Source organism: Acomys minous (genome assembly GCF_964271855.1).
Source record: "Acomys minous genome assembly, chromosome: 9".
NCBI lineage: Eukaryota > Metazoa > Chordata > Mammalia > Rodentia > Muridae > Acomys > Acomys minous.
In genome coordinates, this window is record NC_140490.1 from 24943842 (window position 1) to 25088020 (window position 144179).

The following is a 144179-nucleotide window of genomic DNA, read 5'->3' on the forward strand; positions in this document are numbered from 1 at the left end:
GAAAGAGAGGGGGAAAACAGTTTAAGATACACTCTCCTCAAGCGACATGCAAACGGGCAACCTCAAAATGTAAAATTTATAAATACTGCAATAATGTATTACAATTTAATCTGTCTCCTACGGCTTGACATTAAATATTAAAGTGCTGTTAGACTATGTCTAACTTGGTTCTATCACGTAAAACGTGTGGGATTGTGCACCTGTAAACATACATGCCTCCATGCATGCATGGGTTAACACGGCTGGTCTGTGTTCTTAGCCTCACCCTTGCCATGCTTCCTTTACTCAATAAGCATCTTTCTCCTCTCAGATTCTATGGCTGCTGCATTCTTGAAGTGTCACTTCTCTGGGACCCCGTTCAGCTGACTAAGCTTCATACACATTCTACCTGCACCCTATACCTTTTTTTTTTTTTTGGGTGCTCACCCAAAAAATAATTAATATTTTTGTGATTGCCTGTTGGATATTTAATAATCTTTTAAAGTGACATGGTTGTGGAGAGTGTGTCTGTTTTACTTCTTTCCTTGCTCCTGGGAATTATCAAAAATCTCTCTTTGTAGTATACACTTAAAACTCTACTAAATGAATGGATACATGATTTGCTCCGCACTTACTATTGAGAAGGAACTGGCATGTGGCATCCATTAAGGAAAACCTGCTATGGCTTGAATATGAAGTGCCTCCCATAGGCTCCTTGGTTTGGAAGGTTGTGGGACTTCTGGCAGTTGAGCTTTGCTGGAGGAAGTACACCATTGGGGGCAGCCTTTTAGGATTTATTGCCTGGCCACACATCCTGCTCTCTCTGCTTCCCATGTGGGAGGTTGACATGTGATGGACTGGCCTCCTGCTGCTGCTTCCACGCCTTCCAGACCCACCATGATGGGCTGCACGCCTTCTGGAGTGGTGAACAAAAACAACCCCTTTCTCTCTAAAGATGTTTTTTTTTTTTTTGTCATAATATTCTATCAGAATAGTAACTAGTGCATGAGAGTACATTGTTCACTTTATGTCCATATAATGAAACCCTTGAAGACGTGAACTTAAAAAGGGATTCTATAGTTCATGGTCTTAGACATCTATACCTCGGATCAGGCAAGGATCAGTACTGCATCTCTGGAAGAGGGGACTGATGAAGGAGTCCAAAGTGAAGGTGCCCACTTCTTCTGTAAGGCAGGTTACAGAGGGGACCCCAAGGGCCTCTCTCCAGACCTCACATCCCAAAGCCCCCACTGCCTCCAATAAGTCACTCGGGGATCAAGTTCTTAGTCTGTTTTGTATGGATTGTTAAGAGACTCTTAATTACATCATGGATATTTCATACATGAAGATAAAACAAAGTTAAATAAAATAATCTTTTAAAATGAAATGTAGATGCTTAATTTCACTAAGTAGCAGTGTGTGCAAGGGATTCTGTAACTTTTTCGTCTTAGAACAAAAGTCTTCTGAAACCCACTAAAGACCTCAAAGCACTCTTACTTTAATTAGGAATCAAAATTCATCATTTTACTACATAATAATTTATTCTAAAGCAAAAGCAAAAATGATACAGGGTAATATAGTCGTTGACATTTTAATATAAAAATGGTGAGAAGCATGCTGTGACATTAAACATCCACAGAGTCCTTTGGTTTATGCCAGTTGAACCCTTACATTCACCCACACAGTTATTTTGCATTTTAAGTCACAACTGAAGCCAAATTTATCATACAATGTTTTTCTTAACCCTTTCTCCAGACAGAGAAAAAAAAATCACGTGATCATGTGGTTCTTTCCTTTTAGAAGTGATTAATTAGGTAACATTTGTAAATGAATAAAAAAAAATTAAGGTCCCAGTTCTCAAAGCTGATGACCAGTGAGTGATGTTGGGACAACTATAAGGGTCTCAGAAAAAAATCCAAATGATAAGCAGTGAGGTACTGTACATTGGAGGGCTTTTTAAAAAGCTTCCCTAACATTCTACTTAGCATCCTGACAGGACTTGCTGTGTGGAGTGAGTTGTGGGGCTCCTCTTTTCTAATGAGAAGTAGAGGGGTGAAGGAGCAGAGGAGTAGGGAGAGTGGGGCCAGACTAGGAGAAGAGGAGGGAGGGAGAAGGGGCTGCAATCCTGATGTAAAACAAACAAACAAACAAGAAAAGAACTCCCTATGCTTTGTCCAATGTTTGGCTGGGAGTCTCAGCATCTGGGAAACTTAGGGAGTCTTGTGGAAATGTGGGGGAAAGGGTAGAAGGACCTGAAGGTGACAAGAACTCCTTAAGAAGAGCTAACTGATCATGGCCCAGAGGAGCTTACAGAAACTGAAGCACCAACCAAGGGCCATGCATGGACTGGACCTAGGCCCCCTACACAGATGTAGTCAATAGGCAGCTCAGGCTTAATATAGGTCACCTAGTAAAGGGAATGGGCACTGTCTCTGACATGGACTCTGTTGCCTGCCATTTGATCACTTCTTCCTGGTGAGGCTGCCCTGCCAGGCTTCAGAGGGGAGAGCATGAACTCAGTCCTGATGTAACTTGATGTACTGGGATGGGTTTTTTGGGGTGGGGAAGCTCTGTGTAGGGAGGGGGAGAGCAGAAAGAGGGAGGGAGGGAGGGAGGGTGGGACATGGATGAGAGAAAGGAAGGAACTACGATTAGGATGTAAAGTTAATTAATTAATTAATTTTCTTAAATTAATGAGAATAAAAGAAAAGACACCCATATTCCTAGATTGTATGGTTCCTTCCTCTACCTTTGACATAGCCCCAGGAAGAAAGGGAAAGGCTCGCCAAGAGCAACTTCCCAACATCTTCAGGCATCACAGCACAAAATGATGTAAGTTAAGACTTGCATGCACCATGATAGCCCAAATGCACTTATAGCATGGATTTCATGAGGAACTGACTTGGCAAGAATGTGAGCAGTGTAGCTCTCCAGGGCCTCATGTTCAAAGGAACCTGCACCTGCTTTACACTTCTTTCGTTGTTCTCCTAAGAATTATTTAACAAGTTGCCCAGTGTTCTAATTTTGTACTAAGGCCCACAAAGGTTCTAACAGCCTTGATGCCAAGATAAACCATGGATTAAGAATACAGGAGGAAGAGGGTCAGTTGCATTGCTTGTATGACAAGACAAAGTCAGAATGTGCCTGCTACGCAATGGTTTCACAATGATCCCCCTCCCCCAGTTTTCAGAAGGGACCCCTTCTATAAACCTCAATCCAATTCAAAGCCTCTTCTCTACTTCAACCTTTCATTATATAGCACAGGTTCTTTCAGCTGGTGTCATGGACGTCGGGGGTGTGGGGGTGGGATTCCAGAGAAAGGAGAAGAGAGTGGAGGGTCTTTGCTGCCAGGGCTGCCCACAGACGAGATAAGGAGTCTGTGAGGGAAGGGAGTGAGCCAGGGGCAATAGTCAGCGGAACCTGGCAGCTCACTCCCCAGTAGTCAGGCCAGTTTTGTGGCCCTGACTCTCTACTCGTCATGTGCTTCTTGATTTATACAAGTTCACAAAACAAAAACAGACTAATGGTTATACTAGTGGTGCAGTGTATGTGTTTGATTTTTTTTTTCATTACATGCCCACGGTTACAAGTTCAGATACATTAGAAAATACATATGGAACAAATATTATTATTGGTAGTAGTATCAGCAGCAGCAGCAGCAGCAGCAGCAACAACAACAGAAGTAGCAGCAGCCCAATAACTCTAATGTAAAGAATCTAAGGAATGGCTCCTCCAAGGCAAACACATTTAATAGATGACAGCCTGCTCTATGTTGGCGATGTTTGCTGTTAGAAACCACTCCAGACAAGCAGAAAATATCTGAACTGGCTTTTTTATGAGTAGCAAATACTAATACCTAACTTCTTTTACTATATGTTTCATCATCTAAGCTATAAAGTAGGAAAAGTTTATTTTAGTCAATCTATCTTATTTACTGAGTTTTATTCCTTCAGAAGTGTGCCTTGTATGACCCTCCTATCTTAAAACTGCATTTTTAGAGACCTCCAAGGCTATAAAAGAAAAAGAGGTCTTGAATCTGAAACCTATTCTCCTGGCCACTCAGGGTTTGTCAATTTTCTCTGTTACCCTCCACCAATATACTGTTTGAGTTAGCTCAGGGGCAGACACCCCAAGAAGATTCCTGGAGTAATGGCCGTCATTTAACTATGTGCTTATCTGTGCTTGATCCCCAGGCCATAAGGAAGCCTTCCAAATAGTGGCCAGACACTATATCAGTTTTTTACTGTGTACATTTGTTCATGTGTATGAGTGCATGTATGACGTGTGTGTGTGTGTGTGTGTGTGTGTGTGTGTGTGTGTGTGTGTGTGTGTAGTCTATTTATCTTCCTCCCTTCATGTTTTAAAAGCTGAGTCTTGATTTACATTTTTATCTTAAAAGAGACTTAATGATTTTCTTGTGTGTGAGAGACGGGAGAAACAGGGCCAGAAATGTAAACTGAAGCTCATCAAGTCCACTTAATGTCTCTAGGCTTACCTAAAGATTTCTAATGTTATTATTAGCTCACTAATTGTTATGTCCAAATCACTGCACAACCAACAATAGGTTTTAGAAATTCTATTATATGAGAGAAATGAGGACATTGAGCAAAGAATGGAAATGCAGCAGAGACTGCACATTCTATTAAATGATTACAAGTTTATTAGAATTTTAAGTGAAGGGATTTTATCACATCACTAAGGTAACAAGACTATCTGAAATAGCAGCATTTTACATGCCTTCTACAAAATCCTAAAACTGACATACATTTTCTTTCAGAATCAAGTATTTATATTTGGTTACCTCTAAGAGCAACTAATAATTAACATACATTTGAAACTCTTTTCTCCATTCTCTTAGGAAAGTCTACTAATGTTGCTTTTGTTGGGGCTTTAGACTTTCTACTCTAATTTGCCTATCAGCCCACTATGTTTTTAATAAAAATATATCCATTTTAAAAGGAATATCAAGAAACACTGTCAGTGTTATGTTCCAAGAGCATCATCTCCCCAAATAGGCCAATAGTCAGAAATACATTTGGCTTTACATGGTCATTTCATTTTTGTGACACCAGTGAAATATCAGATATAGAGATGCAAGTATCTGAGAGGGCTCATTTCAGTAGATATTAACAGATATTTCAAACAACTGCTATGCTCCACATAATATGGCAGGTAACATGTGCACTAGAGGAAGCGATGACATTAATCAGACTTAAGAAACAAAACATATCTCTATCCCTTAAGAGGCACATTCGATTACATATGATCCACAGTGATATGACCCTGTGCTCACATCACAGGAGTAACAGGAGAATACAAAGCCCCAGTCACCCTAGTTTGTGGAATTGGGAGATACACCTCTGTAGAAAGCTTTGCCTGTCAAGGACTAAGAGCAGCCAGTTAACTACAAACGGAGTGTGATGAGGGAGAAATACGGACTTCAAAGTCATTACTAGTTAAAAACAAAATCATAAAAAAAAAAAACAGCCATGAAATGTATAGAGATGCAGAAGAACTAAATGGCCACATGCCTTCACTTAGGATGTATTTTGCTCACAGTTGAGTGGAAAATGTCACTTAGGCTTAAATGATGTCATGGAGTATACCAAGAGAGAAAAGTGGAAAGAAAATTTGAAAAGAGAGCACTCAGCTTAAGAAGCCAACCGTATGCAGTTAACAGCCAAGAGCATCCCTGGAAAGCCTTCAACAGGAATAAGCAGCCCCACGTACCATATGCTGACCAGCAGCTCCAAATTCTCCCTGAACCCAAAGCTGTGTTTCTACAATCACAGCATTACAAAGACTCACAGACGTCCATTAGTACATACAAGTGTCACCCTGTTCACAAATGGCTCTAGATAGTGTCTTGCCATATCAAGTTTTATTGCAATTTCTTCTAATCTGTTAAATAAAACCAACTTAATTTCAAAGGAAAAAAGGATTCTGAGCAACGAATCTTACTCATGGAAGATGTCTGTGCCCTCCAGACACCGTCCATTTTGAAATTTTCCCATACTCTCTACTGCACTGATGAGTTTAGGTTTCTGCCATCAATTCCCTTTTTTCTCTACATTCACACCTTAAACTTGACATGCTACCCAGCATGGTGACTTTGAAGATTTTAGCATCTATGAAGGAATTGCTAGCAACTGGCAGAAAGGGACTTGACTTTAGATGCCTTTTTAATTCTCTCTCTTTTTAATTTATTCATATTACATCTCAATTGTTAGCCCATCCCTTGTATCCTCCCATTCCTCCCTCCCTCCCGCTTCCCCCCTACTCCCCTCCCCTATGTCTGTGACTGAGGGAGACCTCTTCCCCCTGTATATTCTCATAGGGTATCAAATCTCTTCTTGGTGACCTGTTATCCTTCCTCTGCATGGCACCAGGCCTCCTCATCAAGGGGACATGGTCAGAAATGGGGCCCCAGAGTTTGTATGAAAGTCAGACATCACTCATCACTCAATGATGGAGAGTGTCCTGTCCATCGACTAGGTCTGGGTAGGGATTGGAAGTTTACTGCAAGTATTGTCCTTGGCTGGTGCCATTTAATTCTCTTAATAATTATGCAATACTGTGAACTAGTGCCACCACTACTGTTTCCTAGGATAACATAAAGTTTACTTTCAGCAACTGTTTCTGGGCAGCTTCATAGTTACAGGACTGGTCAGATTTATATCTAGGCAGTGCCCATCTTTTTTGTTACTCTTTTAATTTTGCTACATGTAAAACTTCACATTAATGCACAGTGTAACCAAGGGTAGCAATGATGTAAACATGAACCTAGAAGCTAGTGAGATACCGCTTCATACCATATCACCTTAAGATCACCATCAGAAGCTGAGAGGTGGCTCACTAGTTAGGAACATCTGTTGCTCTTGAGAGGGTTTGAGTTAAGTCGCCAGCACTTGGACCAGTTGGCTCACAGCCTCCTGTAACTCCACCTACCAGGGAGTCTGATGCTCATCCTGGCCTACTCAGGTATCAAACCCACAGGTGAACTCTGGAGTAACATGTAGAATAGGCATATGACAAGCTGTTTGTGGAGGCTCACAGTGGCACTAGATAGAATGCTCTGAAGAGTATGTTTACAGGGCGTGGACCGTGTTTGTAGGAAGAGGTACAAAGGAGAACATGTATGTTCCACTCAGTTTTGTGGGGAACCTAAAACTGCTGTTTTGTGAAAAAGAAACTCTGTTTAGAACAAATAAAAACACATGTGTACTTAATTCCTCCTCAAGTGAGATTATTTTGTCACCCAGAGTGGAATCAAATAAATTTTCTGAAAACCACTATTTCCTTGAGGGCCGATGGAAAATGAGAACCAGTGCCTTCACTGCCAATGGTTTTCTAAAAGTAGGATGTTCCATGAATGAATGTCCATGCTGCCCACATTCCTCTAGGAAGCAATATCCACTCCGCTGCACGCACGGGGATCTGTTTTGTCTATTGATCTAAGAACAAGCCTCTAACTTACAACCAAGCTAAATTTGAAAAGTCAACAAAATAAACACACATTAACTCCATAGTATTTCATTAAAATGAAACAAAATGTCTTCAATCCTGGCAAAAGCTGATTAAGGTACACATGGCTGGTGTTTCACCTCTGTGAATATCTGTCTTCTAATAAGCACTTAAGAGGCCTGGCTCTTGATTAGTGCAATAGTTTGAGCAGACCCCCCTGTGCCCTGATCCACCCACCACGATGTTCTTCTTCTGGGTTTCTAGGACTCTCTGAGTACTTCTACTTCCCCATCTCCTATATTTCTCTTACCTAGAGTCTCAGTAGGATGTCTTCACATCTATCCTAATCTCATGGTAGGTGAAGACTTTTGTGGGACATGCCTAATACAAGTAGTAAGCATCGAACCCCTACTCTGATCTACCCAATGGACAGGACATTCTCCACAGTTATGTGGAGAGCGGGAACTGACTCTGACATGAACTCTGGTGTCCCATATTTGACCACCCCTCCTTGGTGGGGAGGCCTGATGGCACTCAAAGAAAGAATAAGCAGGCTACCAAGATGAGACTTGAGAGCCTATGACCATATAGTGGGGAAGGAGGTCCCCCATGGTTACAGACCTAGGGGAGGGGAATAGGGTGAAAGCGGGAGGGAGGGAGGAATGAGAGGATACAAGTAATAGCATAGCAATTGAGTTGTAATCTGAATAAATTAATAAAGGTAAAACGTGGCTACATAATTTCATTTTCAAGGTACTGGAATTTCATCCAGGACTCATACATTCTTTGATAAATACCAGATATCTTTTTATCTTCTTGTTTTTCCATGACTTTATGTATTAATTCACTTTACATGCTTATCACAGCCCTCCTCTCCCTCCTAGCCTCACCCTCTCACCCCATCCTCCTTCCCCCATTTTTCTTCAGAGAAGGGGAGAGACCTCTCCCCCAAGGGTACCAACCTACCTCACCATCGCACATCAAGTCACAGCAGGACTAAAGCACACCCTATCCCAGTGAAATCAGACAACAAGGCAGTCCAGCTATGGAAAAGGGGTCAAAAGGCAGACAAAAAAAAAAAAAAAACTCAGAGAAAGCCCCTCCTTCCATTGTTAGGGGACCAACATGAAGAGCAAGCTGCACATCTGATACATATGTGTAGGGTCCTAAGTCCAGACCCTCCACGCTCTTTGGTTGGTGGTTCAGTCTCTGTGAGCCTCATGGCCCAGGTTAGTTTACTCTGTAGGTCTTCCTGTGGTAACGTTGATCCTTCCAGCTCCCTCTGCTCCTCCCTGGACTCTTCCACAAGACTTCCTGAGCTTGGCCTGTTGTTTGGTTGTGGGTCTCTGCATCTGTTTCCATCAGCTGCTGAACGAAACTTGTCAGAAGAAGTTATTCTAGGCTCCTGTCTGCAAACATAGCAGAGTATCATTAATCGTGTCAGGGGTTGGCTCTCTCCCATGAGGTGGATATCAAGTTGGGCCAGTCATTGGTTGGCCATCTCTTCAATTTTTGTTCCATCTTTATCCCTGTACTACTTGTAGGCAAGACACATTTTGGGTCAAAGGTTTTGTGGGTGGCTTGGTGTCCCCCTTCCTCCACTGGAAGTCCCACCTAGCTACAAGAGGTGGCCATGTCAGCTTCCACATGTCCCACTGCTAAGAGTCTAGCTAGGGTCATCCCCATAGGCTTCCAGAAGCTTCCCCCATTCTAGGGCTCCAGCTTGTTTCAGAGATTCCCCTCCACCAATGTCCATTTTCTTTCCTTGCCCTCTGCCACCTGCCGTGTTTTCTGCATAACATACCTGATTCCAGCCCCCGTTACCCTCCCCATTCCCTCTCCCACCTATTTCTTTACCTCTATCCACGTCCAATGTCTATTTTCTTCCTCCGTTTGAGTTAGATTCAAGAAATTTCCCTTGAACCCTCCTTGTTACCTAGATTTTTTTTGGATCTGTATATTGCAGGATGGTTAACCTGTGTTTTATGGCTAATATCTATTTATAAGTGAGTATATGCCATGCCACTTGTGTTTTGATCTTAGCCATTCTGGAGAGAAGGGATCTCACGGTCATTTTGATTTGCATTTTCCTAATGACTATGGTCATTTAAGCATTTCTTTACGTGTATCTCAGCCATTATAGTTTCATCTATTGAAAATTCTCTGTTTATGTCTGTATTTCATTTTTATATCTTATTTTTAAGTGAGTTATTTGGTTCATTAGTATCTGATTTCTTGAGTTCTTTATATATTTTGGACATTAGGCCTCTATTGGATGTAGGGTTGGTGAAGATCTTCCCCCATTCTGTAGGCTAACATTTTGTCATATTGACAGTGTCCTTTGCCTTGAAGAAGCTTTTCAGTTCCATGAGGCCCAGCTTATTACTTGTTGATCTTAGTGCCTGAGCCTTGAAGTAGTTTTCTTCTGTACCAATGTATTCTAGGCTATCCCATATTTTTTCTTCTATTAGATTTAATGTATTCAGTTTTACATTGAGCTCTTTGATCTACTTGGACTTGAGTTTTGTGCAAAGTGATAAATATGGACCTATTTGCATTGTTCTACGTGGTCCAATTAGACCAACACCATTTGTTGAGGATACTTTCTTTTTTCCACTATATAATTTTGGCTTTTTTTTTTTTCAAAAATCAAGTGTCTGTAGGTGTGTGGGTTTATATCTGGCTCTTTGATTCAGTTCCATTGCTCAGCCTGCCTGTTTTTTGCCGATGCCATGCAGTTTTTATAACTACAGTACAGTTTGAAATCAGGGATGGATTTATTTTATTTTATAAGATTGTTTTAGTTATCCTAGGTTTTTTATTTTCCATAAGTTAAGGATTGCCACTTTAGTATGTGATGAATTGTTTTGGAAGTTTGATGGGAATTTCATTGAATCTGTAGATGATTTTTGGCAATATGGTCATTTTGACTGTATTAATCCTACTGATCCATGAACATGGGAGATCTTTCTTCCTCTGATATTTTCTTCAGTGTCTTTTTTCAGGGACTTGAAATTTTTGTCACACAGGTTTTTCACTTGCTTGGTTAGAGTTGCCCCAAGATATTTTATATTGTTTGTGGTCATTGTGAAGGGTATTTATTTTCATAATTTCTTTTCAGCCAATTTATTGTTTATATAAAGGAGGTTATCATTTTTTCCTGTATAGTATTGCTGAGGACCGTGCAGGCTGAACTTAAATTCACTCTAGTTAAGGCAGGCTTTGTACCTGTAATCTTCCTGTCTTACCTTAGAGGTCTATAACATGAGGTACACATGACCCTACAAATTTTTCACCTTCCCTAAGTTACCCTGTCATTTGTTCATTCATTTTCATCCTGACTCTTAAATCAAATATTTAATTTCAGGTTTTTATAATCTAAAATTCAACACATTATTGGAGTTTTAAAATCATCCCCTGTTCACAAGGAATTATATAAGAAGGTTAAGAAGATATTCTCAAAAAAAAATAAAATAATTTAATTTTTTTTTGAAAAGTTCTCATTATCAGGCATGATAGTCAGTGAATTCCACCTAAGGAAGCACAAATGAGCAGCCACCTCCACTGTCTTGGCTTACCTGTACCCACAGTCTCTTTGCACCATTTTACAAGGTTCCTACAGATACATTCAGTCTAGGCTGATGTACTTGGCTTCATTCCAAGTAACATAGCTACTTCTAGCTGGTTCTTCCAGTATGGCTTTCTTATGCATGTCAGTCCATTTAAATAAGCCTATAAAAGGCCCTTCATAGCTGATGACCCAGCTGTCTCTATTCTTCTTTTCACCCTTCGGAATTTGTGAAACTTTAAAAATATTATGATGCAAGAATGTTCATCATGCAGCAGACTTACAGAATTCATAATGGCTTAAAGGAAGTGAATATCTACTATCATATTTTAGCCACCCTGGCTTTATATCTCTTTATGACATGTCTACAAAATATCATATGTCATATCAGAAGAATTATAATCTGCCCGAGGTTCAGTTCAGCATTTCTTTCTTTTCTTTTTTTTTTTTCCTAGACAGGGACTGATATATCAATCAACTCTTTTGCCAATATATTTCTCAAGAATTTTGATATATTTGTTTAAATGACAAAGCAGAGTAATCAATGGAATGTTCAACTAAAAAGGCTGTCAAGAACATGGGTCAGATAATATGTCTGTATCAGTCTACTTAATCATCCATCCTGCGTGAGAGGACCAATTTATTGGACAAACCATTAATCAATTTGCTGAATTAAATTATTTTCATCACATGGATGGCCTTGGTAAGTAACTCAAATGAGAAGTGGCTCATTCACATGAGTGAGATAAAGAAAGAGGTGAAAATCATGTCAAGCCAAAGAAGGAAGGTATTGGACTAAGCATACAGCCACCATCCTAGATGTCTTATGAAAGTTGGAAAGTAGCTTTGTCAAAAATGTAGTTTTATCAACAGCCAGAAATTTGATGTTTAATTAAACTATTTCAAAATTTGCAGTAGTTAATAAATGCATACAGAACATCTAAAGTTCTGAAGCTGTTCAACAAATAAGTGGCTTGTAGGTCATTCTTGCCTGCCTGCCCATTAGTTTCTGATGAGGAAGCAGCCACGTGTTTTTGCCAATGAACAGTATGCGCATGTGCATTTTCAGTAATTTCATCTGTGCTACATAGGCAATATAATACAATTCTAGAGGCCCGTTAAATGGCTCAGTAGGGAGAGCACCTGCCATCAAGTCCAACAGCTTAAATTCAGATCTTGGGATACATATAGTATATAGAGAAAAACCAATGTCCACAAGTTGTCAAGTGACATCTATTCACATGGTCTGACATGTGCCATAAATAAATAAGTAAATAATAATAAGAAGTTTAAATAAAAGGTCATTCCAAAGAAGGAACTTTAGTATGAAGAATATTTATATGCCTATGTATACATGAAAATGCATGTAAATCAACCTTTGCCATAGCCAGAAAAGGGGTGAATACAAAGGTTATCTCAATAAAAGGAAATATGATTCTTATTTATTTATTTATTAACTTCACATCCTAGTTGTAGTCCCATTCCTCTTCACCTCCCAGCACCACCATCTCTCCCTCTTTCTTATCCTCCCTCCCCTATTCCTCAGACGAGGGGAGCCCTCCTTCCCACACACCCAAGATCATCAAGTCATATTAGAACTGAGTGTGTTTTCTTCCTCTGTAGCCTGGCAAGGCAGTCATGCCAGGGGTAAATGATCAGTAATTGAAAGGCTGGCAAGAGAGTCCGTGTCAGAGAGAGAACCCACTCCCCTTACTAGAGAACACACTTGAAGCCTGAGCTGCCTATCAGCAACATCTTTGTAGAGAGCATAAGTCCAGTCCACGAAAGGTCCTTGGTTGGTGCTTTTGTCTCAGCAGGCCCCACTGGACCTTGATTAGTTGGCTTTGTTGGTCTTCTTGTGAAGCACATGTCACCTCTATGTCCTTTTCTCTTTCCCCCTGCCCCTATTTTTCCACAAGGCTCCCGATACATCACCCAATGTTTGCCTCAGTGTCTATTTTGAGGCACTGCTGGGTGCAGGGTCTCAGAAGACAACTCTGTGAGGCTCCTGTCTGCAAACATAACAGAGTATCATTAATAGTGTCAGGGTTTGGTTCCCTACCATGGCGTGGGTCTTGGGTTGGGCAGGGCACTGATTGGGCATTGCCTCAATTTCTGCTCTATCTGGTTCATGTTTATCTCTGCACATCTTGTAGGCAGGGTGAGTTTTGAGTTGAAGTTTCAGGGAGTGGGTTGATGTTCATCCCCCTCTACTAGGAGATTCGCCTAATTAGAGGGTGTCTTCTTCAGTCTTTGTGGCCCCTGCTACTTGGAGTCTCTGCTAGAGTTCCTCTCATATCTCCCCAGGAGCCTACCCTGAGCTCAACAATTAATAACTCTGTCTGCTCTTCCAGAAGTCTTGAACTCAATTCCCAGCAACCATATGGTGGCTCACACCTATATATAATATGATCTGATGCCCTCTTCTGGCATGCAGGTGTACATGCAAATAGAACACTCATATACATAAAATAAATAAATCTTTTTTTAAGAAATGGAAATATGATTATTATCTGGCAATAAATAATCAATCCAAATCTTCAGGTAAAAAAAAAAAAAGACTCATGGCATATATCACGTTCCAGATTTTCTCTTTACAGTCTTTAAATATCCAGTTGCTCCTATTAATCCTCCTTCTTTATCCATTTTATTATAAAAGGGCTATGATTCTTACTGAAGGATCTTATGATGGCAGTGTATTCATTTATTCATTTATTCACTTCACATCCTGATTGTAGCCCTTCCCTCTTCTCCTCATGGTCATACTTTCCTTCCCTCTTCTTCTTATCTTCCATCCCCTACTCCTCAGAAAAGGGGAACCCCTCCCTACCAATGTACCCAGGCACACCAAGTTGCATCAGGACTGAGTGCATCCTCTTTACCTGTGACATGGCAAGGCAGCACCACCAGAAGAAAGAGATCAAAAAGCTGGCAAGAGAATCCATGTCAGAGTCAGTCCCTGCTCACCTTACTAGGGGACCCACATGAAGACTAATGTGCCCCTTGGCTATATCTATATAGGGGGCCTAGGCCAAGTCCATGCTTGGTCCTTGGTTGGTGCTTCAGTCTCCACAAACCCCTCTGGGTCTTGTTTAGTTGATTCTGATGGTCTTCTTATGGAGCTACTGTTCCCCCGGGTCCTTCTATCCTTCCTCCCATGTTTCCACAAGGTTTCCCTTACCCCACCCAATGTTTGAATGTGAGTCTCAGCATCTGTTTCAATCCAATGCTGGGTGGAGCTTCTCACAGGACAGCTATGTTAGGCTCCTGCTTGCAAGCATAGCGGAGTATCATTAATAGTATCAGGGGTTGGCTTTCTTCCATGGGGTGGGTCTCAGGTTGGACCAGGCATTGTTTGGACATTACCTTAATCTCTGCTCTGTTTTTATCCCTGCATATCTCGTAGGCAGGATGAATTTTGTGGGTGTATTGGTGTTCCCCCTCCCTCTGCAAGGAGTTCTGCCCAGTGAGAGGGTGGCCTCTTCAATCTCTATGACCTCTGCTACTAGGATTCTCAGCTAGAGTCACCTCCATCTCCTCCCAGGAGCCTATGCTGTTGTAGGTCTCCAGCTTGTCACAGAGATGCCACTGCCCATAGTTTCTCCTCTTTATGCAAGCCCTCTGTCCTCCCACTCCCACTCTCCCCATGTCTGATTTCCACCCTCATTTCTTTCAGCACTACCTATCCTATCTTATCCCCTCTCTTCAACTGCTTCCACTGTCTATTCTATTTCCTCTTCTGGATGAGATTTAGGCTTCTTCCCTTGGGCCCTCCATATCCCTCTCTTTGGGTCTAAGAATTGAAACATGTTTATCCTGTATGTACTCACTTATAAGTGGATTTTAGCCAAATAGTACAAGGTGCAGCAGTTTAAGTAAACACTCTGCATGACCCTGAATCTACTAACATATCTTACAATGTAGTGTATGCCTCTTCCATTTCTAGACCTCCGATTCAAGTGACCACCCAGCCTACCTCCTTGTGCCTTCTTTCATACCAAACTCCACATGCTGTAATTTTGAGGGCTTCTGTCTTTTATCACTTCATATGTGATCTCTGTCTCCCCTGCATTTCTTAACTACTGTACCTCTAATAGCCTGCTCTATGGCTGGGTCCACTTTGATCAGGGTCTTCCTGATGCAGACTCTGTGCTTGACTCTGTCTTTTCCTTTCCTATTGTGCTCTTCTGACAATCAGAGGCACCTCCTATTCCTTGCCCTTGCAGTTCAGAGATGAGACATGTTCCTGGGCTTCTTCCTAAGTCCCTTTGTGTGTGAGCTCAATTGAACTATCCAGGCTCTGGAATAGTTTAGCTTTCCCTTTTCCATAACAATTATATCCACTTCTCCTAAGCCCTATAACCTAGTAATGCTAGTCATTTTACCAACTGAAGAAAAACCTTAAGAAATGTTATAATTAACTATCATATACACTTGGCTGGTGCCTTAGTTTGAGCGGGACTCCTGAGCCCAAATCTGCCTATCATAATGTTCTACTTGTAGGCTTCTAGGACCCTCTGGATCCTTCTACTTTGCCATTCTCCCATGCTTCTCTCATCTAGAGTCCCACTAGAATGTCCTCCCCTCTGTCTCAGTTTCCTGGTAAGTGAAGGCTTTCGTGGGACATGCCCCTTGGGCTAATATGCAGATATAAGTGAATATATACAATTTGACTCTTTCTGCTTCTGGGTTAACTCACTCATTATGATCATTTCTAGACCCCTACCCAGATCTAGCCAATGGACAGAACACTCTCCACAGTAGAGTGGAGAGTGGGATATGACTTTCTCACATACTCTGGTGCCTCACCTTTGACCATGTCCCCTGGAGGGGGAGACCTGGTGGCACTCAGAGGAAGGACAGCAGGTTACCAAGAAGAGACTTGATACCCTATGAACATATAGAGGGGGAGGTAATCCCCCTCAGGAACAGTCATAGGGGAGGGGAATAAGGGGAAATGGGAGGGAGGGAAGAATGGGAGGATACAAGGGATGGGATAACCATTGAGATGTAACAAGAATAAATTAATAAAGGAGAAAAAATAAAATTAAAAAAACTATCATATACACTTTTAATAGCCTATCCTCACCCCACTTTTAACTTCACAAATACCAATCATATTCTGTCTCAAAGGGAAACAGAATGCTAGAGCAAAGTGCAAGTGAGAAAATGTTTCCTAAGTCCACAAGTTTCATTCTAAGAAGATAGATAGATACTAAACAATTAAATGAGTATTTGGAATTGATGCAAATTGATGAATTGACAAGGACTATCTCAACATAGATGGCCTGAACCAAGGACTAAGATGATAGACAGTCAATGGTCACCAAAAGTCAGCCTGAGACAGTCAGTTTTCTGTCATGTTGATGGTGATTAAGGACACACATAAAGGAGTAATGAGTAAGTAAAGCCAAATTTATTAAGATAAGAACAGGAAATATTAAAGCTATTGAAGTAGAAGGCCACTATGGTAACTTTATTTAGAGGCTTCTTATGAATGTTATGGCAGAAGTTTGTAGGCATATTTTTTATCTATTTTATTTTTCTAGGATTTCTTATATCTCTTTCTCCCTTCTCCACCACAATCCCTTCCAATACTCCAACACCAGGTAGGAGAAAAAGAAGGTTAGTGGGGAGAGGACAAAATTATCCTTAGCTACTTCCTGCTGCCTAGGGTTATTGTATTCCTTGGGGCAAGTCCAATCTTTGTTTCAGGAAATCTCCAACTTCTTGTTAAACTGCATCAACAACAACCAGGAGCAGCAGCTGCCTTCCACTTTCTCAGAGGCCCCGTCTCTCTTCTGGCTTGTATTCCTCCTCCAGAGTCATCAAAATTAAACTATTTGCAGCTGGCAAAGAGCACCTTTCAGAGCCCACATGAGGCAGCTAGTTTGCTGCTGTGACAATCTGAATCAGCCCAATATCCAATACCTGGGATTAAAACAAAAATCTGTTTACATAACATAACTGAGTTTTTAATAACACCAGAACTTCCACTACAGGAGCTGAACAAAGAATTATGAAGTTTTTTATTGAGATGTTATTTTTCTGGGTATACAGTGGGTTGGGTAACGGTGGGCCCACATATGGTTCACAGCCTTTCTGGTCCAACCAAGGATATAATCATGTACTACTTATATAATTATGATGACACTCTCACATTGAATCCTCTCTTTGTCCATATTTGATTTTGTGCTGATCTTGGTTCACCTACTGGCTGCCAACCAGGACTGGTAGTTTTTAAACACCTACTTATACAGGTGTTATTAGCTGTTAAATAATATTCTCTCTGTTCTTGTGTTTATATGACAGTACGTTTTACTATAGGCATTTCCTCCTTATTTCTTAAGAGGCGCTGACTCCTGTCTTAATATAACAGATGAGGGAGTGAAGAAAACAGAGGCTAGTGAGTGGCAAGGCAGTAAAGGGAGGGGTTAAGCTTCTCACAAGAGTCTCTGTAGTAAGGTGACACTACAAGTAGACTTGAGCAATAAGGGAAAATGATAGGGCTCCCTAAAAACAATAACTACACAGCTCAGAGGAAGGACCAGTAACTCTCTGGGGGAACAGTAAAGAACAGTATGTAAGTCCTATACAACAATGTCTGTCATTTGACTTTGGATCTGCTCTGAGTAGGATAATAACTCCTTGAAAGGGCTTAGCCAATGAATATCATGTACTGATATTTTTGAACAGGGTCACCCCAGCCAGAAGTAGAATGTCAGTTTTTAGGTGTTTAAATACAGAAATGGAGAGCAGTTAACAAGCTATGGACAGTGAGGGCAATGGATTGGAGTGTGGCTGTGGCAGTCGGAGAATTCTCACTATCTTTTCAAATAATAGAAAGACACATTTGAGAGAAAACAGAAAATGACTCTGAATGTCAGCATAGCACATATACTTAAGACGCAGTCACTACCAACATAATTGGTAAGCATTAAAAAGGGAAAAAAATCAAACAGGAGAAAGGGAATCAGTTTGAACCTATTACATTTAAGATAAGTATATGGCATACAGATGGAGATTATCATGAATAACTGTACTTACAATCTTGATGTCATGAAGAGTAGAGGAGAATATATAAACCATGTGATGCTATCCTGTCAGTTATAGTTATAACCAAATTGATGGCATGAGAATGCCTGATCTTCAACAGAAACAAAAGAGGTAGTATAGCCTTAGGAACATGAGGACAAGAAGGAAGTTATAGAAGAGGACCAGCAAGAGACAGGATGAATGGAAACCAAGGAATGGTTGGTGGCCAAAATACCCAGACAACCCAAAGCTAACATGTTCCAGGGAAGTTGTCAATCAAATTGACTATAAGAACCAAGAATTGAGCCTTGACCTTTTACATACAGCAGGTTTTTGGGACTTGAAAGGAAACTACTGGAGAAAAGAGATGGGACTAAGCCCTGTATGGCTTTAGTTAAAGAAGAACAGGAACTTCAGATAACTTGTTGAAGAGCCATTATAGCTTGGTAATCGCCACTTCATTACCTTGAAGCTTCCTGCACCGATGGCATGCCAAGGTTCTGTCTGAGAAATGGTGTCCCTCATGTAGAGTCATAAATGGAACAGATGCTTTTATGGTACTTAACACAAGTAAAACTCATAACTGAGGCATAGCCACAGCCATTAGTGCTGTGAATACTATGTGCCCTTTAGGGAGCTGAATTAAATTTAGAGCCTCCTGGTACTACATTAGCAGCCAAGAGAGAGGATTGTCTGCAACTACCACTTACTTTAATGAAATTAACTATAATCTGATTTTTTTTGCTAAATGTAGCAACCAATTATTCTATAATCCAAATGTATCTTAGGTAACAGTGGGAGAAAATTACTACATGATGTTCTCTTTGGCAACTTGAAACCAATGAAAGCTCATTATCCCCTCAAAGGCTCAGAATCAGCGCAACCTGTGAAGCAATGGTGCATTGATCGACAACTGTTTCTCCCTTTCAGAGTCTCCAAATGTCATATTTCAACTACCAACCCTTAAAGTGCCATGGAGAGAAAATAAGAATACTTAAATAAAAAAATGTGTCCCTTCAATAATACCACAAAAGAAGCCATCACTGCTTCCTCTTAAATAAGCACATTCTTTGTGGAATATAGAATAGCACAGTGGGATTCTAGCACTTTGGTTGGAACCAGCATGGTGGAGAATGGCATCCATTAAATCCCTCATAGGAAAAAGTCCTGCAATGTGCGCGCACGCACACACACACACACACACACACACACACACACACACACACACACACACACACACACCTGCCTACTGTGGTTCCTTCTTTTCCTTTGATGACTCCTCAGTACCCAATTTTAGGGTAAACTACTTAGTCATGCAGGATACTTCAGCCACATCTCTCTACTGATGGCCCCAAAACAAAGAGAATAAGAGGACTTTATATGCAGTGCATAAATAACCAGTCCTGCCTGAGGATGAGAGAGTTTCAACTCCATTCTTGTACCAACTATTTACTGTTTGTGATTTCTTCTCCACATTTCATCAGTCCAATGTGATAGACCCCCTGTTCTCAGCCATACTCAAGGAAGCAAAGTTTTTTAAAGGTTAAATCATCTTCTAACACACAGCAATTCAGATGGAAGAATGGTGCTTTTAACAAGTAAATAAGAAAACTTTTTTCTTTTCCTTCCTTCCTTTCTTTCTTCCTTCCTTCCTTCCTTTCTTTCTTTCTTTTTAAACGAGCTTTTTAGACCAGGCTGGCCTCCAATTCACAGCGATCCGCCTGCCTCTGCCTCCCAAGTGCTGGGATTAAAAGCACGCACCATGATAGGTGTTGGTAAAGATTTTTTTTATCTTAAGTTTTAAATTAAGCTAATAAAAGCACTTTAAGTTTTATCTTACACATCATAGAAAAAAATACTTAGTTTAATTCCATAGGTACCATTTGCTTTTGTGAGAGGATATTATCAAAATAAAAATTTGTTTTTCTGGTGGTCATGTCTTCTTTCTCTTGACTTTTGTTTTTTAAAGATTGGGATTAAGAACCCAGAAAAACATAAACACAATGACTTTATAGAAGGACGTGAAATGTATCCAGGCCTCTCTGTAGTCCGACTCTGAGACAAACTCTTAGCACTGCTTCAGCCCAGGAGTTCCTTCGCCAACATACCACCCATGGCTTCCTGCCACCTTTGACATTTCCTGTAAGCTTTCAGGATGCCCACCTGTGTTTCAGCACCTTTTCTGATCTTCCACCCTGTCTGGTGACATGGCTTCTTGCATACCTCTTAAGAGCAACTTGTTTACTCTGTGTACTGCATGGGCTTCAGGGCTGAGCACATAAATAATTGACATCTGTCCTGGTTTTTCTCAGCACTCTTGTGAAAAATGCCAACACTGAGCCTCACTGACCTATGCAGACATGCGTTTATTCATTCTTATCCACCCATGCATGCATGCATACATGCGCTCATGCTCTAATGCATTTGACAGATATTTGTAAAGCTTGTACTCAATGCCAATCTATCTTTAAGGCCCATGGACAAGAAGGATATAGTGTGATTCTGTCAGTACCCTGCTGCTCACATTCACAGCAAACTTCACACTCACAGCATATGGTACAGAGATCTTTCCATCTCATATGTCCACCTAAGACTACTTCTCTTTCCCTGAAAAGAGGAAAAGAAGGCAAGTGAGCTATTGTAAATATCTGCCAACTGCATATCTGGAGAGACAGACTAATATTGTTTTTAATGGTCTTAATGTATATAGTAGCCTTAACAGCAGAGCCCTATTATATAAGACTTAACGTAAATAACTCTTAAACCTCTTCACCTGTAGAGGTGGCTTCCAGAGCATACCAGGTAACGTGTGTAACCATCAACATGTTAAAAACTTTCAGCATTATCACTCTCTGCTGTGTGAGGTGATAATGTTCTCTACTTGGAGGCCTCATTAATTACTCTTAACTCAAAAGCCCATGGCAATGACGAAAGAAAAGGGGAAGAAGGAGAAATGAAAAAGGGAGACAGAGAGAGGGGGGATAAAGGGAGGAAGGGAGGGAGGGAAGGAGAAAGCCCTACATTGGAATGAAGTCTGGATTTTGTGAGTCTGATTTGATAATTCAATCCTAGTATTAGCTTGGTCTTCAACCTATATAATTTCAAATACTCCAAAAAGTACATGCTAAATTTAAGTCAGTTGCTACCCTCTGGGTACCAAATCCTGTGGCACCTGAATTTGATGGCCATCTGTGGCCATCTTTCGTTATCTGTCAGCATTGGTCAACACTTATCACCAAACCCTTCTCTTTGAAACCTACCTTTTTGCCTCTGTGCTGTATGTGAAGATTTCAGTGGTTTTTCCCCAATACTCCACTCTGCTCTGCCTCTAGGCCTTTGTCATAGAGTCAACATTGGGACTGTCTTCCTCACACTTTTAGATTCTGAGTTTCTCAGAATGCTGTTCCTCCACATATAATGAACTATAAGTAAGTTAAGCAATTTATTCTCTCATAAGGTCAATGTCAAGGTGATGAAAGATTCAGTTTTTCAGTCATATTCTGAGATGCTGGGGTTCTAAGCTTCAACACAGGAATATAGAGGGCATAATTCAGCCACAAATGAACTATTACACAGCATTGTGTTATGCCAGAAACTGACATTCTTCAAACATCTAGCCACCTCTTTTTAAAATATTCTTCCATTTCTTCTGCTTACCAACTAAATAAACCTCAACATTCAACCCCAGGTGCTTTTTCACTCTAGTTTTGCGACTAAGTCCCCAACTAGAATGCCCTATCAAAATCCAGAGGCACTTTCTGTTATCACAACTAAGGATGTTTACAACATCTAGGACCTATCACATGTCCTGCAGAAAATACCTGAATCCATGATACTGACAATACATTCATATCCCTACCCTGAGCTGCAATTCCAATGGGCATATCAGATTTCATTACTCTTGTTTGAATGTTTCAAAATCAGCGCAAACTTATATAGCTCCTCAAACTCAAGTCACCTGCATATTGGGTCTTTTGTCACTTGAAGTTTTATCCCAGGGGAAGGTATGGATCCAGAAACTTAGGAGCAATTCCCAGCACCTGTTTCTCCTCCAGGCTCTGCTGCCCATATCCATGAGCTAATACACTGACATATCCTTTGCTTTTGTACATATCTTTGATTCAGCTGTTTTCACTAATGAGCTTTCCTCCTCCAACCTGTCATCTGTATCTCCCTTGGAATGATATCCCCTACTATGCCAATTGGCAATCAATTACTTTCTGTTTGAATTATTGAGTGTTTTCATTATGAAATACAGATGTAAATGTGACACTCCACTGATTCAGAACAAACAACCAGAATTCTCCATTGTTCTTGGATACTAAAACTCCTAATAATGGTCTTACAATAAAATGCCGCTAAGATGTATGGTCAAGCCCAAGACATTTTTAACAGAGTGTGCTCTCTGTGTCTCTGTCTCTATCTATCTCTGTCTCTGTTTCTCTCGCTGTCATACATGCACATGTGTGTGTGTGTGTGTGTGTGTGTGTGTGTGTGTGTGTGTGTGTGTGTGTAGTGGTGATGGGGAAGTTAAAGATTATATGGTTTAAGGACCATATAAAGAAGATCAAAACTAAGCCAACAACACTGTCAATAGGGCTCTGACCCCTGCCTCTCTTCCAACTATCATCTTATATTATTTCCCCTTTTTCTATCCTGCACAAATCAAACTTTGTATAATGTATTCTGTATGTCCCATATGTGTCAAATACCTTTCACTGGTGGCTTTGCATGTGTCTTTCATTCTGCATGTAAATTTCCTACTCAATCCTCCCAAATTAGTAAGTATCCATCATTATTCAATATTTCTTGAGAAAGTTAACTCAAATTCTTGAAAAAAATCTAAATTCCCCTCTTGCATATCTCTTATATCACCTTATACATCCCATGCAGAGCACTTAGAATATAGACAGCATCCTAGTTGGATAGTTATTTTGTTTGTTTATACTTGTTATTTGGATTATTTGCACTTGTACATTTTAGGTTTTCTTTGGCAGGTGAGTTATGTCATATTGTGCTATAATGATATTTGATAATAAAAACTCAAGTTTATTGCTCCTTCAGCCAAGTGTTACAGTGTGACATGATCTGATTTGTGTTTTGGAGCAGTGGTTTTCGGATGTGTGTAGGTGGATACTGGTAAAAGGAAATATCTCCCCTCCTTTATTTATTTTGTCTTCCTGTCTTTTGACACAACTCTCCCATATGCCCTGATCCTACCATAATGATGGAGTCACCATGATGACATTCACCATGATATACCCACCATGATGCGTTCACCATAATAATCCACCAAAATGCTTTCATCTTGATACCATCCACCATGATGCCTCTACCATAATGCTTTCTTTTTAATACCTTTACCATCACATCATCTACCATGGTACATTCATTGTTATGTAATTCATAACAGCACCTTCACTGTAACCAATAATGCCACTATCCCCTCATGGTTATATGACCCACAAAAATGCCATAATTATGATATTTTTACCATGGTGACTTCATCATGATGCTTTGACCTCATCATATATAATAATCCCTCTACTATAACAACTTCACTATTACATACTCTATCGTTATACTTTCAGCATCATACTTTCCACTACAATGCCTACCCCATAATATCCAAAATACCATGATGCCTTCACTGTGATAGTGACCCCACCCATCATGACACTATCCACCATGATGCCATCTACCATGTACCCTTTACTAGAATAGAAGAGATATCAGGACCATGCCCTTGAGCCGTTGGGACTGTGAGCTCGATCAGCACTTTTTCTTCAAAACATACTGAGACTTATTGTATAATGTCACTACAAACAGAAAATGGGCCAATACACCTTTCATAATAGGTAAAAAGAGGTCTCTATCCTGCATTACAATGGATACATGCAACACATTGTTGCTTCATTTTGCTGGACTCTGCAACAGAATACATACTATCCTGCATACAAATACATCCCAACAGGAGCACTATAGCAACACCTTGTGAACTTTTCAAGAATAACAATAAAAAGAACAACTGTATTTCACTTATGTAAATCAGGAGTGTTCTATTTATGGGCTATAATTATCTCTTTTTAAAGAAAAAAAATTTTTGAAGCCAAACTACAATATCGGAGAGTTTCTTGGTTTTTGAATATCTATTCAAGGGGCTGGAGGGATGGCTCAGCAGTTAAGAACACTGGCTACTCTCCCTGGGGACCCAACTTTGATTCCCAACACCCACAGGGCAGGCTTGAAGGCATCTGTAATTCCAGTTCCAGAGAATCAGATGCCCTCTTCTGGCTTCGATAAGCACTGCAAAGTTGTGGTACATACACAGCCATACAGGCAGGCAAAACCCCCATATATAAAAAAAAAAATCATAGGATTAAAATTTTAAAGTACAAACTATTAAATTATATCTCTATTAAGGAAATATATCTTAACACAGAAAGTATATTAGTTTATAGGTTTGTTTCAATAGCTGTGTTCTGGCCACTGAACCAGCATTCGGCCTGCTACTATCAGAAGTGTATTATGCAGCTGCCCACAATTTTGAGGTCTGATATGAGTTGCCAAGACAATAGTAGTGGGAACAGTGACAAAGGGCAGGGAGCTCTCATACTCTAGACCATGCACTTGGTAAGAATTTATTTCTTGTACGAATCTGTTCATTGTACAAAATGCCAAAAGCATGCCTTTAAATTTAGAGTAATTTAATTTAATTTCCAACATTTTAACACAAGCAGCTTAAAAATAAAAAAAGAACAAAGTAATTACATTTAATTTCATGGTTTCGGATTCCCCCCAAGCCATTTTATTCTCTTTTAAAATTGAAGACTTCCATTAAGTGGGGGTGGGGAGAAAAAGAACTCTGTGAAACTTTTACCCATAATTTGGAACAAAACCAGTAAAAAAAATTATGCTGCCATTCCATTGAAAATTTGCTGAAAAAAGGTCTATGGCAATTCTGTGCCACTTAGAAATATAGATACCACTCACAGAAGGTAGTCCTAGATCTAAGGGCAGGAGGCCTCAGGATATCAGTTCTTTAATATCAATTTAAGTTGGAAAAATAAAAACAATCTATTGTCAATTGTCTCTTTATACCTCAGAAAATACAGCACTGAATTGTGAATACATAAGAATATACCCAGAGGTGAATTAATGGTTGCTAGAGACACTAAGAGGTCATATAAGAACCTCTTTGTCTGATACTCTATTGCCAGGATAAAACCCAGGGCATGTCAAGAGTCAAAGAGTTTAAAGAAATCACCAGGTAGGCCCCCACTCTCACTCTGAAATATACTTTCTTCTGAACATTATTTTTATCTATGGAAATCCCTCTGATCACTTTAAAAGGCTCAACTGTAATTCACAACCCTGAGAAAACTAGATGGAAATAAATCACTACTGTGTAAGCTTTTACAGTACTTTATACCTAATAGTGAACATAAAATTGACATGTTATTTACTTACATATATCTTGATAAAAGGTAAATTAAGTGCTTTTTCCTATTCTATAGATGTGGTTATATACACACAATAAAATTAATACACTATTTTTTGATTGGTTGAGATTAGCAGCTAATCTATCCAGGCCCAGAATTTTCCTGGGGACAGCTATGATTACTGATCCAATCTCTCTGGTTGTTATGGATCCATTAAAGTATTTCAAATATGATTTAATTTTGATATGTCTCTTCTGTATAGAGATTTATCAGAATAAATTTCCCAGCCTTTTAAAACATAAATTTTCAGGACTCTGAACTAGTGACTGACTGAGTGCAGAGAGGACTTCAAGATCTGAAAATACTTGGAAGTTGCTGAGGCTTTGGCTGGTGGAGTCTGATTGGAGGAAGTAAGTGAAGAATATCCTTGGAGACCATTTCTTCCCCTGGGCCCTTCCTATTACCGCATGGCCGTGCTTCCTCTTTACCAAGATGTAAGCATCTTTTTTCAAGATGCTGTGAGAGACTGAAAATTCAAGCTAAGCAGAACCCTTAACTTCTTTTTCATCAGATAGTTAGGCCCAGCAATAACACAATCACTGGTTAAAAACAGTTTTTCTTTTACTATAATTTTGGCTTCTTTTTGCTAGATAATCCCTTTTCATTGTTACTTGGTATTATACAGAAACAGATTTTCTTTACAGGCTAGCTATACTACAATGTGATGCCTAGAATAGATATGGCCTCCCATAGACTCATGTATTGGAAATGCTTGGCTCGTAGGGAGTGGCACTATTAGGAGGTGTGGCCTTGTTGAGCAGGTGTGGTCTTATAGGATGAAATATGTCATTGCAGGAGCCAGGCCTTGAGGCTTCCCATGCTCAAGCCATTCCCAGTGTGGTGTGGTACACGTCTCCTTTTGCTGCCTGTGGTTCAAGATGTAGAACTCTCAGCTCCTCCTCCAGCACCATGACTGCCTACATGCCATTATGCTTCTTGCCATAATGATAATGACTAGACTTCTGAACTGTACCAGCCCCAATTAAATGTTTCCACTTAGAAGAATAGCAGTGCTCATGGTGTCTCTTCACAGCAATAGAAGCCTCAACGAAGATGTACAATATCCAAGGTCTGAGGAGCAGCATCAGTTTCCTTCTGAAGCCAGCATCAGAAAATGTTTCTGCTTCACTTTCCTCTAATTACTTAACTGTTTTTCATTAATTACTTAATTAATTTACTTTTCATTTCATGGTGGTAGAAGCTTGCCTTCCCTCCTCTCCTCTCAGTCCCTCCCTCACCTTCATCTGCCCTCTGTTCTCTTCAGGGAAAAGCAGCACTCCCATGGATGTCAATATTCCTTAATATATCAATTGCAGTAGGACTAGATTTGTCTTCTTCTATTGATGATAGACAAGACAGCTCAGTTAGGGGAAAGGGATCCAGTGGCAGGCAACAGAGTCAGATGCAGCCCATGCTTCTGGTGTTAAGGGTCCAGCATGAAAAGGCAAGCTGCACATCTGTTGCATATGTGTAGGGAGCATAGGTCTTTCCCATGCATGCTCTCTGATTAGTGGCTTAGTCTCTGTGAGCCCCTATGGACCCAGGTTAGTTGATTCTTCAGGTTTTCTTGTGGTGCCCTTGACCTTTCTGGATTCTTTAATCCTTCATGTCTCTCTTTCACAAGGTTTTCCAAGCTCTGCCTAACGTTTAGCTGTCAGATTCTGTATCTGTTTCCATCAGCTATTTTGTGAATCCTCTTACATGACAGTTTTGATCTTAGCAATTCTGACCAGTGTAACATAGAACCTTACGTTATATCATTTTGATTTGCATTTCTCTGATGACTAAGGATGTTGAACATTTCTTTAAATGCTTCTCAGCCATTACAGATCCTCTGCTGAGAATTCTCTGTTTATCTCTGTGCCCTGTTTTTAACTGGGTTATTTGGTTTGTTGATGTCAAATTTCTTGAGTTCTTTATATAATTTGGATATCATCTGCCTTTTTGATGCACAGTTGGTGAAAATATTTTTCCATTCTGTAGGCTGACATTTTGTCCTTTTGATGGTGTCCTTTCTCTTACAAAAGCTTTTCAGTTTCACGAGGACCCATTTATTACTTCAGCTACCTCAGCTGTTGGTGTTATGTTGAGAAAATTGTCTCCTGTGCAAATGAGTTCAAGGCTATTCCTCATTTTCTCTTCTATCAGATTTAGTGTTTCTATGTCTATGTTGAGGTCTTTGATGCACTTGGACTTGTGCAGGGTGATAGATACATATAGACCTATTTGCTTTATTCTACATGCTAATATTCAGTTAGACCAAAACCATTTGTTGAAGATGTTGTCTTGTTTCCATTGTATGGTTTTGTCTTATTTGTTTAAAATAATCAAGTGTCTGTAGGTATGTGGGTTTACTTCTTCTTCTTCTTTGATTAGGCTCTATTGATCAGACTGTCTATTTTATGCCAATAACATGAAATATTACTATTAGTTTGTAATAAAGCTTGAAATCAGGAATGGTGATTAGTGCAGAAGTGCTTTTATTGTACAGTATTGTTTTGGCTACTCTGTATTTTTTGTTTTTTCATTTGAAAGATGATAATTTTTCAGGGTCTGTAAAGAATTGTGTTAGAATTTTAGAGGAATTACATTGACTCTGTAGATTGCTTTTGTAAGATGGTCATTTTTTACTATGTCAGTCCTACCAATCCATGAGCATGGGAGATCTTACCATCTTCTGATATTTTTTAAATGTATTCTTGAAATGTATTCTTGTCATACAGATCTTTCCCTTGCTTGGCTAGAGTTACACCAAGTTATTTTGTATAATTTGTGCCTGTTGTGAAGGATGTTGTTTCCTCAACTTCTTTCTCATCCCCTTTATGATTTGTGTAAAAGAGAGTTACTTGTGGTTTTGAATTAGTTTTTGTATCCAGTCACTTTGCTGAAGGTGTTTATCAACTGCAACGGTTGCCTAGTAGAAGTTTTTGGTCAGTTATGTTTACTACGATATCATCCATGAATAGTGATACTTCCATTTCTTTCTTTCCAATTAGTTGTCTTATTGCTCTAACTAAAACTTCAAGTACTATATTGAATAGATACTGAAAAAGTGATCAGCCTTGTCTTGTACCTGATTTTAAGTTTTTCTCCATTTAATTTGATACTGGTTATTGGCTTGCTGTATATTGTCTTCATTGTGTTTAGGTATGTACCTTGTATCCCTGATCTCTCCAAGACTATTAACATGGAGGAGTGTTGGATTTTGTCAAAAGATTTTTTGGCATCTAATGAGATGATCATGTGGGTTTTTTTTCTTTCAGTTTGTTTATATGGTATATTCAGTTGGTGGGTTTTATAGATTGAACCATCCCTGAATCCCTGGAATGAAGGCTGCCTGATCATGGTGGATGATATTTTTCATATGTTCCTAGATTCGGTATGGGAGTATATTATTGAGTATTTTTGCATCTGTATTCATAAGAGAAATTGGCTTGAAATTCTTTTGGTTATGTGGTTTAGGTATCAGGGTGACTGTGGCCTTATAGAATGAGCTTGGCAGTGTTTCTTCTGTGTGTGTGTGTGTGTGTGTGTGTGTGTGTGTGTGTGTGTGTGTGTGTGTGTTAGATTAAGGAGTACTGGTATTAGCTTTTCTTTGAAAGACTGGCAGAATTTTGTACTAAATCCATCTGGTCCTGAGCATTGGGGGCGGGAGGCAAGTTGTAGGAGACTTAATGGTTGATTCTATTTCCTTGTGGGTTATAGGACCATTTAAATTGTTTACCTGATCTTGACTTTATTTTGGTAAGTTGAATCTATCAAGAAAATCATCCATTTCATTTAGATTGTCCAATTTTATAGAGTACAAATTTTTGAATGAAGACCTAATAATTATTTGCATTAATTCAGTATCTGTTGTTATGTCCCTATTTTTATTTCTGATTTTGTTAAGTTGAATATTCTCTCTCTGCCTTTTAGTTAGTTTGGCTAAAGGTTTGTCTATCTTATTGATTTTTCTCAAAGAACCAACTCTGTTTCATTGATTCTTTGTATTTTTCTCTTTGTTTCTAATTTATTGATTTCAGCCATTAGTTTGATTATTTCCTGCATTCTACTCCTCTTGGGTGTATTTGTTTCTTTTTGTTCTTGAGATTTCAGGTGTGCTGCTATGTTGCTAGTATGAGATATCACCAATCTCTTTATGAAGGCTCTTAGTGCTATGCACTTTCCTCTTAGCACTACTTTCATATCCATTAGATTCAGAACAGCTGTTAGTTTAATTATTTCTATTTGGTTTCTGTCTAGATGACCTGTCTATTTGTGAGAGTGGGGTGTTGAAGTCTCCCACTATTAATTTGAGGGGTACAAGTGTGGCTTAAGCTTCAGTAATTTTTTTTTTACAGATGTTAGTGTCCTTGCATTTGAGGCATAGATATTCAGAATTGAGTCATGCTCTTGATAGGCTTTTCCTTCGATAAGTATGAACTGTCCTTCCTCATCTTTTTTATTAAGTTTCGCTGAAAGCCTATTTTATTAGCTGTTAGGATGGCCACTCAAACTTGATTCTTGTATCCATTGGTTTGGAAAATCTTTTTCCAGTCTTTTTCTCTAAGGTAATGTTTATCTTTGCTGCTGTGGTATATTTCTCATACGCATCAGAATGATGGATCTTGTTTTTGTATCTCTTCTGTTAGCCTGTATCTTTTTATTGGGGAATTGGGACCATTGGTGGTGAAATATATTAATGAACAATGATTGTTAATTCCTGTTATTTTGATGTTAGTGGTGATAGTATGTGTGTATGTATGTGTGTGTGCCCTTGCATGCTTCCCTTCTCTTTATTTATGGTGTTTTGTTGGACATATTTAACCTCCTTAGGTTGAAGTCATCCTTCTACCATCTTCTGTAGGAGTGGATATATGGACAGATATTGTTTACCTTTGGTTTTGACATAGAATAACTTGTTTTCTTCTTCTATTGTGATTGAAAGTATTTCTGGGTATATAGTAGTCTGGGCTGGCATTGCTGGTCTCTTAGAGACTGTAAGACATCTGCCTAGGCCCTTCTGGTTTTAGAGTCTCTGTTAAGAAGTTGGGGGAAATTGTAATAGGTCTACCTTTATATGTTACTTGGTCTTTTCCCCTGTGGCTTTTAGAATTTCTATTGTTTTTGTTCTTCTCTAAATTTAGTGTTTTGATTATGTGGTGTGAGGATTTTCTTTTTTTGTACCAATCTACTTGGTTTTTATTAAGCTTCTTGTAAGTTTATGGGCATCTCTTTCTTTAGGTTGGGGAAATTTTCTTTGTTGAAAATATTTTCTGGCCCTTTGAGCTGGTATTTTTCTCCAAGTTTTCCTGAATGTTTTGCATCAGAAAGCTTTTAGATTTAATATTTTTTTTACCAATGCATCAATTTCTTCTATCATATCTTCAATGCCTGAGAATCTTTCTTACATCTCTTGTAAGACTGCCTCTGTAGTTTCTGTTCTCTTACCTATCTTTTCTATCTCCGAAATTCCCTCAGGTTTTTGTTTTCTTTATTGCTTCTATTTTCATTTTCAGATCTTGAACATTTTTATTTATTTATTTCTCCTCTTTGGTTTTATTTTCCTATATTTCTTTAGTTGGTTTACTAATTTCCTCTTTAAAGGTCTCTATCAACTTCATAAGTCTGGATTTAAGGTCATGTTATTGTGCTTCAGCTGTGTTGGGGGTATTCAGGGTTTATTGTAGTATGATAACTGGGCTCTGGTAGTTCCATATTACCCTTGCTCTTGTGGATTGTGTTCTTGAGAGTTTATTTGGAAGTTCTAGTAGGGGAGTGCAGCTACTCCTGTACCCTTGACCTAAGGCTGCTCCTCTTCTATTCACGAAAGGTCATCCTCTTCAACCTTCCCAGAATAGTGTGCACTTTCAGGAGGGATGCATATGCAAGAGCCAGCCAAATCAGCCAAATTAACCCTGGAGATCAATGGGATGACAGATATCATAGCCAGATCACCTTCACGTTCATAGATTGTGTTCTTAAGCTGGCCTCCACCATCTGGTTGTCTCTGGTACTGTAAGACTTCCAGAAGTGCAGGCAGAGTTGTAGGGTGGAAAAAATGGACCACAGTTAAGCAGGTCCCTTTTACAATGGCTGGCTGTGCTTGAGGACATCTCAGCTGGCAAGGGATTGGGGAGAGGAGTCTCATAGGATTGTCCTTAGTGCCAGCAAGCCTCTCCAGGAATGCAGGCAGAGTTGTGGGCCAGTAGATAGAAAGCACAGGTAGCAGAGCACAGCTCACCACTGCTGGGCTTGACCCAAGGGGACACATCTGGCAGGGTATTGTGGGTGAGGGTGAATTCCTTCACTGTTGGTTTCATTTGTGGGTATACAATCTGATTGAGCTCCGTTGGTTTTTATGGAGACAATTAGACCATGCTGTAAAACTAATTTTACTTAATAGACTATTACTTTGTAAGAAAAGATGTTTAAGCATAACAAAGCACTTTACTTGACAAAAAAAAAGTCCCACTCAGTATTCATGTTCACAGTGCATGCACTGGTGAATTTCCATCATTTGCAATGGGATGCTGTTGCAATTTAGGCTCTATGAGTTCTGCCTTGAATCTGAACTGTTGTTTCTCATGCCTGCTACATGATTACAGAATGTTCATACATGTGTCTATAACTTTACAGACTGTACTACATTGATATATCTTGAAGTCTAACTCTGAAAGAATGGGCTTCTATTTTGAAACATGATATGGTTTTCATTTTTATTAAGCTACTTAATCTTTTTTTCTGTTTTGTTTTGTTTTTTTTTGTTGTTGTTGTTGTGTTTTATTTGTTTGCTTGAGACAGGGTTTCTCTGTGTAGTTTTGAATGTTCTGGACTTGCTTTTGAGACCAGGTTGCCCTCAAACTTACAGACATCCACTGGCCTCTGCTTCCCTGAGTTCTGGGATTACAAGGGTGTGGTGCTAGGCTGCTGAATTTTGATGTGAGGTTTTGGGGACCATGAAATACTTTGAATCAGGCAGGGAATATGTATTGTGTTGTCATCATTTCATATTTTATCTCTTGATCTGGCATAATAAATGGAAATTTGAATCATTGTTCTGCTATCATGATATTTACCATAAAGAGATGCCTCAGTATTTAAATGTCTCAGCACAAAATAATAAAATGGAATTTTAGCTTGAATCACCTCAAAGTCATTGCAGAAATTCCACCCACATTTTTATCAAAATCCAGAAAGCATTCCTCCCCAGGTTTTTAGCTAAGTTCTCAAGTCAGGTAACACTCATTGTGCTTAAGTGCTTTGCTGAAGGAAGTGCTAAAGTAGTCATTGTAATTTCAGTACTCCAAGTAGGTAAAGACAACAAAATAAAATCTCACCACTCCAATATACTCTTCTACGTGTTGTTTTGTAGCTAAACTATGGATATAGAAAGGTCTTTTCCCAGAATTTATTCCAGGTAACGCACAGCATCAAAGTAGGAGAAAGTTGAGTAGGCAAGTTGGGAAGAAGGAAAGTTGACTTCCCAAGCTGGGCCAAACCCCTCTTCAGAGAGTCAAAAAAGGGAGACTGGCTGCAGTTTCACTCTGCCTAGGGCGTTACCAAAGTGGATATTTTCACAAATAGGCTGAGCTTGTGGTGTATGAATGAGTTGTTGGCATGCTTCACAGGAAAGTGAGCCTTCATCATTAGCTTGATACATAGCAGAAGAGAAAGAGGGAGTGGTGACAAGTAAATGCTACTGCAAGTCAAGTACAAAAGATGAATTTAAATTCTTCCTCATAATTCACTCAACACACTGCTACTTGTAACATGCCACCAGGGTCTTTCTTCTACCTCAAATGTTGGGGAATGTCCAAGGAATTTCTAAGTAGTGGCTTCAAAACACATTGCGAATAAAAACTAAGTGTTGACATCAGATAAATCTACTAATATAATTTATTGTTTTAATCAATGAGAGAATAAAACCAAATGATAAATAGTGTCTCTAAAACAATCTTCAATAAAAATCAGCATGGCTTTCTTGTTGACTGATGAGTGGAAATTTTTCTTCCTGTGTATAAATGTGAACAAGGCACCTTGAGGATACATACTTAATAGAAAATATTTAAAGTACCTACCATAAAAGTAGTAACAGAACAGGATGCACACTGTCTCCATTTCTTGTGAACGTTATGATGGAATTCTGTTTCACACAGGATGAAATGATACAAGGATTACAAGGGAAATCTGGCTGCATTCACACATAATGTCTATTTTAAAAAAGATTCTAAGAGGATCTACAGTTATAAGAATTAATTGGTAAGCTCAGCTAGTCAAATAAACAGAAAATCAATGGTTATTAGTATTTCTAATTACCTGTAATAAACTAAAAGATATGATAATAAAGAGAAGAATTTATAGCATCATAAAGTATAAGTAGTGTAAGAATAAATCTAACAAATGTGTATGATCTTTAAAGAGAAAATTATAGAGCTGATTAAAAGACTACAAAAGACCAAGATGACCAGAGAGACATATCAAATTAATAAAAAGAAAGACCACATCATAAAGTTATCAATCCCTCAAGCTATATTTTATGATTGAAATTAATTACTGTCAGACTCCAACAAGGTTTTAACTGAACTCAACTAGTTTACACTGAATTTGTATTTAGAACTGTGAAGATGCAGAAAACTGAAGAAGTAGGGACAGAAAAGGTGGACTTATCTATGTCTACCACATACTGGGATAATTAAGAGCTATAGAGACTAAGGCAAAATGTGGCTGAAATAAGATGGACATCATGAGCCAATGAAGGAAAAATCCCAAAATCTCAAAATAAGTTGGCAATGCAAGGAGATTTGATTTGTGATGTGGTTGGCACTGACTTCCTGCAATGCAAAAAATGTGACCAAGACAAAAAAACAAAAAACAAAAAAAAAAAAAAACCCACGTGGGGGAAAAGTGACCTCATCCTGCACAACATCCATGTACATAAGTGAAAATAGTAAAGAAATGAACCTTCTAATGTACAGCAAATAAGCATACAACCTTTCAAAGTAAAGTATTCATTGACCACCAAAGTATGTACATTCCCACCCTCTGCCCTAAATGTGAAATTCTCTAAAATCAGGGAATGATCATGTATAGGGTAACTCTTTTTCAGTTGATCTCCCAGAGGTTGACAGTTATCCACAGCCTTCTGGTAGCAGCACCAGCAACTGGGGGTTGTGAGATGGGGATGGAGAGTCCTGAAGAAGGATGGGGAGGACACAGCTATAGGACATAAGGAAGTGTATACCTAATATCCACTGTAGTTTGTGGTCAAGACTGCTTCTACCTTCCCTTCTTCAATTCTAGCACATAATTTAGCATTCCTAGAGAATAATCTGTACCAATCCTGTGATACCTGTTAGTCACATGTAAAGACTACTGTCCAACTATCTTTACCCTAGAGTGAGCATATTGCCATTTGGCCATACTTTGAGCTTAGGGGAAACTATTAGAGCATAATTGTGGAGACTAAATTTCGCAATGCTCTATATCCCTTTCAGTGGCTATATTCACCAAGACCTCTGTACTTTCCATGTCTTAGTACTGGCAATGGTGCCTATAATTTACCTCTCCTCTCCCTCCAATGTTGTGCAGACTGGTCAATAAGGTGAGGTGGGCTACAGTTCTAGGGCACAGCATCATGCAACAATAATCTACTTTTAAAACATGAATCTATCAAGAGACAACTTCCTGAACAGAACACCAACAGCTCAGGTTCTGAGAACAGCAATTAATAAATGGGACCTCATGAAACTGAAAACCTTCTGTAAGCAAAGGACACTGTCAATAGAACAAATGCAGCCCACGGATTGAGAAAAGACCTTCATCGACCCTTCCTCTGAAAAGGGGCTAATATAAAATTATATGAAAACGCAAAAAAAAAAAATAGATCTCAGGGAGTCCTGTGTGGCACCAAAGCAGCTTTTGGCAAAGAGCACTCTCACGCCATTCCTGAACTGCCTGGCCCAACTGGGACACAGAAAGTGAATCCAGTAGAAGTAAGTTTAACACTGGCCACAAGCCCCATTGTCTGCCCAGGGCCTGTCTGTCCAAAGCAGGCCAGAGGAAGATTCCTAGCAAGCAGCCTTCAGAGTGGAAGTTTCTTTGCCTGGACCTGACCTACGTGGCCCACCTTGGACACAGACAGCAACCTCATAATAGGGACCAACAGTCCTGCTAAAATCAGAGACAATCAGATAGCTAGAAGCCAGTATAAGAACACGAGCAACAAAACCCAGAGCCACATGACACTATCAGAAACCAGCTCTCCTACCACAGCAAGCTTGTAGATACTAACAATCCCTGAAGCCCCCCAAAAAGATTTTAAATATAAACTTATCAAAATGATAGATGCCTTGAAGGAGGAAGATAAATCTCTCAAAGAAATACAGGAAAATACATTCAAACAGATGAAGGAATTGAATAAATCTTCAAAAGAATTACAGGAAAATACAAGCAAGTGGGAGAAAGAAATTAAAAAAATGAATTCAACTATTGAAGTTCTAAAAATGAATTAGAAGCAACAACAAAAAACAAACACAATTCAAGGCAATCGTGGAGTTGGAAAACCTAGTGAAGAGAACAGGAAGTACAAACACAAGCAACGTTAACAGATTGCAAGAGATGGGAAAGAGAATCTCAAGTGTAGAAGAACTGTTGAAGCAATTGATACATCAGTCAAAGAAAAATGTTAAAATTAAAAGGTTTCTGTTGCAAAGCATCCATGAAATCTAGGGCAGTATTAAAAAAAAGAGCAAATCTAAAAATAATACAAATAGAAGAAGGAGAAGACACCAAGCTCCCCTGTATTTCTCACAATTGGAAAATCTGAAAGAAATAGATTATTTTTTTTATAGATTTCACTTACCAAAATTAAATTACAATTATGTAAATGTTTTAAACAGTCCTATAACACCTAAGGAAATAGAAGCAGTAATCAATAGTCTCTCAACAATAACAACAAAAAAGGAAAAAAGAAAAAAGCCCAGGGCTAGATGGTTTTAGGCCAGAATTCTACCAGACATTCAAAGAAGAGATAATACCAATACTCCTCAAACTATTCCACAATATACAATTAGAAGGAACACTACCAAACTCATTCTATAAAGCCATAGTCACGCTGACACCCAATCCACACAAAGACTCAATAAAGAAAGATAATTTCAGACAAATTTCACTCATAAAAATAGTTGCAAAAATTCTCAATAAAATACTTACAAACCGAACCCAAGAACACATCAAATATATTATCCACTATGATCAAATAGGCTCCATCCAGGATATAGGGATGATTCAAGATAAGAAAATTCATCAATGTAACCCACCATACAATCAAATTGAAAGAAAAAATCATATGATCATCTCATTAGATGCAGAAAAAGCCTTTGACAAAATACAATGCCCCTGCTTGGTAAAAGTCTTGGAGAGATTAGGAATATAAGGCCCATGCGTAAACATAATAAAGGCTATATACAGTAAGCCAATAGCTAACTTTGAATTAAATGAAAATAAACTCAAAGGAATTCCACTGAAATTGGGGACAAGACAAAGCTGCCCATTCTCTCTATATCTCTCCAATATAATATTTGAAGTTCTAGCTAGAGCAATAAGAAAACTAAAGGAGATCAAAGGGATACAAATTGTAAAAGAAGAAGTCAAAGTATTGCAACTCACAGATGATATGATAGTGTACATAAGTGATCCCCAATATTCCATCAGAGAAATTCTACAGATGAAAAACACCTTCAGCAAACTAACTGAATACAAGATCATTTCAAAAGAAGCAATATCCCTCTTGTATACAAGTGACAAATGGGCTGAGAAAGAAATTAAGGAATCTAAACCCTTCACAATAGCCATGAATATTATGAAGTATCCTTATATAACTCTAATCAAGGAAGTTAAAGTCCTCTATAACAAGAAGTCCTGAAGAAAGAAATTGAAGAATATATCAGAAAAAAAGACTGATGCTCATGGATTGGTAGGATTAACATCTTATCAAAAGCAATCTACAGATTCGTTGCACTCTCCATTAAAATATCAACACAATTATTTACAGTGCCTGAAAGAACAATTCTAAACTTCATACGGAAAAGCAAAAAACCCAGCATAGCTAAAACAATCACTCATAATAAAAAACTTCTGTAGATATCTCCATCCCAGACTTCAACCTATAATACAGAGAAATAGTAACCAAAAGTGAACTAAAAATAGACTAGTGGATCAATAGATTTGAATCAAAGACCCAGAAATAAATCCACACAGGTACAGACACCTGATTTTTGAAAAAGGACAAAAACCATACAATGGAAATAAGACAGAATCTTCGATAAATGATGCTGGTCTATCTAGATATCTACATTTAGAAATATGTAGGGATGGGATAATCATTGAGATGTAACAAAAATAAATTAATAAAAAATAAAGTATTTTAAAAAAGAAATATGTATATCGATGCATATTTATCACCCTGCACAAAACTGAAGACTAAGTGGATCAAAGATCTCATCATAACACCAGATACACTAACTCTGTTAAAAGAGAAAGTGGAGAAGATCCTTGAAATCATTGTCACAGGAGACAACTTCCTGAACAGAACACCAATAGCTTAGACTCTAGGATAAACAATTAATAAATGGGACATCTTAAAACTGAAAAGCTTCTATAAGGCCAAGGACACTGTCAACAGAACAAAACAGCAACCCAAAAACTGGGAGGAGATCTTCACCAATGTTACATCTGACAAAGAGCTAATATCCAAATTACATAAAGAACTCAAAACATTAAATACCAACAAACCAAATAACCCAGATAAAATTGAAGCACAGAGCTAAACAGAGAATTCTTAACAGAGAAATATCAAATGGCTGAAAACACTTAAAGAAATTTTCAATATCATTAGTCATCAGGAAAATGCAAATGAAAACAACTCTGAGATTCTACCTTAAAATCCATCAGAATGACTAAGAGCAAAGGCTCAACTGATAGCACATGCTGGGTAGGATATGAATAAAAGGAAACATTCTTCCATTGCTATTGGGAATGCAAACATGTACAACTACTTTGAAAAATCAATCTGGCACCTTCTCAGAAAATTGGGAATATCTCTACCTCAAGACCTAGCTATGGCAGATCCAATAATCACATACAATGTATGATAAACAGGACAGCAGTGACTGCACAATGACCTAAGAACCAAACTGAGAGCTACAAAACAGTAGTGTGTTTCTCAGGTATGAGGGGTCTACACTGGGTGGGGCATGGGTGGGTCCAGCCTAGGGACCCACTAGCAGCACCTGTGCTCTGGGTATCAGACTGAACTGGGGAGTACAAAATACCAGTGTTTAAGATGTTTAGCCGATAGTATAGCCCCCATTCTGGAACACATGTGGATCCAACCTCAGGTTACTAGGCCAATTCACAGAAAGTTGCAAGGTCCACACAGGCATGGGTGAGAGATCCAAAGTCTGGCAGGATTCAGCAGCTCTCTTCTATATCTCAGACTAAACTGTGGGCTAAGAAAAACACCAGTGTCTCTTTCTTCTGGCTGAAAGGAGACACTGAAGTGTGAGACACAGGTAGATCTGACCTCAGGTCACCTGCCTGATCCACCTGAAGGGTTCCCTGATTCCCACAGGTGATTGGCCTCAACCTATAGCCACTCACCTACAGGTGGCTCTCAATGGCCACTGAAAGACACCAGAAAGTACCACCGAATACCAGACACAGCAAGATGGCTAATGGCCAGCATATAAACACAAACAGCAAAAACCAAAATAATATGGCATCTCCAGAATCCAGGTAACCCAAAGCAACCAGCTCTGGCAACTCTAACACAACTAAAAGACAAGAAAATTACCATAAATCTTTCCTTATGAAGATGATAATGGAGGGACTGAATAAAATCCACAAACAAATACAGGAAGATACAGCCAAACAGATTGAGGCCCTTAGAGAGATGATGACAACAGCCTATAAAGAGGAAATGAAGAAATCATTTGAAAATATTCAGGAAAATGCAAATAATCAGGTGAAGTAAGTCAATAAAATGGTTCAAAATCTGAAAAATGGAAATAACAATAAAAGCACAAACTAAGAATAGCATGAAAGAGAAGAAAACAGAAACTAGCCGGGCGTGGTGGCGCACGCCTTTAATCCCAGCACTCGGGAGGCAGAGGCAGGTGGATCGCTGTGAGTTCGAGGCCAGCCTGGACTACAAAGTGAGTCTAGGACAGCCAAGACAGCACAGAGAAACCCTGTCTCGAAAAAACCAAAAAAAAAAAAAAAAAAAAAAAAAGAAGAAGAAAAAAAGAAAACAGAAACTATAGAGGTAAGTATAGACAACAGTATACAAGACATTAAGGAAAGAATCTCAGGTATAGAAGATACAATGGAAGAATTTGATACAACCATAAATAAAAATGTTAAATGTAAAAAATTCCTGACACAAAGCATCCAAGGACACCATGAAAAGATGAAAACTAAGGAAAATAGGAATTGAAAAAAGAGGAGATGCCCGGTTCCAAGGCCCAAAAAATATTTTCAGTAAAATTGTGTAGGAAAAGTTCCCCAAAATTAAAGGAAAAGATGCCTATAAAGAAATAATTGGCCTACAGAACACCAAGTAGAATAGAGCAGAAAAGAAAATCCTCCCACCAGATAATAATCAAAACCAAAATGTATAGAACAAAGAAAAAATATTAAAAGCAGGAAGAGAAAAAAGTCAAGTAACATAAAGTGACAAACTTATCAGAAACACACATGACTTTTCAGCAGAGACCATAAAAGGCAAAAGACCATAGATACCAGTCCAGACTACTATACCAATGAAATTTTCAATAACCATAGATGAAGACAAGATATTCCATGACAAAAACAAATTTAAACAGTATCTATCCACAAATGCAGCCATACAGAAATTACTAAAAGAAAATTCCAATCCAAGGAAACCTCGAAAAACACAAGAAATAGATAACGTCACTTTAGCAAAACAAAAATTACACAGGCACACAAACACACTACCATAACCAACATCAAAATAAAATGATCTAGCAGTCACTGGTCATTAGTCTGTCACAACATCAGTGGTCTCAAATCTCCAGTAAAGAGACACAGACTAGCAGAATGGATGTGCAAACAAGACTCAGCATTCTGCTGCATACAAGAAATACACCACAAAGATAGCCATTGCCTGGGAGTAAGGACTGGAAGAAGGTCTTTGAAGCAAATGGGCATAATAAGAAAGCTGGTTTAGCCATTCTAATATCTACTAAAATAAACTTTCAACCAAATTTAATCAAAAGAGATGAGGAAGTACACTTCATACTCATCAAAGGAAAACTCAACCAAGATGACATAACAGTTCTGAACATCTATGCCCCAAATACAAGAACACCCACATTAGTAAAAGAAACACTAATAAAGCTTAAACCACACAATAATCCCCACAAATTAATAGTGGAAGACTACAGCACCATTCTCTCACCAAAGGATAGGTCAATGAAACAGAAGCTAAACTGAGAAATAATTACACTAACAGATGTCATGAATTCAATGAACCTAACAGATATTTACTGAACTCTTCACCAAAACACAATCTTCTCAGAACCCCACAAAATTTGCTCCAAAATTGACCATATAGTAGGTCACAAAGCAAGTCTAAATAGATACAAGATTATTAAAATTATACCTTGTGTCTTATCAGACCGATATGGACTAAAGCAAATATTAACAACAACAGAAGTAGCAAAAAGCCTACACACACAGAAACTTAACAACTCTCTAACGATGATAACTGGGTCAGGGAATAAAGAAAGAAATTAGGGACTTCCTAAATTCAATGAAAATGAAGGTACAACACACCCAAACTTATGGGACACAGTGAAAGCACTGCTAAGAGGAGAGTTCACAAAACTAAATGCCTTCATAAAGAGACTGGAAATATCTCATACACACAACTTAACAGCACATCTACAAAGGATATAATATGGACTGTAGAAGATACTCCTAGGAGCAGGAGCCACAGAGACTGAAGAGAACCACCTCTAACGAGAAAAAACTAATAGTAGAGGGAGGAGAACACCCATCCACCTGAAAAATTTGGATCTAAAACTCACCTACAAGATGTGCAGGGATAAACATAAGACAGATATAGCTGAGATTGAGGAAAGGTCCAACCAATGCCCAGCCCAAGCCAAGACCCACCATGGGAGAGAAACAACCCCTGATATTATTAACAATATTCTGCTATGCTTGCAGGGAGGAGTCAAGCAGAGCTGTCCTCTGAGAGGCTGCTCCACCTAGCAGCACCTCAAAAAAGATGCTGAGATTCACAGCCAAACACCAGGCAATGAATGAGGAGTCTTGTGGAAAAGTAGGAGGAAGAAGAAAAAGACCTGGAGGTGGCAGGAAACTTACAAGAAGACCAAAAGAACCAACTAACCAGAACCCAGAGGCGTCTGCAAAGACTGGAACACCAATGAAGGACCTTGCATGGACTGAACCTAGGTCCCCTACAAAGATGTAGCTGAGGGCCAGCTCAGGTTTAATGAGGGTCCCCTAGTAAGGGGAATGGGGGCTCTCTCTAACATAGACTCTCTTGCCAGTGTTCAATGACTTCTCCCTGGCAGGACTACCTTGCCAGGCCACAAGAGAAGAGGACACACTCAGTCCTGATACAACTTGATGAGCTGGGGTGGATGGAAGTGGGGTTCCCTCTTCTGAGGAATAGGTGAGGGGATGTGGGAAAGGGAGGGAGAGTAGAGCTGGAAGGTGAGAAGGAATGGGACTATTACCAGAATATAAAGTAAATAAATAAATAAATAAAGTTTAAAAATTAAATACCAACAAACTAATTAATCCAATCAAAAATGGGATACAGTGCTAATCTTAACAAAGTAATTTCTAATGGCCAAGAAGCACTTAAAGAAATGCTCATTTATTCCCTTAGTAATCACAGAAATGCAAATCAAGAGGACTCTGAGATTCCATCTTACACATATCTGAATGGCTAAGACCAAAAATGAAGTGACAGCATGTCCTGACAAGGATGTGGAGAAAGGGGAACAGTCCGACACTGATGGTGAGAGTGTAAACTTCTATGAATACCTTGGAAATCAATCTGAAGCTTTCTCAGAAAATTGTGAATATCTCTACAGCAAGACTCAGATATAGCATTCCTCAGCATATACTCAAATGATGCTTTACAATATAACAAGGAAATTTTCTCAACTATGTTCATAGAAACTTTATTCATAATATCCAGAAACTTGACACAACCCAGATGCCCTTCAACTGAAGAATAGATTAAGAAAATGTAGTACATTTACACAATGGAAAGCTACTCAGTTATTAAAAACAAGGACATCATAAAATATGCAGGCAAATGGATAGAACTAGAAAATACCATCTGAGTTGAGATAACCCAGACCCAGAAAGACACACATGATATATACTCACTTATATATGGATATTAGTCATATAGTACAGAATAAACCATACAACAGCTGATAGACCCAAGGGAGGGCCTAAGGGTAGATGCTTAAATCTCACTCAGAGGGGCACTACAATAGACAGCAGAAGTAGATAAATAGAGGAACAGTGTAGAAAAGGGAGTCCAGAGAGAAATGAGAGTGGGAATCAGACATGGAGAGAACCTGGGTGGGAGGTCACAGGGCTTGGAGAGAGAAGAGAAACCAAGGACAGGGACATCACTGAAAGCTAAAGACCTATGACAGGGTAGGCTCCAGGAAGGATATGGGGGTTATTCTAGCTAAGACTCCAAGTAGCAGGGGTTGTGAAGACCGAAGAGGTCACCCCTTAGACTTCCAGTGAAGGGAGGAGAACAGCAAACTTTTGACCCAAACTTTTCCATGCCTACGAGAAGTGCAGGGATAAAGTTAGAACAGAAATTGAGGGATGTCTAAGCAATGCCTGGCCCGACCTGAGATCCACCCCGTCGGAGAAAGCCAACACCTGACACTATTAACAACAATCTGTTATGCTTGAATAAAGGAGCCTGGCACAGTTGTCTTCTGAGAGGCTCTACCCAGCAGCAGATCTAAACAGATGCTGAGACCCATAGCCAAACATTAAGTAGAGTGGGGAGCCTTGTGGAAAAGTGGGAGGAAGGGTAGAAAGAGACAAGAAGGGACAAGAACTCCACAAGAAGACCAACAGAATCAATTAACTAGAGCCTGGGGGGGGGGGCACATACAGAGACTGAAGCACCAACAGAGGACCATGCATAGACTGGACCTAGGCCACCTGCACAGGTGTAGCCTATGGGCAGCTTAGTCTTCATGTGGGTCCCCAAGTAAGGTGACCAAGAGCTGTATCTGACACTGTGTCTGTTGCCTGCTTTTGATCACTTCCATATAAAAGGGCTGACTCGCCAGGCCACAGGGGAAGAGATGTGCTCAGTCCTGATGCAGCTTGATGTGCTAGGGTGGGTTGTTATTGGGAAGGTTCCCCTTTCCTTAGGAGTAGGAGAGTGGGGAGGGAGAAGAGGGAAGAGGGAAGGAGGATGGAGCTGGGAGGACAGGAGGGAGGGATCTATGACCAGGATGTAAAAAATGAATAAATAAAAATATAAATGAATACATAAATAAATAATAAATAGAAAACCAGGTCCTCAACAAATAGCATGTTAATAACAAAATAAGTAATAATAAAGAAAGAAAATAAATAAATCTCAATCTCTAGAAATGTTTTAAAAATAAGATGTATTTTTACCTGAGAAGAGAGCAAAATCTAAAGTATTTACTTACAAATGGTTCTTTAATGCTAAGAAAGTATATTAAATTACAAATATTGGGTCCTAGCAGCATGTAGATTTAAATATCTGTAAACAGAGATCAGGTTTGAGAAAAAAAAATGGAATCAGTGACTCTCTAAATGCATTATGTAATAAGCTGTGGGAAATTAAGAGACACTAGACTTGTTTCACTCCCAAATCAAACAGCTGAACTGGTTAGTAACAGTTCAAATGCCCTGGGTCTCAGGGATTACGAAGCACCTCATGTAGTAAAGGAGCTTGCTGCTAAGGCTGCAGGCTTGAGTTTAATCCTCAGGTCCCACTGGGTGGAAGAGGAGAGCTGGCTTTCCAATTTGGCTTCTGACTTCCACATGTGCATGGCGCAAAGGAACAGACAGAGACATAAAATAAATAAACTTTTTTAAATGTCCCTGTGTTTGAGTGTGATACAGTGTCTGCATTTCCATGAGAGACTCGGGTTTGGACTTAAGTCAGTAGTACCCAGGGCACTAGCAGGGGCTAAAGAGGGAAAAGAAGAGGTGAGAAGGTGTCATTCTACCATTTTACATGAACTAGAAACATTTTTTTCTTATAAGTAGATTACACATGAATAATCTATCCTTTGGCTCAATGCATCTAGAGAAGCAGATAAACTCTTCAATTAGTAAAATCAGCCAAGGAGATGATTTGGGGCATTGTTGAACAGTTGCACTCTCAGCCAGCAAAACAAAATGAAGTGCACTGCATCCCGTTAACAACTTGCAACCACCTTGGTCCTCAAAAAGAGGATTTTTGGCAAAACAAAGAGCCAGAGATATACTTTCTGCTACATGTTATACTCTGCTATACACCATCTCACTGTTCTCTTCTAGAGAAGAAGATGGAAGACACTTATGTTCTGAGCCAATGCCAAATCCATTTGTGTGTTGAGAGCACAGTCAGCACCATGCCCAGAGAATATGTACAAAGGAATTAGACATTCTATTCAGCTGATTGGCACTAGCTATAAAAACAAGTTAGGATTTAAATTTTTGCTAAGGATTTCTTTCATTTTAGACTTATTTTTCAAAGTCGTGTGTGTGTGTGTGTGTGTGTGTGTGTGAGAGAGAGAGAGAGAGAGAGAGAGAGAGAGAGAGAGAGAGAGAGAGAGAGAGAGGGAGGGAGGGGGAGAGAGAGATATGAAGGCAGCCAATACTTTTCACCTACTATGTGCACTAAGTGACATTTTAAAAATAATTTGATTACAATTTTAGAGCACTATTTTCATCTCCTCTAAGCAACTGACTAAAGCCGGGCCTATTCAATCATGTCTGCAAAGAAATCTCATAATCCCAAGGCTAGAAAGACTGCTCAGAGCATATGCTGATTTTACAGAGGACTGGAGTTCCCAGAACCCATTCAGGCAGTTTAGAACTGCCTGTAACGCCAACTCTAGGGACTCTCACACCCTCTTCTGGCTTCCAAGATCACCTACACATATGCTGGTTGCACATACACACAAAAAATAAAAATAAAATAAAATAAAGAAATCCTATGATCTTAAGTGTTTACATTTACAAAGCAAACATCCTGCTTTCCTGTTAAAAGAAGTGGACTCCTAAATCAAAAGTTTTGTTTTTTAATCTGCCATGATGCCTAGAATAATTTTATGTGTTTCATACACACTCAGTATTGTATGTTTAAGATAAAATTATGTTTCTCCTGTTTAATTACAAAGTAATAAAAATTAACACAATCAAATTGTTTAACAGCGGCTTTTCCTTTAGCTCTTGACATTCACAAGAGTAACCAGAACTGAAATTTTCTTGGTCTGCTAAGTCCTGAATTCATGTCACAAGCCCCTGATGATTACATAGCCCAAAATAAAAGGAATGTAATTTCCTGGCTTAAACAGACCCAGGATAAAATCTTGAGACAAGATCTGGAGGACAAATACTCCAAAGAGTTGAGTCTAGGAAGAAAGCCAAGAAGACAATGAAGTGGACCTTACAGACTGTCACTCTCTCACCTAATCCTACTGGAAACTCCAGGAGCCAAGATAAGGCCTGGGTAGTGATTTATCATCCCCTCACAGGGCACAGGGCACAGGGTACCCATCCATTCCCAGGGGTAACTTGTGAGAGCATCTGAGGCAAAGAAGAGCTTAATTTCCAGCAGCACTTCCATTTGCTTAGAGTTAGAGAAAGCTTTGTTAGCCTATTCACTGGAGACAGCTTATAAAGCACAGGTGTGAGCACACACATGTACACACACACACACACACACACACACACACACACACACACACACACACACGATAAGAAAAAATAGGTCTATTCCATAGTGTTACTCAGTAGAAGTCAAGGTCACATCCAAGCAAGAAACCTCAGCGTAGCACCTACAGCTGTCTAAAGGCAGCCCTCCTGGCCCTCTCAGTGTTCTTTGAAAGCAATTCGCAGACAGCCATGCACATTACGAAATGAGAGGGCTCTTACTATGATGGGATGCTCATTATTTCTCATAGTATCAAGCCAAGAAACCAAGAAGACAGCATCTTTTCTGTAAGGAGGGAAGACTATAAAATGCAATTGTTTTAGGCGAGAAGTTGGAAGAGGTTGTGAGCAAGCACAGTCCTGTCTATGTCCGTGGGTGGCCCCACAGTGCACACTACACAGTCAGCTTTCACAAAGTAGCTTTGAAAGGGTAAGTGGAAACAGCAACCAATCAGGAAGGATGTACAAAAGTGTCCTTATAAACAGCCTAGGACGTGTTGTCACGCTCCAGTACCCTCCGAATCACCTGGAGACATTAAATTACAGGTGTCTAACCCTTTCTCAGAAGAGTTTGGATTCAGCTGAAAATTTTACATTTCTAGCGAGACTCCAATTGCTGTTGTCTCTGCCAGCCCCCTCCCCACTTGTGAAACACTTCTCGAGGGCTTCCTGTGCACCACAGATCTGTTCTCCCAGGTGTCCTGATGCAAAGTATGACCCTACAGGGCTCCTGAACCACCTTCAGCTTCCGGCTGGAGATGGGCCGGCTGGTGAGGTCCACCCTGGTGGCTGGATTTCTCAAGCTTTTTAATCTCCACCAATGTGTTCCAATATACAAGAGAAAAGCTGATGGTCTTCCTTGACAACTTTTTCTTCAAATTTAATCTATTTCAGTTGGTTCAAGAAGGAGCAAGGGAGCCTACATTACAATGTGAGACTGAGTGGTCCATGCTGTAGCCCATAATTTGAGTGAGAACAAGCTTTGTTTCCATAGATCATTAAGTTCAGAAATTTTTGTTCATTTGTTTTACCCAAAAACCATCTATTGTATTATTGTAATACATATAAAGAAATCCTGAAATTTCAGCACAAAGATTACAACATAAAATAAAGAACTTTTCTTTTTTCCATAAAACCTAATAAAAAATATTTGATGATAATGAGAGACATTTGAATACCGACCAACTCAATTTACCATTGCTACGCACTCAGGGAGTTGTATCCTAATCTGATACTCTAGTTGTATTTTTACTAGCAAAATATTTAACTCCCACGCAGCAAGCTATTCATAGCAACTCTCATATCAGCATCAAAACAAAAACAAAGAATGGTTTAAAGATGGTGAGAGGGCGAAAGCAGGTTCCACTGAACTTAACTCACTCCTCAGTCAGGTCTTCAAGACCGTGAGGTAGAGGACCAGAGCAGACTCCAGGACTCGAGCCAACCTCTGCTCACACATACACATGTGTGCATACACATGAGGACATAAGTAAATTAATAATTTTTTAAAGTACAAAATCCATTCAGGGCAGTAGTCCAACACGTCATAGAAAGAATATAAATAAAAGCTTGTAATTTTATACGTACACTGCCCAAGGAGTTGGACAATACCCAAAGTATTTTGCTGCTGTATTGGCGATAGACTTGGGGGATATATTCTTTAGGGCCACACATAAACAGATTTAAAGAACAGATTAATTTGAATCATATACTTAAATGTGTGTTTTAAAGAATTCCCTATAACAAATTTCACATTTATGTATGAAAAATTACATAACCTTACATGAAAATATTATGAAGTCCTTTTCTAAATGCAAAAATGGCAAAAGAAATCAGAATATATAAGATTAATATTCCAAGTCCGTCAGAGATCTTTTGAACATGTGTGTCTTTACAGAATTAACCATATGCAAAATGTCTATTTCACTGTGGACTGTGAAGAATGCATCACAGAACCAACACCTTTTACCCACACATGTGTCACTCTTAGTATACAGGTTTAGTCACTCCTCCTCAACATCCAGGGGTTTACTCAAAGAACGAAGGGGTAGAAATGTGAATATATATGCTAAACATTTCTATTTCTTCTTTTAGCAAGCAAGACATAAGCAGCCTGAAGTTATAAAACACATAACTGGGCTTTAGGTACCTACATAGAGTGCTAAATGGAATATCAGCTCCCATATTAGTGCACCATATAACAAAACCAGCCAAAAATCAGACTAAATGGATCAAGCATTTCATATGTGTGAATTTTAAATCATCTAATTTACATAGAAAATATGACAAACGAATATTCTAGTTAATATAACCTGCAATCGTAGAAAGGTTCTGGTCTTACTACCTGGCTGTCCAATGCTCACTTTGCAAATAAGAATTAGAGGTTATTTAAATTATTCAAAAATCTAGCATCTTTCCATCGTTAGAGAAAAAGAGGGAGAGAGAAAAGGTTTGTGGAAAGCCTAGAGGTAGGCATCTAATGACAGTCAAGATTTTGTTTCCTCTTAAACATTCTTCTCTCCCGAACATTAGAAGCAAAAATATTTCAGATATTAATGTTGTTAGAATGGAAATATTTTAACTATAAAGGCAGACAGTCTCAGTAATTGGAAAGACGACCCCAAATGTTTATTAATGAGTTGTTTTCAACAGCAACAGATAGCTATAAAACACCATCACTTGGAGTATTTGACCATGCTGTCAGCTTTCTATCACTATGAGAGTATCACCTTAAAGGAAGAGGCGAGGTAATGAGAAGGCTCCTGACTCAGTTGTAGGAGTTCCTGACTACAGAGTTCATTCCCTGCATTCAACAAGGTGGCAGAAAGAAGGAATCCCCTGGAGTTACCTCTGACTTCTGCATCCATACCATAATACATGCCTAAAGATATCTGTGTATATGTATCACACATAGACAAATGTACATACATAGACAAATATTAAAGATTTATTTAATTTTTGTGTGCTTGCATGTATGTCTATGTATCACGTAAGTGCAGTATACACAGAGGACAGAAAGGGACATCAGATTCCCTGGATATGGAGCTGCAGATGGCTGTAGTTGCCATGTGGGTGTTGGAAGCTGAGCCCAGGACCTCTCGAAGAAGAGCTAATGCTCTTAAACATTGAACCATCTCTCCAGCCCCAACACACATATAGTTTAGAAGAAGAGAAAAAATATTTTTGGGCCACAATCTCTAAGCTTTCAACTCAGGTTTATGTGTCTGAGTTGCTGTGGCTGGATGCCTATGTTAAGAAGAGCACAACATGGCAGAAACAGCCACAGTGGAAAAAAAATCACCTCATAGTGTCAAGCAAGCAGGGGGCCTGGTTGGCTACAATATCTTTCCAAGAGCACAATTCAAATGGCCTAGCTTCTTTCCAGTAAGTCCTAAAATATATATTGTTGTCCTATATCAGTACTATATGCAAATCAAGGCCTTAACACATGAACCTTTGGGGTTATTTAAGATCCAAACAACCACAAAACTCACAAGAAAACAATTTTAAATAATCTGATATATATACTCATATATAGTTTAAATATACATATATGTATATATACAAATACACATACACATATATACACATACATATATGTGTGTATAATGTATAGTATATATATATTGTGTGTAGACACATGTGTGTATATGTATATATGTGTGCTGAAATAAATTCACTAAACCATGTTTGATTTTACAGATGACATAAACCCTGAATTTTTCTGTTTATTTTATTATACCTCACTTTTTATGCTCAAACTCAATAAACAGACTTTACAATCCTTAGTAAATTGAGATAATATCTTTGAAAAATGATATAAAACAAAACAGCAAATAAAAAATTTTCAATAAAGAAATACTGTTTTTTCAAGTTGTAATATTAGCATAGAAAACACCACTAGACTTACTAGAATACTGAAAATCAGCTATACACTCTGATGAGGTCAGCCAGTCAAATGGAGAGAGAAGTTGAGCAAGTCAGGAGCTCACTATGACAAATCTTGAGTGGGTTGAGCCATCTATCACCTGTAGAGTCAACCACAACCTTCAGAAGGAATATCTAACTGCTCACACCCCTGATATTGTTGCAGAAACAGGAAGTATGAACATAGATTACTATCTTGCTTCCTAAAAAGAAAAGAAAGAAAGAAAAGGTCTCAGTATTAATTCATGATAATGCCCACATAAAATTATTTCCAATGACACAGAGAAAACTTTGGTGACTGTCCAGGCAGTCAACTGTCACTTGTCATTTCTATACATTTGGAAGCTGCTTGCCTGTACTTCCTATATACATATAAGGTATTTCCTTCTTAAATCTCTGATGGGGCTGAAGGCTAGATAGCCATTGTCTTAGTTTGTTAGGATCTAAAAACATGTTTAGGTTGATAAATGTAAGTTATGATAAGAAAGTAATTTAGGAAAATTTTGGACACTTGAATAAAATAGATAGTGGAATACTTTCTCTAAAATGTTCAAATACAAGTGGAATGGATCTTGTAAATGTAATTTTTACATGATAATTCTCATAACTATTCTATTGTATATAGTTTATTAATGTTAGAGAAAAGGTTATTTTGATCATGAAAAGGGGGATATGTAGTGGATGTTAATATGTTTTTGTTTTGATTCCAAGTGTGGGATTGAAACAAACTTGTGTGAGGGCAAGTAATGTTTTTCTACTAGAAAGGGAACTGCCTCAAGTATTTGCCAGTTAATAAACATCCTGGTGTGGACTCTGAGAGGAGGTAAATGGGATCCCCAAAACAGAATCTTTGCTTTTGGCTTTTGTTTCACTTCATATTTCCTGTCTGCTCATTGCTCCACTTTGAGACCCTTCTAGAGAGAAATGCTTCATATATATATATATGAATATATATATATATATTCAACATACTACTTGAAGTTCTAGTTAGAGCACTAAGACAACCAAAAGATATCATGGTGATACGAATTGGAAAAGAAGAAGTCAAATTATTGCGATTTGCAGGTAATACAATAGTATACATAAGTGACCTCAAAAATTCTACCAAAGTACTCCCACAGCTGATAAACACCTTCAGCTAATTGACTGAATATATGATTAACTGAAAATATCAGTAGCCATTCTATATACAAATGACAAACAGGCTGAGATCAAAATCAGGGACACATATCCCTTCACAACAGCCACAAATAGCATAAAATATCTTGTGGTAACTCCAATCAAGAAAGTAAAAATCAATATGATTAAAAATTTCAAGTCTTTGAAGAAGGAACTTGGAAAATATATCAGAAGATGGAACTTTCCTATGCTCAGGTGTCAGTATAATTAACAGAGTAGAAATGGCCATTTTACCAAAAGCAATCTGCATGTTGAATGCAATACCCATCAGCACTCCAACGCAATTTATTAACAGACCTTGAAAGGACAATACTCAACTTCATACGGAAAAAGAAAAACACGGGGTAATTTAAAAAACAATACTGAACAATAAAAGAACTTCTGGAGATAGCACCATCCCTAAGTTCAAGGTGTGCTACAGAGCTGCAGTAATAAAAGTTGCATGGCATTGGCATAAAAACAGACAGGTTGATTATTAATGGAACTGAATTGAAGACCTGGATGCACACCTATGGACACCTGGTTTTTTTTTTTTTTAAAAAGCCAATTTTATACAATGGAAAAAGAAAGCATCTTCAACAAATGTTTCTGTCTAATTGGAGATCTGCATGTAGAAGAACGCAAGTAGATTCAAATCTATCAACCTGAACAAAACTCCAATGCTACTGGATTAAAGACCTCAACGTAAAACCAAATACATTGAACATGATAGAAGAGAAAGTGGGGAATAGCTTTGAATGCATTGACACAAGAGACAACTTCCCTAATATAACAGCAGTAGCACAGGCACTAAGACGAACAGTTAGTAAAAAAGGACCTCATGGAACTGAAAAGTTTCTGGAAGGCAAAAGACACCATCTACAGGACAGAATGGCTGCCTACAGAATGGGAAAAGATTTTCACCAACTCTACATCTGATAAAGGGGTAATTTCCACAATGTATAAACCCAATAAACTAGTCAACCAACCAAATGAGCCAATTAAAAAGTGGGATACATATCCAAACAATGTATTCTCAACAGATAAATCTCAAATGGCTGAGAAATACTTGGAAAAGCTGTTCAATATCCTTAACAATCAGGGAAATGCAAATCAAAATGATACCATCTTATACCTACCAGAATAGCTAAGATCAAAAACACAAATGATAGCTCATGCTGGCAAGGAAATGGAGCAAAAGGTGAACACTCCTCCATTGCAGGTTTGAGTGCAAACTTGTACAGTCACTTTCAAAATAAATATGGTGGTTTCTCAGAAAATTGGGACTTAATCTACCTATAGACCCAGTTATAGCATTCCTAGGCATATACCCAAAAGATGCTCCATCATACCACAAGAATACTTGTACGGTTATGTTTGTAGCAGCTTTATTCATAATAGTCAGAAACTGGAAATAACTTTGATTTCCCTCAACTGAAGAATAGGAAATGTGGTATATTTACACAAGAGAGTACTACTCAGCTATTAAAAACAAATGACATCATGCAAATTACAGGCAAATGGATAGAACTAGAAAATAAATCATCTTGAGTAAGGTAACCCAGACCCAGAATGACAAACATGGCACATACTTACTTGTAAGTAGATATTAACTGTAAATTAAAGGATAATCATGCAACAATCCACAGACCCAAAGAGGCTAAGTAACAGAGAGTCCTCAAGACAATACTCTTGGGTTTCTCTGGAAAGGGGGAATATAAGAGCCATTGTGGGTGGAATGGGAGAATGTGGGGACTAGAACTGAAGGGATCAGTTAGGAAGAAGATGGAGGGAGAGAGTACTGGGAGAGACAACTGGAATTAGGAGAACTTTGGGGGAAAGTTGGAAACCTAGTGCAATGGAAACACCCAGGAATCTATGAGAATGACTCTAGCTAAGACTTCTAGTAATGATGGACACAGAGCCTGAACTGGCCACCTTCTAACCAGGCAAGACTTCCGGTGGAGGGTTTGAGACATCAACCCAGGCACAAAACCTTCAGTCTACAATTTGTCTTGCCTACAAGATGTGCTAGAGTAAAGATGGCACAGAAATTATTGGACTGGCTAACCAATGGCTGGTCCAGCATGAGACACATGCCACAAGAGGAAGCCCATTCCTGACACTTCCTGTTGGACCAGAAACCAGAGTCTGATTGCCCCCAGAGACCTAGGATAGAGCCAAACATTACTGGCAAAAAAAAGTCAATGAAAGAATTCCTAATGATAGTCTGCTATACCTCTAGATTGGTGCCTAAGCCAATGCCATCAGAGAAGCTGCATCCAGCAACTGATGGAAACACTTTCAGAGAACCACAAACATTAGATGGAAGTTGCGGCAGGAATGGAGGAGGTGTGAGGTAGAGGGAGGGGCATAACATATGAGAGCATAAATTAATATAAAAAAAACCAAAACTTTTATACTCTTCTAAGTCTTATTTTTCCTTGCAGAAATACAGATAAAAGACTAGGTAGTATGCTGTGCTTTACAGTCTCATAAAATTAACAGAAACACAGGCATCATACATACAGCCTTCATTAAAGATGGAGCCTCAGTTATAGAGCATTTTCAAGAGCTGACAATATTGTTCACAAGCTAAGAGTCCCCTACATCTCTATATGGAGCTGCCAGAGATACATCCAAAGATCAAGGAACAATGATGCATTGTTAGCCACCACATTCAGCTGGAGTCATCAGCATCCACACTGTCTGCTCATTTGGAAGATTAGTGAGCATCTGTGAAATACAGAATTATATAGAAGAGTGATTGGATAGAAAAATATACATATCCAGAATGTTCAGCCTGGTGCATTTTGATTTACATATGAAATACAAAATTCTTACATGAGTATGACCTGTGAATACCCAGCAGAGTCTTTGCTGTCATCCTGGCCATCCACTTCAGGTGACTTCTGTGCTCTGGGATCATCATGACTACTTTGTTAACACTGTGACAACGAAGCAGAACTTGGGGACACATGCCAAGTAAATAAGCAGGACACAGGGCTATATATAGGTCTTTATAAACTCATAACAGCTTTATAGGTGGTGTGTATATTTTATTGTGAAGTGAAATATAAATTAATTTTGTCTTGATTATCTTAAATTGGAGTTTATCTTTAACATTGAGAGGCTACTAGGACATGATTTTGAAAGTGAGTGCATAGTGAAGTCAGAGGAAATTTTCTGACTAAAAGATCAAAGTCTTTATGTTATTCTAGAAAATAAGTAATTGGATTCACTTATAAAAGCATGAGGTGCTGACACAGGCTTTTTGTTTTCTTTTTGTTATGCTGACCATCCTTTTATAAAATGTGTGATGGACTGATATAATGATTTTTCACCAAATATACCATGTAAGACTGATCTGTAAAGTTTAGAACAATACCTTTTAGAATGTGCAATATGTTCAGCTGTTGGACATGGTGGTGCACAACTTTAATCTCAACACTCGGGAGGCAGAGGCAGGCATATTTCTTAGTTCAAGGCCAGCATGGTCTACAGAGAAAGTTCCAGAGACAGCCAGGGGTACACAGAGAAATCTTGATACCAAAAATGCAATGCTTTTACCCAGTGAGTGACTTTTCGTGTTGATTAATTATCTGAAAATGCACGTTATTAGTAGTACTGCACAGTGACATCACATTTGGTCTTTTAAATATGCTGCCAATGCTCCTGAAGGATAAAGGGGACTTCAATAACAAGGTATAAAGCACATCAGCAGTTGTTGTATTGAGCTACTTCATGCAGAAGTGATGGTTAAACTCATTGTCATTGCCAAATGAGTAATATCAATATCAGTTCTTTGCCTACCCGTGCATTCAGCACCAGTCCATTACTCTTTGTGGTCATATCTGAATATCTGATATATTAGCCAGGTTCTCTAGAGAAACAGGATGTGTGTGTGTGTGTGTGTGTGTGTGTGTGTGTGTGTGTGTGTGTGTGTGTGTGTTTGTGTGTGTGTGTGAGAGAGAGAGAGTGAGTGCGTGTATTTGTGTGTTTATATATGTATAAAAAAGTGAGTTACAATCTGTGGTCCAGGCACTCCGACAATGGCTGCCTCCTAATGGAAAAACCAAGGTTCATTCCACAGGGTTGGATGTTTTAGCTGGTCTTCAGTATACATTGGAATACTAATGACAGAGTTTCTAGGAAAGTAATGTCTCGCAGAAGGATGAGACAGGAACCTGCTAATGAAAGTGAGAGTAAGCAGGAAAACAGAAAGTTTCCATCTACCACTTTTTTTATGTTAGCTGCCACCAGAAAATATGACCCAGACTTAGGGTAAGTCTGCCCATGCCCAATGATCTAATCATGAAAATCCCCCTCATAAGTGTTCCCAGCTGCCTGGGTTTTAGTTGATTCCGGATGTAGTCAAGTTAGAAACCAAGATTAGCCATTACATCTGGTGACTCATTTAGGCTGGAAACCTGAAGGGCTTCTCTGGGTTTCTGGGTGGAAATACTGCTGATTGGCTGGGCACGTCTGTAAATAGCTGCTATCCTTTTCTGATGATTACATTATTTATGCTCATTAATTATAAACATCCAAGCTTAAGAAGGCATATGTCCCAACCACTGGGACTGACAAGCCTGGCATAGACATTACAGGTGGCTCCAGCTTGAGCACTGGAAACTGACTGAAGCACTCTGGATATTTTTAATGGATAAAAGTTCCTGTTCACAAAGCATGATCTTCTTTAAGACTCACAACACTTCAAATTCCTGTGCAAAGATTTCTGAAAGGTATAAAGTGATCTTTCATCCATAGAGCCCTTGGGAAAAAATCAAAGGAAATACCTGGTCCGCTCATGGACCATTGATACAGAAATTCCCCAGAGTTTCTTCACTTTGCCAAACCACAGTGTCTCAGTCAGGGAAACAAAATGCACTCATGTGGAAGGGACTTCATTTATAACTTTTGGAAGGTCCAGTAAAGGTGTGTGCATGTGTTGAGGGGGCATGTTCATTCATCCATAATACAGAAATTCCCACCACAGCTGGAAAGACAGAAACAGGGCTGAGTTCCAATAACCATATATTGTCTGCAACTGCTTCCAGCATTGCTTCCTTTGCAGTTCTTTCTGAAAACTCACTAAAGGTAACCCCTTTCCTTGCTGCTAAATACCCACCACAAAGAACTTCCTAGATATATTATAGTTATTTGTGTTTTAATGGCATTTTCTCTATGAAGACCCTGGGGGACTAAATCTTTAGCATAAATACAGGCTGAGAAATGCTATCTGTAAGAGCAATAGGTACTTCTTATTAAGCCCTTACCAGTCACTTGATACTAGTATCTTCTTTTTATTCCCTGAATATCCCTGTAATATCCAAGACAGCCCTATGAAACAACACATTTCCTTTTATAATCCTGCATGAGACAGACCCTCAACCAGTCCTACAGCCACATTTAAAATTACTGGCTTATTAACTCCAAACTCATTATTCTTCTGATGTTGCCTCCTCATTGTGTGGTCACAGAATTAGAGAGTTCAGTTTTGACCAAATATCGTAAGAAATACTTCCAGAGCTGGAAGCATATTTCTCAGACCAGGGGATTATGGCAAAATCAATTGTTAAGGAAAGTGGTTCCTTATCATAAAGCCTTTTATTAGGGTGCATTCCACTGTGACTACAGAAGTAGAATGTTGTCTTCATTAACTAGCTTTTCTTGATATTTTATGTGCTCATTGCACTGCCCCAGGAAGCATCATCCACAAAGGTCATCTTCAGATATGATCCAACCTTAAACCAGAAAACAATACCCAATTAACTCTTGATACACAGACTGCTGTTGCTGATGCCCAGGTACAAAAGATAAGTGGTTTTTAAACTTTTATTTAATAATTTATGATCCTACTTTATTTAATAAAAATAGTAAGTGTGACTGGGTCTTGTTGCCTCTGTAAGATGGTCAAATCTCCCTTATTCTTACTTTCTGAAGCACATTAAAACTCTACAACTGTGACAAATTATATTTCTTCTGTTATATTTTTGCATATAGAATCCTATTGAGATCCATTATATTTCAAAGAAAAAGAAAAAATAAAATTTTATACTAGGTCATGACTAATCTTGCTTGTCGTCTTAATTGGATCTGGAATTAACTAAAAGGCAAGCTGTTAGGGACTCCTGTGAGGGACTCTTGGCATGACTGTTTGAAGTAGGAAGACTTGCTCCAAATGTGTCATTTCAATCGAAAGGACATGAAAGAGGGAAATCTCTGCTTTTTGCCTGCTTGCTGATGCATTCTTTCCCTGATGTTCTTTGGCCTTCAAAATATTGAGTACCTGAATCTGTCCCAGAATCCTCTAGGCCTTCATTGGGTCTGCTGAGATGTCCAGACCCAAGGACTAAGAAATTATCAACTTTTCATCCTCCCCAGTTTGATGCAGCCCCTGTACCACCCAGACAATATCAAGTAAGAGTAAGAAAACCTAATACATCCACTTTTAATGTATATCCGTTCTATTGATTATTTCTCTACAGGCCACTGTTCAGTACCCCAAACTACTTCACTGAGGTAGTCCAAATTTAGAGACTAGACATTAAATTTATAATCATCTCTTCTGATGTTCCATCTTCCAATATACCAACATATACATGTACAATACCATTCCAATGCAAATATTGATTGATTAACTTTTACAGTTAGTTCCTGGATTTTGCTCACCACATTTCAGATGCACAGCAGCCTCATACTGCTAAAGACGCCATTTAGAACAGTGAGTGTGTAGAACATTTCTACCATCACAGACAGCTCTGCTAGATATCACTAACCTAGAAAGCAATGTTTTAGTAATGTCTTAGGGACCCCTTGAGGAGGAAATTTCAAAGATGGATCCCAAACACATTAGCTCAGACTCTCAGATGACCAAACACAAGGAAAGAATTCTCTACATTTAGGCAACTATGCCTATAATTTACAAAAGATCATTACCTATGCTTTTGTCATAAAGTGACTATTTTTTTTACTGCCGTTACTGAAACAGTACATGTCACTCAGTTGTCTGGCCAAGTCTACCATAGCTGCTTAGGCTATATGAATATCCTAATTACTGTTCTATTGCTGTAAAGAGACACCATGGCCAAAGAAACTCTTAAAAGAAAGCATATAACTGGGAGCTTGTTTACAGTGCCAGAGGATTTGTCCATGATCATAGCAGAAAGCAGATAGGAACGGGGCTGGAGCGGTAGATATCTTTACATCCTTATCCAGAGGCCACAGGCAGATAAAGGGAGACACTAGACGTGGCATGCACTTTTGAAGCTCAAAGTCCACCTTCAGTGACAACCTTCTCCAATAGAACCATAACTTCTAATACTCCCCAACAGTTTCATCTACTGAGGACCAAGCATTTAAATATTTGGGCCTATGAGGGCCATTCTCATTCAGACTACCTCAGTGAAGAAGTGGGGATGCTAGAAAACAAACCCAGTGTGTTTTGCATTGCTGTTACCAAATATCTGACAATAACAACTTAAGTATTGAAACAATTTTTTTTTAATTTAACAGATTCAAATACCTTAGTCTGTCCTGGCCAGCTCCATTGTTCCTGGGCCTCTGATAAGGTGGAACATCCTAGAGCCAAGCACATGTGCCTGAAGGGCCCTCACCTTATAGCACACAGCAAAAACAAGGCCTCTCCAGGGATCTACCCTTCATAATTGACTTCTTCCAGCAAGCCCTACCTCCACAGTTTCCAGAAACCCCAAACAACACCAACAGCTATGCACTATGTTTTAACACTTGACCTTGTGGGGGACTTTTGATATTCAACACATAATACTCAATTTCCATGTTAATTAGCAATGAAAGCTGGGCTAGGGGAAAGTGCTGGGTCTTTTTATTTTAGACTTTGTAACCAAGGACACCAACTCACAGTTTCATAACTTTGTGTGACCTTGACTAGCTACAATCCCATGAAACTCCAGATTTTGATGTAATAAAACGCCAGTGTGAATCATTGTTAGAAGTAATAAACTGCTGTGTGAAAAGCTCTCCCTTAGGTGCCTGGTCTGCTAGTGCAACCTGGATGTGGAAAGCAGAGAGACAGTCAGCTGACCTGAGGAAATTATTTAATTATGCTGTTCCTCACTGTCAGCTGACGTCAAGTTCTCTCACCTTGGCTCCAAGGATTATGTGTGTGTGTGTGTGTGTGTGTGTGTGTGTGTGAGAGAGAGAGAGAGAGAGAGAGAGAGAGAGAGAGAGAGAGAGAGAGAAAGAGAGAGAGAGAGATGGTGTGATGTGTGTAGTGTGTGTGTGTGGTGTGGTGTGTGTGTGTGTGAGAGAGAGAGAGATGTGGTGTGGTGTGTGTGTGTGTGTGTGTGAGAGAGAGAGAGAGAGAGATGTGGTGTGTGTGTGTGTGTGTGTGTGTGTGTGTGTGTGTGTGTGAGAGAGAGAGAGAGAGAGAGAGAGAGAGAGAGAGAGAGAGAGAGAGATGTGGTGTGGTGTGTGTGTGTGTGTGTGTGTGTGTGTGTGTGTGTGAAAGAGAGAGAGAGATGTGGTGTGGTGTGTGTGTGTGTGTGTGTGTGTGTGTGTGAGCGAGAGAGAGAGAGATGTGGTGTGGTGTGTGTGTGTGTGTGTGTGTGTGTGTGTGTGTGTGTGTAAGAGAGAGAGAGAGAGAGAGAGAGAGAGAGAGAGAGAGATGTGGTGTGGTGTGTGTGGTGTGTGTGGGGTGTAGTGTGTATGTGTGTGTGTGTTTTCAAATAACAAGTATATTTTCTAAAGTCTTATTTTCCAATTATTGTCCACAACTTGCATAAATCATGAACATAAAATGATGCATGAGAGACTACCAAGAAGAAACTTGATACCCTAGCATCATATTCAAGGGGAGGAGGTCCCCATCAGTCACAGTCATAGGGAAGGGGAATGGGGTGAAAGCGAGAGGGGGGAGGAATGGGAGGATGCACAGGATGGGATAGCAATTGAGATATAATATGAATGATTTTATTTTTCAATAAAAAAATTTTTTAAATGATGCATGAGAAAGCATTTTGGCAACACTAGAAGCATCACCTAAATGTGGGCTTATGTGGGCTTACTATGCTTTCTTTTACATAGGACAATTTCTAGGTCATGTATTTATTTAATCTGTCCTTGAATGACACTGAGCAAAAGACAAATTAAATCAGCATGTTTCTAGGCTCTGAGGTATTCACACTTCCCTCCTCCAGACTTGAGGCCAGAGGACCTTACAGGAACAAAGAAAGTCATTAATGCTTGGTCAGCGTTCTTTTGCATTTTTAAATCACAAACTCAGTTTGTCATTTTCTGCTAGCTCTTCTACCTAGCAGAAAATAGATCTCATAGGTGAGTTGGACAATTGTTGTAAATGGCACCTGACCCATTTACTTCTGGAAGTGTGGAAATGTGAGACTACAGGACTATGGGGCAATCACAGAGCTGCTGCCTAAATTTTTGTTGTCCCTCTATCTTTAGAAAAATAGAATGGGAATAATTTTCAGATTTCAAATGTCATCGTTGCAAGAATAATGTCCATATTAAATTCTGAGCATGTTAGTCTACAGGCTGATGTCTTGTATCCATGAAGGAACGGAGATAATTGAAAAGTCAAAGTCTTTCAAAATTAGGAAGCAGAGTGAACAACACCAGGGTCAGATCTTGAACTCCATTGACTACTTGGGTGCAAGTAGGTTACAAGGGCTGGAAGTAGCACAGAGACTGGAGCAAAAGGATCCTATGTGTTACTTCATCTGAAGTGAGAGACGTTACTAGAAACTGCACAGTATGGTGTAGCTTTCAATCTTTACTTTAAAGAGCAGACTGGGAGATGTGCAGTTGGTAAGAATGCTAGACTCACCCACAGCAGTACTTAGGGTATTTATTTCAGATTTATTTTTCACTTTTATTTATATGTATGTGCGAATATGGGCCATGTGTGCACAAGCATCTTTCAAAGCCAAAAGAGGGCATCAGATGCCTTGAAACTGTAGTTGGAGGTAGTTTGAGCCACTTGATGTGGGTGTTGGGAATTGAACTCAGGTCTTCTGGAAAAGAAGCAAGCAATCTTAACCACTGAGCCATCTCTCCAGGACCTCTTTAGGGTGTTTTTATTATAGCTTTTTCTTCCTGTCATTCTCAGAAATTCATCCTTCAATGCTGTTTTATTTGATTAAGGTCATACATGAGTCTTGGTCTGGCATGAAGCATCTCAATTTATTTACCTATCTACTTACCCATTGTTTATTCATCTATCCATTTATCCATCCTTTCACCATGTATTCATCCATTCATTCATACCTCCATTATTCATTTTCTTCTAACATGCATCAGTAAATACTAGAAATGGAGTAAATACAAATATATATATATATATATATATATATATATATATATATATATATATATATATTCTTGCCAACAGCCTTCTGGAATTTATTATAAACAACTTAAATAGCCAAAGTCTAATGTTGACTTTTGGTTGAGAAAGCTGGACCTTTTATAAGATTATTTAAATATCATATCAGTTTTATAGTACATACTGTATTTCCGATACTAAATGCTTTTTTTTCTCTAAATGTCTGAACTTATCCACACAATATCACTCTGGGCATTCCACTTAGATCTTCCTGTATTCTTTCAAAAATCCTGCACAAATGGAGTTATTTTTCCTGAGTCCATGCCTTAGTTTCTTGTCAGTTGGGCATAATCTAGAGTCATCTCTGAATAGGAAATCTCAATGAAAAAAATGCTTCCATCAGGTTGGCCTGTTGGCAAGTCAGGAGGGGCATTTTCTTGATTAATGATTTCTATTCTAAGGTTCCGTCACCATTGGCAGTTGTTCCCTCTTGACAGGTGGCTCTTGGTTTTATAAGAAAGCAAGCTGAGCAAGCCACAGTGACCAAGCCAATAGGCAACAATCCTCCATGTTCTCTGCTTCAGTTCCTGTCTCAAGGTTTCTCCTTTGAGTTCCTGCCTTGGCTTCCCTAGAGGAAGGACTCCAACCTGTAACCCTAAGAGACCCTCTCCTCCACTTATGGTCATGGCCTTTAACACATCAATAAAAAACAAACTAAGATAGTCCCTTAATAAGATCACAATGTTTACAAAAGCCAGGGATTAAATATTTATTTAAAGCCTTTATTTAGAGCCATGATAATAAATCCCACATGGTGGACTGGAAGACCTAATTTACATGGTATATAAAATACAACATAAACAAAGCTTATGCCAAGGCAACCAAGTCCCCATACGTGGAAAGCAGGCCTTCACAATAAGAAAAGACATGAATACTACATTCTATTGCAAAATCGCCTGTGGTACAAATGAGTCAGAGGACAGAGGTCCACAAGGCAGTAAGTTTAGTGCTTTTTATAGTAAGAAAAAAGTTCTCATGCATTTCAAAGGTTTTCAGAAGTTAAACAGGGGTCTCTAGTTTCAAAAATCCTAAGTCAGATTTGTGGTCTTTCCCCATAGAAAAGAATATGGACTTTGGAGAAGTGGTGCTTCTAATGTGAATTTATCTAATGTGAACAGAATGTGGAAGCTTCCATCATAGTGAGTAGGTTGGAATGTTGCAGATCCAGAGTCTAACTATAGTTATTTTTGTCCCCTTAATAGCCATTTTTTGTCGACTTTCTTGTCTGATGTAAAATCATGTGACAAAGAAATAAAATTGGTTTAAATGTATTAATAAAAACCAAGTTTCCACTAAGCATAGGGCCAAAAGGGTCATCAGACAGTATCTGCGACCTACAGAGGTTTTCACCACTTTGCTAGAGCCCTCCACTAAATGTTTCCACCAATGTATTTGAAAAGTGCCTTGACTTTCCACTCCTATAAAAATGTCATCAAACTGTTGCCACATATAAAACAAAATTTAGGGAAACTTCCTTCTGTGTTCCTGGGCCATGGTGGTCACACCTCCTTGAACTCCAGATTGACTCTGTTCCCCTTTGAAATGAGACTTGTGTTTTTCTGCTGACATTGTGAAAAATGATCTTTCAGAGTTGGCCACATGAACTGATCCTCACTCCTCCTGATGTTGTAACACTCATCCAGCCCATCTTAAAACCAGCCAACTCCATCTCTTACGCGTTTCTTTAGTTGGCATGGCCACCCATGCAGTAACCCCCAACTTCCAAACTATGAATTACCTCGCCCAGATGACTTCCATGAACTTCTACCTGTCTGCTCATCACACTTACTCCTCCCAATCTGTTTTCCCCACACATAATGATTCTCTAAAACTCAAAACTAAAGGTACACATTGGCCACACTTAATATCTTCTGATGCCTCGCTACTGGACTCTGAAAAATTAAAGTTCTTAATTTGTCAGAGAATCTCCACTTCTCTTGTACCTACTCCTTCTCCAAAATTTGTCAGAAAAAGCCTCCATTCTACCCCACCTTCTGGCACTGTTCTGCTTTGTAAACCCATCAACCCCTTCACACAGCCGAGCTTGAATTCCACCAACTGCTAACCTTTATCTTCCTCTTCATGTATGGGTTAGAAAACTATGGTCGAACGATCGTTTCCATAGCTACAATCACATTTTCTAAATGAAATACAATGAGGAGCTACAGAACCAGCTGCCCCATGGTTCACACAGAACTCACTCGGTGTCCAAGCTCCTCTGTCTTTCTTTGTGCCTTCATTTCTCCCAGTTCTGCTGTCTTTCATTGACCCTACAAATAGCTCCACTCCTTTCTCCCCATTCTTCATCCTAAAAGTCCTTCCTGATACCATTCTTCGGGGTCCCTCTACCCACCTTACTAGCTAAGCTAAAGATGCAGTAAGAAGATGAGGGACGTAAAAGTAGGTCTCAGGGCTTTGAAATGATCTCCTGCTCCAGCACTTCCACGTGCCATTCCTGTGGTGTGAAGAAATGTGCTTTCCTTATATGGAGGTTTGTGGTTGCCGTTTCAGTTATCTCATAGCTTTCCTGCATCCTGATGCCAACACATACCTCGTGCTGTTACTTTTGACAGGTGTCTCTTCTCGTTGCTTCCTTTCTTGTTCTGTTCTTGCTTTGATTGTGTTATATGGGTGATCAATTCTCTACAGATCTTCCTTAGGTATATGTCACCTATCTTCATGTGCCCTGTCCATGGTGCATGTCCCTTATCTGGGCACTTAATGTATTCTTGAGAATGTACTTTGCCTCCCTAACTCTCAACTCTAAGATGACAGGGGAGACTAAGAGAAAATACACAAATGATCAGTTAATGTATTGAGAGAAAAAATTCCAGAACAATATACTCTACAGACTATTGGGGGATTAATCCATTATATAAATATGATGAAACCAATACCTTGAACCAAATAACTGGCTTTATCTAGCAAATAGCCATACCTCATTAGTTGTAATTAATCGATTCATCTATGTGTATTTATGACTACTACTATTTAAATTTACATGTCTTCTAAAATAATATATATTTGGTTAGCATATCCAAGTGAGTTTTCATCCATGTGACAAAATACTTAAAAACATAAGTTAAAGGAAGAAAGACTAGATTAGGTTTCAGTCCAAAGTCCTCTGACTGATATTTGGAGTCCACAGTGAGAAACTGTATCATGCTGGGATTGTGTGGTTGTGCAAAGCTGCTCACCTCATGTCATACAGGAACAGAAAGTGTGATAGGAAGAGGCATGGGACAGACCTGGAAACCTGCTTCCTCTAGCTGGACTAAGCCCCTAAGTTTCTAATATCTGGGAGCCATTCAAACTGCCACTTTCTGCCCTTGACTTTCAGCTGTATCATAATGCAAAATGCCTTTTTTCCATTTCTAAAAACCCCTGAGTTCTTAAGTCACTAGCATTGCTCAAAAGTTCAACCTCAAAATCTCCTCCAAGATGTGAGGCACATTACCAGCTGTGAGTCTCTATAAAATAAGAAAGAAAATAATACACTTCCATTATACAGTCTCAGAAAGTATAATTTTCCATTCTAAAAGGGAGAAATGGGATAAAAATAAGGAAAGATAAGGTCAAAGCAAGATTAAAACTCTACGTAAACATTAAATTCTGCAATCTTGTGTCTGGTATGTGGGGCGCATGATGGTGTTATATGAGCCCCAGAGGTCTCAGGCAGTTCCCCTATTGTCTTCACGATTTTCAGCCCATTCTGCCTATTTCTTGTGCTGATTTTGTTCACTGCCCATTTTTAAAGCCTATAGCTTTGCTCTGCAAAACCTCCAACTATTCCTCATGTCTCACACATCTTGGGGTCTCCATTGCATCTCCACCCCTCAAGTTGCAAATATGTATGACTACGGGAGGTAACCTCATTCAAACCACCACAGAAGGAGAAGGGAATGGCTTCTTGGATGAGACGTGGATGGCTTGTCAGAAAGTCCTACCAGCACATGGAGGGGAGAGAGAGAACAGAGGCATGCCATGTGGATAACTCATTAGAACAGAATCTGAAAGATACAGATCAAAACGTAATCCTGGAATACCTGAAGCTTATATAAGGGTGCCACATGAGAAGACCAAAAAGGGGCACACGTAAGAGTGGATGTCATCGCAGACATGGCACAGCAGACAGAAGTCCACTGTAATGGACACGAATTCTGCTGCTGCTGCTGCTGCTGCTGCTGCTGCTGCTGCTGCTGCTGCTGAGTTTCCTTGGCATTCATGTTTTCCTTTGTTTATTTCTCTTTAGTCCAGAGGTCTGCTTTTTTTTACCAAAGCCAAGTCTTCCATAGTGACTACATTTGCTTATCATCCAGTTGTGATTTCACCCAGATGTGGTCACAGTGAAGAAGAGAAGCCAATCGACTCAGCAAGCTTCAGGTAGGTTACTTAAAGGAGCTGATCGCTAGTTTTCTGTTCCACTGCCTCTGTGACATCTTTCTGTTTCTTCCCTCTTCCTCTATCCTCAGGTCTCCCATTAGCTGCTTTATCCTTCTCCTATAATCTTCTGTCATCTGCCTGTAATTGTTTATAATCTTTTTCTCCTGCTGGAGCTCAGTTGTATTTCTAATGAAGAGTGTGCACACACACTCCTAAACAAAATGGCAGGAAACTGTAAATTAAATATTTAAATATTTGGACATATTAATAAAAGTAGCAGAAGAAGTGAAATGATACCTTTTCCCCTAAATAATCTTTATTGCTGAGATATGGTTCTTGAATGTAGCAGAATGATGGATCATGTTTTTGTATCTATTCTATTAGCTTGTGTCTTTTTATTGGGGAGTTAAGATCATTGGTGTTATATTACCAAAAGCAATCTACAGATTCAATGCAATCCCTATCAAAACACCTACGAAATATTTTAAAGACACTGAGAGATCAATTCTCAACTTCATATGGAGTAACAAAAAACCCAGAATACCAAAAACAATCCTATACAATAAAAGATCCTCCAGGGGAGTCTCCATACCTGATCTCAAGCTGTATTACAGAGCAACAGTAATTAAAACAGCATGGTACTGGCCCAGCAACAGGCTGGTTGATCAATGGAATTGAATCGAAGGCCTAGAAATGAATCCACACACATATGGGCAGAGATGTAATATGAATGAATTAGTAAATAAATAAAAATTTTTAAAAGGTCATTGGAGTTGAGAAATATTAATCACCAGTGGTTGTTAGTTCCTGTTTTGGGGTTTTTTTAATGGTGGTGATGGTAGAGTGTATGGGTGTGTTTCCTTTCTTCAGTTTTGAAGATGGGGGTTATTTATTTGCTGTGTTTTCTTAGGTGTAATTAGCATCCTTGGGTTTGAGTTTTCCTTCTAGTATCTTCTGTAGCACTGGATTTGTGGCTAGGTACTGTTTAAATTGGGTTTTGTCATAGAATATGTTTTTTCTCCATCTGTGGTGATTGAAAGTTTTTCTGGGTGTAGTAGTCTGTGTTGGCATCTGTGGTCTCTTAATGTCTGCCTGACTTCCATCCAGGCCCTTCTGGTTTTCAAAGTCTCTGTTGAGAAGTCAGGTGTATTTCCGATGGGTTTGCCTTTATAGGTGACTTCGCCTTTTGCTCTTGAAGCTTTTAATATTCTTTATTGGTTCTGTACATTTAGTGTTTCGATTATTATATGATGGGAGGATTTTCTTTTCTGGACCAATCTATTTGGAGTTCTGTAGGCTTCTTGTATGTTTATGGACATCTCATTCTTTAGGTTGGGGAAGTTTTCTTCTATGGTTTTGTTAAAAAAATGTTTTCTGGCCCATGGAGCTTGGAGTTTTCTCCTTCTTCTAGTCCTATTATTCTTAGGTTGGATGTTTTAATAATGTCCCAGATTTCTTGAGTGTTTTGTGTCAGAAACTTTTTTAGGTTTAACATTTTCTTTTACTAATGTTTTGATCACTTCAACTGTATCTTCTACACTTGAGACTATCTCTTCCATGTCTTGTATTGTGTTGGTGTTCCTTGTGTCTGCAGTTCCCATTCTCTTCCTAAGTTTTCCAACTCGAGGGTTGCTTAAGATTGTGTATTCTTTGTTGCTTCTAATTCCAGTTTGGGGTCTTGAATAGTTTTATTCATTTCCTTCCTTTCTTTTCCCCATTTGATTGTATTTTCCTGTAATTCTTTAAAGGGTTTATTTAATTCATTCATCTGTTTGAATGTATTTTCCTGTATTTTTGGAGACATTTATTTTCCTCTTTCAAAGTTTATATTGTTTACACCACCTCAGATTTAAAATGTTCTTCTTGTGCTTTTGGCAGGTGTTAGTATCTCCAGGGCTTGCTGTGGTAGGCTCAGGGGTTTCCAGTGGTGTCATGTGGCTCTGAGTTTTGTTACTTGTGTTCTTACACTGGCTTCTAGACATCTGGTTGTCTCTTGTGTTAGCAAGCCCAGAGATTCCTCTGATGGGGTCACTGTCTGTGTCCCAGGTGGGCCAGGCAGATCAAGAGCAGGTGAGGAGAGCTCCAATCCAAAGGCTGTTGCTAGAGCTCCCCAGAGGCCTCCTCAGCATGGCAGAAAATGGGTGTTGGAGCCTGCACCTAGCTCAGCTCTGCTGGGTACCCTGTCTGTGTCACAGTTGGGTCAGACAGGAGAGGAACAGGCTGAGAGATATCTGAGCTCAATGTTGCCTGGGTGTCCTTCTGGCATTCTTGGTATAGTCAATCATGTGGGTTATGGCCAACACCTTCTTACTCCTGCTGTTTCGCTCTCTGTGACCCAGATTGGCCATGCCAGTGGAGAATGGGCAGAGAGAGATTCAAGCTCAAAGATTCTTGGGTGTCCCACAGGCCTCTGCAGGTCGGCTTGCTATGTCTCAAATGTTCCAGTTTGGTGGGGAGCAGGCAGAGAGGGATCCAAGCCCAAAGTTGCTCGGGTGTCCCATAAGCCTTCTTGGGATGGGATCTAACTTGGGTTCTGGCTCCATCCCACCTCACCTCTGCTGGTTTGCTCTCTGTGTCTCAGATGGGCCAGGTCTGTAAGGAGAAGGTGGAGAGAGATATAAGCCCAAAGCTGTTTCAGGGTCCCAGGCACCACCTCTGCTAGTTCACCTCTGCTAGTCCCAGAATGGCCAAAGTAGTGGAGAATGAGGGGAGACAAATTCAAGCCCAAAGCTCTTCGGGTGTCTCACATGCCTTCTTGGGGTGGCAACTAATGTTAGTCGTGGCCTGTGCCCAATTCACCTCTGCTGTTTCCCTCTTTGTATTCCAGATGGTCCAAGCCAATAAGGAGCATGGTAGAGAGAGATCCAAGCCCAAGGCTGCTGTGGGAGTGGTCCCATGTGCTTTCTCTGCTGGTTTAGTGGGCTGCATGCAGGATGGGTCAGGCTAGAGATGAGTGTGCAGAGAGTTCCCTGCTTATACTTTTTAAGTTCTCTCTGGGACAATTTTTCATATCTTTCCTTTAATTTCTCCTTTTGTCTTTCAGCATTGCTGTATACAGTCCACTCTAATTCTTTTTGTGACTATTTATCTTTAATGAAGTGAATTCTTTCTTTACCACTAGAGGTTTGGACCACAAAGGTCAAAAAGTCGATGTTATCTCCTAGCACTGACAATGAAGTTCGGGTGGGCATGCTTTTAAGATTGTCTTTCTTGTACCTTTTTCTCATCTGTAATATCATGTCCAGGATAGCTAATTCATGGATTTCTTTTTTTTAATTAAACATTTATATTATTACACATCTATACAATAGACTACCTTCAGCAAGAAGAACCATGACACAATCAGGAATTACATAAATGTTACATTCCGAGTGTTTTGACTACTTGTATTTGATAGCCTTGAAGAACACATCTTTTCTATCTTGGTGTGTCTAAAATTCTGAATGTAAATCAATATCTATCATATCTCATCATTATCAACTTAAAACATCCATTTAGACCTAGAAACATCTTAACCTTTAAACAACTAAGTTTAATTGTAAAACTAAACTATCTGGTCTTCAAACCCATCAGAGACTTGAGGAGGAATAAAATAGATCAGCTGAGTATACAAGGAATGCAGGCTAGTGGCTTCCCAAATGAGAAGATGACAGAGACAGTTTGCTGCCTAAACAGTCACCAAAAGCTCCCTATAACATTTAAGCATCACCTTCAGCCTTCTGGCCCAATATATCTGACAGATATGTTTAGATTTAAAAAAAAAAAACAGAAAGCAGAAAGTTCATCCAAGAGCAGCCAACAGTTGATTCTCTGCCAAATGTGCAGACTCTACAACTAAGATCAGTCAAACCACCATGTGACCCCTATCCACTGCAGATATTTAAGTTACACTAATGCTAACATAACTACCTGGTCCACCCTTACACTCAAGAGCAATCATGAAGAGATAATATGCCCTGAGTGTGGAAGGTTTTCTCTGGAACACAAACTATGATAACAGCAACCTGTCGCCTATTGGCTTTAAAAAATTAATACATAATTTATTAAGAGGAAGGGTAATAAAAAGGCAAATCAGGGCTAGTGAGATGGATCTCAAGTAAATGCCAAACAATACTAAAAACCTGCCATGCAAGTAGTACCCACTGTGACATATGGTTACAGTATAGCCAACTGCTGTTCTCTAGTTGAATGTGAATACTGTTACACAAGAGGGAATCCTTGCTGGTACTCTACACCTGGGGAAACACACACAAAACAAGAGTTAACAGGCTCTATCAGGGAACAGAATACTCTTGTTTAAATAAATTTATATAGAGTCAAAGTGCTGCCTAAACATTCATGTTTATACTGGTAGAGAAATGTTGCCTACACTCTCCCTCAGTGAGAGAAGTCTCTTTTTTCAGTGAATGGTAGTTACTAAGAATAAGTGAAGGATATAGATTTAGCCCAAGCCAATGAACTTATGGTGTCTGCTCTAAGGCTTGGAAACATAGTGCAGGCATGGACAGAATTTGTGGAAGAGTCAGAAAGTAGGGAGAAAGGTCATCCTTTGTGCAGGACACATCCAATAGAAACAAGTTTCTCTGTGGATGCCTGCATGGAGTCTGTGCAAGGATGCTCCTTTCAACAGTGAAACAACTTTGGAGGATGAATCCAGGGGTTACTATCTATTACTGCTGAAGTACTTGCTTCTGATAGATTGAGGACAAGCAGGAGACATTGTCTTCATTTGTATACATATTGGTGACTATACTGGACTCCAATAAATACTTTTAGTACAATCCTCACACAGACTGTCCTAGGTAAATTTAAATAGGTCTCAAAATAAAAACAAAACTCAAGAATATAGGAAAGGAGCTGAGATGTTGAATTGATGATGGAACTGACAGAGGTGAAAGAAAGATAATGGAGTTGTTGTGAAAGAGTTATTAGAACATGTTACTTATAGATAAATGAAAATTGCTTGTACTTGTGAATATGCAAATACCATCCTTGATGAAGATGACAGTTTTTAAAACTTTCTTTCTTTTCATCTTTTTAAAGATATATTTTATTTCTATTATGTATGTGTCTGTGTGGTGGTATGTACACATGAACGTGTGTTCTCACAGTGGCCAAAGTTTTAAAATCCCCTGGACCGGAAGCTGGAGCTACATTGTGAGCTACATGGACCCAATGTCCATGCTGAGAACTGAACTTTGGTCCTCTAGAAGACTAATATGTTCTCTTAACAGCCCCGCCATATTTTCAATCTCCAGTTTCTATATTTCTTAATAAAAGAATGTACCACTTGCCTATTTCACAGACTGTGTCCATCCATGCCATGAAGAACTCCAATCACAGTGACAAAAAGATGTCCATGTGCTCATTCAAATAACAGGCATATTCTTGATTGGAAACACTAAACTTATTCTTTTTATGTCCCTCACCTCCAACAAAAACTCTAAGTTCTACAATTAGTTTTAAAACAATACAATTCTGCCCATTTCCTCCTTTTATAGCTACCACCATAAAGGTTAGCACAATAAAACTTCTAGAGGTATCACCGCCATTAGGAGGCCTATCTACAGAATACTTACTTTCCAAAACTCCAGTAAAGACCACAAAAAAATGTATGACTTCTTTTGAACTTTATTTTTCTCTATGCCTGGTTTGAATAAGCAACATTAATTCCTTATCTATTTAAGTCTATTTGCCCCTTTTTTTCAGGGGGAAATAACTACAAGATATTCAGTTTTGTCTATCAAGAAAAGTGCAAAGTTTCCATTTTGAGGTGTGCTGGGAATTCTAACAACATTTCTTAAGTAGTCAGGAACTTAACATACAGTAACAGCAATAACAATAGTAACTGTTAGCATCATTGTAGACTGACACTTCAGTGCTGCTCTGTGATCTACAACACATACAGGGGCTTCTTAAGTACCTATAATACTCTGAGTTCATCTATATCCACAGCTCACGCAGATAGATGCATGAGAATTCATTTTAAGATTCAACAAGGTACCTAAAACCCAGGACCTCTGTAAAGTGCTAGCCATTTTTTTACATAATTGTATAGCTATTTTTCAGATATTTTAAAGTTTTAATAATACAACATTGTTCAGTTCAGGAAGCACTAGAGCTGAAATAATGTGCTTATAATGACTTGTGGTGAACTGATAGGTTTTGGACAGGGTTTAGAGCATCTAGCACAGAGTGTCACTCCCTGCCTCCACCATAAAAAAAAAAATCACTCTCCCCTCATCTTGTACCTAATCCCCATGGGCTACTCGACTTTATCTCCAGATTAGTGAGGAAACGGCTTTGCCTGTTGTTGAGCCTCTGATCCAACCCAATAACAAAAGTTCACCAGAGGTGAGAAGACAGGCTCAGGTGTAGGTTTGGGGCCAGTACCTAACGGCCATCCAGAACCCAAATTTGCCTGGTTTAAGGTCCCAGATGGTACCCTACCTAGCCACACTCACTGCTCCTTCCCACCCCTACTCATTTCCCTTGAAGGTTTTTTCCAGTTTGACTTCTCCCAGAAACAACTGACACAGGGCTCCTCACTTGAATCTACTTCTGAGAGGTACAGGCTAATTGTGATAATGAAATGTGTACTGAGATAGAAGTTTCGTTACTAAGATACTGAGATTTGTTGAAACAAAATACGTAGCTGGTTTATACTCTATAACTACTTTAATTTTTACTAACTTCTAGCTTGCTAATGGTGCTCAAAGGGTAATTAGTAGCCAGTAAAAATCAGCAAATAGTTGGCTATGATGGTTTATAAAAGAAAAAGAATTGTTCCAATTAAAATTATGTTCCACTTCTAGTTGTAAAATTACTTGCCTGGCTCACCAAGATGGTGTCATTATTTACAAGTTAGGGCACCTGCTTAGTATGCCTCTGTAGCATTGTGGAGAAGGGAGCTTCAAAACTTTGACGGTTCCTTTTGTAATGAAGCTGAGCAGATTTGCTTCCTGGGTTGATGACACTTGGGTAGAACGGACACAGTTTGGTCTTTGGGGTTCGACAATAATACCTCCAGTTTAAATTATCATCCCAGTATTTTCTACCCAAAGAAGTTACATTAAGAAAAACAGCCTCTCCAGACCTAGGCTTTTCTCTGGGAAGAGTTAAGTCTTTAAATTCCCTGTGTATACCACACAAGTGCCAGGAAATTGAGTTCCCTGCCCCCATGCCCTATCTATGTCCCTGGGTATGCTGAGTCTTAAAGAGTCTTGAAGACTGAAGATGATGTTCCAACTTTATAGAGAGTATTGGGTGACTGTTCAGGCAGTAAACCATGTCTGTCATTTTTTCGTCTTGGAAGCTGCTAACCTGCACCTGCACTTCCGGTTTACTCAGGTAATTAACTTTTATTCCTTCTCAAGTCTCTGATAGGGTTGAAGACCAGATAGTTTAGTCTTAGGGGTTAAGATGTTTTTAGATCTAGATAAATGTTTTAAGTTAATAAAGATAAGTATGATAGATATGGATTTTCATTCAGAGTTTTAGACTCAACAAGATAGGAAAGATATTTATTTCAAGTTTGCCAAATATGAACAGCCAAATCACTATGAATGTGACAGTTATATAATTCCTGATTGTTTTGTAGTTTTTCCTGCTATATATAGTTTGTTTTATTTATGTATAATAATATAAGTTTATGTGTTTTAAAGGAAATATAATAAAAAAGAAAAAGGTGTTAAAAAGATATTAAGAGAGAACAGAAAGAGAGACACACACACAGAGAGAGAGAATCTTGAAGAATCCTAGTGGAAAAAATCCACTGCCAAACACATCCCAATATGGTCCCATGTCTTCCACAGTTGCTTGGATATTCCCACAATTCTACACTGAGTCTGAGAAAGATATGGGCTCGTATTTCTTGCTTCTGCTGTCTTTCTTTTGATTTCCTGTTTATGTGCCCCAGCCACTTAGGATAGATTTTTCTTCACCCTATACCACATCAACAAGTCCCTCAAACCCTACTATGTGACTATGCTCTAAAATTCAAATGCTCAGATATGACTCTTGAGCAGGTAGATAAAGACATGTGGAGTTGAGAAATATCCATCATCTTTGAATGTAGAAATATTTTAAAATATTGACACACAGGTCAATTAGCTCAAAATCTCAATGAAAACTGATACCTCTGTTCCTCAACCCCAGAACTATAAGCTTCCAGGCTCTTACAGAGCAGAAAGTTGAAAGCCAGCACAGTCAGAGGGAGAAAGGAAATCCATCAGTCTAAAGTGCTTAAGACACTGTCTGTGTCATATATGCAAAGTGCCTAGAACCCTACACAGCTAACAGCAAGCGGATTCTCAGGTCTAATGCTGAGGTTGAAAAGGCAAGTCTTAGTTTAAAATTGATCTCTAAAAGCATTTAGACAAAGAGAGGGATCCAAGACAAGTGAGCACTCTAAGGAAAACTGGGGCATGAAAGAGGAACTAAACCACTAAGGAGACTGAATGTAGCTTTTAAGACTATTCTACAGAAAATGATGGACACTCAAAATGGCCTTTGAGCAGTGAATGAGAATGCTAAGAGCTTGATGACAAAAAGAGACCAATAGGGAAGCAATTATTAGGGGAAATTGTATTGTTACAACATTAATATTTAAACAGGCAAGATCCTAGAATAGAGTGATGCCGAGGTAAGACAGTCTTCTGCTTTCTTAGTTACTACTTTTTGTTAAAACAGCAGTCAACCAAAATCCCAGATCCAACAATGTCAGTCATTATAAAAATAGGCGTCTGTACAGATCACAGATAATTGATTAAACAAAAACATGGTTATTTTCCATTATTACTTAATCCATTTTCTTTAGTGAACTGTTTTCACTGTTATATAGCATTATGCAATTATTTTCAATTCTAAAATCATATTAAGAAAATGTCTTGGAAACAATCAACAAGACCCTAGGTGATTTTAAGCATTCCCTATGTCATCTGTCTAAATCCTTGAGTAAATTAACTCTGCCCTGGTGGTTATAGTGAAAGCAGATATTGCTGTACTATCACAAGATTTAAATGATTGAAAGTAAGATTTCAGAGCACTGTGAGGCCATATCAAGGTACAGAAGACATCAGATAAAGTGGGGTGCACACTGTAATAAATATTGTATACATAAGCATCATTTGCTACAACATAAATGCATTAGTATCTTACACTGCCTAAGAGAACTTTGTGTAATTTCTAATTTCCAGTTCTGATAATGACCAGATGGCTCCAATCAGGAGTTCACAGTAGCCATAATGAGAAGGCTTCAAGGGCAGCCACCATAAGCCAGTACATTAAGCCAAAAAAAAATTTAAATGCAATATTTCACATCTACTAAAAGGTAATGCTGACAACAATAAATGCAACAATAGCAATAAAATCTTCTGCTACTGAATACCTATGACAACCTAACAGAACCAAATTAGCTTCTGAAGGTTTGGGAATTTGGGGGTGTTTTATTGTTGTTATTGTTTTGTTTTGTTTTGTTTTTAATAACCTTTAAAATCCTGTTTTATGAACATTCTGAAAATGGGTGACCATGAAAAAGTTAGTATCTGGGCTCACTTGCATTATGGAGATAAAGTACACAGATGCAGAAAAATGCCAGCCTCATCTGGCTCACCCGAAATTCCCAATGCTATTTTCAAAACTAATCAATATTTAAATTTTAAATCAAGTTTATATTTGTATGGATTATTTATGTACATTATAAACACACATGTGATAGTGTGCTCATTGTCTATAATCAAAAACTGAAAAAAATAATCACACACACACACACACACACACACACACACACACACACAGACAGGACTTTTCCAGAAGGAAAATTGAACAGGATATTTGGAAGGAAAATAAATTAAACTCTATAGAAAAGAGCCTGAGAAAACACAGGCATTGTTTTCAAAGGAAATTGGCTTGTCACATAAACAAGACACATCTCTGGGGGTGAATGCTGACAAAGAAAGTTGTTATCTATCTGTCCTCTCTCCTCTCTCTCCCTACCCCTGCCTCATAAAACCTACATGAAAAGGGGTACTATTTTTAACTGAGTCACCCCTTGCTCCAGTATGGTTTGGGGGCACTGGGGCAAAGGAGTGTGTGGTAGAAGTTCTGAATAAAGCTCTTTATAACCACACTGCATTCAAACTTAGACTCTCAGAGTTCTAAGCATTTAGGAAATATTTAAAGATATTGTGAAGGTTTGATCCAAAATCTCATTTGGCACAGTTTGAAATATGTTAAACAGTACAATGGGCACTATAGAAAGGGAACTCAATGATAAGCCTGGTGCCAGGCGAGGATGAATATTTGAGCACCAATACGAATGGAAGTCACAGGACTGCAGCCCTGAAAGGAGACCTGGTAACTACGGAATCCGAAAGAGGCTATTTTGAGCCAAGCAAACTGAAGCCCAAGAGATTCTCTGAAGTCAGACAAGAGGAGGAGGACTACCTGGCACTGTCACAATCAACTGTCCTGTAGTCATCCTACTGCCTGGTTACTTTCTTTGTCCCAGGGGACCGCTAGCATGACTGTTTGCTCTTCTTCTTGCTCCAACCTAAATGCAATGGTGTTAGGAAAAAAAATGAATCAAGATTCCTGGCTTACAGAATATTTGAGAGCTAGAGAAAACACTTAAAACGTCTTATAGGAAAGTTCTTGTTGGAATGCTGCACCGTGTGCCAGGATCTGGCATTCTGTGATTAACAAGTGGAGGCATGCCCTCTGCTGATAGGAGGTGGGTTTTAAGACTGATGATATCACTTCCCACACATCTCCGTCTCCTCTCTGTCAATCCTGATGACTCAGGAGTCCCCGTCCAACACTGGTTGTCTCAGGCTCTATTATCATCCACTTTTTTTTTTCATTCTACTTCATGTTCCAATATTCTAAAGGCCAGGCTGTGGAAATAACAGTAGAATGTGAGCATACAGAGACCTCCTCGAACATTCCATGAATCTCTAGTGTTCCTTCATGTAGCATTGCAGTCTCAGCTCACTCTTTCTGTTACTGAGGAAGCATGCACTCAGAGTCAAGAGGATGAAGGTCTGTTGCCTTCCTGTAAGTATAGTATAGGCCAACTCAGCGCCAGTACTCCCCTCTGGGCAAGGCACAGTATCCCATCATTTTTATTATTTTTCATTTGAACAACCAGCCTTTTATTCTCATGATCACCCTTGCAGGTGCCTACTATGTACAAAGCATGCTTTTAAGTGCTGGCTATGAAGCAATGAATGCAACTGAAAGGACTCTGCCAGCATGGAGCTACTGTGTCAGCAGAAGAGAGCCCCAAGCAAATAAGCACATGGTTTAGTGTTTTGTAGGAAACCTACCTAAAGGAAAATTAACTGAATTGGAGAATCACAATTGCTAGGAAAATTGTGTTATTCCAATGGGAAAGACTGGGCAGGGGCTCTCTTTAAGGCGTGAAGTGGAAATTATACCCTAACAAACAGCAGAGTGAAACAGAAGCTAGACAGAAACAGAAGTTAATACAAAAGAAACAGCAAGTGGAAAGCTCCCAGGTCAAGAAAGTCTGGGGACAATGGTCAAGAAAGAGTGGTTAGGGTGCAGGGTTAGGAGACTCACTCTGAGAGGGAGGGGGCATTTCCTGGGGTAAAGGGGCAGGTATGACTATGGGATGGAGCACACTTTTTTCTTTGAATGCAGTAAGAAGCCACTGCAGGATTTTTTTTGTTTTGTTTTTTGTTTTGTTTTGTTTTGTTTTGTTTTGTTTTGTTTTGTGGTGGCGCACACTTTTAATCCCAGCACTCGGGAGGCAGAGGCAGGCGGATCGCTGTGAGTTCGAGGCCAGCCTGGTCTACAAAGTGAGTCCAGAACAGCCAAGACTACACAGAGAAACCCTGTCTCAAAAAACCAAAAAAAAAAAAAAAAAAAAAAAAGAAGCCACTGCAGCATCTTGAAAAGCCATGGAAAAGCAACAGGGACATGGGCAAGCTATGCTTTCAAAATGACTCTGGCTGTTGTTAAGAAGAGAGATGGTTGGGGGCAAGAGTAGAAGCACAGACCTCTTCAGAGAATACTACACGTTACCAGGGAAACACAGCCTTATTTGGGCTCTATAGCATCTCAGAAAAGAAGCTAAGATACCAGGAAAGCACACAGTGTGCCCACTGTGCAGGCTCTAATTATGTTGTCTGGTGTTCTTTCTCTTCTTCCCCCTCTTTTCTCCTTCTTCACTTTTGAAACAAGTAGCCTTCTGTTCAAACGACGCAAACACTATCAACAGGGCAGGAAAGGAAAATTTAGTATTCAGCACTTGGAAGATCTCCCACAGGAAACAAAAACAGAGCTGAGGTCATGTCCCCAACGAGATGATGAGAAACCAACACACACACACACACACACACACACACACACACACACACACACATACACACACACACACACACACACACATACGCACACACACACACATACACACACACACACACACACACACACACACACACAGCAAAAATCAGTTACCAAAAAGGAAATAAGTCTCCTTTCAGAGCAGAGTCTAACATTTGTCTCAGGGAAAATTCTAAGTATTTTTATTAGCAGCCTACTTATGAAATGTATACTTTCTATCATTCTCTGGCACGGCTGTCTTCTTTACCCCAAAGTATGGAAGGCCTCCACAATTATTCCACATTGCACAGCTAAAAAAAAAAAATGTTACCCATGGGAATTGTGCAAATACACCCTATTTACAGTTTATTTATTAAAAAATAAATATTCTGAGTATTATCTTATTTGTGAAATCATGTTGAATACATTATTCTTTTGTTATAGGCTATACATGAATATATATTCCCCATTTTAAAAAATCACAATTAAATAAGATGTACAGGTAGATTGTTACCCATCAAAAATAATATCAACTCATAATTCTCTCAGCAAAGGAGTACTTACTGGGTTTGGCTCATATGATTTCACTATATGCACAGAACTCAAATAGCACATACCCATGCAGATAATCTTTTTCATTTGCGAATGTTTAATCCATAGACAGTAATTGGGCATTTCAAGTTGCTTTTTAAAATAATTTACCTCAAAGCTCCATTTCCTTTGCTCTGAGGCATTGGCTTGGAGACAGAAGTGATTGTTGTTGCCACTGATAGTTAAAATTTAGGAATTATTAAAAGGCTACTTAATAGCCTGCACTCCTACTGCAGACAATTGACTCTCATTATGAAGTGGATGAGATTTTCTGGTTTTAAATTGTGTCCATATGCTTCATAGACCTTCACAGATTAAGTACATTATAAATGCATGACTTTTTAAAAGCTAAAATGCCAGAACCATGAGCAGATTTTTCTGTTATTTGATTGTCTTTATAAAACAATTAAAATGTTGAGACTTCTCGGACTTAAAGACCCACATATGGGAAGACCCAGACTTGTACCAACCACGTGTAAGTCCAATTCTCACAACCTCCCTTTTTTTTTTCTGTCTTTCTTGTGACATCTTAATGAGAAACCAGAAAAGATCCAAAGAGCTTCCAAGTTTGCAGTTTCTCATAGCACAAAAGCATCACAGAGCTGGGCAAAGTAAGAAACACTGAGCCCACTTGGAACTCTCCGCATGTACTGAGTTCCACCTAGAAGAGAGGTATAGACCCTCACAATATCACACAGGAGCATTTCTTACTGAGCAACCTTAAAAGATCTAAATATAGACACTCTCCACTGTGTGAGGTCCGAACATGGAAGGCTGGACCAACCTCTGCAAGTCAACTTATAAAAAAGTGAACCAAATGCCTTTCTTTGTAACTCATGAAAAAAAAAAAAACAGCAATAGTCATCCTGCTGTCTAAAGACAAATACAACTGAACGTGTCCTCAGCTCTTTCTAGACTCCATCTCTTCAGCGAGCTGAGACTGACAGTGATACATGCCATTCAAAGTCGGTGTGAGAATTACATCATCTACACAAAAAAATTCAGCAAGGTCTTCAAAACCATTATTATAGAGAGATCTTCTAGTTGTTAAATTTCTTATAACTGTTACCAAATACTTGACAAAGCAAATTAAGGGTTTATTTTTTTTTCACTGTTGAAAGGAATCCAGTCACAATGGAAGGAAGGCATGGCAGCAGCGTCTGCATGTGGTCGACAGTGAGAAACTTGCATCTCAGGAGAGAGAGGAGGGAAAGTGAGGCCAGGTTGTCAGTCTCAAGTCCCCATCGATCCATCTCCTCCAGCCACACCCCACCTCCTAAGGGTTCTACAATCTCTCAATGCAGTACCACCAGCTGGATGAAGTGTTCACACACACGTGCCTGTGTGGGATATTTCACACGCAATCTGCAACATTGCCATTATTGTTACCTTGATTTGTGAAGGAGTAATTTAGTAAAGTATACATTAGAGTGAACACGAATGTGTGACTATGAGGAATATTTTCTTCCTGACCCTTGAAGCTTTTCATATGTTCTTTCCTATCCTCTCAGCAACTGAAAGAGCAATGGATGAATGAGTAAATGAATGAATGAATGAATAAACAAATGTGTGTGTTTCTGCACTACTATTTCTTATACATTTGCTCTCCATATATGCCATGGGATCTTGCAACAATTATTTTTTTTCTCCATTTCTTTCCAGCCTATACCAGAACTCTCTTCTCATCACACACACTAATAGGTTTATGTTTAAAACTTTCCCTGTGTTCTTTTCTCTCTGTGGCCAATGAATATGTTCCTGGTAAATCCACCTCTCAGCTCTGTGATGAGTACACAGACACTCAGGAAGACGAGTTATGATTGCAGACAATCTGGCCACCTCAAATTTTCTGTTACTGTATGTGCTGCACTTTTCTCCCCATCAAAGATTGTAGGAAATGTTCTTTTAAATGAAAATGCCTGATAGATCGTTCCATTTTACCAATAAAGACTCGGGAGTCAGACAGACGCTGTGGTGAAAACCCTGCTAGCTCAGAGAGGAAGAGAAAGCACCCAGCTGACCTTCCTACTCAGCTCACATCTTGATGGAAAAGGCCCAAAAGGCTCACCTGCTCAGCTGACACCTCAGGAGGAAAAGACCAAGAAAACCAAGGCCAAAGGCTTGCTAGCTCAGAGCCCAAAAAGCCAAGGAGCTGAGGAGCTGAAGAACTGAAAAGCTGAACTAAAAGTGCCAAAGACTCAAGCTAAAAATCCCAAGCCTCAAGAGCTAAAGTACTGAAGACCCCTTCTGCTTCTACACGCTGCCTTAAATACCCCTCAATTCAAAGTTCCTCCTAATCTTTAATCCCTGCCAGCTGGCTTCTTGCTCTGCCTAGTGACCTAGGGTTAACTTTATTAAATCCTGTGTACAGATAGCTCTTATATTAAAGGTGTGTGTTAGGGTTCAACCACACCAAACAAAAGGCAGGATTTTTACAGTCCCCATTCTCATGGATCACACTGGGATCAGATACCCTGCAACAGTGGCAGGCCAGCACATTAAATCTGTGAAGGTGACTCAGTTCCATGAATGTAGATACATAAGTCTTGTATGCAACTTACCCATAATCCTGCTCTATAATCAATTCCGGGCTTGTTTAAGCTCTGAGTCACTGAAAAGATGCTTGTCTGTTAATCTTATTTGATTATAATTGTATTTTTCTATCCAGCAAATTGTTTAAGAGGGCAAGGTGGAATCATGTCACTTTTAAGGGGAAAATGCCAAAAGAAAGCCTTACATTTCTCTTTAATCGCAAGCTCTTATGTTTAAAATGTAGAATAAAACTGAACAACGCTATGATTCAAAGGTTTAGCGTTCTAAATTATTCCTTCTCAATGACCTGTCTCCCTTCAAAAATATTTGAAAGAAAACAAAAGGCCTACTCATTGTAACTTATGTATCTACATTCATGGAACTGAGTCACCTTCACAGATTTCATGTGCTGTTGAAAAATCCACTGCTTAAAACGTTCTCAATCCTTTGTATCCCACTAGTTGTTGCTGTTGTTGTTGTTGTTGTTGTTGTTGTTGTTGTTGTTGTTGTATTTCAATACAGGGATTCTGTATAGTTGGCTATCCTGGATGTTGTATATTAGGCTGACCTCAAACTCGCAGAGATCCACCTGCCTCTGTCTCCCTCCCTGAGTGCTGGAATTACAGGCATGTGTCACCTTACCTGGCTCCACTAGGTTTTTATTTAATTATTTTATATATTAAGAATAATTTTTGCTGCCAACATCTCACTGTGATGAAATACGCAAACTACAAAGATAGAAGACAAACAAGGTGAAGTTGAAACTTCTTCTGAAAAATTATGTTTTTAAGACCTAGCAGGATAATGGAGTTGAAGTCCATAAGGGGAGGAGCCTCCCAAGATGGGAGAAACAGTTTTGTTCTAGTTGCTGAATAGTTATTTTTAATACGGGACTATTTATTAATTATTCCATGTGTGCTATGGTATGAAGATGCACCTCTCAGATTTCCCACTGGGAGCATAATTGGCCAACAACACTGATTGCTTTTTTCCTAAAACCGTGTTTGATGGAGCCATGCTTCCTGCGGGTTTCCCAGCCTGTTCCTGCAAAATTCTGGCTGGGGGACCAGCCTTGCACAAACTGCCTTTAGCCTCCACCTAGCTTTCAAGCTCCTTTTCTTCATGCTCAGCCATTCTCTCTCTTCAGAGAGGAAGAAGACCTGCATCATAGTTTAAAGTTATTCTCAGTCTCAGTGTTTCCTTCTATAAAAACACTTCACTGAGCACACAGGGAGTCTTCAACTGATTGAAAAGGCCTTAGGTCCTGTAGCACTGACATAAAGAAGACCCTGATTCTCTTTCCTTTTTTCCTATTGGTGGGGAAGGGGAGTGCTGCAGTGTGACTGTTTATGGTGTCCACTGTTGGCTTTTTGCCAAGCCTTTCTTGGTTGTTTAGACCCAGAGTCACCAGACCCCATTTCCCAACCCCCTTGCAGATAAGCGTGATTCTGTTCATGTGGCTGGGCTCTCCCATGTCTGTATCTGTCCCTTAAAATCTCTCTTTTATCATGACTCCCTACTAGTACAGCAGATTAGGAATTCTGAACTACCTCACACTTCGCTGTTGCATTTCTAATCCAGGCCTGAGGATTCTAGATGATTTACTCTTCTTTATATTCTTTACTTTACCACATGGGCCCAGAACTGTGAAATTCATGCCTGTTTTACCTGTATTTAAAGTTGGGGAAGTCACTTTTTTAAAAAATAGGAAATCACTTCCAGATTATTCTTCAGAGCAGTGTCCACTAAACCATTCAAAAACTAAGCTCAAAAAAAAATGAACACTTTTGTTTTCCTTTTAAACATCACTGAAATTCCAAAACAAGAAAACATGTGCTCCACAGTGAACTTACCCCAGGATTCACTTCCTGGATACACATTTCCTGGGCTCTGGGTGCACAATACCACACCCATCCACCTCCCATTCACAATCCAGTCAAGCTCTGTCCTGCTACAGTGAATCCAGGAGAATTCTTCAGAAACCAAATCTGATTTAAAAGGATGATCTGTTTAAGAGCTATATTTCAAAGCTACTAAGACTTTCACTTATTGAATTTTCTCCAAATGACAACAGAAGATGAATTTTACAGAAATATAATTTATTAAGAGCTTCACCTACCAAACAAACATAATAAAAGATATCAAACCTCCACGGTTTTCAATCACATAACTCACAGAGAAGCACAGAGCAGTCCACTCAAGTGCATAATTTGGCATCCTTGACATCAAAGACAATTTTAAACATAGAATTCAAGATGTCCATTGACAGCGGGTCTCTCTTGCTGCATATGAATCTGCCAAGATGAATCTGGAAACATCAACATCTCTTAATTAGAAGCATAAATTTTTAAAATGAGAAATAAAATCACAGTAGCACGAACAGGGCACTGGTGGGTAACTGACAAGCCATCAGAATGTGAAAAATTCAGAGGTTGGAGGTAATACAAAGCTTTGGACTAGCACAGCCACTTCCTTTAAAGAGATCAAAGACCCTAAAGCACTTTATCTCATTAATCCCCTTGCTGCCTGCTGTGGGAGCAATGTCAGGGCAGATGCCATTCCTGGAGATCTGTGGCTGACAATGCACTGTGTAGGCACCCATTGTGAGCCCTATTACTTCCATTCTCTTTTCTGTAATAAAGTGTGAGATTAGTGTTAGAGACACAGCTGGAGATGTAACGCAGCACCAATTCTTAAATCGATTTATCCCTTTCCCCAACTTATCACACTTGACAGATAACTATTTAAAATATTTCCATGTGCAGGTACATTATTAATGAGCCATAACTGTGTCTCTCAAAGAGAGATCAAAGACATAAAAAAAATATGTAACTGCTAATTAGAGACTTGCTAAACTTCATATGGTTATTTGAAAAGCAGGTTAGCTGTGGGACTCATTTGTTGTTCAACACACAAGACATTCAGCCATCTGATGTATATTTTTTTCAATTATTCTCCTTCCACCTCCTGATGGAAGAATTACATCCGTGTTAAAGGGCATGCATGTCTTAGGTCACAGAATCAGGAAACAAAGAACACCAACCAGGCTATCATTAATACATTAAGTTCTGAAAATCGTATTTTCAACATGCTACTTCATATTCCTCTATTCATTATGTTTTTAAAAAGAAGCCTTTCTGAAATATAGATATTTTAAATGCTACTCATTCATATCATATCAATCAAAATTGTCAAACTGCAACTGAGGAGGAAAATACACTGCTTCCTACTTCTATGACCTACAAACCTTTTATGCTAATAACTTTGTTACTTTGGAAGGTTATATCCATTGAACAGTTACCTGATAAACCACTCAAGAATTATACAAAATAAGATTCTAAAATTATATTTTCAATGGAGTGCTAAATCGATGACTTCCTTTCTAAACACAACTAAGTCTAAGAAAGTAAAACTCATTTTTAACTTCCTGGGAAGAATCTGGGGGTAAATAACAGTAAAAGATTATTTTTATGAGGAGCTATTGCTTGAATTCCTATATAAAGTAAAATAACTGATATGCATAAAGACTACATCAACACTCAAGGTCTTGGGGGAAGTAGATCCCTAATGAGTAACCTATAGCTAGTCACAACTGAGTTGAGTACTCTCTCATTTGAGTAATGAGTACAGATATCATATGTATTCAAACTCAAATTGTGCTGCTTCTAATACTGGGCTAAGGCAAGGAGGACACACACACCATATACACATGCACACACCACACAGACACACAGACACGCAGGCATCACAAATGCACATATACACACATCACAAATGCACACATACACACACACACACTTCTTGATGTGGCTGCCACTTATTGAAAGATTTGACTTCTGAAATGTGGTCTGGGAAATGATCCAAATATACAACCTCACTAAATACAAATACTCAACCTACTGGATGAAAACCTACATTTTAACATCATTCTAAAATTACTTTTATGTACATATCTGTTAATGCTGTTGTGGACCTAAAATAGAACAACAGAAGCCATGTTGGCAAGGCTGAGGCTTCTGCAGTCAGATAACACCTGGGATCCAGTGGATTTTTCACATAGTAGATCACCAGTGGGACCTCCCATTTTCATTCCCCCAATCTGGTCAGTTAGGTAAAGGAAATATGAAGATAGTCAAAAGGTCTGTGACTGGTAGCCTCATTCTGGACTTCCAGAAGTGCCATCTTCTGCAACACTCTCCAATAAGATGTTTGCTTACAAGTAAGACAAGAGAAGATTTGAGCTCCTAGCTTTTCTTGGCTTTAGATACTTTCTGGTTTTCACTCTTTAATTAATTGGCTGGCCCTCCTACAATGTTACATGTGAGTGTAACTCTTTGAACTCTTTCTGCATTTCTAGCCCATTGTCCTTGTGAAAAACATGTCACTGAACTCTCCCATATATTAAATTTTAAGCAGATCCTATAAATAAAGTCAGTATTTCCCTTAGTGTGAATGAATAGATTCATGGGGGAAATTTGACAGAAGATTTTACTGACATTGAAACATGAATTGAAAAACATAGTAGGAGTGGAGAGGTACATAGGTCAGCTAGAAAGGGCAGCTGCTATGACTCCTGACGACCTGAGTTAGATCCCCAGAACTCATGGTGGAAGGAAAGAACCAACTCCTAACAATTGTCTTCTGATCTCTGTATGGTGCCATAATATGCATGTCTGTACATGCAGGCACACAGGCATATATACACATAACACATTACACAACAACAATGATAAAAATAACAATACACTGATAGTTATAAATTTTTTAAATACTTAGAGAGCTCCTATCTGTAGAGGAGTCTTCAATGATACCCCAAACCATCCATGCACACTTTTATTGAACATAACCTCAGATCACAGTACATAATTTTAATTGTTGAGTTTTCCTCTTTAAGGTATTTCAGAAAATTACCACATTTCTAGGAATATGTAGTTAAAGAGTTAACATTTTCAAGCATATATCCCCAATTCCACATGTCACTGTCAATTCACATGTTATTGTAATTCTGTTGTTTGTCTATTGATGTTGCCCTCTGTTCACTCAAAGGAATTGTTTCAGTTTTCAGCATAATAAGATCACAGATGCTGAGGAATTCAGACAGCATACAGCGGGTGTGGTCTGCCTCTGTTCTATGTTTGGGCCTCAGATGAAAATATCCACAGGGGTGACTCCAGCCACAAATAAGTTCTAGAAGGTCCGTCTGGTGTTCCTGTCACGTGTATGCGTTTTGAGCTAAGCACTTGGTATTTAATAACCTGTGAAGGGACTTATCCCTAGAGAAAAGACTCCCACTGTAGCAATAACCATTATACATCTTCAGCTTTTTATATAGAAGTAAGGTCTGGTAACATCATTACCTACTTATATAGACATACCAACTGGTGATATCATCATGTGGGGCTCATTCCGGTGACCATATTTCTGAGATCTCACGGGTGCAGCTTGTCATACATAGGAGACACTATCATCTCACAGAAGATGTCCTGGTCCCATAGCACTCACAGTCTTTCCTTTTCTCCTTTTCTGTAATGTTCTCTGAGCTGTAGCTGTAATGTTTGTTCTGTAGATGTGTAAATTTGGGTTGGGCATCCCATGGTCAGTTCTTCTCTTCATTTTAACCAGCGGTGAAATCACAGTACTCTTGTGTGATACCGAGAAGGACTTTCTTAATAACAAGAGCATCTCATCCCGCATCATAGTTTGAAATTCTATAAAATATTAAAAGCTAACTCTCTTTACACAAGGCAACAGCAAGACATACAGGAGGAGTGCTGGTAAGGATCCAGTGTGATAGTGTAGCAGAAGCCAGACGCCTCAGACCAGACCAATGACTCATCACAATGAACATTTGCAAGTAAAGATGTGTGGAGAAAGGGTACGCTGTGACACATTGCAGCTTCCACAGTGAGATTTTGTTTATTTATTTACTTTCTTGTTTTTACTTGGGTTCTTCTTTGTTTTGTTTTGTTTTTATTTTTGTTTTTGTTTTGTGGGGGAGCCATGAAGACAGAGGGCAGATACAAAGGAACAAGAAGATGAGTGGGATTAGGGGTCAAGATGTGAAACTCATAAAGAATCAATAAGAAGCTGCTACTATTAATAATAATGAGGAGGAGGAGGAAGAAGAGGATAAGGAAGAGGAGGGAGAGGAGGAGGAGATAGTCTCATTCACCCAGGAACAGACAATGCTACTCAGAAGACCAGGTGAGTGATATGCCTACCTGTGGAACTATCCTACTCCCAAGATTCTAGATTCCGTTCCCAAAGACCCATTCCACACACACCCCAGCTGTCATTCCCTGCCACTGCTGTGCTTCTAGTCCCCAGCCTGCAAGGACTCTTGCTACCCAGTTGCAGGACTCACCATTCAAAAGAACAGGAAAGTGTCCTGCCTGCCCTTGTAATTGCCCCACAATTTAGTTCCCAAAGACCCATTCCACTACCACCCCCTTCACCCTGCCCCACTACTGCCTTTGCCTCTGACCACAACTGAGCAGATGTTCACTGCTCAAGTGCAGGCCACACCATTCAGAAGTATAGGTAGGTGACCCACCAGCCCAGTGAACTGCTCCTCTCCCTAGATTCTGTTCCCAAATCCCCATTCCACTGTACCTCTATTCCCACCCTACTGCCGTCTCCTTCTGCTGTGCCCTGGGCACCCCAACCCAGGCAGACTTTTGCTGCTCAGCGGCATGTCAGACCAATCTGAAGAACAGGTGCAGACCACTACACTTTGAAGAAGTTGTGCAGGCAAAGCAAGACAGGAAAAAAAAGATAGGTGAACTGAGGCAGAAGAAGGAGATGCCTATAAAAGGACAAGAAGTATAGAGAACAGAAATAGACTGTAGCCGAAAGAAAGTCTCCAACCCACATAATAATCAAAACCTTGAACATACAGAAAAAAAATAAAAGTAGTAAAGGGAAAAGTCCAAATAACATATAAAGGCTGACCTATTAAAAATTACACCCAACTTTACAATGGAGACTTTAATAGCCAGAGATATCTTGCAGACTCTCAAAGCCTAAACTACTACACCCACCAAAATATTCAATAACCATAGAAGGAAAGCACAAATATTTTATGACACAACCACCAAAACCAAAGTAACAGAAATTACCAATCACTGGTCATTCATATCTCTCAATATAAATGAACTCAATTACCCAATTAAAAAAACACACACACAGTATAGCAGAATGGATATGAAAACAGCATCCATCCTTCGATTGCATATGAGAAATACATCTCAACATTAAAGATAGACATTACCTCAGAGTAAAAGGTTGAGAAAAGGCTTTCCAAGCAAACGCACCCAAGAAGAAAGTTGATATAGTTATTCCAATATCTAACAAATAGACTACAAACCAAAATACTCTTCAAAGTCAACGTCTACCAAAATTAGGTTTCAGTGCCGAAACCCTCCCCCACCCCACCCTTTTTTTTTTTTTTTTTGTCTTTGGTTTTTGGTTTTTCAAGACATAGTTTCTCTGTGTCATAGATCTGGCTGTCCTGGACTTTGTAGACTAGGCTGACCTCAAACTCAGAAAGATCCACCTGACTCTACCTTCTGAGTCCTGGGATTAAAAGTGTGTGCCACCATGCACAGCTGATGTTTCAATTCTTAAAATATCCATGTCCCAAACACAAGGGTACCTATATTTGTAAAAAACAACAACAACAACCAAAACAATAACTAAAACTTAAATCACACATCAAACTCCACACAGTAGTAGTGGGACACTTCAATACTGCATCCTCACCAATGGAAAGTTCATCCAGACAAAAACTAAACAGAGAAATAATAGAAATAACAGAATCCATGACCCACACGGACCTAACACACATCTACAGAAGATTTCACCCAAACACCTAAGAATATGACTTCTTCTCCTCACCTCATAAAATATTCCCCAAAATGGCCACAAACCTGATCATAAAGCAAGTCTCATCAGATATAAAATAATTCAAATAACCCCTTGTATCCTATTAGAAAACCACAGGCTAAAGTTGGCATTCAACAACGGATACACTGGAAGACCTACAAACTCTGGGAAACTGAACAATCCCCTAATAAACAACTAGTGAGTCAAGAAATAAACAAAGAGAGTAAAGACTTCTTAAATTCAATGAAAGTAGATACACAACATACTCAAACTTATGGGACACAATGAAAGTGCTGATAAGAGGAAATTTCATAGCAGTAAGTGCGTTCATAAAGACAGTGCAAAAATCTCATGTTAGCAACTTAACAGCACACCTGAAAGCTCTGGATTTAAAAAAAAAAAAAAAGCAAACACAATGAAGGAGAGTAGATGGCAGAAAATAATCAAACTCATTGCTGAAATTAATAAAACAAAAACAAAAAGAATAATACAAAGAATCACTGAAACAAAGAGTTGCTTCTTTGAGAAAGTCAACAATATACACAAACTCTTATCAACAAACAAACTAAAAGATAGTGAGAGAATATCCAAGTTAACAAAACCGGAAACAAAAATAGGGAACAACAGACATTCTAGAAATCCAAAGAATCATTAGATAATACTTTAAAACTTGTACTCCATAAAATTAGAAAATCTAAACATAGTGAGCAGTTTTCTCAATAGATACCACTTACCAAACCTAAATCAAGATCAGATAAACAATTTAAATAGACCTATAAACTTGAAGGAAATAAAAGCTCAGAGCCAGATGGTTTTAGGACAAAATGCTACTAGAAGTTCAAAGAAGAGCTAATACAAATATTCAAATTCTTTCACAAAATAGAAACAAGGGGTTATTGTCAAATTCATTTTATGAGGCTATAGTTACCCTGATAACCAAATCAAATACTTAACAAAGAAAGAGAATTACAGACCAATTTCCCTCATGAACATTGATGCAAAATATGTGGTGAGATACTTACAAACTGAATCTAAGAACACATAAAACAAATCATTCACCCTGATCAAATAGACTTCACCCAAGAGATGCAGGATCATCCAACATCTGAAATCTGTCAATGCAATCCAATATAAACAAACTAAAAGAAAAAAAAGCCACTTGATCATCTCATTAGATGCTGAAAAAGCCTTTGACAAAATCCAATACCCTTTCATGATAAAATTCTTATAGAGATCAGGGATACAAGGAACATATCAAAAATAATAAAGATTATATACAGCAAGCCAATAGCCAATATTAAATTAAACTCAGGGACAAGATATGAATTCTATTTTCTAATTTTATCAAGTCCAGGTTTTTGAAGTATGACCTAATGATTCTTTGGATTTCCAGAATGTCTGTTGTTATGTTCCGTTTGTTTCTGATTTTGTTAATTTGGATATTCTCTCTCTGTCTTAGTTTGTTCAAATAAAGTTTTCCGTATCTTGTTGGTATTTACATAACATAACTGACTTGTAAAAGAAACCAAAACTTCCACTAAAATGACTATGGGAGATTTTTTTTTTTTGTCTTCTGATATATTTTTCAATTTCCTTCTTCAACGACTTAAAGTTTTTGTTTTAATTACAAGTGTAGGGTATGGGACTGCCTTAGTTTATCCACAGCTGATAACAGCCTGGTGTGGGTCATGGTCTGTGCCAGCTTAGTCTTAGTGAGGACTCTGGGAAACTATAAATGCAAGAGTCCAGCAGGTGGGGGTGCTTCAAGGAGTGCCTCAAGGAGATGGGTGGTGGACGAAGAAGGTTGCTTGCTCATCCTACTGTACTTGCCATTTGCTGTTGTGAAACTGCTAGATATGACTGAGATTGGTATTTTCCCAAAGAACCTAAGGACCCTAACCAGAGAAATAGCTAAGGGACATAAGGCCTCTTTCTCTCTAACCTTTTTTCTCTTCTACATGGGGTTGAAGGTAGAAACTTAAGGAACCCCAAATAAAATAGAGTTTTAAAACTAGTGCCTACAGGTCATGGATTGGTAGGATCAACATAGTAAAAATGGCTATCATATGAAAAGTAATCCAAATTAACAAAATCCCATCGAAGTTCTTTTTTTTTTCTCCTTTATTAATTTATTCTTGTTACATCTCAATGGTTATCCCATCCCTTGTATCCTCCCATTCTTCCCTCCTTCCCATTTTCCCCTTATTCCCCTCCCCTATGACTGTTCCTGAGGGGGATTACCTCCCCCTGTATATGCTCATAGGATATCAAGTCTCTTCTTGGTAACCTGCTGTCCTTCCTCTGAGTGCCACCAGGTCTCCCTGTCCAGGGGACATGGTCAAAGGTGAGGCACCAGAGTATGTGAGAAAGTAATATCCCACTCTCCACTCTACTGTGGAGAGTGTTCTGTCCATTGGCTAGATCTGGGTAGGGGTTTAAGGTTTACTGCCTGTATTGTCCTTGGCTGGTGCCTTAGTTTGAGCGGGACCCCGGGCCCAATTCTGCCTATCATAATGTTCTACTTGTAGGCTTCTAGGACCCTCTGGATCCTTCTACTTTGCCATTCTCCCATGCTTCTCTCATCTAGAGTCCCACTAGAATGTCCTCCCCTCTGTGAATGCAGGTCTTTAAAGACCTTGAAGAAACAATACTCAATTTCATATGAAAAACAACAACAACAACAACAATAAATTCAGGATATCTAAGAACAACCTTATATGATAAAAGAACATCTAGAGGTATCATCCATCCATCATTGATTTCAAGCGTTACTACAGAGCTGCAGTAATAAAAAAAAGAAAAACACATGGTATTGGCATGAAAAGAAGATAGGTTGATCAATAGAATCTAGTTAAAGGGCCAGGCATAACTCCACACACCTATGGACACCGAATTTTTTATAAAAAAGCCAGAAATATACAATGGCAATAAGTAAGTATCTTCAACAAATGGTCCTAGGCTAACCAGATGTCAGTATGTAGACAAATGCAAATAGATCCATGTCTATCTTACTGCACAAATCTCAAGTCCAAGTGAATCAATGACACAACATGAAACCAGATACACTGAATCTAATAGAAGAGAAAGTGGGGAATAGCCTTGAACACATTGCCCAGGTGATAACTTCATGAACAGAACACCAATAGCAGAGGCACTAAGATCAACAATTAATAAATAGATCCTTATAAAACTGAACAGCTCCTGTAAAGCAAAATACATTGCCAATAGAAAAAAGGCAGCCCAAGGAACTGGAAAGCACTTTCATCAACTCTACATCTGACATAGGACTAATTTCCAAAATATATAAAGAGCTCAAGAAACTAAACATTAACAAACCAAGTAATCCAATTAAAAATAGGGTAGAGATATAAACAAGGAATTCTTAATAGTGGAATCTCAAATGGCCAAAAGCACTTAAATAAATGTTCAGTTTTTTTTAGCTATCAGGGAAGTGCAAATCAAAACTGCTTTGAGATTCTGTCTTACATCTGTCAGAATGGCAAAGTTAAAAAACACAAATGACAGCTCATACTGGCAAGAATGTGGAGCAAGGGGAAATTCCTCCATTGCTGGTGAGAGTACAATTGTGTACTTCCAATTTGGAAATTAATATGAAACTTTCTCAGAAAATTTGGAATCAATCTATGTCATGATCGAACTATACCACTCCCAGGTATAAATTCAGAAGACACTCCATGCTATGACAAAGACACTTGCTCAACTATGTTCACAACAGCTTTAATCATACTGGATATGGAAACAACTTAGATGTCCCTCAGCCAAAAAGAAGATAAAGAAACTGGTGCATTTACACAATGGAATATTACTCAGCTGTCAAAAATAATGACATCATGAAATTAGCCTGCAATTATACAGAACTAGGGGGGAAAACCCTGAGTGAGGTAATCCAGACTCAGAAAAACAAATATGATATATATTCACTTATAAGTGGATATTAGTTGTAAAGTAAATGATAATCATCCTACTCTCTACAGACCCAGAGGGGCTAAGTAACAGGGAGGGCTTAAGAGGTGATGCATGATCTCTCTGGGAAGGGGAAATAGAATAGGTTTCATTGTTGTACTTGGGACATGTGGAGTTGGGAACAGGAAGGACAGTTTATGGTACGGGCAGAAAATACTGGAAGAAACAAATGAAATTGGGGGGCATTACAGGGGTAAATTAGAAGCCTAGTGCAATGGAATCTATGAGAGCTACCCTAGCAAAAAACTAGTCACGAGGCACACAGAGCTTGAACTGACCATCTTCAGTAACCAGGCAGGGTCTGAAGTGGAGGGATTGGGGCACCAACACAGCCACCAAAGCTTCGACCTCCCAGTTGTCTGTCTTCAGAGTGTTCTGGGACCAAAGCCTAGCAGAATTTTCATCAGAGAGACCAGAAAGGCTTCACCCAGCAACTGGTGAAAGCACATGCAAAGTACCACAGGCAAACGTTATGCAGAGCTCACAGAGTCCTTGGGAGGAGAGGGAAGAAGAATTGGAAGAACCAGAGGGCTGAAGGACACTACAAAGAACATGGCCCACAGAATCAACGGACTGAGACTCACAGAGAGGGCTCACAGAGATCAGGGAGCCTGTGTGGGTCTGACCTACATCCTCTGCATATATGTTATGACTGAGTGGTTAGGAATCATTATGGGATTCCTAACAGTAAACGTGGAGCTGTCTCTATTCTGTCTTTTTGTGGGGCCCTTCTCCTCCTACTGGGCTTCCTCATCCAGCCTTAATATGATGGTCATATTGTTTATAATGATGCCTTGTCCTTATCATAGCTAGTTCCTCCATGTTTGGTTGATATCCCTGTGAGGCCTGCTCTATTCTGAGGAGAGACAGACAGGAGTTGGATCTACAGGAGAGGAGTGGTTGAAGGAAGGGGTAAGTGGAGGTAAGGAAAACTGCAGTCAGGATGTGATATATAAAAGAACAATAAAAAAGTAAAAGAAAAAGAAAGATTATTATTCTATGAACTACTATAGAAACTTCTGGAAGACAACCTTCTGAATAAACTTTTATGGAAACTTAAAATATTTATTGCCCAGACAAATACAGCTCTGGATATTGAACAGATGAGAACATACAGTTATGCACGTTCTCTCCTTAATCTGCTTCATGTTAGCGCTCGCATTCACTCTAAAGGAATGGAACAATAAATCAAGGATACAAGGGACTGTGAAAGCCATCTCTTGCCAGACAGCAGAAACTCTCAGAGGAGGACAGTATCATTTTTCAAGGCCAAAAGGAAAAATAGGAAATTTTTCCTCCTTTAATGAAAGAAACATAATGAGAATTTCATGAGAACATTGCAAATCATCCTGTGACTGATAGAATACACAGTGATTCAGATAGTGTTCTCCTTTCATCTCTGTTGTTGTGACGTAAGGAAGGAAAGGGCTTACTTGACTTACACTTAGGGATCACAGTTAATCATTAAGGGGAAGCAAGAAAGGAACCATGTAAGAACACTGCCTGCTTCTCGCTCACAGGATTGTGTTTAGCCCCATCCAGATACAGATCAGGACCACCTGCCTAGGGATGGCACTACCTACAATGGGCTCCCTCCTGTATCAATCAGCAATGGAGACAATATTACAAGCTAACTCGGATCTAGGTAACTCAGAGCTTTTCTATCAGAAGACTCTAACCTGTGTCAAATTGACAAAGCTAAGTAGGAAAAAATGGAAATATCTAAAGAGCAACATAGAGAAGACAGCAGTAAGGGCTTGATGTCACTGATACTGACAAAATCCTCAGGACAGCAGCACCATTAGGGCGACTTAGTAGCCATTGCTCAGGGAACTGCTAGGTAAGGATCACTGAGCATAGCCTAAAACCTTCCTGCACTTGGCCAGGGAGTTGATTATCTCAGGCATACAAATTTAAACTGATATATTTGTTTTTGAGTTTCTAACAATAGGAAGAAATGTGGACCTGAAATAGAGGGCTTCTGGGCACAAGGCATCAGAACACCACGTGAAGATGCCTGAGAACTGTTGTTTCTTAGTTGAAGCAGACAAAGATGTTTAGCTTGGCATGAAAACAACAACACAATTCATGCACTTCTAATTAAATGTACGTACATGTATCCATTCTACACATAGCCCAATCTCCATATTCCGTACAGTGTTGCACCTGCATGCTTCAGTAGGAATTGTTCATGTGTGCATTTTGGCTTGTGTGTGTGTGTGTGTGTGTGTGTGTGTGTGTGTGTGTGTGTGTGTGTAAGGTGGGTAAGTCAGTTTTGAAATTTCTTTTAAGTTATTTTTAAAGCGTTGCCTTAGAAAACCCACTTTTTAGTTGGGCATAGTAGAATAATATTCCTGTTACTTCAGCCCTCGGGAGATTAAAACAAGAACACTGGGATTACAAGGCAAGTCTAAGTTATATAGTCAGATCTGTGCCTAAAACATAATTCAGAGGCTAGACAGACATCTCAGCACTTAAGAGTATCTGAGTACTCACATGGTACCTCACAATTATCTATAACTCTAGCTCCAGGGGGATTTGATGCCCTCTTCTGGCTACATGCACATGGTCTAGACAGGTTTGTACAGGTAAAACACACGTACACATAACACAAAGTAGGTTTTTTAAGTGTCAGGAGAAATTTCAAACTAGTTGAACTATATAGAAATAGAAACACAATTTATTAAAATTTGCTGGCTGCAGCAAAAGCAGGCCTAGTAATAAACTAATTTTGAATGTATATCTTAGAAAAGAAGAAAAGTATAAAATAAACCATCTGAGCCATGACTTTAGGAAGGAACCAAAAGGGGGCAACATAGACGCAGAGCAGACAGAAGAGATGAGTAAGAAGTAACAGGGAGTAAACCCACCTGAAAAGGAGAAAGCAACAGAGAATAATAAACAGAAACAAAACACTTGATTTAAAAAAAAATCAGTGAAATTGATACTTTCAGTCAAAAAAAAAAAACCTAAGAGGTATAAAGGAAACAGACACAAATTGCTAATTTGGAAATAAAATGTTATCACTATTGATCTTACAGATTTTCAAACGAAAATTTAACATCATGAAGAGCTGAATGACCACAAATATGAAAATAAACTGACTTTAGAAAAACTGCCAATGGATACTCTCAATTACAAGCAAAATTTGAGACCTATATAGCCAGCATTTACCAAAGAAATAATATTAATAATTAGGAACATTTTGAACAGAAAGTATTAGTCCCAGATGAATTCATTGGTGAATTATTTATAACTTTTAAAGAAGAAATGACACAAACCCTTCATAAACTCTTTCATGGATTTACAAATAAACACTTCTTAATTCATAATATGAACTGATCATGATTGTACTTAGAAACCATATAAAGGCACTATAAGAAAGGAAAACTATAGACACATGCACATAGATGTACAAGTCCTCATGAAAATATTAGCAAATTGAATGCAACAGTGAGGCTTGGGATGTGGCTCAGTTGTCGTGTTCTTGTCTGGCATGCATGAGGCCCTAGGTTTATCATCAGTACCTGAAAAAAATCAAATGTGAATAAAGATATACGTAGGATAAACAAGTCCTCAGTAGTTCCTGCCTCACAAATATATTGGGCCAGAAGGCTGAAGAAGATGCTCCAACATAATGAGAGTTTTGGGTGACTATTCAGGTAGCAAACTGTCTCTGTCATCTTCTCATCTGGAAACCTGCATCCCTGGCATACTCAGGACCACATAGCTTAGTTTTACAATGAAGCTTAGTTGTTTAAGGGTTAAGATGTTTTAGGTCTAGATAGATGTTTTAAGTTGATAATGACAAGATGTGATGAAGACTGATTTACGTTCAGAATGTTAGACACACCAAGATAGGAAAGATGCTTTCTACAAGGTTATCAAATACAAATAGCCAAAACTCTAAGAATGTAACATTTATATAATTCCTGATTGTGTCATGGTTCTTCTTTCTATAGGTAGCTTGTTGTATATATGTGTGATAATATAACTGTATGTGTAAAAAATAAAAAAATATTTAATTAAAAAAGAAATATGTATGGTGAAAAGCTGATTCTCAAATCTGAAAACCAGGATTAGATTAATTGTTCCTCTTCTCACTCCTTTTTCAAAAGGGAGGGGGGAAAAAACCTCCTTTTTACTATTTTCTTATTTCTTAATATTTTTGGAGAATTTCATATATAAGTGGAGTACATTTTATCATATCCACCCCTCCTTCTTTCTCCTAGCCTCTCCTGTGTCTCCCTGCATCACACTGTCAAATTCATGTCTGCTACCATTGGAGTGTGTGTGTGTGTGTGTGTGTGTGTGTGTGTGTGTGTGTGTGTGTTTAGGTATATAGGTAGGTAGAAAAATAGATAGATGATAGATAGATAGATGATAGATAGATAGATGATAGATAGATAGATAGATAGATAGATAGATAGATAGATAGATAGATAGCCTACTAAGTTCAATTAATGTTACCCTGTAGGGCTGGCCATAGAAGAAAACTTGCCCTCCTCCTCTCTGCAGCCATCCACTGCCCATAGTTTTCAATTAAGGGAAGGACTTTGTGAGGTCTTCCCCACTCTTGCTGCAATGTCAGTTAGCATGCCCTTTTGCACTCAACCACCATACTATTGAGGGTGCATGAGCACAACATCCCTGTTGTGTACTAAAGACACACTACTGCAGAGCTTTGCACACTACTCATCTGTGATGGTCCCTGAGGCTGGGTTACAGGCCTGCATTTTGATGGTCCCTGAGGCTGGGTTACATTCCTGAACTGTTTTTCAAAGCTGAAAACCTAGCTAATGGAGAAAGATAGGAAAATGCTATAAAAGATGTGAGACTGTGTCTCCTAGTAATATCAGGAATCTCACCAACATGACTCCCCAAATGTGAGCAGGACAACATGTCTCAACCCTATACAAACTACAGGCAACTTAGAAATGCTGAGAACAGCAAGAATAGTCTTCACAGGGAAGAGCACAGCAAGTGGTTATCTATACTAAATGGTCATCCCTGAAAATATACATACAAGTAACGCTATACAAGCTGAACTGGTTATACTTAGAAATATATATCTGGCCAGGCATGGTGACACATGCCTTTAATCTCAGCATTCAGGAGCAGGAAGCAGATGGATCTCTGTGAACTCAAGGCCAATCTGGTATACAAAGAGAGTCCAGGACAACTAGGGCTCCATGCAACAGAGAAACCCTGTCTCAAAAGAACAACACACACACACACACACACATACACACACATATATATCCTTGTAACTACAATCATTTGAAAAAGATCATGGTTTGAAAGAGAGCAGTGAGAAGTATGTGGGAGGGTCTTAAGGTAGGAAAGAGAAGGGAGAACTGATGTAATTATAATCTTTAAAACAAGAGAGACATAATTAAAAATCACTTTCAAAAAACAAAGAAATATGATATAAGGTGTTATATTCCCAAATAATGTGAGTTAGCATGTGTGCACAAATGTAAAATGTATTTCAAAAAAAGGTTTTGGTAATAATATAAACCTACAACAAAAATGTGAAGTACAAAATTCATAAATGAAAGTATTATTTCTTTGTATTCAAGTAATGAAAAACATGAAGAAAATTTAGCAAATAGTGCCATATCTAAAGGAGAAAAATGTCAGGCAGATGAAATGGATTAAAAGCCTGCCTGACCAGATGGGGCATGTGTTTATGCTTAGGAAGGCACAGTGTTGGGCAGGATGTCAGCTTTTTTAGTTTAATCTATAACCTGGGTGCATTTCCTATAAAAACTTCAGAAAATTACCTTGTAGAGATCAATAAACTGATTCTAATATTTATGCAGAAAGGCAAAGGAGCAAGAAAAAGGGCAACACTGCAGAAAGTAATGAAGTAAAGAAGTCACAGGACTAAAAGTACTAATCTTTAAAGACTTACTACATACAAAGCTACAATAATCAATCCATTTGATAATGACAAAATATTGACAAATATATCAGTAAGGCAGAATAAAATCCCAGAAATAAATCCACATAGATACACTATTCAAATGATGTCTGGCAAAGGGCAAAGAGAATATGATGGATTTCTAGGACCCTCTGGATCCTTCTACTTTGCCATTCTCCTATGCTTCTCTCATCCAGAGTCCCAATAGAATGTCCTCCCCTCTGTCTCTGTTGCCTGGTAAGTGAAGGCTTTCGTGCGACATGCCCCTTGGGCTAATATGCAGATATAAGTGAGTATATACCATTTGAGTCTTTCTGCTTCTGGGTTAACTCACTCATTATGATCATTTCTAGCTCAATCCATTTATCCACAAATTTCGGGAATTCCTTGTTTTTAATAGCTGAGTAGTATTCCATAGTGTATATGTACCACAGTTTCTTTATCCATTCTTCTACTGATGGACATTTAGGCTGTTTCCATGTTCTGGCTATTATGAATAAGGCTGCTATGAACATGGTTAAGCAAATTTTCTTGTTGTGTGCTGGAGCCTCTTCTGGGTATATTCCAAGGAGTGGGTCTTGAGGAAGCCCTATTCCCATTTTTCAGAGATAACACCAGATAGATTTCCAAAGTGGCTGTAATAGTTTGCATTCCCAAGAGCAATGAAGGAGTGTTCCTCTCTCCCCACATCCTCGCCAGCATGTGGTATCACTTGAATTTTTGATCTTAGCCATTCTGGTGGGTGTAAGATGGTAATCCCCCTCAGGAACAGTCATAAGGGAGGGGAATAAGGGAAAAAGAGGAGGGAGGGAAGAATAGGAGGATACATGGATATGCTAACCATTGAGATGTAACAAGAATAAATTAATAAAGGAAAAAAGTTTAAAAAAATGAAAAGGCAAAAAAAAGAATATGATGGAGAGGATAATCTTCTCAATCAATATCTCTGAAATAATTGGAATAAGAAAGGAGGTGGAAATGTGGATGAAGAAGAGAAAAGAGGGGAAGGAGTAGAAAGAAGAAATGGATAAGAGAAGGAGGAAGAGGAGGGTGAGTGAAAGGAAGTCAAAGAGGGTGAGAAGAGAAATGGAAGGAACAGAAGGAAGGGGAAGGAGAAAGAGGACAAAGAGGAGGAAGAAGATGAGTAGGAAGATGAAGAGGAAAGGGAGGAGTCTAGAGAGTGTAAAGAAGTGAGAGGAAATGATAATGATGAGGAAGAGGATGAAGAGAAAAAGAAGGAAATGTGAGGGGAAGAAAGAAAGGAGAGAGGGAGCTAAGGAATGGGAGGGAAGAGAAGAGAAGTGAAGAGGAGGAGGAGGAGGAAACAGAGGAAAAGAAAGAAGAAAGAATCTTGACATGTTCTTTATTTCTTTCACAAAAATTAACTCAAAATGTACCAGAAACCTGAATTTAGAGAAGAGAACTCTAAAAAAAAAATGATGGGCAGATCTGGGCCCCAGGGATTCTACTCAAACTATGGCACCAGCCAAGGACAATGCATGCAGTAAACTTCAAGCCCCTACCCAGATCTAGCCAATGGACAGGACATTCTCCACAGTTGAGTAGAGAGTGGGGTATGACTGTCACACCAACTTTGGTGCCCCATATTTGACCACGTCCCCCTGATGTGGAGGCCTGGTGGCACTCAGAGGAAGGAGAGCAGGCTACCAAGAAGAGACTTGATACCCTATGAGCATGTACAAGGGGAGGAGGTCCCCCTCAGTCACAGTCATAGGAGAGGGGAGTAAGGGGAAAATAGGAGGGAGGGAGGAATGGGAGGATACAAGGGATGGGATACCAATTGAGATGTAATATGACTAAATTAAATATATATATATATATATAATTTTAAATCTCAGGAGATAAATCCAAGACAAACTTTCACCTAAACATTTTACATTTTGTAGATACAATATAAAAGAAAGACTGCATAGCTAAGTTAAATTCAGTAAATTTAAGTTTTGTTCAGGGGAAGGTATTAGGAACGTGAGAAGATCGGGAACAGCCCAAGAACACGTTTGCAGAAGGCATATCTGATGGAAGGCTGTGACATTATAGAGTCCTGACACCCAGCAGTAAGAAAACCGAGTGCTTTTGTGTTTGTTGTTTATAAGTTCTTTTAGCACACTCAGTTTGTGTATTGGTCAGACTTACACCACTTTAATAAAAGGCCTAACACGCAATTTTTTAAAAAATAGGTTTGTTTTGACTTCACTTAAGTTTGGCCTCTAGTACATCACTGAAAGACTTAGAAAAGTAAAGAACTCTTCGAGAATGGAACTGGGAGACAAGGACAGCCTGTGAGCTGTAGATCAGGTAGTCAACACTTGGACCTGCTTGGATATTCATCTTCAAACCATAACAGTTCACATACACAATTACCCTAACTAAATTATCTTATAAATGCAGGAGAAAAAAATGTTCCATGTCATCATATCATCAGTTACTAGGGAAATACACATTGAAACCACAATAAGCAATCACTCTGCATCCACTAGAGGGACCATAATCCAAAATAAATGACAGCAAATCCTAATAAGGCCAGTAATAAAATGAAAGGATCATACAGTGCTGATGGGAAAACACATGTGCACAGTCGTTTTGGAGAGAGCTTTGGAAGTTACTTAAAGAGCTAAATTTTAAGGAAGAACCATTCTTTCTTTAGAATGTGGCCACAGTAGGCTTTCCATTCTCCAGGGAATGGACCCACACTTATATACATATGGACAGCTCTAATTGTACTTAATGGATAATTTTTATTTAAAAAAAAAAAGAAAACATGAAGTTGGAATGGAGACATGTTGGAAGATACATGGGGGTGTTGGTAATATGAGCCTATTTTGTTGTATATACATGAAGATTTGAGAGTTATTCTCACTACTCTTCACTCTGTAATGTCCCCATAATCCCATTTACTCTATTGGCATCCTATGACATGTATGAAGCTCACTTTTTCCACAATTAAAGAAAACTGCAAAAGAATGTATTTTCCATCAATGTGATTTTTACCTTGTCTTTCTCCTCTTATCTAAATAATAGTTTTATTTTTAAATAATGTATTAAGATATATTTGCTCATTTTGTGTGTGTATACACAAACCTTGACTTGGAGGTCAGAGAACAGTTCATCAAAGTTGACTCTTTCCTGCAACCAGGCAGGGCTTAAACTCAAATCATCAGGCGTGGCAGCAAGCACCTTTACCCACTGAGCCAGGCCTTTAAGATAGTTTTCATCTGCTGCTTTCATTCCTTTCTTCCGTCTTCAACTTACTGACATCTGACATGTTTCCTAAACTCAGCTGCTTAAGGGAATATTGTTTGGCAAAGTCCACAAATCACCTTAACCATCCTGTTATTTGGTTGAGCTTCTCTTAAGCATTCGATCCTATTATCTTTACTTATTGGAGCTCTCAGCCCATTAGATTCTTGGTAACCTACTAGGATCTTTCTCAACCCATCTAGCCATTCATGCTTTGAGTGCACTCCTGCTAACTATCAGTTCCATGGAGAACTCATCTATTCTTAGTTGCTTTCCATTCTAATTAACCAGCGTCTTGCATAATGTTAGGTATTCATGTCTCAAGAAACCATGTTATAGAGGAGTGACTACATTTGAAGTCTTGGCTCTGTGCCCCTCTCAGTGTTCACTTCTTTGCCATGGTGTCTTATAAAATTGCCATTCTGACGCAGGACTGCCTAGAAAACCTACAGTAGCCTGTGGGTGTTACTCAGTGCAATAGATGAAGAACTTGAAATCATGCCTATGAATGAATGACCTTAGACTCTAACCCCTTCCACTGCCCTGAAAACAGGTAGAGAAGCTGCTAAGGCAGAGGGGCATGTGGCATGTAGCTCACGGTCCCTCACTGTCTTAGCCAAAAGCGCTCTAAGTAAACTACCAAAGAACCTCAGAGAGAATGAGGCCAGCCCAGGTAAGTCTTGCAGGTAGGTGCGCATGGATAACTGGGCTGCATGACAGTGAAATTTGGTTGTTTGCTGTATTACAACAGCAACAAATAGTTGATACAATCTGCCACCACAGAAACAAGCAGACATGTTTGTTTATAGTCTCTCCGAGTTTCACAACAGTTAACAGTGATAGCCAAATGCCCTACAACTGTCTCACACTCACCAGAAAAAACCACAGCAAGCCAGGATCCAGGAACCATCCATTCTTTACTCTCCTTTGACCCTCGTCTTTAAAGGTGCAACAGGTAATACATGAAATCACAAACAATTGTTAAGAAAATCCATGAGTATGTATGTGCATATGTGTGTGTGTTTCTATAAGTGTATGTGCATACATACGTATATGAGTATTTGTGTGTGTGTGTGACAGTGTATGAGTGTGTGGTTGTGTATATGAGAGAGAGAGAGAGAGAGAGAGAGAGAGAGAGAGAGAGAGAGAGAGAGAGAGAGAGAACTTGATTTTTTTAACCTAAAGAAAGTCTTTATGGCAGCATCCATCTATACTTTCAGGAACATTGCAATGACCCTGATAAATCTTCTCTCCTCTACTTTCTGGTGTAAACATAGACTGTCAAGCATCACTTTATTTCGAGAAACTGCCAGTGAACTGTAATTATTAAAAGCGGAGCTTTGCATCTTACATATTTTTTCTTGAAAGGAGCATCTTATTAACTTGATATAATGTTGAATAAGAGATGGATGCTGTCTAAAGAAACAGACTCCCTAACTTGGAAGGGGAAATGTAATCTAACATGGCCTGCTCACCAATGTATGAGATGGTTTCTTAAGAGACAAGAGGAGGAGTGTTGCAGAGTCAGCACAGTATCCCCACACTATGGCAAAGAACACCAGAGGCATCAGATTTCTCTCAGAAACCCAAGATTTCAATACTTTAGTCATTACATGAAAGGAGTGCGGTATTTGGTTTTGGCTAAAACATACCACTGAGATGCTATAAAAATCCCTAGTAATTGTTATTTCATTTAAAGGTCATGTGGTCAAACTTCCTTCTCAATACTTGTGTTTATATCCATAGATTAGTGCTTTTCAGATTTCCTCAGAGAAGTTTTATACTAAATAGACACTCATAACTTGTCTCCTAAATGAGACATCTATAGGACCCCTCCAAGACTCATGGAACATCATGCTAGAACATGTGGAAATAATAGAAGAGATGGAGGATGAAGAGATGTACTTTTAAAAAAATATCCTCTGAACATGGCACAGTACTCATAAGCTCACTGCAGCTCTGGTTACCTGTAGAAGACCTGCCAATATTTCATGGTGGAAGGGGAAAACTTTATGAGGCCCCACCCATCTTTGAGAGACTGTCGACAGTTAATGGTTTCTAGACAGGGATAATTCTCTTCAGTGATGTATCCACTGAGAAGTTGCCTATACTCCAAAAAAATAACTGCTCACTCATGCTCATGCCCTGCACACCCTGCATTCTACCATAGGCTCATGTTGAAACCAGTAACACGCCTTTTCCCGAGATTTCACTCTTCTTTAGCTTCTTCCCCCTTTGGTCCCATCTCTACCTTGTCTGTTTGTATTTCCCTTGGATCTTACTGTAAAGCATCACTTGGATAGAAATCCTCTTCTTACGATCTAACTTGGGAATGCTAAGATGCTGGGATGCTAGATACAGCTTCACCATAAGGTAAATAGCAAACACTCATAATTCCATAGAAGAGAAGGATTCACTGAAAGAACATCAGAGGCTATTCCTGTTTTGTCTCTTGGGTATTTACTTTATGAGAACAGATAAAAGCTTCAAAGATGGCTTTATGAATAAGTGGACTCATTGTGCAAGCATGAGAACCTGAGATTGAATTCCCAGCATCCATGTTATATGCCACATGTGGCTGCCTATACCTACAACACTGTGGACATGAGGATCTCAAGAACATGCTGGCCAGGCAGTCTAGCCAAAACAGCAAGCTTCCAGTTCGGTGAAAGATCTTGTCTCAAAGCGGTAATAAGGTAGAGAGTAAGGAAGAAAGACACTTGAAGACTTTCTCTGGCAGCACCATGTTAGTGCATAAGTACATACACTGCACATGCATGTCCATACAACATACACATATACGTATCACACATGATATTCTCTCTCATACATAGAGAGAGAGAGAGAGTGCATGAAGAACAGATAGATGTTTGTATTTTAAAGTCCAAAGAACAATCCTGACTTGGCCTTTATTTCTAGTCCTATTACCCTCCTTTAAATTGGTGATTAAAAAAAAAAAAAAACCACTGGAGATATGGCTCAGCAATTAAGAGCCCTATCTACTCATCCACAGAACCTGAGTTCAATTCCCAGCAGCCACATGGTGACTCACAACCATCTACACTGGGGTCTGATGCCCTCTTTTGGCATACAAGTGTACATGCAGACAGAGCACTCATATACATAAAATAAACAAATGAAATTTTTTTTTTTAATCCACTGGAAGATGAAACCAAAATGTGGCTGTGTGGATAGGTATGGCCTCCAGAGACTCGTGTGTTTGAATGTGTGGACCATGGGAAGTGGCACAATTAGGAGGTGTGGCCTTGTTGGACTAGGTATGGCCTTGTTCAAGTAAGTAGGTGACTATGGTAATGGGCTTTGAAAACTCCTATGCTCAAGCTTCTCCCAGAGTGGATTTTCAGTCCCTTTCTGGTGCCTTCAGATCAAGATATAAAATTCTCAGCTCCTTCTTCAGTACCATGTCTGCCTGCATGCTGCCATGCTTCCCGCCATAATGACAATGGGCAAAGCCTCTGAAACTGTAAGCCAGCCCCAAGTTAATGTTTTCCTTTACCAGAGTTGCCATAATCATGATACCTCTTCACAGAAGAATAACCTTAACTGAGACACAAAATATATATATATATATATATATATATATATATATATATATATATATATATGTCTCCTTTAGTTTCGAATGGATAAAACTGAGAAACTGGGAGATAAATGTTAGTTCTAATAAGGACTTAAAGCGAGCACATGTAATTAGGTAGGTTGGAAGGGAAAAGAAAGGGTGTATATAACCCAAACTATTAGGTAACTCTAACTCAGGCATCATTGATTTATTTAAGCAGTTTCATTTCCCATTTCTCTTTGCTTTAGGCAAATTTCCAGGTCCTTCCCTAAGCACGCATTCACTGCCATCACAAGGAACACTAAGATTGAGCACCTGAGGTGCAATTTGCCATGCTGAGGGCATAATATAGAGGTGTCCTACATAGGCGCTCAGGAATTGAGTGCAAGTAACTTTAACACTGAAGATGACAATATTTCTCATTAGACCTGGTTGTGGTTAGAAATCTTTCACAACAGAGCTAGAGAGATGGCTCAGCCATTAAAGGCTAGGCTCACAACTAAAAATACAATAAATATTTCACAACTTCAAGAACACAGAAATGATGTAGTGACTCTGGATAACTGATAAATCAGCCCTTTTCCTGCAGAATTTTGAAGGAGTAGGCTTTTCCAGTGAGTATACAATTTTTTAAAAGAGAGTCCTAAGCTGCAAATGGAAAACCTGACCTATGTATGACATGGTGTGAAACTATTAGCAATTTTTAAAAGGTTAATGAAAATATTTTGCATGGCTTACTGTGGTCAAGTTATTTCATTTATTTACCTGACATTTCAGCCTGCATTAGAGCCCTGGAATTGAAATTAGGCTGCCTCTAGTGGATTTTGTTGAGTTAAAGACTGTCATTTTAAAAACTCAATTAGAAAAATTGAAAAGTGTCTCAAAAACAACAATTTATTTAAGAGGCTTAATTTGTAATACAGAGTCTTTGGGTGAATATAGGCTACTATACAATTGAGTTGACTGGGTTTTGTTATTTTTCACACGTACTGTTGTGTCTCATAATTAGGACATAGACTCAGGAAGAACTTTAAAAAAACTTTAAAAATTGAAGAAAAAAGATGTAGGGAGATATTTTTTTTGCAGGGAGATATTTTAAGAGCAATTCCTAAAGTAAATTATTTTTAATTAAAAGAAACAACTATGTTTTCATTCTACAAACATCACTTTGACAGAGCATTGTATGAACAAAGAACATACTTGTACATATTAAGAACATTCTAATTTTACAAAGCTTGCATGTTTATGGAAAGTCTAGAACCCTGGCCTTACAGACATCAGCCTTGATGAGGACCCAGCCACAGAAACAAGCACAGCATCAACTCTGCGGAACTTTTATTAATATTCCCCTCCTCCAGGATTGCCCACTTCAGAGACCCATGCCATTAAACTAATGAAAGTGTGCTCAAATTCCACTTGGGTGTATCCTTAAGTTCTTGTACTAATGAGAACAAGAACCCCAATAGGGGGTTGGCCACCACAAATGGACCCCTACATTTTCTGGTAAACAGTAGGCATTCTTTGAGGTGCTGGAGTACATTGCTAAACAAGAAAAATATTGTACTTCCAAAGCCTTCACAGTTTGTATGTTTTCATTACATTTACATTTATTTGTGACAGGCATTGATCTATGCATGCAGTATTTCCTTCAGTTAATATCATAAACATCTTCATTTTATAAGAAGGGACCATAACCACAGGTAATCTACAACAGAGCAGGGGAGATATGTGAAGGAGCCTCTTCTCACTTCAATTTTATAATTTGCAGCATGCTATACTTCTCTTAATCAATGGAGCAATGTAGGGAACAAGAGAACAGTGTGTGTGCTATGTATGTCAGCTGAAAGGGAAAAAAATTGTTTTTGTCCCAGTAAAAGTTCAACCAAAGCAGAAGATAGAAACTATATCTGCTCTTGTCCCTACTGAGGCTGAGCTCAGAAGCCACATGGTAGAAAAGCAAGAAGGATCTATGAAGAGGGAGGAGCTAGAGATGAGTGGAAACCTGTCTCCATTCTGGCTGCATCTGGTTTGGGTGGACTGAGAGTAATGGGAAGGGCAGGTCTCAGACTCACAGAGGTAAAGCCCTGCACCTGGCCCATTTCCACTTGCCATCAGAGAGCTGGTTCCATCAGCGGCATGTGTTTGCACTGAGCTCCAAATGGCTTCAGCCACACTCCACTCAGCTCTGGAGAATCTCTCTCACAGCCGTCCATAACTGGACATGCTAAACAGGAATTCTACAGTGTAGCCTCCTTCCTACACCACAAAGCCCTGCAAAACTCTGAAAGAGAGCTGTGAGGTAAGGCAGTGCAGACAATGCTGGCAGAGAGACTCAGGGATGAGATGGGCAAAGCAGCTGTTGAAAAAGTGGTAACAAATGGGATGAAGCAAACAAGACGACAGGCTCCCAGCTAGAAATCGGAGGTCTGCATGGACGCACTGAAGAGTGGTTCTTCCGACTGAAACTCAAGAGAGGATTAGGAATTAGTTTTTGTGGTAGAGGCTAGAGGAAGCATCATTAATGTTTAGGTCAAGGAGATATGTAAAGGCCAAAGATGAAAAGAAGATGGCCAGGGAGACCAGACCTGGAATGGCAGGAGGTACCAACATTTCCTCTCCATGACAGTGTCTTTGAAGATAGGAACTCTGTTACTAACTTTGTATCGTGGAACATTTACTATTAGTATACACAATAGATGTATATGATGTTAAATTAGTTGATAGTGAATGAGCCAATCAATTTATCATTCTTTCCTTGAAATTTAACATAAAAGTACTTTATATTCCAAGTTGAAATAATACCAGTATATTTTGAGTATAACCCTGTAAAAAGTAGTTCATATTATGTGACTGTAAATTTTACAATCTATGAGAAAATACTTGCAGATCATGTAGCTGATGACAGATTTAAGTGTGTGTGTGTGTGTGTGTGTGTGTGTGTGTGTGTGTGTGTGTAATAAAAATAATTAAAAGTCAGGTGTGGTGGCGCACGCCTGTAATCCCAGCACTCGGGAGGCAGAGGCAGGCGGATCGCTGTGAGTTCGAGGCCAGCCTGGTCTACAAAGAGAGTCCAGGACAGCCAAGGCTACACAGAGAGAGAGACATACAAGGGGTCACTGAGCCCAGAAAAATGTGTGTGCAGCATTGTTCATCCTTAAGGAAATGAAGATTAAAACTAGAGCGCGATGCCACATCTTACCCCCCAGCACGCTGTTAAAGACATAAAGTTACATGTATTGCCAGGGATGCAAAGAAACTAGCACCCGTGAGCACTGTTGATAGGAAAAGGAAATGATGCAACCACCTCAAACATTGAGTACAGAACTACTGTGTGATCCAGCAGCCCCACTTCTGTGTCCCCGCAGGGAGGTGAGTGCAGAGTTGCCTCACAGTAAAAGTGAAACGAGAACAGCAGATTACTTGTAGGTTTCTAGGACCCTCTGGATCCTTCTACTTTGCTATTCTCCCATGCTTCTCTCATCTAGAGTCCCATTAGGATGTCCTCCCCTCTGTCCCAGTTTCCTGGTAAGTGAAGGCTTTCGTGGGACATGCCCCTTGGGCTAATATGCAGATATAAGTGAGTATATACCATTTGAGTCTTTCTGCTTCTGGGTTAACTCACTCATTATGATCATTCTTGGAGGGGGAGACCTGGTGGCACTCAGAGGAAGGATAGCAGGTTACTGAGAAGAGACTTGATACCCTATGAGCATATACAGGGGGAGGTAATCCCCCTCAGGAACAGTCATAGGGGAGGAGAAAATGGGGGGGAGGGAAGAAGGGGAGGATACAAGGGATGGGATAACCATTGAGATGTAACAAGAATAAATTAATAAAAAAAAAGCAAAATGAAAAAAAAAAAGAACAGCAGATTAAGTGATACTGACTTTAAGACAGAAGCCAAGTAGGACGTCAGTGTCTGTGGCTTGAAAATGCAATCTAAAGTTAATAAAGTGCTTCTGCTTAAACTTCAGTGAACCAAACAGAAAGCAAGTAGAGAGATTTCCCAGATGTTGCAGAGTAAAAACAGAAAGAATAAACGCTGTTTAAAAAAAAACTATTATTTGCAATCGGCACGGCTGCTACAGCTTCTTGTGGATGATATAATGTAAAATAAAAATGCTATGTAACGCAGTTGGGCTGTTTCTATTTCTCATGACCACAGTCATCAGTTTGTTGTGCTCTATCATAAAATAATAAAGTGTTGTTGAGAGCAGTCCACTCTGCAAGAAACCCTCCAGCAGAAATAGAGGTTAGTTTAGGGACAAGCCCAGCCCAGGCTCTGAGCCTGGTGGCATGTTCACTTCCCCTTTAATAAATAAGATAAATGAATGGCTCACTGGTTGCTTGCCCGTAGTGCACAGGTAACATGAAGCATTGCCGCTTCAAGAGAAATGAAGGTGAAGATTGTGCCATCTGTTATTTGCTTTTTGTAGATTATTAAATCTTGTACATTTCCCACATTGAGTACTTGTGGATGTAAAAAACTATCCAGAATACAGTCAGCTCTTGTCCTTGGTGCATATCAATACAACTTATGTTACCTTTGAGATCGTTGCGTGTCTAAAATTATAATTTAGTTCCAATGAGCTGGAGAAATGGCTCAGTGATGAAACCCACATACTGATCTTCCAGAGGATTCAATTTTAACTCACAGAACCCACATCAGGCAGCATACAACCTCCTGTAAGTCCAGAGCCAAAGGATCTGATGCCCTCTGCTGGCCTTCATAGGCACCTGCACTTGCTTGTACACAGAGAAACACACATACACATACTTAAAAGATAAAAACAAATCTTTAAAAACTTTAACTTCAAGAAAAGGTCACCGATTGTATTAACACACAAGTATCTGTCACCTTCAGTGACTATACTTACAAAGTATAAAAGTGAACCCTCAAAACAATTAGCATTTTTCTTCTTGGTGTGTAAAAAACAACAACAACAGCATTGCTCCTTAAAAAGAAATTGAGTACCAAACTGTTATTGTCTTTTTGGAGGAAGTACCAAAGGTGGTTTGATTTTAATATACGTAACCACTAGAATACTTTAAGAAGCCATGATAAGCTTCCCCATCTTTCACGAATCCCTAACAATGGGTGAAGTTGAGTAAAAACTGCACTCAATAACCAAACACCCTCAATCACGGCAATGTATGAATTGTAGAAAGTTCATTTTACTAAGTTTCTGAATATGAATTTCTTCTGCAGGCTGGCCTACTAAATCTGGCTTTGTGAATAGGCACACATTTGCAATCATCCTGTGGATGACAGGTGCTGTCATGCCCTTTCTTAAGCATCAAAGCAGTCAAGGTTCTTCTCCTCACATCTTCTTTATGAAAACCAGGACTCTCATCCAAGTTAATCTGTGCTTGCTTCATGCTGTAAAAGCCAAACGCAAAATCCAGTGTGACTGCTAGGGTTTCAGATAATTGAATTTTTCTGTTTATTTTAAAAGGCATATGATCTGAGGAGAAACCAGAGTTTCTCTTTGTCTACTTTAAAATGTCAAAATGGGGTGGAAATAAAAAAGCAATGCATTTTTTTAAAAAAAAACTGTGTGGTTTTATTACTGTTTATTAAGTTTTACCATGTACGTAGTGCATTCTATTTCCTCACACCTCCACACTCTCTCCGCTCTCTCCTCTCTCTCCCACTGCTGTTGTCCCTCCAATACAGGTCTTATTCCAATATCCATACTTTCTGCTTTGTTTTGTGACCCACTGATTTGAACCAAGACCATCAGTGTGGCCATGGAGTTAAAACCGTACATGTTTACACAAAATGGAAGGGAATGGCTGTCCCTCTGCTAGGATCCAAGAGGCCCTCTAGATTCCTGATTGACTTTTGACAGGCCCACTCTTCTTCAGGTCCAGTTTAGACAGCTGTAGCTGCGGTGGGGTCATGTGGACAACGGCTGTGTCAAGCCCTGAAGACAGCATTCTGTATTCATCTTCCTGTCTCTTGATGCTTACATCCTTCCTGTTGTTTTTCTCTGTAATACCGTAAGTGTTCTCATGTGTATCCTTGCTGTCGTCACACTACATTGACATGATGAATGATGTTACTTCACTGAAAACCTCAACCTCAGAAAGGTTAATGCTTCTCGCGTCTGAATTTTCTCACAGTCCCCATCCAGTCTGTCAGTATTATTTATTGTTCTTTCACCCACAAAATAAAGTGAGGGTCCAGCTGCTTTTCACCGCATCGACAGACAGCCACATACCTCCTGAGATCATGACCAGCTCTTGCCGTCATTACCACAATAGCTTTCAAACTAATGCATTCTTGTTTCGCGTCTCTTCTTGAATCATAAGCTGGAAGATCGCTGTATAGCATGTCCCAGATCTTGTTACTCTTCTGTCCAGAGCCCTGTGTAGACCCCTTCCAACTTAGGATGCTTACTGAGGGACGCCCTGATCATGCCTGTACTTGAGCTCACCACGTCTCCCCTGCACTGCTGTGCTACAGGCACCAGTCTACGTCCTGTCCTTAATACCATACTGGCCTTTGTAGGCACCTGCACTTACTTGTATATATCTATGCACAGAGAGACACACGTACACATATACTCAAGACTCACTCCTGCTTCTGACTTTCGGCCTGGATTCTCACTCCCACCTCAAACATCCACAGGGTTCCTTCTTTGTCCATTGGGACCTGACCTTTGAACTTTCCTGATGCTCTGGCTACCTGATAAAAGCTGCAATTCCTCTAATGGCTACTCTTTTATTTTCACTCTTCTTCTTTTAAAACTTTACTATTCTGATTTGTCGCCACCCTCAAATCCTCCATCCTTGGCCACTTCTAAGAAGGAAAGTCATGAGAAGGGATTTATGTTATTTTGGTATATTTGGAGTCCTAAAACAATTCCTGAACGTCAGTATCCATTAGCTAAATAAGTAAATGAATGGGAGCACATGAGGTACTTAAATGCATCTTTTACTTACTGATGCTATTGTCTCCTTGTTCTGTTTTTCTGGCTCAATGGCTTATGAAGGCATTGCTATAATGTAATGACATATTTGCATAGGTTTTCCCTAATATATAGCAAGGCAAGAAGTGACTAAGAAGGTGAATTGGGTAGTCCATAACCTAGAAAACATGCAGTGTACTATTAAGTGTAATTAGGACCCCAGGGCCAGGGAACATCAGAACAGGCTCCACTTGCCTCTTTGGAGTACAGTACTTTGGCCCTGGTAGCATAGTACTGTACATAAGAATCAAAAGTGCCTGGCTGCTGGAAAGAAGATGAAACTCATCTTCATAAACCCAATATTTCTATTCCATATTATTGAAGCCAAAGGTCAAGGCAGCCAATTATACTCACTGACAAACCAAGTTGACAAGAGTGCCCTCCCACTGAACAATGCCTCAACCCATCTGCCCAAAGGAAGGAGGGTACTAGCACTGTTTCCTATCAAAGACTTGGGATAGGGAGCCTGCACCAGAATTCCAATTACATAGGGACCACATTTTAAGTTTCTCCAACCCTTGTCTCTCAAAAAGATTAAAATGGAATTTTCCAGTGAGTTCGCCTTTATTGATTTCACTCCTCAAAAATTAATAAGAAAAAGAAAATGACTATTTGTCTGGTTAAAAGATGTTGCCATCTCAAATCACATTCATAATTGAAATGATATTGTAGCCAAGCAGATGCCTTATAGGATTTAGAAAATAGAAGAAGGTGGACATTAAGGTTGCCAGTAGGCAATGCTGCAGATAATAATGGAAAGATACACTGTCTCCATGGAAATTAATCTAGAACCAACATCTACATTAACGTAGAAAGTTCTAGTTGGAACTTGTTATTTATAAAAGAGTCAATAACAGTAAAAATCATTTAAGCATGTCACGTAACTTTAGGCACCTACAGAAGCTTTACCTTTGAACTGGAGCATCTCAAATACAGACAAAGTGCAGCCCAGGAAGCTGCGCAGGTGAGTGATGCTAGTATTAAAGTCTGGCAAACACCATAACTAGAAAATGTGCTTGACTTCTATAAAAAAACAGAAATAAATGCAATTTATTTAGTCCATATAATTCAAGCAGAACGTCTTAAATCCTTTCACAAAATGTCTATGAGAAAAGCTGCCATATAACTTGTTGGCAGCATGTCAAGTCTCTGTAGCAGGAAAAGTATGTAAAGGTTGTATGTAAAAGCATGTAAAATTAGAAAGATGGATTCACATCCTCTCTCCGACATTTATTTACTTCATCACCAGTGTCTTAGTTCTATTGCTCTAAAGAGACATGATGACTAACACAATTCTCATAAAAAGAAGTCATTTAATTAAGGGCTTGCTTGCAGTTTCAGAGGTTTAGTCCATTATCATCCTGGCCAGGAGTATGGCAGTAGGCATTGAAGGCATGGTGCTGGAGAGGTTGAGAGATCCTCGCTGACCTACAGGCAGAGGGGGTGGGGGAATGGGCCTAGCATATGTTCCTTCCTCCAACATGGCCACATCTCCTGAATCTTCTAATCCTTTCAAATAATGGCACTCCCTGGTGACTAAGCTTTGAAATATAAGCCTGTGGGACCATGCCTATTCAATATTCTTACCCAATATCCAAATACCAGCAATATTTAGTATGACAATTAAGTCTCAGTTTCTCATTTGTAACGTGGGAGTGACAGGGGCTTTCCTTAGTTTTTATGGAGATGACAAAAATACATGTAAATAATGTTGTAAATACATGATAAGTGCAAAATTAACTGGAAACCATTGTTCATATTCTGAAAAGAAAGCATGTAGCGTGTTAAAATACTCTAGTAGCCTGAGGAAAAAGAAGACCGCACACTTGACAAAACTATTATATTTCCTATGACCACTGTGTCTGATTCTTGCTCTCTTACTGCCATCAGTCCTTTGGAGAACACTGTCTCCTCTGATCATGACACTGCCACTTTTTGAATTCCACTATATCAAATTAGTTTATTTCCAGACCAACGTACCTAGCCATACAGTCCCTTGATACTATGGACTCTCCTGTTAAAAATTCATAGGAATTTCCAATTACATACTAAATAAAATTAGGACATCTGACTATTATATATAAGATTATATGTAACTTTGTGACAACTACTCTTTCTCTGTGATATCCCCAGTGGACTCACACATGCCTTGTACTCCAGGCAATCTAGTCTACCAGAACTCCAATCAAACAAGATGGGGTAAGTTTAAGAATTATAAAACGGGAATGCAACTGGAGTAAGCTATTCTAGGAACCATTTTAAAAGGACAGAGAGCTACACTGCCAACTCTTTATGATTCATTTTCTCTCCACTCTCCCCTAGAATCTAACTCATTTTTCTGTAAGGCATGTCTTCCTTCTAGCCTCAGGAAACTGTGTAGTATCCACTAGAGATCTGGGTAAGATTTGGAGTTTGTTTGCTAGGATGTAAGTGTCTATGGTGTTGTTGGAAACAGAAAGAACAGAGATCAAGTGAAGCCTTTGGCGCACAACGAGAGAAGCAACTTGTTCGTGGTTCATTTCTGTGCCTGTGATAAAAATGCCCCTGATAACAAGCACTTTAGGGGAGAAAGGGAGTTGGTTCAGTTTATAATTTCAAGTTACAGCCCATCATAATGGAGATGTCAAGGCAAGGGCTTTAAACAACTGTATTATATCCACAGTCAAGAACAGGAAGAAATGGGCACATGCATGCTCACTTGCTATTATGTGCTCACCTCAGTTTCTCTGCCCTTTTACAGTCCTACTGTTCTGGACCCTGTACCTAGACAATTGCACCACTCACAGAGGGCTAGGCCTTGCTGACTTGACTAATGTAACTAAGATAATACTGCACAGACACACCCCCAAGCCAACCTAACTCACGTAATCCCTCATTGAGACTATTTCCCAGGTGATACTAGGTTATAATGAGACTGACAATAAGACAAGCACTACAAAACTCAATCTATGTAGAATATGACAACAGCAAGCTTTTTTCTCCTGCCTTTTGTGCTGCAGTTTTTCATTACCCTTGGTATGAAATGTGTTTTGTTTCCTAAGTGTGGGCTGCAATGCAATGTAAAGATCACCAGGTGCTCGTTCTTTTGAGCGATGAAATCTCCACAACATCTCAAAATTCAGACTGTGATCAATTTGCTTTCAGACCCTGTGTGTTCCTTGGAAAACCAGGAGAAAGTTCTGGCTGCTGAGGGCTGAGTATCCTGGTAACCCTCGGTCTGAGCTGCCAGGGTCCTACCCCAGGATGAGGGTTAGGGCTTGAAGAAGGGTGGATACAGAGAAGCAAAGGAGGAATCAGACACCGGACACCATTTAGTCTCATTTTTATGAGAGACAAATAGAGAGGAAGTGCATCTTGGGATGGCTTTATCATCTCTGAAAATCTGTGCCTCTTGGCAAGCTTTATTTATGCACAAAATTATTTCCTCAAAATCCTTAATTACTGGTTACATAGCTTTAAGTCTTTCTTGGTTACATAGGTATATAGAAACAAGAGAAACAAAGTGAGCAAACAGCAAATTTCATAAGAACTAAAAATTAACATGATAAAGTCAGTTTTCTTTTAGCTCAATGTCTTTTCCTTAAGATTGGTGTTGTAAAGCCTTGCAGTAACAGAAATGCTACACCGTATGACTCTACTTGAGTTTTTCCTGTTTCAATTTGGCACAGAATTAAAAGAATCAGACGGTATTTCCTGCTGCCTGTTAAATCAAATTTATATTTCTACAGAAATCCAATCTTTCTGACCCTTGTTTAATTCTTCCTTTCCTTCCTCTATTTTTCTTTTATATTTGACATAAGAATACCATTCCTTTTCTTTGATTCTTTTGTTAAATATATTTTATTAATTTATTCATATTACATCTCAATTGTTATCCCATCCCTTGTATCCTCCCATTCCTCCCTACCTCCCATTTTCCCCTTACTCTCATCCCCTATGACTGTGACTGAGGGGGACTCCCTCTCCCTGTATATGCTCATAGGGTATCAAGTCTCTTCTTGGTAGCCTGCTATCCTTCCTCTGAGTGCCATCAGGCCTCCCCATCCAAGGGACATGGTCAAAAATGGGGCACCAGAGTTCGTGTGAAAGTCAGATTTTCTTTGATTCTTAAAATACTGTGCATCCCCTTGTAAATGGGTTTATTCTTTGTTTTCCTACAATATCAGAAAACTCCTGGTCTGACAAGTCTGTTCGGGAAAGCATTTCACTGCTTTACTCTGTGTCTCTGTCATGAACCCTTGTTTCAATATGATTTACATCTTTATTACCATCCTGTAAAGGATAGAAGAACATCAGTGTTCCTAAAGCTGTTTACTCTACCTTCAGGAAGGTACCAAGGTATGTCAACAATAGCCTGATCAAAATCTTTTTTCTGTCCATGCTAGTTCCTTGTTTCTGAAGCTGAACATTAAAACCTAATTGAGTTACAGCTTGTCAGCTTCCAAAATTCCCCTGTTCTTCTTCTTTTATAATTTCTCTCAGATCCTCTGTATCCTGCTTACTAATATCATGTAATAATAATCTGAATGTGTACCTAAATAATAAATTCTACAAAATACTCAATTTTTTGCCTAAGTGTTTTTCCCAGGGAACTTCCATTGGTTTCATTCCTGTCAAAACCTGCTTTTGTTACATTATTCCAACTCTAGCCTTGGGAGAGAGGCCTTTAACAGTAAGAAATATTCCCCAAAGGTGGTGAAGGGTCAAATCCAAGACATCCAGTCACTGGAACTTTATCCAGGAGGCCTTCAGGTCGCCTGGTTGTCAGAGCACTGGAACTCAGTCATGCAGTGCCCCTGGGACACTTGGCCTCGCCACTGAGCCTGTGGCCTTCGTGTGTTTGCCACATCTAGCCTTCTACATAGAGTTTGTCCTTTCGAAACCCATCCGGGCCTCCTTGGCTTGACATAGCTGTGTGACCTTCTTGGCACTGTCATTCATCCTCTACAGGTTCCTCCTCCAACACCCACAGGTTATAACAGGGAGTCACAGGTATTTGTTCTCTTATTACAGACTCTTCTATGCTGAAAGCAATAAACTAGGGGTAGGCTGGATTTTGCTTCATATGTTTATTATTCCTCTATTGATCCATGTACATGACCTTGAAGGAAAGGAGCGTATCTCATAAGCATTGGCTCCAAAATGAATCAGAATGCAATGTGTATCAGCTTCCCCCATCGCTTCTCAGAAGCACAGCTGATGACACGGGTAGCCCTGATGTCTGAGTAAAAGATGGGAGACAAGGTAAATGAGGAAGTGTAATAAATAGAAAGAATCTCTAGGCACAGAAGCACACAGCACAGTGAAACAGAGAAGTGAACCTCAGCATGGTGTGGTGGGGAGCAAGCACTTAGCACTAGCAGAGTGCACAGGATATTCACTGTCGCTTCTGTAGAGAGCCAGAGCCAATCTGAGAGAAGTGGGGCCTGTTTCTGTTGGAAACACCAATGCTATGATCTGTGTCAGATCACTTTCCTGTGTAAGGAAGTTATATTCAAGTGCATGGACTGTGGGCAGGGATGCTGTGTTCTTGCATCTCTAGGCTCTTCCAAATACCAAAGCACTAGAGATAGCTCCAAGACTCTAAAATAGCCTTCTCTGATACGCAAAGAGCCTTCTCTTCTAAACATTCGCATAAGTTGTCTAGAACCTGGAGCGCAAACACCATGGAAAAGTGAGAGGTTGGTCCCTTCACTGTGCAGTGGTACTCAGAGGGACTCAGAGGGACTCCCTAGCTTAGGGGTACTGCTCCATTCTTCTACATTGTCCCTGTGTCTTTTTCATCTTTAACTTTTAAATGTTGGTTCACTTCATTGTCGGCTATTACACTTATTATGTGTGTGTCTCTCCAAAGCATCTTTCCAAAACAAATTGTTGTAGGAACATAGTACCATGAAGGTAATCAAACCTCATCTCTTTCAGAATGGCTGGTAGAATATGCCAAGGTCCTGTGAGATTGACACCTCTGGATACGCCTGGAATTGAATCAACAGTTCCTTCTCTAATGGCTTCATCCTGTTCCCAGAATCTTAAGCCCCTGGAGCTCCCCCACTGCAAGAAGAGCCTTTTTCATTCATTGTTTTTGTAGCATTAGACTCCATGTCTCAACCCCAGTAAGGCACACACCACCATCATGCTCTTCATTTTCATAACTAAGCAGGTGGCAATCTGACAGCTGGCTGAACTCAAAGCCATGTTTACTAACAACAAACAGCATGGGACTTTGTTCTATTATATTGACATCAAAACACAAAAAACAACAAATTTAGATTAAAGATCTAGTTGGCTGCTATATTCATTTGTAGAGTAAGGCAACACCTCAATCTATAATCGACAAGAAAGTATCCCCAAGGGTTCAGCAAAGGAAGCTGACTTCATAGAAAATGATTAGAGGAAACAGAAATAAAACAAAAAGTAGGTCATTTTAAAGCCACACTTAGTAGAAAATTCAACAAGAGAACATCCCCACAGCAGGCTAAGGCTGCCTGCAACTGCCCGGGTTTTAAGAAAACTGATCCAGGCTCTTCTCCACTCTTTCTTCTAACCAGTTTAGTGTCTCTGGTTTTATGTTGAAGTCTTTGATCCACTTGGATTTGAGTTTTGTGCATGGTGATAAATATGGGTCTCATAGCATTTTTTTTACATGTAGCCATCCAGTAAAACCAGCACCATTTGTTGAAGATGCTGTCCTTTTTCCACTGAATAGATTTGGCTTCTTTGTCAACAATCAAGTGACCATATGCGTGTGGATTCATTTCTGGGTCTTTGATTCTATTCCACTGATCCACCAGCCTATTACTGTGCCAGTACCATGCTGTTTTAATTACTTTTGCTTTATAGTACAGCTTGAGATCAGGTATGGAGATTCCTCTGGAGGATCTTTTATTGTACAAGATTGTTTTAGCTATTCTGGGTTTTTTGTTTTTCCATATGAAGTTGAGAATTGAAATTTCAATGTCCTTAAAAAGTGTGTAGGTATTTTGATAGGGATTGTATTGAGTCTGTAAATTGCTTTTGGTAAAATGGCCATTTCTACCATGGTAATTCTCCCAATCCATAAACAAGAAAGATCATTCCATCTTCTGATGTCATCTTCAATCTCTATCTTCAGAGTTTTGAAATTTTTTTCAAACCAGTCCTTCACTTGCTTAGAGTAACTCCTAAATATTTTATATTGCCTGTGACTAACATGAAGGGTGTAGTTTTCCTAATTTCTTCCTCTGCTTGGTTGTCATTTGTATATAGAAAGGCTACTGACTTTTTTGAGTTAATTTTGTATCCAGCCAATTTGCTGAAGGTGTTTATCAGCTGTAGGAGTTCTCTGATGGAATTTTGGGGGTCACTTATGTATACTATCATATCATCTGCAAATAGGGATAATTTGCCTTCCTCCTTTCCCATTTGGATCCCCTGGATCTCCTTTTGTTGTCTTATTGCTCTGGCTAGAACTTCCAGTACTATATTGAAGAGATATGGAGAGAGTGGGCAGCCTTGCCTTGTTACCAATTTTAGAGGAATTTCCTAGAGTATCTCACCATTTAATTTGATTCTGGCTATTAGCTTGCTGTATATAGCCTTTATTATGTTGAAGTATGTGCCTTGTATCCCTGATCTCTACAAAACTTTAAACATGAATGGGTGTTGGATTTTATTGAAAGCTTTCTCTGCATCTAAGGAGATGATCATGTGGTTTTTTATTTTCAGTTTGTTTACATGATAGATTACATTGATGGATTTCCATATATTAAACCATCCCTGCATCCCTTGAATGAAGCCTACCTGGTCATGATGAATGATATCTCTGATGTGTTCTTGTATTCGTTTTGTGAGTATTTTATTATTTTGTCATCAATGTTCATAAGAGAAATTGGTCTGAAATTCTCTTTCTTTGTTGAGTCTTTGTGAGCTTAGGTATTATTGTGACTATGGCCTCATAGAATGAATTTGGTAATGTTCCATCCATTTCTATCTTGTGGAGTACTTTGAAGAATATCAGTATTAGCACATCCTTGAAGGTCTGGTAGAATTCTGCGCTGAAACCATCTGGCCCTGGGCTTTTTTTTTTTTTTTTTTTTTTTTTTTTTTTTTTTTTTTTTTTTTGGTTGGGAGACTATCAATGATTGTTTCTATTTCTATAGGGGAAATGGGACTATTTAGCTTGTTTATCTGTTTGTCATTTAATTTTGGCAAGTGGAATTGATCAAGAAAATTGTCCATTTCCTTTAGATTTTCAAATTATTTTGTGGCATATATGCCTTCGAAGTAGGATCTTATGATTCTTTGTATTTCTTCAGTGTCTGTTGTTATGTCTCCCTTTTCATTTCTGATTTTGTTGATTTGGACACTGTCTTTCTGCCTTTTAGGAACATATTGGCACAGGAGACAACTTCCTGAACAGAACACCAACAGCCCAAGCCTTAAGGTCAACAATTAATAAATGGGACCTTATGAGGCTGAGAAGCTTCTGTAAGGCAGGAGACACTGTCAACAGAACAAAGTGACAGCCTACAGACTGGGAAACGATCTTTACCAACCCTACATCTGACAAAGGTCTAATATCCACAATATATAAAGAACTCAAGAAATTAAACATCACCAAACCAAATAACCCAATTGAGAAATGGGGCTCAGAACGAAACAGAGAATTCTCAACAGAAGAATATCAAATGGCTGAGAAACACTTAAAGAAATACTCAAAATCCTTAATCATCAGAAAATGCAAATCAAATCACTTATATCTGGACACTAGCCCAAGGGCCATGTCCCAGGAAAGTCTTCACTTACTAGGAAAGTGGGACAGAGGGGAGGACATCCTATTGGGACTTTAGGTGAGAAAATTATGGAAGAATGGAGAAATAGAAGGATCCAGAGGGTCCTAGAAACCTACAAGAAGAACATTATGATGGGCAGATCTGGGCCCAAGGGTCCTGCTCAAACTATGACACCAGCCAAGGAATATATGTGCAGTAAACATCGAACCCTGACCCAGATCTGCCAAAGGTCAGGACATTCTCCACAGTTGAGTGGAGAGTGGGGACTGACTTTCACACAAACCCTAGTGCCCCATATTTGACCATGTTCCCTTGATGGGGAGGCCTGGTGGCACTCAGAGGAAGGATAGCAGGCTACCAAGAAGAGACTTGATACCCTATGAGCATATACAGGGAGAGGAGGTCCCCCTCAGTTATAGTCACAGGGGAGGGGAGTAAGGGTAAAATAGGAGGTAGGGAGGAATGGGAGGATACAAAGGATGGGATAACAATTGAGATGTAATATGAATAAATTAATAAAATATATTTTTTAAAAGAAAGAAAACTGATCTATTCTAAAGTTCAACTTAATTACAAGTCACCTCGCACAATTCACTCCATTTGGGTTTGGTCTAGTCTGCTGGCACTTAGCTCAGGAGCTCAGACCAGACAGTAATGTCCTATAAACTCTAACTTTTAGCAGTTCCCACCTGCTGAGCGGTGGCTGCAATCAGTTTTTTGTTTGTTTAATTTGGTTTTTGAGACAGGATTGACATGTGAGCACATGCTAGAAAGACTTCCTTACTACATATGGTAAAAGAAGGCCTACAGGAGGTTTTAAACTGCCACCCTAAACACAGGAAGCCATATCCGCCCTTGTCCACCTACAGCTCAGTAGTTTAAAGAAACATAGATTTTACTTCATGTTATGTAATTATTTCGCTTTGAACCTGATTTTCAAATGATTTTTTCCAACAATTCCTTCTTTGAGTTTTAAAACAGTTTCCAAGACTTTCATACTGATATCCTTTTAGCCAGTAGAAGTTCACTTTCAAAATTATGTAAAATTAATTTCTTAGAAAATTATTTAACTTTCTTCCCAGTAAGGCAATTCATTTCTACTCAAGGAATAAATAGCCCTTTATACCTGTGACTTGCCAGCCAATCTTGCATTATTTTTTAAATCCATTATTATTTGAAGTGAACAGACCTTATTTAATAGACTTAGCATTTACAAACAATTACTTTACACCTGGGCATTAACATCACTAATATTGGACAAAGTGAACAGATCTGTTACACAGACTAATATGTTCAAACATATCTTTAGAAGCAATTTCAGCAAAATTAATGCGTTCTTGGGATTTACATTGTCAAACATTACATTGATTCAACAATACTTCAATAATCTTCAATAATGCCTCAATCCATTCAATAATTTTAGTTTTATAATCAAAATGTAAAATTATTAATGAAATTTATGTAGAATAATTAAACAGTAGAGACTCTCTGCTTCTCAGACTTCTTACAACATCATTACCTGAAGCTTAGATAAACCATCTTGGGCAACATTATATTTTCTTTCTCCCCATCTTTGGGGTTCATCCTCCCTACACATATTCTAAGGAAGAGTATTGAGACTAATTTGCATAATTCATGTGTTTTCAAAGTTTGGAGAAGAAATAACTTCTGAATAAAGCTTAGAGATATAAGAAAGAATTCATATTCTGTCTACTTTAGGTACACATGGCTCTTAACTATTAGGCATGTCACTGGTACCGGGTTAAATAAGAAGGTTAATAGCCATGCATGTCATCCTTTTCTTTTCTTTTTCTCTTTTTATTGTTTTATTTTTATTTCTTTTTTATTTTTAATGTCTTAATAATCATATATTTATTGTACAAACTGTGGGGTTTCATTATATTTTCATAAATACATCATGCACTTTGACCGTCTCTAAAGTGTATTTATTTAATAATTTTATAGCCTGATTTCAGCCTCCTCCCTCTTCCTCTCCCACTCCTACCTTCACACTCCTGTCCCCCCACTTCCCCACCTCCACTTCTCCTCAGAGATGAGGAGGCTCCCCACGGGTGCCAAGCCACTTTAGCAAAGCAAATCATAGCATGACTAAATACATCCTCTCCCACTGAGGCCAGACAAGGCAGCCCAGCTAGAGGAAAGGGAGTCAGAGACAGCTCCTACTCCCACTTTTAGGGCACCCACATTATGACGAAGCTGTACATCTGTTACACATGTGTAGGTGGCCTAGGTCCAGCCCATGCATGCTTTTTAGTTGTTGGTTCAGTCTATGTGAGGCCCCACATGCCCAGCTCTTAGGTCTTCCTGTGGTGTCCTTGACGCCTCCAGCTGCCTCAATCCTTCCTTCCACTCGTCTACAAGAGTCCTCAAGCTCTGTCTATTGTTGGCTGTGAGTCTCTCCATCTGTTTCCATCAGCTTCTGGGTGAAGACTCTCAGAAGACAGTTAAGCTAGTCTCCTGTCTGCAAGCATAGCAACGTATTACTAATAGTGTCAGGATTTGGCTCTCTCCCATGGGGTGAGTTTCAAGTTTGCCCAGTCATTGGCCCTTCCCTCAATCTCTGCTCCGTCTTTATCCTTATACATCTTATAGTCAGGGTAAATTTGGGGCCCAAGGTTTTGTGGGTCTGTTGGTGTCACCTTCCCTCCAATGAAAGTCCGGCCTGGCTTTAAGAGGTGGTGATTTCCATACTCTGGTGCCTCATATTTGACCAAGTCTCCTGAATGGGAAGACCTGGTGACACTCAGAGGAAGGATAGCAGGCTACCAAGAAGAGACTTGATACCCTATGAGCATATACAGGGGGAGGAAGTCCCCCTCAGTCACAGTCATAGGGGAGGGGAGAAAGGGGAAAATGGGAGGGAGGAATGGGAGCATACAAGGGAGGGGATAACCATTGAGATGTAATATGAATAAATTAATAAAATAAAATTTAAAAAAAGAGGTGGTGATTTCAAGCTCCATATCCCACGCTGTTAGGAGTCTCAGCTAAGGTCACCACCATAGACTCCAGTGAACCTCCCTGTCCCAGAGATGTCCCTTACCAATTTCTTTTCTCTCTCCTAGTCTTCCCCACCATCCTTGCTCTCCCCACTTCTGATCTGCAACCTAGATCCCCTCCCCATCCCCTCTTTCATCCAGTTCCCTCCCTCCATCTACATCAAATATCTATTTTATTTCTCCTTCTGAGTGAGATTCAAGCATATCCCCATGGGCCTTCCTTGTTCCTTAGCTTTCTTGGGTCTGTGAATCGTAGTCCCTGGGTCTGTAGATTAAGGCTAATATCCATATATAAGTGAGTACATATCATGCCTGTCTTTCTGTGTCTGGGTTATCTCATTCAGGATGAAATTTTCTAGCTCTGTCCATTTGCCTTAAAATTGCATAATGTCTTTGTTTTTAATAGCTGAGTAGTATTCTATTATGTAAATGTACCACATTTTCTTTATCCATTCTTTGGCTCAAGGAGATCTAGGCTGTTTCAAGTTTCTGGCTATTATGAATAAAGTTGTTATGAACATAGTTGAGCAAGTATCCTTATAGTATGACGGAACATCATTTGGGTATGTGTCCAAGAGTGGTATACCCGGGTCTTGAGGTAGAACTATTCCTAATTTTCTAAGAAACGGCTAGATTGGGTTCCAAAATGATTGTATGAATATTACAAAGTTTTTTCTCCACCTGACGCAAACTTTTTCTGTTATAACATAAGAGTACATGTTCCGTGCTTCTTTATCTGTGTAATCACTCTAAGGTGGGTGCCTGCAGTTGTCTTAGTCAGGGTTTGTATTGCTATGAAGAGACACCATGTCCAAGGCAACTCTTACAAAAGAAAACATTTCATTGCAGCTGCCTTACACTACAGAGGTTTAGTCTATTACCATCATGGCAGAAACAAAGTGGCATGCAGGCAAAAACAGTGCTGGAGAAGGAGCCAAGGGTTCTACATCAGGGTCAGCAGGCAACAAGAAAAGCAAATGGGCCACTGCGCCTGGCTTAAGCTTCTGAACCCTGTGGCATACTTCCTCCAACAAGGCCATACCTCCTAACAGGGATACTCCCTATGGACCTATGGAGGCCAGTTTCACTCAAACCACCACAGTGGTCTTCCAACAACAGGTTCCTCCCAAGGCAGCCTCGCCAGTCAGATGGCATACATAGAGCCGCCTAGTCTTTAGTACATGTGTCTAAAGAGTTCTATGTTCAAAATGTTAAACTGTGAAGCAAGGAAATAATAAGCAAATCATATCAATTGTCAGCTACTTTCCTTCAATTCTTTTGTTTTAATTTGTTCATTTTACATCCAGTTGTATACCCCTCCCTTGTCTCCTCCTGGACCCATCATCCCTCTGCCCTTGTCCTCAGAAAGAACGAGCCCTCCTCTATCTCTGACATCAGCCTATCAAATCTCATCTGGACTATCTTCATCCTCTTCCCTGCCAAGCGGAAGTGATCAATGAGTCCCTACTCCTCATATTATGGGACCCACAAGGAGACTGTGCTGCCTATTGACTACATCTGAGCAGGAGGTTTAGGTCCTCATCATGCATGGTCTTTGGTTGGTGCATCAGTCTCTATGGTACCCCCCTAACCCCCTTGCCCAGATTTGTTGGCTCCATTGGTTTCCTTGTGGAGCTCCTGTTTCCTCCAGGTCCTTTCATCACCCAGATTTCTTGGATGTTTTCTGTCAGGAACTTTTCAGTTTTAACATTTTCTTTGACTGATATATAGGTTACTTCAACTGTGTCTTCTACACTTGATACTCTTTCCTCCACCTCTTGTGTTTTGTGAATGTTCCTTCTGTCTTCAGTTCCTGTTCTCTTTCCTAAGTTTTCCAACTCCAGGATTGCGGCAGACTGTGTTTTCTTTGTTGCTTCTAATTCTAGTTTATTCATTTCTTTCCCCCTTTTGATTGTATGGTCTTGTAATTCTTTATAGGATTTATTCAATCCTTCATCTATTTGAATGCATTTTCCTGTATTTCTTTGAGAGATGTATTTTCCTCCTTCAAGGCTTCTATCATTTCCATCACCTAATATTTAAAATATTCTTCTTGCCCTTCAGGGACGTTAGTATCTCCAGGGTTTGCTGTGGTAGGATCACTGGTTTCTGATGGTATCATATGACTCTGAGTTTTGTTGCTTGCATTCTTGTGTGGGCCTCTAGCCATCTGGTTGTCTCTGATGTTAGCAGGCCAGGAGGTTCCTCCAATGGGGTCGCTGTCTGTGTGCCTGGTGGGCCAGGCAGGTCGGGAGCAGGGGAAGAGATATCCAAGCCAAAAGCTGTTTGCTAGGGTTCCCCAATGGCCTCCTTTGTATGGTGGACAATGGGAGTTGGAGCTTGTGCTCAGCTCAGCTCTTCTGGGTTTGTTGTCTGTATCACAGTTGGGTCATGCAAAAGAGGAACAGGCTGAGAGAGCTCCAAGAAATAAGCTTCTTGGGTGCCCCTCAGGCCTCCTTGGTACCCTACTCATCTCTGCTGATTTGCTCTCTGTGATCCAGATGGGCCAGGCCAATGAGGAGAGGGTGAAGAGAGATCCACACCCAAAGCTGCTCGTGTGCCCCATGTGCCTCCTCTGCTGGTTACTGGTTGCAACCTGAGTGAGCCAGGCTAGAAAGTTTCCTTCAACTCTTAATACATAAGAATGAAAGTATAGCAATTATGAATATTTCAACAGGATGTTTAAAATTTACTGATTACTGTTTTCAATTCTCAACTTAATAAAATTTAAATGAATAAAGGTTTATTTCCTTAAAATGGTTTTTATAAAATGTCAATTTCAAATAAAGAAATAATGTTATGTTCAGTGGAAAATGATTAGAAACTGAACTAAAGAGAAAGTTATGGGGGCTTTAATCATCATTGGCATCAAACATTATTTTTAATTGCTATCAACAAAATTAGATAAGAAATTGAAAATAAGGGATGGAGACATGGCCTGGAGTTCTGCCAGAAGACTCCCACCACTCATGCCAGGAGGCTCACAAATGCCTATATTTACAACTCTGGAGGATCCAACAACTTCTTCTGGCATCTTCAGGCATGCTCATAAACATGGTGCTTGCACATATACACAGGAACACACACATTGACACTCATAAAATTTTTAAGTATTTTTTAAAATAAATGGAAAATAAGAATATAAATGTTGAAATCTGAAAAACAAATTTCTCATTACTTACACATAACACAGGAATCTGTCTGAATAGCCCAATATATTCTATTAAAATCATTAAAACACTAAGATGTCTTGTTAACAAATTAATATGTAAAATAAATACATCTTGGCAAATACTTCCATAACATTTTATATGCACTGAGTTTCTAAAAATACTAGCAAGTCAAAAAATCCACACAATAAAGAAAATGGAGACTAAAAAGTGGATTGCAAAAAAAAAAAAAAAAAAAAAAAAGGGCCGTATTAAGTTAGTAGAGATGTCATTCAGAAGATGGGCATGAAGACAATTAAGATGCAGCACTTATGTCATTTTCACACCAAACCCTAAAAGCTAATTTCTCTCTTTCCCCACAGTAAGAGCTAGATACTCATTGCTATTTGACACCTCAAGGTTGAAATCCATCAGCTTCCTTTGTACATCGGTTCTTCTCATTATTGCATCGTTATCTCAAGTAAGTTCTCCGCACAGGAATCCAGGAGAGTATTTATTTGATAAAAATCTTCACCAAACTTTTACCCAGTACTGGAGCTAATTAAAATGGAGTAGACTAATAGATCTACTGAGTCCAGAGTGAAAAGATAATTAGAAAATCCCTAAGTGTAATTTGCTTTTTAGATAGAATCTTTAGTGTCACATTCATAACACTGCATATGTGTTTTAATTTTGTTCCTTTCTTTCACAGTTGAACATAATTTCACACAGACAATGAAGACTCAGTCAGTGCTTCTACTGTCTTCTGGCAAGGCTGAACACTCCCACTATCACCTCCATTAGAACTGATTTTATGAAACTTGTACTTCTTTTTTTTTTTATCAGTAGCCTTTTTTATTAATTTATTCAGATTATATCTAAATTTTTATCCCCTTGCTTGTCTCCTCCCGTTCCTCCCTCCTTCCCTCTTTCACCCTATTCTCTTTCTCTAGGTCTGTGACAGAAGGGCGCCTCCTCCCCCACCCACATAGTCACAGCCTATCAAGTCTCATCTTGGTAGCCTTCTTATTCTTTCTCTGAGTGCTACTAGGCCTCCCCACCAAGGGGAAGTGGTCAAATATGGGGCACCAGAGTTCATGTCAGAGTCAGTCACCAGTCTCCACATGACTGTCCCTTGGCTAGATCTGAGTAGGGGTTCAAGAATTACTGCATGATTTATCCTTGGTGCAGTAGTTTGAGCAGACCCCTGTGGATCCAGACCTGCCCATCACGTGCAGCCATCTTTGAATAAGATTTACTTAGATGCAGCAAAACTTACATAGGGAGTTCCATAACTCCATCAAAGGCTTGTTTGACATATTCAGTTTTTCTTTCTTTCTTTTGCTTATTTATTTATTTCCATAACTTCGTCAAAGGAATTGACATATTCATCTTTCTTTCTTTCACAATTCTTTTGAGAATTTCATGCATGAGCACACTATATTTAAATAATTTCTACCTTACTCTCTCCCACCTCCAACTCTTCCCTTAACTCACATTTGAATTAATATCCTCTTCTACACCACCTACTGAGTCCATTAAGTTTGCTCAGACATACATGTGCACTACTTGAGATTGGATAATGCTATATCAGGGATGTTATCCCTGGAGAAAATTTATTCACACACACACACACACACTCAGCAGCCATGACTGACTCCCTATATTTCGTCATTTATGGACAGAGACCTGTGACATTTCTCTCATCCTTTGTTGACAAATGGACTGGTGTTGTTCCTGTGCAAGTCTTCCTTATGCAGACATACTGTTGAGAATTCATGGCTGCAGCATCCCTGTCTCACAGTGGTCACCCTGCTCCTACAATCTCACTACCCCCTTTACAATATTCCATGAGCCTTAAGTGTAGACATTGTGTTTCAGATGACCTAAGTGGGCATTCTTGCCTGGTACTGTATACCTACCCAAGACTCGGGGCTGGTAAAGTCATTTTCCCAAACCAATATTACTTCTAACTACATTCTAAACACTATCCTACACAAACATCAAAGTACAGCATTCAACCTTCATTTAAGAAAATGCTTCTTTTTGCAGCAGAGGCTACCACACAGATCAAAGGCAATTTTAAAAATAGAATACTCAGCAGCAACTGATAAGGAACTTGAAATTAAAACAGTGACAAGAACCATTACACACCTATTAGAACAGTTCAGTATAAAACTCTGGCAGTACTAAACACTGTGTACATAAACATGCATCTTCCTGGGGGAGTAGAGGAGGCCTAAGAATAAACAAAAGGACTGGAGACAACTGGCCAGACTCAAGCATAGTTAGGGTGAGATGCTACCCTCTTTTTGCTTTCACTGCATAAAATAAATCAATAAAGTAAAAGCACATTTTTTTCTATTGGGTTATTAAAGGTTATTCTGTAGCCACTTAGTCATTTGGATTTAATAGGGACAATATAAATCAAATTTTCCAGCCTTTACAATTCACTGTGAAAAATAACACCAAGTTAATGGTATTATAACTTTAGAAAGTGGCTTGGCTTGCAAACCTTCTCAAACTCCAGGGACACAAAGTATGATCCATTTCCTATATGCTGTGCAGATAATTCTATTTCAGATCTCTGCTCAGCATGAGTCATCCCTGCTTTAAGAACAAGAAGCAAAGACCGATGCTGTTATTGCACCCACTGACCCTCAGTGATTAGGTAAAGACCCATTTGTGCTACTTTCCAGTGCCTTTTCCTGATATGTGGCAAATACATCACTCCACAGGTTTACCATCTTCGCATTCAGTGAACTCCAAAAAATTGCTTTCCACAAAGGTTAAAGACGTGCATGCTTAGCAATGTTTTCAATGAGGAAGCTTCCTAAGTGCAGAAGGTACAAGATGCCATGGTAATAGTTCTCTAAGTAGAAACCTGGACGGAGTGCACCACCAATACCCCTTTGAAATAATCAAAGAAGGAGTGGTCTGCTAATTCTTAACAAAGGAAGTGGAAATTCCATCTAAGGTCCAAAGAGCTGAAGACGTTTAGGATAAGGTGTGGAAACCAAACTGTTCACTGACTTAAGATGTCAGTCTTTAACAGTTGCTTTTGTGTGTGTGTGTGTGTGTGTGTGTGTGTGTGTGTGTGTGTGTACATGTATATGTGTCTGCCAGTATCTGTGTGTATGTGATTCTCTGTGTGTGTCTGACTATGTTCACTGTGTGAGTGACTGTGTCTATACATTTCTGTGTATGTAACTATGTTTCCTATGTGTGTGTGAGTACCTGTATGCATGTGTGTTCTTCTCGATGTGTGTATCTGTGTCTGTATTTTTACATGTGTATCTGTATGTCTGTGTCTATTTGCATACCTATTTGTCTGTCTGTATGTGTCTATGTGTTTGTATGCCTACGTGTCTTTGTGTGCCTATGTGTCTGTATGTGCATCTGTATGTATGTGTATGTGTGTCCAAATATGCACCAATGAAAAGTTACATCCCTTCTCCCATATTAAAAAAAAGAAAAACATACATAATGCACAACCTCTCTGGAACCAACTGCTTCATATTGTCAGTATACAATGACCTTCTAACAATAAATTTTGTTGACTTTAGTTTAACAGGTTAAGTACATTATTTTTGAGTGCCTGAAGTTTGCCAATTAATGAATTCCCTTCAGTGAGTATAAGTGTACTTAAAATAACTATGATGATTTAATTTTCTCACTTCAAGAAGATTGCATAACTTTATGACATAATCTCAACCTTAAAACCAAACCAATTCTCACGTGTATATTATCTTCCTGGAATGATGCTGTGGAAGGATTTAACAAGATGCTTGAAGTCATGCCCCAGCTGAGGTAAAGAGATGAGAGGTAAGGCAAATATCAAAATCAACATGGAGTATTTAGCATCAGGGCATTCTAGAAGGACCATGCCATCATCTGCCAAGGACTGGCATATCGACATTAGTAAGCCATGCCCACAGTGGGTTTTAGACATAGGTCCATACAGGCTTTTGAATTCTACTCACCTACATGTGCTGAGCACAGTGCCCATTCACTGCAGCTGCTCAAAGGAACAGTGTTGGGCTAGAGAAAGAGAGAGTTGAATGGACTGGGATAGGAATTGGTCAGCTCAATTAGTCTTTACTTTTCTTGAAAATGTAAATGTGTGCTGCTGAAAAATTACAAAAAAAAATAGCAGAAAGGAATGAAGCAGAAGTTATTACTAAAAGCAAAGCAATGAGTCAGGCATGGCGGGTCCTGACTCAAGTCCTGTCTATCTGGGAATCCAAGCAGGGATGGCCATTTGAGTTTATAAGAGAAGACCAGCCAAGGCAGCCAAAGCATGCATGAATAAAGAATGATGAATGAATGAATGAATGAATGAATGAATGAAAGAAAGAAATTTCTTGTAAAATGATGAGTCAAGTTAGTCAGTAATGTCAAATAAGAACAAAAACAAAATAAAACAAAACAAAAACAAGAAGAGAGAAATAAACCCCAACTACAACAGCAAAAGCAATAAAGAAGCAGCAGGTAGCCACCTCATAGTAGAAGGCTGGGACAGGGAGACCTAGAAGAGCCACGCTTCCATCCCCAATGTCACTGTCAAAGGATTATAAGTTATCTTCCATTCCCACCCCAGAGGAGGTGACACTGACCTCATGCCAGGAAGACTGAAGAAATCCCAGAACCAAAAGGGCCATGAGACCTCACGCTGGCCGGGACATTAGAACAGGCTTTGTACATGTCAGGGAATCTCCCATGGGATCAGGCAACAGGTCCTACTGTGTCTCAATAAAGACCATGCCAGGACCTCCTGTATACCAGAGTCCCCCCATAAAGGTCGGCTTCCCGAATCTCCAAATGCAGACACCCAAAGTGCCAGACCCTGTCCGAGGCAGTGGATCCCAGTGGTAGGCAGCAGATGATCAGGCCTGTGCTCTGAATATCTTGCCAGAGGAAGTTGCCCCCTGTGATAGACACTGAACAAAAGAAAAGCATCCAAAGTATAATTTTCAAAGAAGGAAAACGATAGCGCCATCTAGAGGTAACTGTGTGGAGCTACAGAGCTCAGAGTCAGCTGCAGGGTTCCTGGTGGGCGTTCACCATCCACCACTAGTGATCCAGATGATGTTCAATGACAGCCCGGGCAGAAAGAGGATGATGTTTCATTCTGCCCTGCTAGTTCAGCCCCCACTTCACATTCAAGCTATCATTTCCTTTCCTTTTTAAACTCAGCCTTATTTTTTTAGTTTTCTGTTGATTCAAGAAATGTGCCTTTTAAATGAGAAACTCAGAAAACGTCTAGTCATGGAGTGATCTGTGTGTAGGAATCTAGTAAACAAACACATACGAATAAAGAGCAGTGCCTGCGCCCTCATCGTGTCTCTCACCACTCACAGTGTCTGTGGAAGGCGTCAGTACAAGCCAAACTGCAAAGGACACATCACGCATCAGTGCTGAGAGGCAGGAGTCTCCTGACTGCTGGGAGAAGAAGCCATGACTGGATGTTACCTGTACATCCTTTCTAACTAGGTGAAAAAAGGCAACTTGGCTGCCCTTCCAGAATCAGACCGAAAACTTCATTTTATAGGAGAAAATGAAACACAGTTGCCTGTGAATGTGACTGGACTGAAGAGAACATGAAAATCCATGAAATGAACTGTGGTGGGAGTTTTAAAGTGTCCCTAAGCTGCGCAGTGTCCTTTCTCTTCGGCAGCTTTTAGGAAACCCAGCTTGCTGTGTGTGTCCCTAGGACTCCCTATTCTGAAAATGGTCCACATGGTAGATATCTGCCCAAAGAGCCATCGCTATGAATCTCCTTCATCGGGGACATTTCTAAGATATAACCCTGAAATTGTGCTCAAGAGGGAGGGAGCACACTATTGCTGATGTCTATTGGGGCACATCATATTCGGAGGGAGATTTTTTATATGCAGCACTGACTCCATCTGGTACTACAGCCTCCTTTGCCTCACTGTACAAATCAACTTATCAAGAACTCCCCTTTCCTGATCAAGGGAGATCAAGAGAAGAAGAGATGACCTGCACAGTGATAACACCAGGTGGGAGAGCATCGTGGACTACCCTGGCCCTACACCTACTACTCCCATTCACTGCCTGAGTGAACTTGAATGTGTTTAATGGTCCTGGGGAGACCTACTCACAGTGTGGGTGTGACGATTCACTGTGGTCTTCAGCTCCTGCTCAGCATGTGGCTACTCCCCGAGGAGTGGCTCAATAGCCCCATCCATTTATGCCAAGTACATTTATTAAATATTTATTGAGCAGTATATTATTCCTATTGCTATAAAGTCAACTTTCAAGTAGAACATTCAATAGAAACAATGGCATCAACATCAAAGATGCTGAGACAGCTAACCAGGTACTGATTGTGATGGTGATGTTGAAAACAGAGCACTAATAGGAAATTTCATTTTGAATATTCTTACATGTGATTCCATCTTAAAACTGCATTTCAACTTATTCATGGTGGGGGAAGAAAGCGGGCTGAATCTAATCCCCTGTTCTACAGCCACAAAGGGCTTCCTAAGTTAATTAATGCCATAAACAAGATGGAAGGGAAATTTTGCCTGCATCACAGAACAGCTATTTTCAAGTACTTTGGACATAATTTTCAAACAAGCATTATAATTGCAAAGTAAGCAAAATCCAGCCTTGCTAAGCCTGGTGTGGTGCTCGTTATGATTGCTATTATCCACTCATTAAGGCCTGAAGCTGGCAAAAGCCCACACAGAGACTATACTTAAATGCAGTAGAGTGTGGTGCCATTAAAGATCACATATACTGCACAACTCCAAGCCCTGGGATAGCAAAGCATCCACTGCGTCCTGGGTTGGCTGCATGGACACAAGTCCGCTCAAACTCACACTGGCCTGTAAGTAACCAGTCTGCTTACATAGCATCTTCAAGCCTGGACTTTTCCGTCCCAAATGTGGATCTAGTGGTTATTATCAGGTTTAAAGTGCTTGTCCCGCTGTAAACACTCTGTAGAATTTGGCTACTACTATCTGTCCTCATGATAGGCATTAGTCTACCAATCAGGTAAACCCAGTAAGATTACAGTAGTTAGGGGCAGAGCAATAGTGTGATGAAGGGGAAAAGTCTCCCAATTTTCAGAAGAAGTGATGAAAGTTAGAAAGCAATGTCTGTAGGGAGCCTCATCCCAGGCCATTACAGTAGCAAACTCCAAGACATCTCAGGATTTCCTTACAAATGGAAAAGGAGTTCTAGAAGAGACTCTTGCCAACCTCTCTTGTCAGTGTCCTTACTTTGAAAATACCCTAAGGAAACACTAGGATTTCCATCTAGTTTGCCAGAAGACCAGTTTTTAGAGGATGGAGACAGACGGACATTTCTCGAAGCCTAGGTTCTTGATCTAGCTAAGGGTGCATTCATTATCAAGCCAAGAGATGTCATCACCAACAGCTCTGTACAGCTGATGTAACGATCCAGCCAGGACTCGGAGGGCTTCATTTTCCCTTAGGAGTAAGACTTCAAAGTCAGGACGATTCTGTTTGGTTGTTCTCCTTCAGCTTAAACCCAAGACCCACATAATTAACTTACCGACACCACCCATGAGGTTTCATACTGGAACATCCTGACTAGGGGCGGCAAGGGAATGGAGAAAGGACAGACAGACATAAAGAAAAGTAGGTGATCTCTGAATACTCTGGTGGAGCCGCTCTTACTATCACCATACGTAGGAACCTCTGCACAGGTGTTCAGTACAGCACAGAAGGATGGTTAGCTAATCTGGGTGGGAGGTCTCTATAGCTGAGCAGCCTGTAGACATCCAGGAGGAGGAAGCTGCAGCTGCTGCTTTCTGCACACCCAATCAACCTTTCCTAAACACCTGTACTGGCACCAGAAAAGGGCTTTGCCAAGTCCAAGCCTGGCCACATGGGAAAAGCTTTGCTATGAATCCTAGGCTTTGATTCTCATCACAGTTCTGTCCATATTAACAATTCACATTCACTCAGGACTTCACTGATTCAGGGATTCCTCCACTCCCTACCCTGGCCAGCAGCAACATTTCCTATTTTTAAATGAATCTGTTCTTGTGTTACCTCTCATTGAGCCAGTAGCGGAGCTAAGATGTAGTTTCTCCCCAAAGGGACATGTGCTGGAAACTTTGGTCACCATAGCAGGACACTGAGAGGAAGGGAAACGTTATGAGGAGGGACTTGGTGGGAAGTGACCGGGTTTGGAGGAACTGGACTGATGTCTTTTCTCAAGAAACTGGCTTAGGTTCTGCTGAGACTAGATGTGGGTTGTCGTGAGTGAGTTGAGTCTTCAGGGAATAAATTTGTTCTTCTGCCTTCATGGCCCCTTCTCTGTCTTCCTGGCATGTGACCTTGCTTACATGCAGTCCCTCCTGCTATTTTGTCATGATGATGCAGCAGGAGGCCCTCAGCAGATGCTAGGTGACACTAGCACCTGGCTTTCAGAGCCTTCAAATCTGAGTGAAATAAATACTTCTGTACAACGCACCCAGCTTTCTATTGTCACCGTGGAAAACAGAGCACTCAGCACGTCTCCTGGTTTCAACATTTTCCCTTAGCCATTCCGGGTAAAAAAAACTCTCCAAACTGGTTTTTGAGATGGTAAGAGTCCGTAATTAAATATAGATTATTTGAGTGTCATTAATGTTTTAAGATTGAAAATATTTGAACATTTCTAGACTAAATGTCACATAAGACACAGGACAGCTTTTCCCTATTTGATCTTGGCACAGCTCTCTTTGGAGAGCCCCTTGGTGAGGAAGAGTCATTTTCTCCTCCAGGAGAATATTCCATTTCTTCTTCTTCCACCACCTTCTCCCAAGTAAATTTGTTCTTCCCCTTGAAGGGAGTTCAGCAGTTGAAAAATGTCACTTCATGTTGCTGTTTCTAAAATGATTTGGGACCCAATAGTTTCGTGCTTGTAAGTGACAAATGACCATTACTGGTGATGAAATAGAGGAAAGTTGAAAAACGCTTTGGTGAAACAAATTTGGAGCTGCCCCACTGTGGCAGACAATTGCAGACACATAGACAGAAAAAGACTCTCTAGAAAAAAAACATTTACAGGGACTCTGCTAGCCCCAGCTAGTCACCCCTCTTGACTAAACCAGCACAGAAGAAGCACTTCAAAGGAGCTGCAAACCTGCTCTTCACGCTTCACAGCAAGCAGCAAGAGACACCTCATAAGCTAATGGCCCATCCCTCCTGATGAAATAAGCATGTCACACAGTCAAAACTGAAGAAACTCACAGTAGCCTAAAGAAAACAGAGACAATGTTAAACAGACCAGGATGAGACATGATTAGAACAGACATTTCACAAAAACAAGAAGATGCTTGAGAGAATAAAACCTCTTCTCTAGATTCTTTTTTTTTTTTTTTAATTTGGGGAGAGACAATCATCTAACTATAATGTTTTAAGGGACTATTTCCGTCTCTGAATGAGCAACAGGATTGTGTAAAATAAAACATCATGCATTGTACATTCAAAGCAGAAATGCATTACTGAAATGTCTATAATTTTTAAAGACTTAAAACAATACTGTATATTTTAATGGCATCTCTCATGATATTATGAGTTACTCTTAGTTCACCAAGAGTTTGTATGTAGGGAAATGGGGTTGTGTGCATGTACACACGTGTGTGTCCATATGTACTTTCAGCCTCCATCTGAGTACATCACAGAATTCTCTATGATGGGGGGCATCTAGATTAAAGGACATAACCAGAACTCTGGATCTTACCAGCTGCCTTGCTGAGGCCTTGCACTCTTTCCTGCATTACCAGTCTGGATGCTCTGTCTTGAACCATCCCTTGTGACCCACTGAGTCAGTGTTGGACAAAGAGCCTCTTGATGATGAATAGTTATACTCCACTCTTGGGTTGAAGGATCCTTAAACAGGCACCCTTTTCCAGGAAGCAACATTGACATCTGACAGTGTGCAACTCTCTGTGTTTCCTAGCAACTCACAGGAATTGATAGACATTTCCATAGTCCCATTAGGGACTCATGAATTGACACAGCTTGCTCCCATGGAAAGACAGGGCTACTCTAAGAATGAGATTCGCATTCTGTGGTAAAAGATAAGACACAAATTTGCATAACAAGAGTGGACTAAATACTTCTCACTCCAACAAGTCAGGGCAGAAGAGAAGGGCTCAGAGTAGCATTCATCACTGCTAAGTGAGAACAGCCCCATAGGTTTGAATGCTTGGTCCTGTTTTTGGAACTGTTTGGGAAGGGTTATAAAGTGTGGCTTTGTTGAAAGGTGTGTCACTTGGTGGGTAGACTTTGAGTTTTTGAAAGCCCACACCAAGTCCTGTCTTCCCATAACCCATCCCTCTGCCTGCTACCTGCAGAAAAGATTTGAAGCTCTCAGCTTCTGCTTCAACACCATGGTGGCCTCCTGCCATACTTTCTGCCTTGAAGATTATGGACTGACCCTCTGAAACAGCAACCAAGTCCCCAGCTAAACGTTTTCTTTTGAAAGTTGCCCTGCTCATGGTGTTTTATCATAGCAATAGAACACTAAGACAGTGATAGACCGCAGCTTTATGAAATCGTGGGTTTCCTCTGGCCCAGTCCTATGAACTCCATCTTTCTCTAGCTTCCCAGACAAAACAAAAAGAGCACATGGAAGGCTTGAGTCGGTGCTTTCTAAATAGCCCCTTGGTGTCAGGAGCACTCTTAGCTTACTGTCTGCACGTAACAGCACCCCGGACCATCTCTATTTCACTGTTACCCTCCGGGACACAACAGCATAACAGCTAACTGGCAAGATACCAAATCACCCAAGAACTTAGGTTTTGTTTCTAATATTCTATCTCTTGAGATCTTGGAAAACAACTTTGAAGGTAGAGAGATTTAGTGAGGAAGAAGACAGTTCAAAAGAATATGACCACCAGATTTCCCTTTGAGAAGCCTAAAGGGAAGAGAAGCATGGTGGGCCATCCATCCGGCATGAAGTGAGGAAACGTCAGGGGAACTTGATCCACATTGTTTCATCATATTCCTTATATGATGCGTTCAGGTTATCTCAAAATGTGTTTTCTACCTCTTACCATATAGATAGTTACAGTAATTTCCTCTTGGGAACTTTAGTAGCTTACTCTTTTTTTGTGTTCAGAACACAAAATCTCAGGTTACATACCCCAGATCTCTAAGGTATCAGAGGAAGCCAGTACCCATAAGGAATCCATACCTAAAAAATGCTGATGTTGGGGAGAAAGCAAGATTTTTGATGTGTATACTCCATGTACATATTAGCACATCTAAATGGCTTCCTGACATAAAGAATTATATATTTTAATGAAAAGTTAAAAAAAAACTTTTGAGTCACTTAGGCAAGTATAAATTCAAATTTCAAAAACAGTAAAAAGGTATAAAGCTGTAGTCAGCTGAGCTACTCACCACCCAATCAGACAACCTGGTTTCAGTCACAAGGACCTAGTTGATGGAATACTGAAAGTTGCCCTCTGACTTCTGACCTCCATATGCACTCTGTGGTTGGAATGCACATGTATGCATGCATTGACATATACACAGAGGCACACACAATACTACTTATTTTTTTTTAAGATACAATGTAAAACTTAAAGCAGCACATGGTTCTAGCTGTGGATGGGGCATATTGAATGGCCTCTGAGTAACAGACCTTCTGAAGCCCAGATATTGCTCTACCCTGGAAAACAGTGCTGCTGTCTCGTGTTTGCTCACATACCCCAGTGAAGACACATAAAAGCCCACATTTTTAGATTATTGTTTCTATTTAGGAATTCAAAGTCCTTCAGGGTTTTTCTAATTCTTAAAGGAAGGAAGAGAAAGTCTAACAACTTCTGTCAGGTACATCAATAGCAGTGGTGTCCAGAGCGGTGGTATTTGGTAGAAAGAGAAGCAAGTGACTGGCTGTTTCATGTTTCCTAGCCATTATTGCTGAAGGAAAAAGAGGAGGAGGAAGAAATGGAAGCAGAAGAAGAAAGAAGAAGAAGAAGAAGAAGAAGAAGAAGAAGAAGAAGAAGAAGAAGAAGAAGAAGAAGAAGAGAAAATTAATTTTTAGATGCTATAATTAATTTAACATGTGTAAAAATGTTTCTTCAATGTAAAATAATATGAAAATAATTAGTCATGAGATTACTTATAGTATTTATAATAAGTCATGGAAGTTTAAAGGGCATTTCTCTTTGTCCAAGATGTATTTCATGTGCTCCAGGGTTCATATGCCTATCACAGTATACAGCACAAATATGGAACTTATCCACCATATCAGAAAGTTCTGTTAAACACTGTTAGGATAGTCAGCGGGGGAATACAGTCATTATCACCAGTTTGAGTGGCCATCAACTCTCAGGTTGCCTCAGCTTTCTACAGCCTCTAGTGATAATGACTCAAAGGAAACTCAAAGTGCCCACTCACACAGTGATATGGAATAATTAAATCAAAGGTTTAAACCTGTGGCTGTGCAAAATGAACCCCTTTCCTTTCTCTCAGCATCTTCTAGCAACTGCTGTAGAAATATGCATTAGTGTATTGACTGGCTTTAAAGAAAGGCCGCTCAAAAACAAGGACACCCAGTGTTCTGTGTTTCTCTCTTACCTTAAGAGAGACACAGGACACTAGAACATGTGGTTTGAATCTTACTTGTGCCCTCTTGTTATCAGTGTGATCCCTTGTAGGCAAGGTTCTAGATGACTTCTCCCCAGCCTCCACCCAATTGTTCTCAGTAACACATTGCTCTCTGCAAGTCCAAAGAACTCTGAGTCACAAACACATACAACAACTGTATTTCTGGCTTCAGTCTCATCATCCACAAAGGTTCAAAAATAACTCTTACAAAATGTCATCCAGATTAGTAACAAAATACCATAAAACAGTTCGAGCAGTGCCTAGCACAACGTAAGCCTGCTATAAAGCTTAACTGCTAAGCATTACTATTCTCAGTTTTATGCTCACTCATCAAGTCCACTTTTGAACAGAGATAAATCTATTTGTATCCTGAAATGGATTCATAATAACATGTAATTTACTGATGCTAAAATATATGGTTACAATTTTCTTTCATTTCTAGTTCAGAAGAAAAGCTGAAGGTCACAAAACAATTTCCTTAATTAAAAGGAATTGGATATTCAATTCACAAACAATGCTTTGTGACTGTTAAGCTGGATCCAGCTCTTGACTCATTCAACTTAGTGGGATTTTCTTTCTTTTTTTTTTTTTAATTGGATTTTCAAATCATATTTTGCCTTTAACACTCAGAATCTCGTAGTTCCTGGTGAGGGCCGGGGGTCTGAGTCACTGGGGGTTGAGTCATTGTCCATGACAACGAGACTCCTGCATTAGCCATTATGTCATCCTTTATACAAGAAAGGCACAGAAGTATCCAGAAAGTGCAGGCATCTGATGGTGTTATGCCCAAGCTGCGGGACCCCAGTAGTCCACCAGAGACCAGCTGGATGAAAGATACACAGGGTATTTTTATTGAGCAAGCTCCAGAGCAAGGACCATCAGATCCCCAGTAACTGGAGGAAGGTGGCAGCCTTGACTCCTTAGGGTACAGGGTTTATAAATGCAAAAACTGCAAGCAGGGCTTTCCAAGCCTTGACATTTCATAATTGGGTAAGGGGGTTATAGGGAAGTTAGCCTTAGTGCTGATAGGGTATGAAAGGGTAGGGGTTTGGGCCAAGCTGCAAAGGGAATCTTATCTAATTTTTTATCTACTGTAACATTGTGGGTTTTTCACCTTATGAGTTGGCCCCCATGTGTTACCAGGCATACTTTTGTGGACTTTCCAAGAACTTTGGAACATGAGAGAAGGGGGCAGTTCACTCTGGGGCCAAGACAGAGGCTTGGTACAAGATGGTTTATGTTTATCTCTCACAGTGGTAGAAGCCTCTGCTGTGTTGCACCAAATCATCAGCTTCCATTTTAAGATAGTCACCTCTACTTAGTAGCTGAGGCTACAGTAGGCATTTGGTGGAGACCAGCTGTGGTTAGGTTAATAAGCTGAGTAGTCATGGTCCAATGTTTGTAATTAACTATTCTTAGAAACCTATGTCATCTTCCCAATGTCTTAAGCCTGGTTTCCTCAAAATCAGGGAGATTGAGACAAAGATTTGAATCAAATGCTTTGTTTTAGTTGCAACAAGAGAAACAAAGAGGAAAACTGGAAATGAGAGGATTGGAGAAAGAGAAAAAGCAGACCCAAATGAGCAACTCCCACCTGCAAGAAAGTGACACTCAATCATGGCAGAAGCTCTGAGAGGAGTGTAGACTGATCCTCAGTTCCCAGTAGGGGACCTGAGCATCAATGAACTAACAGATGCTTGTCACCAGTAGAGGACTTTGACAAAAGGCAACACGTGCTCAGCTCCTAAGCCAAGATCGTTTTGAATCTAAAGAAGGCCTTGTGATGGTTATTCAACCCAAAGCCAAAGCCTGGGCGTCTTCTTATATTATCAAGGAAAGAGAAAACTCAACCATCCAACCTTATCCTCATCAACATCAAGGAAGAAATATTCTCCTTCTACCCTACCTCACGCACAAAGCTTGTTGACTCCACTTCTCCAGAGAAGTAAACCCAACAGCATGTACATCCCAACAAAAAGATGTAAGGACAGTGCACGGATGCCTCAGAATTTGTGGAGAGGTAACAAGCAATTTGCAAGAGTTGATGCTCTTCTTCCACCATGAGGTTCCTGTCGGTCAAACTCAGGTTGGCAGTCTTGGTGGCCTGTGCTTTTACACACTGAGCCCCGTCACTAATTATTCTCAATGAAGGAGGAGGAGGAAAAAGAAGAAGAGGAGAAATAAATAAAAGAATAGAATGAGAAGAAGGTAAAGAAGGAAAAGGATGGGGGAAAGAAAAGGAAGTCACTATGATTGCCCTGCAGTGGAATATCTTTTATGCCTTGACTCATACATACATACATACACACACATACATACATACATACATACATACACACACATACATACATACATACATACATACATACACACATACATACACACACATACATACATACACACACACATACATACATACATACATACATACATACACACACATACATACATACACACACACATACACACATACACACATACATACATACATACATACATACATACATACATACTGTTATACCTCACCTTTATTTGATGTCATGTGCAGAAGCCCGAGGTGGCCATAATCTCTGGCAATGCTCATCTACCTGGGATTAGCTATGTAAAACACTTGCCGAAGGGTACTGAATGGCAATTAAAGACAGAGGAGCACAAGTCCCCTGGGGAAGTGATTCCTTAAAAGGCGGCCACTGGACTCACAGCTTCAGGGACCATCACCCTAGAATCGGCCTGAAATAAAACTAACTTCCTGACCTAAGTCAGAATGGCCAGGGAAAGATCGGTGCTGGGTGTTCTAGAAACTCCCAGGGTGATGTGATGGAGGATAGAAATGGAGAATTGGTGGGATAATGGGCTATCTGGAAGGACTCTGGAAACAGAACAGTCACTCCCATAGGCCTTTAGTCTAGTTCAGTGGTTCTCAACCTCTCTAATGCAGGACCGTTTAATACATTCCTCATGCTGTGGTGAACCCAAGCATAACATTATTTTGTTCCTACTTGGTAACTGTAATTCTGCTACTGTTATGAATCATAATGTGCATATCTGATACGCAGGGTATCTGATTCTTGATCCCAAAGGCATTGAGGCCCACAGATTGAGAAATGCAGATCTAGTCAATGCAGGAGTACGTCTGGGAGTCTGCGTTTCTTCACTGATGTTGACACTG